The sequence below is a fragment of the Delphinapterus leucas genome, chromosome 6 (assembly GCF_059928025.1).
Source record: "Delphinapterus leucas isolate spDelLeu-1000000601 "Yukka" chromosome 6, BTC_Dleu_Yukka2, whole genome shotgun sequence".
NCBI lineage: Eukaryota > Metazoa > Chordata > Mammalia > Artiodactyla > Monodontidae > Delphinapterus > Delphinapterus leucas.
In genome coordinates this window covers 49282309-49426487 of record NC_143134.1, presented here as the reverse complement: position 1 = coordinate 49426487, position 144179 = coordinate 49282309, and the positions used below count along the sequence as shown (strand labels likewise).

The 144179-nt window shown below is 39.1% G+C and overlaps 1 protein-coding gene and 1 pseudogene across 1 annotated transcript; one reads left to right on the top strand and one right to left on the bottom strand.

Annotated features, from left to right (window-relative positions):
- Nucleotides 1–13104: 13104 nt before the first annotated feature.
- On the bottom strand, nt 13105–16196 carry LINGO2 (leucine rich repeat and Ig domain containing 2). Its single transcript, XM_022551637.2, has one exon. It carries the CDS (start codon nt 16133–16135, stop codon nt 14315–14317), a length of 1821 nt encoding a protein of 606 aa, XP_022407345.1. The 5' UTR covers nt 16136–16196; the 3' UTR covers nt 13105–14314.
- Nucleotides 16197–61374: 45178 nt separating this feature from the next.
- On the top strand, nt 61375–114342 carry LOC111163165 (protein disulfide-isomerase A3 pseudogene; annotated as a pseudogene).
- Nucleotides 114343–144179: the final 29837 nt, after the last annotated feature.

Genomic DNA, 144179 nt, shown 5'->3' with positions numbered 1-144179 from the left:
ACAGAGTATTTAATATGAAAGGATCTAGCTTCGTAAACATACCTCTAATCTTGGAAAAAGAAAAGTTGGTCCCTCCCTGATTTCTGGCACATTTTGTTCCAGCGTGGGACAAAGTCCAGTGGCCTAGCCTCTGATACAGAATTTTGGTTCTCTGGGAACCTCAGCGAACATGAGTAACTTGGACAGTTGCTGGCTTATCACACTGAGCCTGGCACCCTGTTTCTGTACTATCAGCAAACCCAGTAGGAATAGCTACAGGGGAGCTTGGGAGCATCTTGAGTGAGTTTTAATTTAGGCAGCTATCTTCTTCAAACAGACAGTTTGGGACTCTTTAGGTCAAGCAAATGGTCTTAGCAAATACTGTGGTGCTTGTTTAGACAAGAACACTTTGACTGACGCTTCTGCACCAAAATAACTATGGAGAACAAGCCGTTAGCCTGCCACTTAGCTCACATGGGTAAGCCAATCTGCATACTGAAAATGGTACAGCTGACCTGGAATGTGAGTACGTTTTGAGTAAATAAGAGAGAAAGAGATTTAAGAGGCTACGATTTTTGCAGAATTATAATATAACTCTGGGAATGTGTCGTGAAAAACCAGAAGACACAGCTCTTTAAGGACTTTGGTGCAACAGAATGAAAAGTCATATGCAATTGCAGAAAATTAATGACAACTAGGCCAAGGTCCTGAAGAGTCAAGGAGTAGTAAAGTAAGTGAAAACAAGGAGAGGACTTTTGTAGTTGTTGAAATCCCTTTTCATTCCAACTTCATTTGCTTATATTGACTTCACTGACTTGTCTTCCTAATATTGTTACCAAACCAGGTTCATCTCCCTCATGCACAGCAAGTCAAAACCCTGAGACTCCAAGAGTTGCAGCAGAGAAGGGGCTTATTCACAAGGCAGTCAAGTCTCAGACCCATCTCGCTAAAGGAGAGGGGCTTGGGATATTTATGGGATAAAGAAGCAAGGTGGTCTTAGAAGTGGAGAGAGGTGATTGGAGGTAGGGAAAAGGGGAGGTAATCTGTGTTCTTTGCAGGCATATCTGAGTTACATGCTTCTTCATGGGATATATGTTTAAAAAAGGAGGTGCTTAGCATGATCTGAGGGTGGAATTTTTGGCCCTCTGACATCAAAAGGTCATTCATTGGACACCTGCATGGGCCCAGTTTTAGGGTGAGTGGTCCCAACCAGACTCAGCCAGCTTGAACTAGACACAGCTGACTCCAAGTTCCTGAAAAACAACTTTGACAAACATCTTATTGTTTGGGCTAGGTGAAGGTTGCAGGGTATACAGTTTACAACAAAATAACTAAGGCAAGCTTGCCCACCCAAGGTAGGCTACAAGCAGATGGGTTTTTAGCAAGCTGTAAGACTAGCTCAAGAATTTCTGTCAGTCACTAGTTTCTGTAAACCCTATGGTGCACCATTTCAGGATAGGTTTTTTAACGCTATGGGCCATGGTTTCAATATTGTATACCATCTCTCATGCTCACAGTAAATAAAGGGGATGGAGTGCTGGATTAACGTGCAGAAACCAACTGCTATGGACTGAATTATAGCGATAATTCACTATAATAATTATAGCACTCCCAATTAATAAGTTGAAACCCTAACCCCCAATGTGATTGTATTTGGAGATAGGGAAGGAAATACCCTTTTAGAAGGAAATTAAGGTTCAATAAGGTTATAAGAGTGGGGCTCTAATCTGACAGGGTTGGTGGGCTTTATAAGAGGAGAGATAGAAAGAGATATCTCCCTCTCCCCATGTGCATGTACCGAGGAGAGGCCATGTGAGGACACAGTGAGAAAGTAAGTGTCTGTAACCCAAGGAGAGAGCTCTCACCAGAGGCTGACCCTGCTGGCACCTTGATGGATTGCCCAGCCTCCAGAGCTGTGAGAAACACATTTCTGTTGTTTAAGCCACCCAGTCTATGGTGTTTTGTTATGGCAGTCCAAGCTAAGACACTAACAGTGTTTATTTTTTTGTTTTGGTAAAGTTTCTTTAAATTACTATGGCAGAATCCTGGCCCAGAAGTTTTTAAATAAATCAAACTTAATTGTTTTCATCTCATTTCCTAACTGACAGAGATAATATCTCATGGTTATTTCCCATCACTTGCAGTGACATTTTTTGCTGGAAAGAAAATAGGTCATGTTACCATACACCTTGGAAGGCCTGTTTCTTCACACCCATCTGTCTTAAGTGATTCCACAGTCAGCCTTGAATGTGGCTCCCTCAGAATGGGTTCTTCTTAAATTTTTTCAATTCTAAATCTTGAACAATTTTATTTTAGTTTCCCAAGTAGATATAATTGAGCTATACCAATGAATGTAGGAGAAGGTTGAGCTTCTATTATAATTATGATTAAAATATGATAATGCAACACTATTAATGAAACATTAAAAGGATGAAGAGAAGAATAAATGGTATTTTAGAACATTCAAAAACCAAATACCTTTTTTTAGGAAAGTATTTTATTTTTGTGTCTCAACAGATGAAATTCATAACCTTGTTTTCTGATAAGACAATTCAAACGTACAAATCAATTACAACAATGTGCTTATCAGCTCCCCCCTCCCACCCCTGTATTTGAAAGCATCTGACAGTTTTGAAGGACACCGACACAATAGGGCTTAGCTAAACAATATGGCAATTAAAATTGGCCCTCTAAGAAAATAATTACAGTGGTTGTTGAAAAGAATTCGTCCTTTGAGCAAAACAGACAGCATGAAAAGAATCATCGTGAAACCGGTGGATTTTAGCTTCCCTTCCAACAAAAGGGAAAAGAGGATGTATGTTAAAACAATGGTACAGAAAGCTGGGGAGTCAGACTGAAAACAGGAAACCCTAGGCAATAAATTTCTCCAATGAAATGCATCCCCTTGAAGATATCCATTCAAACTCTTGTTTTATATTGAAATAACTACCCCCATCCCCAGCACCTGGAAGGGAATCATTTTATTATCCTTTGTTAAAATTAGTTTAATAATTTTTCCAAGCTAACATCTCTCAAAGAGAGGGAAATTTGTGATGAATCTTGTAGACATCATATTAAAGATAAACCAAGCCAATTGACGGTCAATTAGATTCTAATTGTATTAGGGAGCAGACCTGGGCCTCCCAGGGGGAGAGGGGTTCATACTCAATGACCTTGTCCAGCCACTCTAAATCCTGTAGCACCTTTGTATTAGGCCCCCTATTCTACATACAATTCCCTCATGCTTTTACTATAAGCCTCACAGCACCCTTGTGAGGTAGGTAGTGTTACGGTCCTTTTGAGAGATAGGGATGCAGAGATGTTAAGTATCTTGCCCATTAACATGAATCCAGTGACAGAGCCCTTAGAACTCTTACTCCAGATCCTTGTCTTTTCAGTACTTAACTACACTGACCCCCTGAGAGTGGATCGTTAAAGCAGGTAGGTCCTTCAAGCCAGATTAGTGCCTGGCCATTTGGACACTAAGGCCCGTCTCTAAACTACATGATTTGGATGATGGAATGTGAAATAAGTTGTGATCAACTGTGAAAGCCAAAGTTAATATGGAGAAATGCAGGATGAAAGCTGGGACTACAATTTGATAACAGTTTTATTTATTGATGTACCGTTAAGTTACTATGATAATGGATACTCAGTAGATGTTACATGATTAAGTAGATGAATGAATGGATGAATGAGTGAATGAATGGAGATTGTGCTTGGATAGGTGGAAAATTAAATTTCGTACATATTTTAAAACTAGAACTAGAGAAATCTGATTTCCAAGTTCTAATCAAGAATGAGAAGGAAAGAGTTCAGTAGATTCCTGAATTTTCTGTGGGCATGTATTTGAGCTAATACTGACAGCATTTAAAAGGATATAGATACACAGACATTTAAAATAACTTTTAATATAGAATCTGTGTACTTACTGGTTTTGAATCCAAACTATGAAGATCAATATTAGAGGCATTGCCACATACGTAAAGAGCATCCATTTCCCTTCAAAACGAAATTCCCTTAAGTATACCTATTTTCTCATTGCCATTTATTTGGAAAGCTTGTGCTCTCCACTTCTTATCAAATCCTGTTTTGAAAATACATTGGACTAAAACAGTGAACTTCTTCTCTCTTGACTCACCAGTCAGGGAACACTTTTCAGTTACTTTCCATTTCTGTGAACCTATTTTTTTTTTACTCCAGAAGACTCAGGACAGAAAACAGCTGCCATGTATTGAAACCAGCCCTCCATTAATACCAGCAATTTTTTTTTTTTAATTGCAGTGCCGTGGAAGGCTCTTGAGACCACTAAAGTAGAGGCAACTGGATTCTCCAGGTGTCGCTAAAATAGAAGAGCTTATGTAAATCAAGATGGTGGAGCTGACTTGGTAATCTCTTTGCATTCACATTTGTTCTGTGTTCAGTAAATTAATTCCCAGTAAGATGTTTGAACTGATACACAGTGAGGCTTAAAGAAACTCTGGACACTATGGTATGGGTTTGTTTGTGTATGTGTGTGTGTGTTTAAAGAAGTGTTTATCTAACTTTCACGAGAGCCCTGAATGTATATAATAGATGTAACCTGTTAGTCTTTTGTACATCCAGCTAATAGCCCATGAGTGAAAGAATAGATTAAATGTAGTGAATTGTCTCTATGCTATGGTACCAGCATGCTTGATTTCTTGTGCTTAAGAATAATATGAGGAGTGATGCTGTCGTTAGAAAAGGCTTATATAAATGAGGAGGATCTGCTAAATAGATTTATCTTCCAATATGACAGTGAACAAAATTATTCAATATATTCAATATATATTCAATATACAACTAACTTTTGCAATCATGTTTAAGATATAGGTCTTTCAAGTAAAGATGTAACCTATGTAGCAGTATGTTGTTTCTCACAGAGACTTTCCATGGGTTTTCATCTTTCAGACCCTATTTTCTTAGTGATTGAGTTCTGTTCTTAGTTTTCTTTATTAGAGGCAAACAGAATCGTGAGAATCCTCAGATAAACCATATATTTTCCATCTGCCTTTTCTTTTTCCTTATCTTTCTCCTGGTAGTTCTTAGTAATTGTGTGTGTGTGTGTGTGTGTGTGTGTGTCTGGCATTAAGCTACATGTACTATGTAGAGAGACTTACTGACATGTTCTGACATTCTGATTTACCCAGTTCAGAGTATTTATGGAATGAAACAATGCCTGTAGAGCTATAACAAGAGTTTTCCTTTCAATCCAAAGTTTTTATAGAGGGTCATAATTTTTGCATTTAGTTGTTTATAAGAGTTGATGAAAGGCACCGAGTGACAAGCCCTACAAGCCAGTGTTTTCACATTTTCCAGCCATCGGTGGCAGAATTCCTAGGTGAATTTCCCCTCAGGAATCCCATTAAGGTTTCTCAATTTTTTCCTCAACTTGGCCTTATTCCACATTAGTCTTCACATCCTGGGTTTTAGGTCTGACAATGAGGTAATTATGAAAAGAATATTGGGTTCTATAATATACTTATCTGCCTTAACGGGAGTATGTAGGAACTCATAACTTTTATTTATACTGTCTCAAATGACACAGAAACATTAACAGCTGGAGCAGGATGCCCATGACTAAGGAAAATGAGAGGGAGAAAAAGACCAACAAACATCCCCCCAACTCAGAAACTCAAAACTCTGATGGGCTTGAAGCATTTATGAAGCTTGAAATTTATGAAGCAACACATGGTAAGAATGTCCTTATAAGGACAGAGCCAGAAGCCAGACTGCTAAGAGTACATTTGGCTCTCATTTAAACTTCATTATATTGTCTTCTTTCCTCTTATCCTTATTTAAGAAAAAGTCCTGAAATATCGGGGCTATCTTTTCCCTGATCAGGGAATAACTTGATCAGGGAACAGGTTACTGGACAACCTAACTTGTGATGTATTAGTTGGTAGAGATGTATTCCCAAACATACTCAAAACTATATTCATGGAAAATCTTTCTCCGTTTTGGTCATGCTAGTTTAGTGGTATAAAAGGAAAGCCCACTGTCAGAGCTGTGACTCTTAGTTACGCAGCTTTGGCAGTACCAAAAAATCTTCCGGGAGAAGGAAGCGCCTTTCTGGTGGTAAGCTCTTCATTCTGCAGTTAAGGAATAGCAAGGCGGCCTTTTGTGAATTTCTTGCCAGCAGCCTCAGAGTTTATCTGCTGCTGCCTGGAGGTGAATCTTGGACTTCCTTGTATTTAGCAGTATGACTTCCAGGTCCCATTCCTGCCAGGTTTCTGCTTCCTCCACTTACTCTCTCTTCACTGGAAGGCATCTAACGAGCTCTAGGGGGTGAAGATGAAACCACAGGATGACGCTCCCTGAGCACACCTCCCTAAAGCCTGTTCCCTTAAGCACCAAAGGTGAGGAGAGAGCACCTTTGCTCTCAGAAGAAAGAGTGCACAAAGGGCAGTTTATACATTTTCAGTTCTTTTCCTCTTTTACACTAGACAGTCTTCTTTCCTTTGTTACCAATTTGCCTGAAGACGAGAGAAAAGATTTTTCTCTTTTTAATATTTTGCGCCTTATCTTACACGATGTCTCGATCATAGATAGTTGGCTGAGTGAAAGCTAACTCAGAGAAGGTGACTAGATGATGATGTTGTGTGTATGGCTTGCTGAACCCTGCCGTTCTTGATCAAATATATTTCGTATCTAAAGTCATGGCCATTACTTGCTTTTGTAACCAACTCAAATGGATGAGATGATTTTGCAAGTGATACAGGATTTATCTTCAGTAAGGTAGAATGTATTTCTAGTGCGGTTGATATGACCTAAATTTGGATATTCAGCGGCTCAAATCATGGCCCCTTGGAATTTTGCTTACAATGAACCTGAAAACCTGGCCTCTGATTCCCTTCTGAGTGGTTTCCATTCACCCCAGCAGTAGAATCAGATTGCCCTGGGCCTGCTGCTTCTCTGACTGGAATTATTTGTAGATTATCTGTTCTAATAACAATGTTAAAGATATTTATGCAACCTCATATTCCCGGTAAGGCTCATATAACCTACCTCTCTCAATAAGGAAATATTTTCTGATAGATGACTCCAATTGTCTTTTATTATATTTCATTTCTTAATAATACCCAAATGGATTTAACTGAGATGTCAGATACTTAAGCCCTTTACATCAATAAAGAAAACATGTGTTCTTAACTTACTTTACATGTTAATAAAATAAGTTAACTTATTTTTACATGTTAAAAATAAAACATGCCCACAATAAATCAATATAGTCAATGAGGCATAAACCTAAATCAAGATACTTTTGTCATTAGCACTAATTTTTTTTGAGAACAAAAACAAGCTATCAGGCATTTAAAAAAAAAGTTTTCTAGGTTGTTGGTTAGTAGCTTCCAGTCATGGGATGGTCCCAGAATAAGACTTTGATAAGACATTAAAGAAAAACACAGACACACAATTCTGTTGTTGTTGTTTTTTTTCTCCTGCTCAAGCTTATCAACTTTAAAAACAGTTACATTTTATACACTTAAAAAAAAATCCAATCACCCTCCCCCTCATATTTATATATGTATATATAAACAATAGCTTTTAAACTGATTATTATTTGGGGCATTTCATACCATATGGAAAAGGATAAAACGTAAGAAAGACAACTGACTTGCATATCAAAGCAACACACGTGTATGTGTGGTACACCTGATTTTATAAGTGGGGAGGAAAAGAGCATGTTTCCTTCCAAATAGCCTCTAAAGAGTTTGTTCATGACTCAATTCCTCTCTCTTGCCATCACATAGATATGTATATGACTCAGTGTGTTGCTGGACACACATTGTTGTAAAGGTTGAATTCTTTTTGCAAGTCTGAATTATCCCCCTGCTTAATCTTCATTTGTTGATTACATGGTATTACAGATTACATTGATTTCATTGTAGTGGAGATTACAAATATTAAAGCAATTTAGAATAGGAAGTTTACAAGAAAATGAAGAAAGTTAACATGGCAACCAAATTTCTGGGTTTTTGTTTTTTGTTTGTCCTTGTAGAATAGACCCAGCATCTTTGACTCTTACCCATTTGTAGTATGGAAAGTTATCTTTTGAACTTTATTGGAATTAATACAGTTAACCAATTTAGGAGAATGTAAATTTGCATTTTTGTTATCTTCTAATGGCTATTTTGCATATTAAAGGCAAAGCCTTCCTTAAAATATGCAGTACTCTCTTGATTATGCCAGCTCTTTGCTCATTCTGCTAAGGCTATAAATAAAGCTTCTATTTAAGGCTGGCATTATATCAACCCACCTGCTTCTAGAAGAGAGAGAGAAAAAATCAGAATCACTCAACCTGCATATTGCTGTCAGCTTGTGATTATGTGAATGGTAAGTCTTAACTTTTAAAGTGTTATGTGAGATAGGCTGGAGGGCTTTTTAAAAAAAGCAATTTCCAGTTTAACAATTGCCCAAGAATTTCTGAGTACTAATGAGAGGAGACTTTCCCCTGGGGAGAGCATTCATTGATGAGGTATGACAGCAGCTGGGGGGTGACAGTGGTGGGTAAGGCAGAACTGGAGAATGAGGGATCATTTCATTTGTAGTATCAGGAAAGAAGGCAGGGATGGGGGGAGTACGAAAGCTTCCCTCTCTCTGTGAGCTGTCTCAGGGGAGTTAGTATCCCCTGATCTTTTCCTCCTTCCTATTCAGAATGTTCTCCAGGGAGAGGGGCAAGGGGAGGGGAGAAGAGGTATTAAAGACTTTGGCCAACTGGAGAAGGGCAGTCTGGGTACTTGCAAGCTTGTCTTGATCAGATTCCTATATTTTGAAAGAGGAACATCAGCTTCAGTTCAGGCCTGTTTTAGAAAAACAAAGCTTTTACAAACTTCTTAATTATGTCTTTTTTTTTTTTTTTTTGCTGCAAACATTTTATCCTAGACAATCTGTTGAAAAGCTCACAACAGGTAAGCAGTTTCCATTCTCTAACATTTTTGAGAAAATATGCAGAGCTACATTTACTGCTACCAAAACAGAAAAGCCAACTTCAGATTTGAAAACCTGTCATTCATTGTTGATTTAAAGCATGGTTTACTTGGCTAAATCTTGCAAGTCTAGGCCTATGGCTGCTAAACCCATTTTTTGTTAGGTAACTTCTTAGCTAAATATCATGGCAAATCAGCTCTCATTTTGATCTTATTGACTTAGCCTGTGAAGCTGTCCTTTCCCTGTAGCAGGACTTTTGCTGGAGTGAGGCTGAGAAGGCTCTCTTTGGAACGGCTTTTGGAGGAGTTAAGGGAAGAGTAACAGAGATTCATGTCAAATGTTTGCCAAAGTACCAGGAAGCATACTCTGCTGCCTAACATGCAACTCTAAAATCAACAAGTCAGGTGATGGCTCATTCCTCAAGGCTTTCCACACACGAGGGCAAGGATAACTCCAGAACGTCCTCAATCAGAAGAGAGCAAGGATTTTAGAAGAAAGGATGGGGCTCTCAAAGCCAATGGTGGAAAGTCAATGGAAATCACCAGGCACCTCGTGTATTGATATTAGTCTAATGGGAAATGTTTCTAGGACTTTAACCCCAGGAATAAAGGGGATAAATCTTTACCTAAATACTAAGTAGAATGAATAGCTTTGGCCTCACATGCTTTGTTACTAGGTTCACATGGCATAAAATCCATTTGGAATGGCTTATGTGAGCTATATAGATGTGACCAGGACATAGGTAATAGGGACAAAAAAGACACTGATGAAAGTTAAAGAAGAGTATAACCTCTGATGTTTCTTCAGTTAGAAGATAACTATAAAAAATAGTAATAAAGGAAATAGGATTAAAATGGATTCAAACGTCTCCCTCCAACCCTTCTTTAAACTTCTGATATTTTTTTGGTCAGGTCTTAGCCTTCTAAGTTGAAAATGATGTGTATTTTTTTTCTTTCCTAGAAAGCCTCACGACATATTCTGTGGTGTTGAACAACTTCTGAGCACAGTCCCTGAAGTTAAAACAAATGTCTTGATGTGGAGATAAAGAGAGACCCTGGAAGGGTAAGTTAATCTACATGGGGCTCTACTCAATTTTTCTTCTCCAAGATCACATCCTGTCTTTTGTACCTTATAATATTTAAACATATTTGTTCCTGCTTGAGTCATGGAAAATGACCAAGGTCAGGCTTAAATGCAGGTGAGATTTAAATAATTCTTCTTTGAAAAAGTCCTGGAAGACTGTAATTTCTGGACTCCTCTGAGAACCGAAGAGAACAGAATATTTGACAGAGCAATGGAAAAAGAATCCACCTTGAACACTTTAGAGCAAATCCTGAATGCCTTTATACTACTGGGGAGTTGCTGGTGATAAGCAAAAGTTCTGAGGAACTTGAGCAAAACCAGAGCTCTGAAAATGTCCTCTGGGACTAGGAAATACAAGTCTTGGCAATTCTTGGTTTACATTTTCAAACTTTGAGAATATCTGAAAAGCTCATAATTATAAATGCAATGAAAATGAAAAAAAAAGTAAGTAACAGGAGAACTTGAAAAAGTAGAAATCCCTTGCCAGGAACACATTAGGCCAAATCGTTTGGTGAGTTATCATACTCTAATAACATGTATTTCAGACATCTGGGGGCATAGATCAGTTCTCTGGCCATTAGGGCTCTAGTCGGGGCATTTTTCTTCTAGAAATTTAATGCCTAGGAAGTATAAAATCTTCTCTGAAGATGCCTAATATGCACACAGAACTGGTCAACCCAGAGTTAAATGCTGAGCCAAACAACTGCATTTCTTCTTAGGACAGTTTGAACAAATACTCTGGGAAGATGATGACCCCGAGATGACTACTCAGGGGAAAATTTGGCCCACTTGCTGATCTAGACTGCTGTTGGTTACCACAGTCTAGTTGGACCTGACAAAGAGGTAAACTGAGGCCATAAGGAAAAATTCCCTTTGTGAAATTCAATCCTAGAGCCCCAAGATTCTAGTCGACGGAACCCAAGATCAGAGCTCTGCAGTTATAAAAAGGAACCCAAGATCAGAATAGATAGTGAGAATGTAGAAAATTAAGTGGCCATTCAGTTACCTATAAATCCTTTACTATGATGCTTCAGACAGAAAGTCACAGATTCTCCTAGCACTGTTTGGCCAGTACATTTTTATGATCAGATCACTTATCCAGGTGGCATATTTCTTTTTTTTTTTTTTGTAATCTATTGGAGCCCAATTCAAATAGTAATTTTACTCTTCTTGGAAACATTGGGTTTAGGAATAATTCGGGAGAGTCCTATTTTAGTCCAATGTTGACCAAACTGGGTTCTGTGGAACTCTAGTTTTTCAAGATGTTTAACAGTTGCATCATGAAAAGAAGTGCTTCATGCTCAGATAAGTTAGAGAAACCCCAAGGTAAACAAAATTAAACAGGATTCTTGTTTATTGGACTTTTCAGAGGATTTATTAGGCTCAAATAGATATTGAACCTCCACGAGGTGTTTACAGAATGCACCATTTTCCCAACTTATTAGTCTATGGGACTCTTTTTTGGGAAGAACGCTTATTAATATCTTAAATAACTAGTGGTCCAGGGATCAGAGTATGGAAACCCCCGAGAGAGTGCAATCTCTTTTCTTCCTGTGGAAAAATCACTAAATCTTTTCATGGATGAGTTAACTTTAATCCAATTTCATTTGACTAAGCGTTTTGGTCAACTTTTATTTTGATAGAAAATAGCAGTGAGAATTATAAAGCCCTTTTATTAACTGCTAAATGTTTCTCTCTCTCTTTTTGTTGGCCAATTAGTTAAGTACTTACTCCATGCAAAGTACTCTCCACTAACTTTTGGAAGACTCTCTCTCTAACTTCGTTCATTCCTAAGTTTGAAAGACTCCATTCCATTTGCACACAAGTTGGAATTCTGATAGAATTTGTAAGATCTTGATTTGTATTGTTAGATATAAATAAGGTAGTTAATTGCCATAAGAGGGAAATGAATCTCTAAGTGATGTATGATAATCATCAGGAAAGTCAAATGAGAAATGATTCAAGCAGGCAATTCTTCAATCTTTCTATCTCATTTTCCACCCTTTATTAAGGGAGAAATGGGCTTAACCATGTTGCTATCCAGTTGGCAAACAATTTCTGGACCTGTCACTTTTTTATTGGGGTCAGTTTAATTTTATTGAAGTTACTCAAAATTTCAGATACTCAAAAAAGCCAGCTTTTTGAAAGTCAAACCTCCAGTCTGATATGTCAAGAAACAAACCCCGGAGACCTTCTACTCCAGCTTACATGCTGTCCAAAAGGGTGCTCTTTTTTAGGTCTCTCTCTCCAAGTGTGAAAAGTGTAGATAGATATCTGTTCTATGCTAATTAATTACATATATCATATGTCATGAATACACTCTATATATTCAGTGCTTTCTCAGATCACATAAATATAGTTGACCTTGAACGACATGGGTTCTAACTGTGCAGGTCCACTTATACACAAATTCTTTTCAACAGTAAATACTATAAGTACTATGCGATCTGAGGTTGGTTGAATCCATGGATGCGGAATTGTGGATACACAGGGCTAAGTTATATGAAGATTTTCAACTGTGCAGAGCATCATCATCCCTAACTCCCACGTTCAGGGGTCAACTGTATATGCTTTGAAAACCATTGACTCAACCTTTAGCCAAATGGAATTATGTCTCATTTGAACCAGGTCACTGGTGGTAATGGCATGACGCCATTGTTTTTAAACTATAATATTTTAACTTTGAGTACCAATCAGTAACACAAACTGAATTGGATAAACAGCCTTCATTCAGAGGGGTGAAAGTGTCAGCACGATTTAACCTACTTATCGGGGTAAATCTTAGTTTTTCCTCAGTGGAGAGAAAAAAAAAAAAATCAGTAAGTGCTGCTTAATCTACCTTGTTTTTCGCCGCTTCTTTAAAAACAAGACAGATTCTTCTTGTCTACACCAGACAATTTTCAAAATAAAACTCAGTATCTATTTGCAGAGGAAGCAGGGAGAAACCCTGAAGTTGTCCATTTAAGATAACACTGTGGGGCTTCCCTGGTGGCGCAGTGGTTGAGAGTCCGCCTGCCGATGCAGGGGACACGGGTTCATGCCCCGGTCCGGGGAAAAAAAAAAAAGATAATACTGTGTTTAAAGTATTTGAATAGACAACAGCAGAGTTGCAGTAGCTAGATGATTCCTTAGACTGGAAGCAATCTAGCATTCAGACAGCTATCATATTTTAAACAGATCCTTAGTTGCATGGATCGTGTAATGCATGGATCACCCTGGTTTGTGCTGGAATCTGAGAAGAACTCCTCCTCATCCAGAGAGCTTTTAAACATCTGAATAGTTGATCTTAGCTACGAGCTGAATAGTGCCCTATGAGTATATATAACAAGCACATCCTGTTCCATTTTCTGTTAACTCATTAGTAGCAATCGATGAAAGTAAAATCAAGTTGTGGTTAAATGAGTAATTTTCATTATTAACACCTACCTTGCATTTTACAGGTATAAACAGTGGCGCACCACCTTCTGGAGAAACCAAGGACTTTGTAACAGTAAACTGGTCCAGTGTGATATCACAAGTATAAAAAATATTCCATTCTGTATCAAAACTAGGCACATGCCTTTATTTATAGTAACAGAAGTTAACAGAATTGAGCATTTTTGCCTTGGGTCCTATTTCTTGGCATCCTACGTCAGACAAGCACATCTTTCAACATATATCCGCCCATAACTCCAGGGATGTAGTCTCAGGGTTATCTCTATGTAAAGGAAGGTGAAATCACACTTGGATCGATAGTGGTGAGTAACTAAAAGCACAACCTCTCATTCATATTGCTTTAAAACATATACAGCATATATGTTTCAAAAGAAAAAAGAGTAAAGAATATATTGATTTCTTTGTGGTGTTGAACCAACAATACGGTATGATGCAAGGCTTTAACAAATGAGAATCAGAGATACAAATTTTTCTGTAGAGTATGTTTTGGACAAATGTGTCTTTTTAATATGTAAATCCTACATTGTAGGTTGTTCCTTTTTATTTATTCTTTTGTTTTTGCAGTGGTAGAAAATGTTGAATAACTGTCCATGAGCATAAGCCAAAGGTCAGGTTCATTACTGAGATCCCCAGAATGCCAATATTTGCAATGCAAACAATTAGTATCCCACTGTGTGAAGGGCTCTGACACATGCCTGCCTTTAGGCGGCGAGTCTCCATCAGAAGTCCTCCTGCTTCCACGGACCCTGCTTTGACACAGGGGCAGCGGCACTAAGCTGCCTTTTAACCTAGTGCTTTACTGTGCCAGGCTGTCTTAACTGGTTACCAACAATGACACGGAAACCATAGCTGGAGTGGTCGACCCTCAAATCATTTTCATGTTGAACCTCCTGGGTCCAGCCACCTCCCCTTCCACAACAGCACCATTGTTTTTTCGGGGTACATACTCAAGGTCAATGCTGTTTTTGTGTTTGCCTTTCCCTCGGCTCCACACAAAAAGGAGGAGAAAACAAAATAAGACCACTCCCAGGAATGTGAAACAGCCCATGGCTGTAGACACCAGTATTGTTTTAAGGTCCAGGGAAAAAGTATTGGCATTGGTGCCATTGGAAACGGTGTCATTGGAGTCGGTCATGTACATAGGGGTCCTGTTTGCATAAAGGAAGCGGTCTGAAGTGAATCCTTTCACAGTTAAGGAGGCTGTGAAGGTGTCATTCCCAGCGGCGTTGCTAGCGATGCAAACATACATCCCGCTATCTTGATCCTGGGCAAAACGGATTTCCAAGGTGCCATCGCCCAACACAGTGGCTCTTCCATTGGACTTGGCGGTGATGAAACGCCTTCGAGGTGTCACCCAGGAAATCACAGGCTGTGGGTCTCCATCAGCATTGCATTCTAGCTGGACCGTCTGCCCCTCATCCACTAGCAGATGCTGCAACTTCTTTTCACGGATTTTGGGTTTTTTGCAGGTAAAGTAAAAAGAAAGGGCAGTGCTATGGAAATCCTTGAATGACCTCTCACGAATGGTGTCTGGGCCAGCACACATGGGCTGCTGGCCACCGAACTGCAGGGTGGGGTGACGCTGCAGGATCCAGAGAAGGCGGCAGTCACAGGCCAGTGGGTTGTTATTAATGCTCAGGACCTCCAAAGCCCTAGGGGAGGAGAAGACATTCTCTTCCAAAGTTTCCAGTAGGTTCTGAGACACATTGAGCACACGAAGGAAGCGGAGCCCTTGGAAGGAGTGAGGCTCAATGGTGCGGAGCTGGGCCCCCACTATATGAAGCTCCTGAAGGCGGATCAGGTCCGAGAACATGCCTGCTTCGATAGTGCTGATGGGATTGTAGGAGAGGTTAAGGTGGGTCAGATAGACCAGGTGTTTAAAGGCAAGGAAGGGTACAACGGACAGGTTGGTGTTCGTGATTGAGAGGGATGTGAGGTTGAGACCATAGAGGCTATTGGCAGGCATCATATCCAGTAAAGGCCAATAGTCAATCTCTAGATGTTTCAGGTGGAACAGTCTTTTAAAGGCATACACGGGCATGTTGTTGATATTGAGATGCTTCAGATGCAGGCTGATGAGGCTGCGGAGATGGGAGAGGGCTTCTGTTGGTACCGCTGTTAGGTTGCATTTCTCCAGGGTGAGCTGCTCCAAGCTAAGCAGCCCACTGAAGGCCCTATGTGATATATAAACCAAATCATTATCCCCCACTTCTAGAGACTTCAGGTTATGCAAATCCTGGAACATGTAGTCCAGTAAAATGACAATCTTATTTTCACTAATGTCAAGCTTGGTGAGGTTGGCGAGGCCCGTGAAGACCCCCAGAGGGACCAACTTCAGGCGATTGCCCTTCAGGCGGAGGGAACGCAGGTTGAAGAGGTTGTTAAATGCTCCTGGCTCCACATTGGCGATGATGTTGTCACTCAGGTCTATCTCCTCCAGCAGAGGGTATGAGATGAATTCTTCAGGGTTGACACTTTTCAGCCTGTTCTTGCTGAGGTCCAAGATTTTGGTCTCGATGGGAATGCCCTCTGGGATGGCGATCAATCTCCTTCGGTGGCAGCTAACAGATTTGTTCTGGGCTGAGCACTCGCAGCGAGCAGGGCAGCCAATGGTGGATCCCATGAAGATTAAGACCACAGCCAGACCCAGGAATGGCTGCCAACATGATAAGGCCGTGTGAAGCATGACTCCCCCTCTTAGTCTTACACCTTGGTCACGGGCCTGCAGGAGAAGGGGCCAAAGAAAGGCGGAAGAGAAATTGAGTTAGGACATAGATAGGTAAAGAGACATAAATGAGACAGTGACTACAATGAAGAAGACCCTGGATTTGGAACGCTACAGATCTGAGCTTTAAACCTGAGAGCTGCCATTGTTAGCTACACGATCTCAGGTAAGTTACTGTACTTCAGTTTTCTTGGCTGTAAAATGGAAATAAGGGGGATGATAATAGTAGCTTCCTAGAGTTATGACAATTTCAGTATTGGACAACTAGAAAGAGACTTATGACAGTGTCTGGCACAGACTGTGGAGCAAAACAATACATTTCACAAAAGGTTCTGTTTTGAACTCAAAGAACCGAAGCAGAGGTCAATGGCTAAGAGGACACCTGTTCAGTTTGAATCAGTGTCTGCATCTCTGATGTTTGGGAATGTCATCCTCTGTTCAGAATGAAGCTAACAGAAGCTTCATTCAACATCAGGCCCTTGGGTTCCGAGTACAAAACAAAGTTACATTCAGAGAAGGAGGATGAGACTTTTTACCTTCATATATAAGTTTTCTATTAAAAAGTCCCTTTCAATTAGAAGGTGTACCTCTTTCATAATTCAGTAAATTTTGATTTATGAAGGGTTTTTCTTTTTTGAGGTAAACAAAAAGATCCTCAAAATCTCCCTGTACTCTTCATGTTTATCATAGAGATGAGGCAGAATCAAGGCATCATAGCCGCTCTGATGATGAAAATGCTTTCTTTAAGATTTTGGGTTAAATATGTAAGAGTGAGAAGAGTCATCATTTTAAGGAAAAAAATGTTTTAAAATAATAAATGGACTATCATTTCTTCATATTTAAATTCAAACCCAGTAAACATGTTAACTTGAATTTAAATAGGTATCAAATGAGATTGGAAATGAGTATGTTTTAAATGTATATAGTTAAGCAGACACTGAACTTACGGCTCAACTGAATAGCGAGAGGTGTGTTATGGAGCAGTGCTTCTCAACCTGAGATCCCTGGGGGTGCACTTCATCCAAAAACACCATATTTTACTCAAAGGTAAGTTGTTTAAGACAATATTTTTAGATAAAAAAGTATCTGATGAAATTACAGCATTTGCTGCTGAGCTGTAAGAGTATAATTCTCCAGTCAATGTTTACATATATGTCTCTGTCTGTATGTATAGCTATGTCTACATCTAAACAAATCTATCCATAAAAAATAACAACTAGGGCTTCCCTGGTGGCGCAGTGGTTGAGAGTCCGCCTGCCGATGCAGGGGACACGGGTTCGTGCCCCGGTCCGGGAAGATCCCACATGCCGCGGAGCGGCTGGTCCCGTGAGCCGTGGCCGCTGAGCCTGCGCGTCCGGAGCCTGTGCTCCGCAACGGGAGAGGCCACAACAGTGAGAGGCCCGCGTACCGGAAACAAAACAAAAAAAAACAAAACAAAACAACTAGGAACAAACTTAATACTGAATCACTAGGCAAATGGCCTTAAAATGTAGAAAAAAAGTGAAGATGCAAAACGTGCTAGCAAAATCAATTATAGAGGAACACAAGATTTAGTTTTGCCACATCTTTCCCAATAATTCTATCTTTGTAGATCAAACCAAAAGAAATCAACTGAAAAATTAGAACAAAGAATAAGTAAATTAACATACTACAAAATGAAAATAATTTTCATATATATAAATCATTTAGAAAATATTACTGTGTAAAATGATTCCAGTCACAGCATCTCTGAAAAAAATCAAATTCCTTAGAATAAACTAAACAAGAAATACACAAAGTATTACAACCATTCAGCCCTACTAAGGAAACAAAATAAAACTTACTAAAAAGAGGGATATAGTATATATATTTCAATAGAAAGATTCCATATTATAAATACATTAATTCTTAGTAAATACATACATTTCAAAGAGATATTTTTGACTTGAAAAATTAATTCTAAAGTTCATTTGGAAGAATATAAATACGAGAAATATCAGAACTATTAAAAAATAGTAATGAAAACAGACTTACCCTACAAAATATTTAAACATAAATTACAAAAATTAATAAAAAATAGTATCATGCTGACACAAAAATACAGAGTTAATGAAACAGAAAGAGTAAGGAATTATATCTAAATACATTTGAGAAGTCAGTATATGTGAAAGGTGGCATTTTAATCCAGTGAGAAAAATATAAGTGGCTAGATATTTAGTGGGAAAATTTGCACATCAATTTCACTGGTTCCAATAAGATAAATTCTAGAAGAAGGTTTAAAATGCAAGAACAAATAATGAATCAGAAGAAAATTCATTAATATTACAATAATAGAATTGAAAAGCCTTTTCTGTGATGAAACCTAGCGACCATGAAAGAGAAGAATAATCTATTCAATTGTGTGTAGTTAAAAAATTATAACACGCAAATAAACAACAGACACAAACACAAAGGCCATTGCTAAAATGGAGAATATCTTTTAGGCTTATAATAGATGAGGGATTAAACATAGTACTAAGCAAACGGTTCTTGTTAATCAATAAGGACAAGAGGTGAATGTCAATAGAAAACTAGGCAATGAATGTAATCAAAACTTAAAGCAGCTAATAAATATGTGAAAAGCTGGCTAACTTCATTAGTAAGCAAAGAAATACAAATTAAACAACAGGGGTATATCACTTTTGCTTATCAGATTGACAAAGTTCAACAATTATTTTTGCCCAGAATTAACAAGAGTAGAAGGAACTGATATAAGAAATATAAACTGGTATAATCTTCAGGAGGTTGAGGTACAACAATGAGGCGGTTAATGGATAAATTAAATTTAAAAAAAACGAAGTTCAATATGTTCATCCCTTTGAACCATTTTTTTCCTTGTAAATTTTATTTATTTTTTCAAACCACTTTATTGAGGTATGACTGACATACAGAAAACTGTACATAGTTAATGTATAGAATTTGAGTTTGGAGATAAGTATATATCCATGAAACCATCACCACAATCTATGCCATAAACATATGTACCACCTCCATAAAATGAGGGTAGATCTTATGAAGCTTTTCTTTTTTCCTAGCAACGTATCACAGGGAAATAATTTAACATAGGTGTACATAGATGTTTGGTACAGGCTTGTATATAATATAGGAAAACTGGAAATATGTAACAGTAGGAGTTTAGTTATACATTAAGATACACCCATACTATAAAATATCACGTAGCCAATAACACATAACACTTAGGTCTATACTTATTAACATGGAAAAATGAAATCGATATATACTCCTATTTGTGTGAATATATTAATATATATATGAATATATAAATATATGTAGGCAAGGACAAAATTGGGATGACATAATAACAGTGTTGACCATTATGAGATTGTGGGATTAAATGTGATTTCCATTTTCTTATAACTTTACATGCATTCTCTTTCTTTCCACAATATACCTGTATTACTTTTATAAATAGAAAAACAAAACTACTTTGATTTTTGAAATTGCTTTGACATGTAAAATGTCATGGATATATTTTACAATAAGGGATCAAATTTGCATTGATATTTTTAAAGGTTATTTAAATTTTCATATAAATCTTAGCGTCACTTGCCAATTTCTAAGAGTCTGCTGGGACATTGATAAGAGTTGTGTTGAATCTATAGGTTTTTGTGGAGAATTGACATTGTAACAATATTTAGTTTTCTAGCCCATGAATGTGGTACTCTCCATTTATTCAGGTCTTCTTTAATTTCCTTCAGCAAGTGTTTCTTCCTTTCTAACTTTTATGCTTTTCTTTTTGTGCCTTTTTGTGTTTGCTACTATCTCTATGATAATGTTGAATAGAAGTACTGAAAGCTATCTTCCTTTGTTCCTAATCTTAAGAGAAACCATTCCTTTTTTTTTTTTTTCACCATTAGGTTTGATGTTAGCTGTAGGCTTTTTCTATATAGATGTCCCTCATTAGATTGAGCAAGCTCTCTTCTCTTCCTAGTTGAGTAAGAATTTTTATCATAAATGAGTTATTGAATTTTGAAAAATGCTTTTCTGCATCTATTCGGGTGGTCTTGTTATTATTCTTTTAGTATGGTAAATAATATTGATTTTTTTGAATGGTACACCAACTTTCAACTTTTGGGATAAACCCCATTTATATAAAGTGTGTATGTATGTATATATATATATATACACACACACACATTTTATTGGGTTTGTTTTGCTAGTATTTGGTTAATTTTCTGTTTCATGAGAATTTTTTCTCTGGTTTTTAGATCTCTTGGGATGTATTTGTGTAGTGTTACTATGGGTAATAGAGACCTCATAAAATCAGTTGGAAAATATTTCCTTGGCTTCTATTTTTTAAAGGGTTGGTGTAGGATTGTTATTTCTTTCTAAAATATTTGATAGAAATTACCAGTGAAACCAACAAAGCCTCGAGTTTTCTCTGTGGGAATGTTTTGACAGGTAAGTCAGTTTCCTCTGCATATATTGAAATACTTAGATAATCTATTTTGTGTGTGTGTCAGTTTCGGTAATTTGTTTAAGGAATTTGTCTATTTCATCTAAGCTATCAGATTTGCCTGAAGCCATAAAGTTCCCTTATTATTCTTTTAATGTCTGTAGGCTCTCTAGGTCATCTCTTTCATTCCTGATATTGCTAACTTGTGAATTTCTTTTTTCTTGATAAGTTTAGCTAGAATTTTGTCAATTTTATTGAACTTTTCGAATACAAACTTTTACTTATATTTTCTCATTAATTTCTGTTTTATGCTTATTATTTCTGTCCCTCTATTTACTTTGGGTTCAGTTTGCTTTCTCTTTTTTTTTTAAACTTCCTAGGGTAGAACCTTAGATCACTAATTTTGGACCTTTTTTCTTTAAGCTTTTAAAAGTATAAATATCCCTTTAGGATATTTATACAGGACTGCCACAGCTGCACTTCACAAATTTTCATATAATTTTAAAAGATTATCATTCAGTCAAAAAGTTTTTCAAATTTACTTTGTTGTTTCCGTCGTTGACCTATGGATGGTTTAGTTTTGAGTTAGTTTATTTCCAAGTATTTAGGTCTTTTCTAGATTCTTATTGTTTTTTGTTTCTAATTTAATTCTGTTGTGGTCAGAGAACAAACTGCAAAATGACAACCTTCTAAAATCTACTGAGATTGTTTTATGGACCACCACACGATCAATCTTAATTACTATTCCATGCGTACTTAAAATAAATATGTACTTGCTGTTTTGGGGTGTTGTGGTCTGCAAAAGTCATGAAGATTAATATGGTTGCTTGTGTTAATAAGGATTGGGAACTTTTTCTAAGTAATTCTATCAGTGACAGAGGTGTGTGTTAAAATCTCCAGATATGTATGTGAATTTGTCCATACCTCCCTAAGTTATGTAGGTTCTTGTGTCACATATTTTGAAGTTCTGATATTAAGCAGACGTTCAGCTTCTGATTTATTGAATTTTTTTTTATCATCATCAGAGTCTGTCTTTGTCTCTGGTAATACTTCTTGTCTTTAAGTCGCTTTGAATGATTAATATAGCTTAATGTTTTCGTGGTATATGTTTTTCCAGTCTTTTATTTTCAACATATTTGTGTCTTTGTAGTTAAGAGCATCTCTTGTAGGCAGCATGTGGTTACATCTAGCTTTCTAATGTCTGATGATATCTGCAATTTCTGCATTTTGTTAGATTGCTTAGCCTGTTTAAATAGAATATAATTACTATTATGGTTGCATTTAAGCATGCCATTTTGCTAATCTCTTGAATTCTTTTGCTCCTCTCATTCTCCTGTCTTCTGTTTTAAACAGTTAGATTTTAGTATGCGTTTCAACTCTTCTTTCTGTATTTATTTACATTATTTTTATTTGTGGCTGTATGGATTAGAGTATACCTCTCTAACTTACCACAATTTACTTACACTTTTTAAAGAATTGCTTCAGGTAAAATATATAGTAGCCTTGCAACAGTATGTTCTCGTTTATAGCCTCCCCCCACCATCCTTAGTGGAGGGAGGTATAGTGAGCTCTAGACAAAGAGAACAGTGTGTGCAGAGACATGGGAACAACGGAGAACACTCTGTGACTGGGGAATTAAAGTATGTAGTTCAGAATGGTTGGAGCAAAAACACAAGAGAAATGGAGAGGAAAAGAGGCTGAGTGGTAATTAGGGGAATGATTTACAAGGGGCTTGTAAAGTGTGATAAGCTGTTTGCACTTTATCCTGAGGGCAATGGCAAGCCATTAAAGTGGTTTATGCTAAAGAGTGATATGAACAGATTTACATTTGGGGAAGATTAATCTGACTGCAGCATGAAAAATAGACTTGCAGGAGGGGAAACCTTGAAGCTGGAAACTCAGGAAGCTGCTGCATTAATTCAAGCCAGAACAAAGTGGTCTCGAGCAGGGTCATAGGAGTAGGCTTTAGTAAATGGACAGATTCGAGAGGTGTTTTGAGACAGAGTAGAAATGCTTTCTTTACGGATTGACTGTGAGGGGTGGAGGAGAAGAGGCAAAGATGATGTCTAGCCCTCTGTCAACCGGATGGGACCTGGTGTTATTCACTGAGATGGCGAGCTTAACAGTAACAGGATGAGGAATGCCTAGTTCCTACAAATGTGTCCATCACTGGGCCAAGATGTGTGGGCAGATAAATGATTTTCTACTTCTTGAAAATAATATTTTTCAAATATTTGGGTATTTCTTTGGTAAGGCAGGGAAAATGTACTGTCTATTACAGATCTTACGTTCAAGATAGAAGTTTTATTACACACTCTGTACTTGTCAGTTTATTTTGACGTATGGTAAAGAATGAGTTATTTTTTATAAATTCCACTGCAGAGTGTAGTCTTTTCTGGCAGAGTTTGTCCAATCTACATATCACCAGTTAGAGAAGGAGATAACTGACATCCTAGTTGATTTATTTCAGTGATGTTTTAGGGAAAGATTATTTTATTGCTTGGATCCCCTTAATCGGGCTCTACGTCCAACATGGAAATGACAGTATCTAATTCAATCATGGCTGCAACTTAACCAGAAAGGAGTTCAACTAAAGGTGGATAGAAGCAAGTATCTTGTTCCTTAAAAAACTGGTACTTTTGGTTCCAAAGTGAAGGACCATCACAAAGAAGGATGGATAAGGGCTCAGCAAGCAGGCAGCAGAAGGGCTCTCTTCTGACCTGGACAGCTCCCCCATTCTACTTCCGTCTTTCAGCTAGCTCCCCCATTCTACTTCCGTCTTTCAGCTAGGCAGAAGTAGATAATATGGGGCCATATCTCATCACAGTTCTTTGATGTGGTTTGGAAACTGTGTAGGAAGGTTGTGCTTTATTATTCTCATCACAATATTTCTCAGTTTTAGTCTAGAAGGGCAAACTGCTGACTCCATTTAGCTTCCACTGTCAGCGGAAGTCTTGTAATCAAAGCTTTCTCTTAACGTCTGACTGTGACGACGGTTTGACAAGATGAACTTCATTTCATTAAGAATAAAGCTGGAAAATAAAATCCATAGGAAGCCGACTAGGGCCTTTCTATTAATTCTGATCAAAGGGACTCTTAGGCGCAATGATGAATACCTTTTTAAACCTAGTGTGTGAAGTTGGATATTTTCATACTTCAACTTTTTGTGTGCTGAGTGTATTTTACCACTCATTCTATTAAAGTATGAAACAAACAAAACACAACCATAAAGGACTTGACTTAAGGAAGCAACGGAAAAATAAAAACAATATTTGGACGCAAATACGTGGCTCAAACTGAGTTTGACATTTGTTAGACGTGGGACATGGGTAAGCTGATACCATCTGTGATTCTCGTTATCTTCTACGTTCATTTGTGGTAATAAAGCAGGATAAATGTGAGGATTAAAGATGGTGTATGTAAGGTGACTAGTACATAAACAGCTGTCATTATTGTAAATTTTTAATGGGATAATGGTTTGGTTTGTTGAAACAGTATCTGTCAGAAGGCACTGCAAAGAAGACACGGATTTCCTCTGAGGACAGATTTGGAAGATACTGGAGAAGGAAATCCTCAAAAGGATGATACAGTGATAAAGGGAAAAGGAGAGTTTCAAGCAGCCATCATTTAAAAAAACAAAAACAAACATACAGAAAAGAAAGAGGTGATGGTGGTTGTATGTTGTTGAAAAAGAAAGCTTAGAAGAGAAACAGCTGCTTTGATGATTGATAAGGTAATGATAAATTTCTTAGCCTGGGAATTCTATGATTAATTTAGTTTTCTGACTGGCAACTGGACAAGGGCACAAAACAATAAATGGATAGCACAGAAATCTCTTTAAACCTTCACACTACCAAATGATAGATTCATTTGTTTATTTATTTCCAGTAAACCTATTTCCCAAATGGAGAGATGTGGGTGATGAGGGAGGTAAGGTGGGGAAGAAAAGAAAGTAGAGGATTTAATGGAAAAAGTGTCCAAAATATGTCTGAGATGGTAACTTCCAGGTTTCTAAAACCACAAATTCATAAATACTGGCCTGTGCCCAAATCAGATACTGAAGAATAAGACATTTGAAAACCAAGAGAAATCAATTTTATTTTAAGTCTTTAGTGTAAGTCACCAGGGTTACCTAAGTTCTTCGAAGGACCTGAGTGAACTTGAGATTGAACCCCAAAGTCCCCGACCTGGCAGGAAACATTGGACTTGGACTGTTTTTCTGCAAAATAAACATTATCCTTCCATGTGATCCCTAATTAACCTCCAAAGCATTGTATTTTTACCTTTTTCTCTCAACTTATTTTTGATAGGGAGGAAAGGGAAACTTTCAATATCAAGACTCTTCTTTAACATTCAAGGGGGAAATGGAAACAGCCAACATGAAAGCCAGGTTTGGAAGGCATCTGATGTCTTATATTTTTAAAACAAAACTCACAAATGGAATGATAAAATTACTCAGTGGCTCTTGCAGGTAGGTAAACAGTTATCCACCATTGTAGATACCTCTCAATTAATCACAAGCAGATGACCAATTCTGTAAATAGCTAAAGATAGCAATTTGATCTTGAGTTACTTGGATAGAGACTGTTAGATGCTTGCAATTATCATTTGATTTATAGTCTATATAGATGTGAGATTCTATCTGTATGAAAATTAGCTGTGAATGTGATTTAATGCAATGAAATTTATGTGAAATGATCATACAACTAGTAAACTGAACAAGCAGGACTCATGGATGTCATCACATAACATCTTAAATTTTACCGTCTGTTTTCCCTTTATGGTTAATTCAGAAGGGATAAGGAGATCAGGAACGTTCTTATTTAACTAGAACCGTCATAGATAACTTAATGTTCTCTGGGACTTGTAGATTTTAAAGCTGATCCCTTTTATGTGGCAATTTCTAGGGCTCCTTGGGAGCCACAATAAAGGGATATCTCATTCGTAGTTCCCTTGACCTGGATGAGTCAGTCTCTATTCTGGTTTGTTGAGTAGTCATCCCACAGTCCCCAGGAATATTCACCTCCAGCTAATGTTTGCTGAGGTCCCATTATCCTCCCAGATGGCATTATAGTAGAGAACCTAAGACACTGTCCTTACTGGCTTTCTCATGCATGTTGCCCTCATTTGGTATGGGGAAAACTCATTTGCCCAGAAAAAACCGCCACCAATGTAGAAGAATCCCAATACAGCAGCAACTTCCTTTACTGTGCCACAGAGAGGCTATCTAGCTTAACAATTGTTCTTTAGATTTCCCAGGAAGAAGTCAGACTGAAGTCATGGTGTGTTCTTAACTACAGTGGAAGACTCTGAAGGATTCCACAAAGCCTGTTGAAGCACTTTCCTCTTGACTTGAGGAGAAGGCGGAAGCACCCTTCTTGCCTGTGAGTCATTTCCCTAAGATTATATAGCCCTAGTCAGTAATGGAGCCAGTATTTCTGTGCAACTTTTACTTCAAAGGCAGAGTTCTTACAATTTACCCTGTACTACTTCCATCCTTTCTCATACATTTGCACTAAATACAGTTCATCTCAAATAGATGATAGCAACTATAACTATTAAAAATTTTTTTAAATAGTAATGCTTTTTTAAAAAAAAGAACAGAGAAAGACAAAATTCCCACATCTTCCCTCTCAGCTAACCTTTGGTATCTTTTTTCATGGTTCTGAAACAGCTTTCCACTGGACTATATCTACTTCAAAACATGAGTTCATCTTGCATTCAAGTGACTAGTAAACAATTAGTAAAGCTTGTCCAGAGTCATTAATTGTTTCTGTTTAATCTTTCCTGAAAGTGGAGCGCCCTCTGTTCTTGTGTTTATTTTGATCTCTTTGAAATGCAAATCATTTGCTCTTCTGCTATAGTTCTGAGTCTCCTTTTGGCCTACATAGAAATATTTGGACATACAGAATGTGCCTGTTCTACTTAAATCTTTTACAGATGAAAGTGGTTTTTGTCTAGCTTTGAGATGTGTCTCTTTGAAATTAATATTATTAAATATAGGGTAGTTGGCTTCTGATGGCTTCACAAATATATTATGTAGTGCTCCAAATCTGTAAGGCAGTATAAGGTAATGGCTAAGAACATAGGTATGCAACAATAAAAATGTGTTTAAATCTTAGCCCTTTCTTAGTCTCAGTTTTCTTACCTCTAAAATGGGAGTAATTGTAACTAAACTACTGGGTTATTGTGAGAATAAAACATGAGAGTGTGTATGAAGTCGGATCTCCATACATGTTAACTATTATCATTATTATTTAGAGAAAGGAAATATTACAAATGATATCTCCTAGACATCTAAAATCTCCATTGAAGGGAGTACTTACTTACAACCTTTCCTGATTAAATAGTCACTTTCAGGGAAAGGAGATCTGGAAGCACTGGATTGGTTTATTAAGGTAGATATCAATGTCTATTAAGTATCTCATATTACAAATAAGAAAGCTGAGGTAACCATCTTTGCCAGATAGAGAGTTGCATCTGATATTTCCATTTATGTGCCTATTCTGTTAAGAATACTAAGTCATACTAATAATGACTTAGTATAACTAAGTATACTAAGTGTAACTAAGGCTAATTAGTACAACTAGGTATAACTAAGTCATTATTAGATTGCTGGGTGATAGGAATTTTATCATTTTTCTAGCTACTTTGTAGATGAGAAAATGAAGGCAAATGAAGCTTTAATTTGAAAGCTCTAAAGCAAAAAAGCTAAGCAAGAACATGTAATTTTTATATCTCAAGACCCTTCTAATAGATTTTTGCCTCTAACTTCAGTAGATACTTGAGGACTTTATTTTAGCAACTGATGGCTGCCAAATGATTGCTTGAATTTCCTCCAGAAAAGAGTGGGAAACTGCCCAAAAAGAAAGTATATTCAATTCAACTCAATAAACACATTATAAGTAAGTACCTCGTATGTTCAAGGCAGAGAGCTGGGGACGTAGCGTTAATACAATTCTTGTTCTCAGATAGTTAGTTAATAGTCTAGTAGGGAAACTGTCCAGTAAACAAATTAATGATTCAGTTTTCCCAAATTAGAATCAAATTACAACTTTAAACAAAGATGCATTTTACTACATTATTTAATATGTTAAAATAGTACATAAAACAATGTCCAGTCATGGAGAAATAATTACATTATCTGTAATTCACCTCCTTAAATAATTATGCAGGAATTAAAATCATGGTTCTAAGAGATATTTAATAACCTGGAAAATTTTTACATGTAAAAATGTTAAATAAAGAAAGTAGGATATAAATTTGTATCTGTCCTATGAATATAATTATAGGAAAATAGCCTTATGCATCAAACAAAAGATTGAAAAGAAATACATCAAAATGTTAAGTGTCAGAATAAATACCCATTACTTGTAGCAACAATCTATCAATTGTGGGATTTTCTTTTGTTTATTTGTTTTTGTTTAAAAAATGTTTTCAACGTGCATTACATTCCTTTGAAAAAATGAACAGAACATAAAAATGTAATGAAAGCCTTTTGAAATTCAATCCCAGGAAGCCTCTGTTCTAGTGGATAACTGATATACAGACATGAACTGCTATAGCTTTTACTTAATCGGCCACATCATTATCAAGTTAGGAAAGAAGGCGGGTCCCCTTTTTGGTTACTCTTTCTATTTTCCCTGTCAGTGTTATAGTGCTCTATAACTACCTTATGATTTCCTACCATATATTATGTATGTACATATCGTATCTTCTCTACTAGAATCTATGCTCCTTGAGTTGGCATCCAAGTACCTTAATGGAATAGCAGTTCTCAACCATGGTGCCTCCAAAGCACAAATCTAGGGTAAGTCAGTGGAAAAGGACTCAAGTCATAGATGCTAGAAAGGGAACTGCACATAAGCCTCAGCCTATATGATCTGTGCAGTAGCTCTTTTCATACATGAAGGTGCCTATTTGTGTCCTGAAGGAAAAAGGGTGAGGACAGTGTTCTTGTGCTCAACACAGTATCTTGCCCAAAGCATGGTAACCCTTTATGACTAGGTACTAAGAACAGGAGCACAATGTTTCCAGATGCCAGTCCTTTGTCACCATGGCATGATTTTTGTTAAATCAGTGTGCACTATTATTTAAATCAACTCATTTTTAAAACCTAAATACCCTAAAAGTAAAAATTTACCATACAATTTTAAATGGAAAACCAGGAGGGAAAGTAGTAAATGGGAAATAAAAGTTTAAAAACATAAACAATGGAAACAAAATAATATTACGTTCTAGCTAAAATTTCTTATCTTCCAAGGCTCTGAGCCAGAGGCCGGATCTCCATTTGGGACAATGGCCAGGGTTGGAGAGGTCTTAAAACCGAGTCTTCCTTGTAATCAGAAGATTGACAGTAAACTCAAAAGGGAATAACTTTATCCTCATTAATTCAGGGTTACTCAACATTTTGTACCTGCTAAAATCAGAGGATCGCATCGGAATGCATCCCACACTTTGGGAAACAGGCAACAAGCTTTTCACTTCCGATATTTCAGTTAGAATTGTGTAGGAGGAATGAGACTGAAAGGATGATTTCAGAGTCAGATACCTGACAAATGCTGGAAGAGGGACGTGCACTCAAGCCCTCCGCCTACACTCTCAACATTCCCTAACTCGCATCTCCTTCCTCTAATACCCTCTCCTCTCCATGCAGCCCGAGGCATCTCTTTTCATCTTACTGCTTGGCATCAGTTGCTGCTGACAGACTATTCATGAATATTCTGTCCTTCAACTGAGTTATTTCTAATGAGGGATCAGAGAAATCACATCTCAATTTCTTGTTTATTTCTTTCCATTGAAAAGATATACACAAGGCTGAGAACTTTAATTTACATATACATATATACATGTGTGTGTTTTAGATTGAGTTGGTATCTGTGTGTCTCCCTGGAGATTACACATTCATATTATTTATGTTTAAGACACACTATATCTACATCATGGATACGTGTGTGTATCTATCCATCTATCTATAGATATATACACATATTAAGGAGGCTTACGTATGTTTGCCAGTTCATATTTTGGTAAACATTTCTGGAATCATAGGGAATCACATCTTAAATATTATGTTTACCTTTATGTAATATACATGCTAATTATCTTCATTTGGATAAACTGTGTAGAAAGAAAACCAATAAATGGCTCGGCAAACTGAGATTTTTTTATGACTAAAAATGACGGTGAAAAACAGATAAGGTATGAAAGAGCTCAGAGTATAAAACAGCATACCTAAGGAAATAATTCTACAAATTCTAAATTTGTTTCATGGAAAGCAATGTCATTCGAGGTTTTAAGTCAGCCAGTTCAGGGGTATCATTCATAAGTTATGTTTATGTGAACCTTTGGTTGACTATTTAAAACCAGGTGAAATCTTAACTTGGTTTTCAGATAAGACCACTGTGATTTAAACTAGGCCAGGTAGTACCTAATAATGTGGGTCCAGAGAAAAGGCAATCTTAACAATTTATAGGCCTTAAGTATCTCCCCATATTATATTTCAAAATGATGACAATTAAACTATTTATTAGGTGCTTACTTTATATGCATTATATTATTTAGTCGTCAAAATAACCTCCCTCTGAGATAAGGACTGTTCTTGTTACCATTTTTCTATAGACAAGAAAACTGAGTCTCTAGGTTACGTTTACTCATCCAAGGCGGTGCAGCAAAGAAGTGGTACAAGTGATATTTAAACTAAGGTCTCTGTGGTTCTAAAGCCCTAGTGACACTGGTAAAAACAACCCTGGGTGGTAGGTGGTATTATTCCTAGTCTCTTGATAGAATATGCAATTGAGCCTTAGGGAGAGCTGAGCAGCCAGGTCAAGGCCATTCTTGTAGCAAGTGGCAGGGCGAGGATTCTAACCCAGCTCTGTCATTGACTCCAAAGCCTAGCTGGGCTTCCTCTGCCCATCTCTGCAAAAATGTAGGTCTGCCATAGCAGAGAAACAAAGAACTGCTATTTTTCAACATATTTTATGAATTACATAAGCAGCATTTGTTATATAATTGGTCTTAGCTTTACTAAGGCCTCAGGTTCTCGGCATGGCAAAACCCAAGGTTGGGGGGAGGTACACCTGTGTCCACTCTGGTGATTTAGGTTTTATACAGGTAGAGTGACCATAGAGGATACCACCCAAACTGGGACACTCCTGTGCAGGGGTGGGTGCACTATTCATAATATTCTGGGCAACAGGTAAAAAAAAACGTGAACTGTCCCAGTCAAAGGAGGCATTTATTTGGCCACTATCCCGGGAGCATGTAGATTTCCCTCCTGATGATGACAGGCTGGGGTTTCCCTTGGTTCAGGGGTTCTGTTACAACTATTCTTCCCCTGGATGCTGACCTCAAAACTGAGTTCTTTCAACATCAATATGACGAAAAATATATTTTTTGATCTTAATTGATTAGTTTTAGGAAAAAATTGTCTAAGATTAAGTAAATGGTCTGGGGTTAGAACTGAGCAGATTCTCCTGGCTTTTGAGGGCTACGTTATCTTTACAGCCAGGGGACTGGAACAGTAAGAAGTTACCCTACGTAAACAACATTGATTTTTGTGTTCTGTTTTCGCTCTGGGAAGAGCGATGCTTTTGACTTCTATTAAACCTGAGGAAATACTGCCTTTGCCTCTCAATCCTTGTTCTGAACTCCAGTGTGAGAAATTTGTACAGTGGACTGTGCTATTTTCTATCAAAAATGTTATAATGGGAAGCCAAGTTCAAAGACTTGGCAGCCAGCTATCAAGAAACCAGGCATAATGGTATGCTATGGAAACAGACACATCATGAAAATAGCTGACATGGAAAGGGAATAGGAAATTTTGGACAGTCTTACCTGACTCCAATGCCCGATCTTGCAACTGGGGAGAAGTATGTTAACCATGGCACGTAAACTCAGGGAGTCTCAGTTCCATAACGTCAAGGATAGTATCTCTACCTTTCAACTACTGGTTGAGATTTTTAAATAAATTAAGTACATAGAGTAGGTGGCAGATAGGAAGCCCTTACCAAATCTTGGTTCTCTCCTCTTTTTACTTAAAGTAGCAAAGTCACACTCCAAGTTCTATATAACAAGCCTGTTTAACTGTATTTTTCACATCAGTCATATAAAGTCACAAGCTCTCTTTCTTTTCTCATCCCTTCTTTATCCTCCTTTAGTCCTCCCTCCCTCCATTTCTCCTTCTTTCTTTCTTTTTCTCATTCCATCTTCCTCCTTTCTTCCGACTCTCCCTTACCTCTTTCCCATCTTATCTAAACAAAGACTTAAGGTGGCCAAAGTATTATAAAATGTGACCTCCTGCACACAAAAAAGAAGTTGACGGAATTAGAAATTTGATCTTTCAAGAATTAATCATGATCAAAATAATTAACCATTTAATTAATCATATGTCAAGTTTGTTTATAAGACCTTTTGGGAAGGATTTCAAAGACCACATCTCTTATAAAGCTAACACTTGAAGAATGTGCAAACTGAGGACATTTTTCCTCTGGAGAATAAAATTCTCTGTAGCAAACAGACACATGAATATTAACTTTAGATAAAATGCTCTTCAAATTTAGTTTGATTCCTTAAAGACAAATAAAAAATATTAGACTATGTACATATTTAAGTCCTTTACTATCCTTAGATGGAAACTTCTATGTTAGTGTTCATGTTTGTTTTTATTCTTTTCTTTGACACTCTCGCCATGGGACTTCAATAATGGGTCCTGGAATGGAACCAAAGTCACAGAAGGATTTATAAAAGGGGAATGAAGGTATGTAGGTAAAAGAAAGAGAAGGAAGTTGAGTAATCAAACTCCTTTGTCTTGGTTTAGGAGACGGTGAGGGCATCTAAGGATTTATTGTATGAATATAATTTTCCAGTATCTTTTAGCATCAGCAGCTGGGTTCTGGTAATTGAACTCTGATTACTGCATAAAGAAGTGAAAAATAGATGTTAATTAGATAAAGTTGTCTGAAGAGAATAGCAACGTTTAGGAAACCTGGGACATGAGAAAGGCTTTCTTCAAGTTTGTTTAACAAGGGAATGTTTCCCCTCTTCATCCTAATCCTCCTTTCTCTATCTTCTCAAAAATCCTCCTCAGAGTCCTCTAACAACCTGTCCTGAACAAGTCAATGCTCCACTGTGCAGAGTCTGGGATAACACTGACCTGTCCAGTGATGGAAACCTTGGGATTTGAATGTGGCTCACCACCACCACCAATCTATAATCTCTTCACCAGCGAGGCCAATTTAAAGAATAAAAGGCCTTACTGTCTTTCATCCAAGTAGAAATTTTGGGGTATTCCAGATGAGAGAGCTGACTTTGTATTTTCTGGACCAGTGAGAATGAAGGTCCCAGGGTGCTATGTTGCGGATGCAGGAGAGAGGCTGCTCTGAGCTGCTGTCCTCTGTGACAACACCATCTGGGTCCCTTTATAGTCTTTCTGGGATTGAGGTCAACAGCTCCAATTGAAAACCTTTTATTTCTCTGCACTCTTTTATTAGGAGTCAACACAGGTCTCTAGAGAAAGCTTTTGGGTGGGTTTTGAGTGCTGGGGAACGTGTGTAGTTTTGTAGAAGGATAGGAATGCATGGAAACATAAGGCAGAGTCAGCTTCCTATTAAGTCACCGAAGGCCTATGGGTACTATTTATTGGGATAACGGGAAAGTCCTTGACAAACCTGCAACACCATCCACACAAGGCCAGTCACCATGACTGCGTTCCTTGCCACACAGTTAGTAATGCATGCTTTTATTCAGGGATCATCAGAACACTAAAAGTTCCCAGAGTAAAAGCACTATTCTTCCTATTTACTGAATGTAATTTTTGACCATTGATAGTTGGGTTTCACAAACAGGGAGTAGGTAATTTAAAATATCATTAAATGCATTTGATTTACTCAAAAGTTGAAACTGCAGCCATCATTAAGGTGAGTGAAGAGAAAGTTAATTTATCACTTTAGGGGTAAAAAGAGTCAATAGGAGAAATATATGAATACTATTCTCAGCCTAATTGGGGAATTCCAAGCCTATTTAATGCTAGAAAATCCCAAAATGCTACTTGTTTTTTTGAAAATATTTGCTGTAAGACTGAAAGATGGGAGATTTAGAAACACTGTGATAACTTATCAAATCTGCCCCAGACACACTCCACATGCTTCATTTTGTTGCCAGAGAAGTTATTAAATATCTAGACTTCTGATATGCATTCTAGGACTATAAGAGTAAAGACCTGGGGACACTTTTTCTTCCTCATGGCTTTAGCTTTGGGGACTCTGACTACAGAAATAATTATTTAGATAATAGCAAAGGGATGAGAGATCAATGCTGTGTGACTAATCCACATTTTTGGTTACTGGCAAGAATTCAGTGATTAGCGTTAAGAAGTCAATACTGTGATTAACTCTCTACTTAATGTGCCAGTCTTAGTAACGTACTATTTAAAATATCTTTCTTTTTAAAAGTGCCCTTTAAGGAAAACGTGTGTGTTTGGTTCAGGACACCTGACCTACTGGAATAGTGGTGTGCTGGTAAATGTTTAGCAGCCAGTTTTCCAAAAGAAAAAAGTACCCTGTTTTCTAGCCATTACTGATTTCTATGGTGTAAATACTCCCACTAAAGCCCACATCTACCTGACATGATATCAGCATATTTATATCAGCATATTGATAACTTTTTGTGAAAAATTATCAATTGACTCTTGCACAACTGGTACAGTTTGGATTGAACACACATAAGTAACTGAAACCTACCACTTTGAATTAAATAACTTCATATATATTAGCTAGGGCAGTATTTTATATATCATATATAATTTTGTATATAAACTTTATGGGATCAAATGTGCTAACAAATTCCCTGTATTTAAAAAAATTGTTATTGACCGGAGGGTGGAGACACAAGATGGCAGAGTAGAAGGACTTGAGCTCACATCCTCTCACGAAAACACCAAGTTGTGACCAAAGTCACAGCTAACTGCTGAACAGCCATCAACAAAAAAAGACTAGAACCTACCAAAAAAGATATTCTACACCCAAAGACAATGAAGAAGCCATAATGAGATGGTAGGAGGGGCGCTTTCATGAGAAAATCAAATCCCAAACCCACCACGTGGGTGACCCACAAACTGGAAAACAACTATATCACAGAAGTTCTCCCACAGGAGTGAGAGTTCTGAGCCCCATGTCAGGCTCCCCAGCCAGGGGGGTCTGGCATAGGGAAGAGGAACTCCCAGAGCATTTAGCTTTGAAGGCAAGTGGGGCTTGAGTGCAGGAACTCCACAGGACTGGGGGAAGCAGAAACTCCACTCATAGAGGGTGCACACAAGTTTCATATGCACTGGGCCTCAGGGCAAAGCAGTGACTCCATAGGAGCCTAGGCCAGACCCCCCTGTGGGTCTTGGAGGGTCTCCTGGGAAGGCAGGGGATGGCCGTGGCTCACTGGACACTGGTGGCAGAGGCCCCAGGGAATATTAATCATTGTGAGCTCTCCCAGAGGTCTCCATTTTGGCACCGAGACCTGGCCCTACCCAACAGCCTGTGGGCTCCAGTGTTGGGACGCTTCAGGGAAAACAACCAACAGGGTGGGAACACAGTCTCACCCACCAGCAGACAGGCTACCTAAAGTTGTCCCGAGCCCACAGCCGCCTCTAAACACACCACTTGACATGGCTCTGCCCACTAGAGGGACAACACCCAGCTCCACCCACCAGGGGGTAGGCACCAGTCATTCCCACTAGGAAGCTTGCACAAGCCCCTGGACCAACCTTACCAATCAGGGAGCAGACACCAGAAACAAGAGGAACTACAGTTCTGTGCCTGCAGAATGGAAACCACAAAAACAGAAAGTTAGACAAGATGAGATGGCAGAGAAATGCGTTCTAGATGAAGGAACAAGATGAAATCCCAGAAGAACAACTAAGTGAAGTGGAGCTAGGCAATCTACCTGAAAAAGAATTCAGAGTAAAGGTAAAAATGATGATCCAAGATCTCGGAAAAAGAATGGAGGCATGGACTGAGAAGATACAGAAATGTTTAACAATGAGCTAGAAGGTTTACAGAACAAACAAAAGGAGATGAACAATACAATAAATGAAATGAAAAATACACTAGAAGGAATCAGTAGCAGAGTAAATGAGGCAGAACAACAGATAAGTGACCTGGAAGACAGAATGGTGGAAATCACTGCCATGGAACAGAACAGACAAAAAAGAATGAAAAGAAATGAGGACGGTCTCAGAGACCTCTGGGACAACATTAAACACAACATTCACATTATAGGGGTCCCAGAAGGAGAAGAGAGAGAGAAAGGACCTGAGTAAATACTGGAAGGGATAGTAGCCAAAAACTTTCCTAACATGGGAAAGGAAACACTCAAGTCCAGGAAGCACGGAGATTCCCATACAGGATAAAAATCAAGGAAGAACATGCCAAGACACATATTAATCAAATGGACAACAATTAAAGAGAAAATACTAAAACAACAGGGAAAAGCAACAAATAACATACTAAGGAAATCCCCATAAGGTTATCAGCTGATTTTTCAGCAGAAACTCTGCAGGCACGAAGGGAGTGGCAGGATATTTTTAAAGTGATGAAAGGGAAAAACCTACAACCAAGATTACTCTACCCAGCAAGACTCTCATTCAGACTCGATGGAGAAATCAAAAGCTTTACAGACAGGCAAAAACTAAGAAAATTCAGCACCACCAAACCAGCTTTACAACAAATCCTAAAGGAACTTCTCTAGTTCGAAAAGAAGAGGCCACAACTAGAAACAAAATTACAAATAGGAAAGCTCACTGGTAAAGGCAAACATACAGTGAAGGTAGGAAATCATCCACACCACAAATATGATATCAAAACTAGCAATTGTGAGAAGAGAGAGCACAAATGCAGGGTATTGGAAATGCAGTTGAAATTAAGAGACCGGCAACTTAAAACTATATATCTATATCTATATATATAGCTATATCAAAACCTCATGGTAACCACAAGCTGAAAATCTACAATAGATACACACAAACGAAAAAGCAGTCAAAACACAACACTAAAGATAGTCATCAAATCACAAAATAAATGAAAGGAAACAAAAGCACGATGATGCAAAACCTATGGGCTGCAGCAAAAGCAGTTCTAAGAGGGAAGTTTATAGCAATACACTTTTACCTCAGGGAATAAGAAAAACCTCAAATAAACAACCTAATCCTACACCTAAAGCAACTAGAGAAAAGAGAACAACCAAACCCAAAGCTAGTAGAAGGAAAGAAATCATAAACATCAGAGCAGAAATAAATGAAATAGAGACAAAGAAAACAACAGAAAAGATCAATGAAAGTAGAAACTGGTTCCATGAAAGTAGAAACTGGTTCCTTGAAAAGATAAACAAAATTGATAAAACTTTAGCAAGACTCATCAAGAAAAAAAAGGGAGAGTACTCAAATCAATAAAGTTAGAAATGAAAAGGAGAAGTTAACAATGGACACCACAGAAATACAAAGGATCATATGAGACCACTACAAGCAGCTATACACCAACAAAATGGACACCCTAGAAGAAAGAGACAAATTCTTAGAAAGGTGCAATCTTCCAAGACTGAACCAGGAAGAAATAGAAAACATGAACAGACCAATCATGACTACTGAAATTGCAATGGTGATTAAAAACCTTCCAAGAAACAAAAGTCCAGGACCAGATGGCTTCACAGGTGAATTCTATCAAAAATTTAGAGAAGAGTTAACACCTATCCTTCTGAAACTATTCCAAAACATTGCAGAGGAAGGAACACCCCCCAAACTCTTTCTATGAGGCCACCATCATCACCCTGATACCAAAACCAGACAAACAGTATGGAGGTTCCTTAAAAAACTAAAAAGAGAACTACCATACGACCCAGCAATCCCACTACTGGGCATATACCCTGAGAAAACCATAATTCAAAAAGAGTCATGTACCAAAATGTTCATTGCAGCTCTATTTACAATAGCCAGGACATGGAAGCAACCTAAGTGTCCATCAACAGATGAATGGATAAAGAAGATGTGGCACATATATACAATGGACTACTACTCAGCCATAAAAAGAAACGAAATGGAGTTATTTGTAGTGAGGTGGATGGACCTAGAGTCTGTCATACAGAGTGAAGTAAGCCAGAAAGAGAAAAACAAATACCGTATGCTAACACATATATATGGAATCTAAGGGAAAAAAAAAAAGCCATGAAGAACCTAGGGGTAAGACAGGAATAAAGACACATACCTACCAGAGCATGGACTTGAGGATACGGGGAGGGGGAAGGGTAAGCTGTGACAAAGTGAGAGAGTGGCTTGGACATTTATACACTACCAAACGTAAAATAGATAGCTAGTGGGAAGTAGCCACGTAGCACAGGGAGATCAGCTAGGTGGTTTGTGACCACCTAAAGGGGTGGGATAGAGAGGGCGGGAGGGAGGGAGACACAAGAGGAAAGAGATATGGGAACATATGTATATGTATAACTGATTCACTTTGTTATAAAGCAGAAACTAACACACCATTGTAAAGCAATTATACTCCAATAAAGATGTTAAAAAATATTAAAAATAAAGGCCATATATGACAAACCCTTAGCTAACATCATTCTCAACAGTGGAAAGCAGAAAGCATTTCCTCTAAGATCAGGAATGAAACAAGGATGTCCACTCTTGACACTTTTATTCAACATGGTTTTGGAAGTTCTAGCCATGGCAGTCAGAGAAGAAAAAGAAGTAAAAGGGAATCCAAGTTGGAAAAGAAGAAGTAGAACTATCACTGTTTGCAGATGACATGATACTATACATAGAAAGTCTCCAACATCCTACCAGAAAACTACTAGAGCTCATAAATGGATTTGATAAAGTTGCAGGATACAAAATTAATACTCAGAAATCTCTTGCATTCCTATAAACTAACAACAAAAGATCAGAAAAAGAAATTAAGGAAACAATCCCATTTACCATTGTATCAAAAACAATAAAATACCTAGGAACAAACCTACCTAAGGAGGCAAAAGAACTGTACTCTGAAAACTATAAGACACCGAGGAAAGAAATAGAAGGTGACACAAGCAGATGGAAAGATGTACCATATTCTTGGATTGGAAGAATCAATATTGTCAAAATGACTATACTACCCAAAGCAATCTACAGATTCAATGCAATCCCTATCAAATTACCAATGGCATTTTTCACAGAACCAGAACAAAAAATTTTACAATTTGTATGGAAACACAAAAGACCCCGAATAGCCAAAGCAATTCTGAGAAAGAAAAATGGTGCTGGAGGAATCAGGCTTCCTGACTTCAGACTATACTACAAAGTTACAGTCATCAGAACAGTGTGGTACTGTCACAAAAACAGAAATATAGATCAATGGAACAGGATAGAAAGCCCAGAAGTAAACCCATGCACCTATGGTCAATTAATCTCTGACAAGAGAGGCAAGTATAGACAATGGAGAAAAGAGTGTCTCTTCAATAAGTGGTGCTGGGAAAACTGGACAGCTACATGTAAAAGAATGACATTAGAACATTCTCTAACACCATACACAAAAGTAATTCAAACTGAATTAAAGACCTAAATGTAGGTTTGAATACTATTGATATAAAACTCTTAGAGGAAAACATAGGCAGAACACTGACAAAAATCGCAGCAATATCTTTTTGGATCCATCTCTTAGAGTAATGAAAATAAAAACAAAAATAAACAAATGCCATGTAATTAAACTTAAAAGCTTTTGCACAGCAAAGGAAACCATAAGCGAAATAAAACGACAACCCATAGAATGGGAGAAAACATTTGCAAACAATGCAACTGACAAGGGATTAATCTCCAAAATACATAAACAGCTCATGGAACTCAATATCAAAAAAACAAACAAGCCAATCCAAAAATGGGCAGAAGATCTACGCAGACATTTCTCCCAAGAAGATGTACAAGGTGACCAAAAATCACATGAAACGATGCTCGATATCGCTAATTATCAGAGAAATGCAAATCAAAACTGCCATGAGGTATCACCTCACAGTGGTCAGAACGGACATCCTCAAAAAGTCTACAAACAATAAATGCTGGAGAGGGTGTGGAGAAAAGGGAACTCTCCTTCACTGTTGGTGGAAATGTAGATTGGTACAACCACTAAGGCAAACAGTATGAAGGCTCCTTAAAAAACTAAACATAGAAATACCATATGACCTAGCAATCCCACTCCTGGGCATATATCCAGAGAAATCCATAATTCGAAAAGATACATGCACCCCAATGTTCATTGCAGCACTATTTATAATAGCCGAGACATGGAAGCAACCTAAATGTCCATCAACAGAGGAATGGATAAAGAAGATGTGGTACATATATACAATGGAATATTACTTGGCCATAAAAAAGAATGAAATAATGCCATTTGCAGCAACATGGATGGACCTAGAGATGATCATACTAAGTGAAGTAAGTCAGACAGAGAAAGACCAATATCATATGATATCACTTATATGTGGAATCTAAAAAAATGATACAAATGAACTTATTTACAGAACATAAACAGACTCACAGGCTTTGAAAACAAACTTAAGGTTACCAAAGGAGAAAGGTGGGGGGGAGGGATAAATTAGGAGTTTGGGATTAACATACACACACTACTATATATAAAATAGATAATCAACAAGGACCTACTGTAGCACAGGGACCTCTACTCAATATTCTGTAGTAACCTACATGCGAAAATAATCTGAAAAAGGATGAATGCGTGTATATGTATAACTGAATCACTTTGCTGTATGCCTGAAACTAACACAACATTGTAAATCATCTACAATATAAAATAAAAATTAAATTAAAAAATATTGTTATTGAGTACAAAATCCTGGTGTGCCTCCTTTTACAAAACTGATTGTTTCTGAAGAGCTGCAAGTGAATTGAAAAATTCTCAAATTCATTACAAGAGAAACCGATATAATTTTATGTGCATTTCTTAAAATGAAAATTTCTTCTGTTTAAAATATACATATTTAATTTTTCTTTTGTGTTACTACATTTTCACATTTGGGAGCTATGTAGTAAAGTGAGAGAGGCTCTCCATCACATGTGGTGCTGATGATTTGAGAGCAAGTGTCTATTAGGCCTCATCTTGAGGACTGGAAGGCAGTACATACTAATGGTTTGGCCTGTGGGTTCTTGAGTCAGACTAGTTCTACCACGTGCCACCTGAATGAATGAAGTTGGGAAGTTACTTAACTTTTCGGCTTCAATTTTCCTTCTGTAAAATGGGATAATAACAGTATTTACCTCATAGTATTGTCGCAGGCTTCAACAAGTTTAATATATGTAAAGTGCTTAGTCTAAGTGCCTGCAACCTATAAGGACCACATACTGCTGTTTTTATGGCCCCTCGTGATGTATCTGGGGGAGGCAGTTGACTTAAGCTAAGAGTACAGTACTTAATAAATATTGCCTTAGATGAGTTGTCTCAAGGTCAAGGCCCAGCAGTCTGTGTTTTAACAAGCCCTACAGGTAAATCTGATGCACACTGAAATTTGAGAACCACTATTTGAGATTACCACGAGGAATTCCTGAGTTCCAGAAGAGTCAGCTTTCTTTCCAGAGGATTTGACTGATCATTTGAAGATTAGCTGTACCAGAATCACCTGTAGAGCTTGTTTAAAATGATCCACGTTTGTGTAAAATATGAGAAAATACTTTTAAATATGTCTTGACTGTATGTGAATGAAACAGCTCTGGAAGAATACAAAGATAATATTGGTTACTTCCATGGAAGGGAACTGGGTAGATGAGAGGCAGAGGTGGGAAAGAAAATGTTTATTATATCTACTCTTGTCCCTTTTGAGTTTTGAATGATACACAATTTAAAATTTGTACTATAAATATTATAAATTAAAATTTATATATGTATATATATAATACAGATCTGGGGGTTTTATCCCAAGCATACTAAATTGGAATCTACAATAGCACCTGCCAAATCAGAATGCTTGTGGTAGACTTCTAGAATATCTATGTAGTTGCCTTGGTTAACATGATGGCATATAGGCAGATACCTATCCATTGCAAATTTCCATAGTGTAAATACTCCCACCATGACCAATTTCTAGCTGTGCTAGTGGTTTGATGTTGCTAAATTGCTCTCTTCATTCGGCCAACAGAGAAAAAGGAGACATATCCATATGTGGATAGATGAAAGGCATAGTTATGGCTTGTAACACTTGGAAAGCCTTTATATATGATGAGATATTATTGGGACTATGAGGTAGGAGCCTTGGCTTCTATCTGATCCTGACACTAACTGGGTAACTGGGTAACTGGGTAAGACCCTTAACTTTTCCATCTCTCAGTTTCCTTATCTATCAAATGGGGACATTAATAACTGTCTTACTTACATCACTGGGTCAAGTGGGATTAGATCCAACACAACTTCTAAGATGCAAAGTTAATGAAAAAGGTAATTAAAATTGGCTTCGATAAATCGATTGCACATTTAGGGCATTTTAGTAACACTTTGAATTTAGTTGGGACAGAAATCTCTTACACGCCAAATGGGACGTGAGTTTCTAAGTAATTTTAAAATTGTAAAAAAAATATGTTTAAAAATCTCTTTCTCCCAATAAGAAAATGCAGGGGAGATTAGTTGCCTGTCTTTAATCCCATTCAGGTTGTACTAAGTATGTGGATTTTACAGTGTCTCTAATACTGTGAAAGAGTTTATAATTCCAATAGAACTGGACACATTCGATTAAAATTGATCCACAATGTCCTTGCCAAAAGAAAAGCATTCACTTTAACTGAATTATTATTAATTAGCTTTCCACACAGGCTGTAAAAGTGCCACATGTGAACCTGCCCAAACATAAGACGGAAGTAAATGAAATGATGGCTCCGGCAGTGAAATAGAACAACACGGGAAGGGGCTTTCCTTCCTGGCACATGGCCTGCCTCACTATCCTTTTGTTACAGCAGATGAAGCTGGTGCCTGAGTTCGAATGTCACGTGGAGAGCTGCTTGGCCTCCCCACAGAGGGACCTGTCCTCAACGTCTCTGCCTGAAGTCAGCTTTCTGGGAAGGATCATGGACCATTCTTACAAGACAGACTTCTCCAGTTTTGAACCAGAGTCCCTCTTTGCAACAGAACTGTTACATCATGACTTAAACTACCCCTTTCTGCTTAGGCACATCCAGAGTTTATATTTCCATAGAATAATTTTTGAGACCAAATTACCTGAATTCAGAAAACCTCTGAATAATGAAATAGCTATAATTTCTATGCCAGACACTGTGCTGGTATCATCTCATGTACTCCTCACCACTGTATGAAGGAGGTACTGCTGTCATCTGTTTGCTGGATGACACGATTGATTCTCAGAGCCCTTAGGAAATGGACTTGATGTCACGTGCTCATAGTAGGTCTGGCTCTGTCATCTCTACTTTTATCCACTGCACTGTACGGCCCCCTCTTTCTAAAATAAAGACTATTCAAACATTTTACCTTCATTTTTTCAAAGGATTTAAGTTGTAGGAAGGAGATTCATTAAGTTGTATGAAGGTGCAAATCTAAATGTTGTACCCTTTCTACAGTTCCCAAGAGAGCAGATGCTGGGCCACGAGTCAGCCTAGCTGGAAAAGAATTCTCTGTGTGACAGGAATACACTATGAGCTGGACCACTCCCATGATATTTTGCAGAACCTTCTGTATAGTTTTTGATCTAAGTTTGGTTTCGAGCACAGAAATCTCTGTGAGAAATCCCATGAGAAGATTCCACTAAGGCAACGACAAAGACTCGTGTTCCAATCGACTTTTTATGTAAATGGAAAACAAAAATGAATTGGAAGCACACACCTGAAAATTCATAAGAGGCGCTCTCTCAGTAATTATGCAATATTCATGGAAATAGACTCTAGGCATCATGCTAAAAGTCGGACTTTGTCTCCATTTTTTCTCTTTCAAAAAAGCAGACGACCAGAAGGGAGAAATGGTGCTCACGACCACACTATAGGCACGAAGACGGGAGGTGGCATTTCACAGTCACTCCTAACGGTCAATATCTGAGAATTAAACCTCCCAGACAACCGGGGAAGCTTTGCCTGCTGGGAATATTCATGCCCCTCTGGGTGACTAATTCATTACTTCAGGAGACAGAGAACTCGAAGGGCAACCGACAATTTTACTGTGGCTTACCCTTATGTCCTCAAAAGAAAAATATGTTTTGCTTTTGCACTTCCCCAGGTTACCATGACTCCCCAGCTACTAGTATAAATAGAAATAAACTATTCAGAAGCATCTATTACAAATGATAATATTCTAGGGAGAGCTCTTGATGACATATCCTCAGGAGACAAATTTTATTAAAAATAAAAAAGTGTGGGTATGTTAAACAGCAGCACTATCACAGTATACTTTTAAAATATTTATTTAAAATATTACTACGTTAGTGAAATATTTAAAGTGATTATCTGAACTGCTCCCCAATCACACGGAAGCCTAAACATGTCACCAGCCAATACAACAGTCTCACATTGGCACCATGCTTTCCAGAAAACAATTCATGCCAAAGAGTGACTGCAACTGTTTTTAACAGGAAAGAAATACATCTCCAATAAGTGCTGAGACCAGGCATTAAGAGATGCGTCAAGCTGTTTGCCCCAGATTCAGGCTCTGCAAACAAGCCCCAGTGGGCATCAATGAAAACATTTTTGGTTCAGTCGAGTGTGTGCTCTACTGCTTTTAGCTCCCTCTTCCTGGATAGCATCTCCGGAAAGGACATCTCATCAAAGAGCCTTTTCGACCTGGCCACACTTTATATCGTTTTTGTCTCTTGTACCCTTTGCTTCTGGGATGGGATGGATATAAGAACAATTCATCTCCAGATTCAGCTTTGACATTGATTCCATCCTGAATTCTAAACTCTTGCCAGGCTTCTTTAGCCTCTAAACGAGCAATCTTTAGCTGAACTGCAATTCAATGCAACAATACTTTGGAGGGACACTGATCACGTGGCTGAAAAGAGACAAACAGGTTCTACCTGGGAGAATTTCTTTCTTTCTTTCTTTTTTTTTTTTTTTTTTTTTTTTGGCGGTTCGCGGGCCTCTCACTGCTGTGGCCTCTCCTGTTGCAGAGCACAGACTCCGGACGCGCAGGCTCAGCGGCCATGGCTCACGGGCCCAGCCGCTCCGCGGCATGTGGGATCTTCCCGGACCGGGGCACGAACCCGCGTCCCCTGCATCGGCAGGCGGACTCTCAACCACTGTGCCACCAGGGAAGCCCGAGAATTTATTTCTAAACGGAGTCTCTCCTAGACTTATTTTTAATATAGAATCCAGCAACAAGGCCTGAGATGCCATTGAATAGCTCCATAAAACTCTCCTCACACACATTTTGATAAACCTAATGCTTCAAAGTAGAAAATACAGAAAAGTGGTTGATTCTTTTGAATAATAATTGGTATCACTGATTGAGAGGGTACTTACTATATGCCATGCACTGTGCCAAGCACTTTACTCACCATTTACCAACCCCAAAAGGAAAAGTACCTTCTATTTTACAGAACTCAAGGCACAGAGGAGTCAAGTCACTTGCTCAGGGTCACACAGCTGGTAAGTGGTGGAACTGGAATTTGAACATTGATGAATCCTATTCCAAACTCCATGCACTCAACTGCTAAACCCAGAATAGGAAATATGCTTCACATTGTGTAACAAATCTAATCCATGGGAATGGCTACCCGAAGCACTGGGTTGAGAAGGCTGTGTGTGTGGGCTCACCGGGAAAGAGGATCAGATCAATTAGCAGTGCAAGGTTAGTGGAACTCTTGTGCCAGGATTTGCCATCTTCATTTCCATTTTACTGTCCCTCAGGTCATTGACCTTTATGTCCTATTTCGGTTTCCTATGAGTATAACAGACACGGGAAGGAAATGCAGTGAAGTGGGAAGACATAGGGTTAACGTACTCCTGGGTCACTCTTTCACTCGGTTATCTGGGAGAGGTCACTTAGTCTGTTTTTCATATATGTCCTGAAAGAACTGAACTGGATGATCTTTAGGATTAAATATAATGTGTAAATATATATTTTAAAATGATCGTACCAATGAAGTAGTTTTTAAATTATCTTGTGAATTTTGTTTTATGTCGTTTTCTATTCTCTTCCTGCTAGTAACCTACCTCAATGGAAAAGAAAAAGAGAGGTGTGATAAAGGACATAATCTTTATGGAAAGTAGAAGCATGCATTTTACTTCCCCTCCAGCTCACTTCTGCAATGTCAAGACAATTTGGAAGAACATTCCACTGTGATCCTTTGATATTAAGGACAATAAGAAAATGAAAGATACCCCGTCATAATAAGTGGAAGAATTCTATTGTCACATATTAAAGGACAAAGGCTTACAAAGGAAATACTAAAACCAACTCTTTCTCAGAAATAAGCAAACCAAACCCTTCATGTAAATGAGAACCAACTGAAAACCAGAGTTGTTCTAAAAGTGTTGTTCAAGGACCTACTGTGTAGCACAGGGAACACTGCTTAATATTATGTAACAACCTAAATGGGAAAAGAATTTGAAAAAGAACAGATACACGTATATGTCTAAGTGAATCACTCTGCTGTACACCCGAAACTATCACAACATTGTTAATCAACTATGCGCCAATATAAAATACAAAGTTAAAAAAAAAGAACTCCCGCAAATCAATACTAAAAAAGACAAACAACCCAATGTAAACACAGACAAAAAACTGAACATTTGACAAAACTGCATATTCATATGGCTAACAAATAAAGGAAAACACGTTCAGAAAAGAAAACAGTGTGGTTCCTGAAGAGGAAGAGTCTCATTGCACGTGGGTAGTCATCCTTTCTCACTAATTAAGGGAGCTGGGTTCCCGTTCCAGCCAGTGTTGACATACGAAGGGGACAGGGCCCAGGGTACTGAGTACCTGTTTCCAACACTAGCTATTCAGGGTGCTTTAGCTTCTGTTTCACTGGGTGGCAAAAATCTTGTTTTGATGCTAAGAGACAAAGGTGCAAAGGAAGGATTGCTGTTCAGTCAGAAGAAACGAAATAATGTATAGTATTTGTTATACAGCAGAAACTAACACAACATTGTAAAGCAATTATACTCCAATAAAGATGTTAAAAAAATAATGTATAGTAATAAAGCCAGTCCAAAACAGAGGTAGAGAAAGGCACAGCTCTGGCTATAATGTCCTCAAACTTGCAGGATGCCCAGTACCTTTCTATGTCATTCATTCATTCATTCATTCATTCACTTCCCTGGCAATGAACTAGCAAGAAAATTCCCTAATGAATAATCCATTTTGCTGGTTAAGTCTGAAGCGCTCAGATTTCCAGAAAGATAGCCAGTACCAGATAATCATCCAGGATTCTGGACATCCAGTATTTTTGCTTCTAAGTCCAAAAGACAGAATGTATTGTCACTGCCCTTAAAGGGACTATCTCCAATGTTTGACCACCATCAACAAGACGATTAGCATGCCTTTCACCATCTTTATGAAACTACAGATGTTTGCCTTGGCATTTTTCCAGGCCTCCTTGTGTCATCAGGCCTGTAATGCCTTCTTCATTAGTTGGTGTGCTATTCATTTCTGGTCCTGAGTGAGAGGGCTGTCTCTTGAGCCCACTATGCAGTTGCTTTGATTTCAGATGTAAGAGGTTGGCCAACCTGGGGTGGGTGAAGATATTCCTTTGGCTCTTACACACATCAACCATGAGGGGGCTCAGGCAGCTTTGGGGGATAAGAACGCAATAGGATAAGTGCCCCTCAAGTGGTCCTTTTTCTGTGTTCATGTTTAGCTTCTAATGTGACGTAATGAATTATGAACTAAAAGCAATTGGAAGATGTGTGCCCTCTGTGCAGAAGTGTCACGTATGAAAGCAAACCACAGGTCAATTAGGAGAGTTGATCACTCTTTATATTGCTCTTTAATGAAAGGAAATAACCCTGATAGATTTTCCTGGGGATTGCTGTTGAGTGTGTATTTGTAGTCAACACATGGGGCATCTTATTGATCTCAGTCAAGTTAAAATTTTATTAACAAGTCAGATACTCATCTGTACTTTTCTAGAAGTTCTCTCTCTCTAAAAGTCACTCAATACAAATGCCTTCTGTTTCTCTTCCTCTTTCTCCCTGAACTGACATTTAAGTACCCGATCCTGATATGTGCTGAATACTTTCCCATGTATTATCTCATTTAATCCTCCTGACAACGTTGTAAATTACTATGTTTTATCTCCATTTAAAGATAAAGATATTGAAGCAGAAAGAGGATAAGTGAGTTAGTTGCCCTTTATCACACAGGTAATAAAAAGCAAATCATGGACTCAAACAGACCCAGTTTTCCCTGACCCTGAGGTTCATGTGATTTCTGCAACCCCATATGGTCTCCCAGAGGCAGAATGAGGGTAGTTTTGTAGCATGGCCTGATTTGAACGAAGATGATGAGAAAGATGAGGCTGACGAGGAAATGCACCCAACCAGGCAGCCTAGGAGCCGTCTTAACCCACCCAGGAGGGCCCTGGGGCGGCTGCTGCTGCTCCAGCCTGGTTCAAAGAGCAGAGTCTCCTGTGCATCTAGCATAGTGAAGGGCCAGCAAATCAAACATGGCACCTCTAAGTCAAGTGATAGAATTCAGCACGTGTGACCCTAAACCTTTTGAGACTCAGTTTGGTCCCTTGGTTTTTAGCGGCTCTAAAGCAGATACAACTTGTATTTTGAACGGTATTTCTACTCCCTGACTGTCTGGATTGAGTCTCCTCACTTTGTTCAAAGGCTGCTTTTAGACATCCAAGCAACAGGAGCCACATAAGAGAGTTTGAGGTTTAATCAATAAAATTGACTAGGAAAGAACTCAAAAGCCACACTGCCTGCTTCCATGCTTGATACACTGGGCAGACACTTAGTTCTCGTCTTGTGTTTGATCTACAGACTCTGTGAAAACTGTAAGTTTCCCTTCCTGCATGATATTTTAAATTAGAGCTTGCATTATGTTCTGTGGGCTGCAGGGTTACTGCGGCAATCAGCTCCTGAAGCACAGGGATTTTATCTGAGAAGCACCTTAATGAAGATTACACTAGAGGTCAGGGTTTTGTCTGTGTTCATCTTCTGCACGTCGGGACCCTGTTCCCAAATGGATGTGCTGATGTATACTCACAATCTCCTCATAACTACACTATACACAATTTACAATCAGGCTGCCGCCAAGAATCAGCTCTTTTGATGAAAGGAAGTGAAATGTACTTTAGGAGCTAATGTGTGAGAGATTTCCAGAAATGTGAGAAACAGTTCAGTCTAGTGAAAACACGCACACGCACACGCACACACACACACACACAAGTATTTCCTAACATGCTGGTTCTAAGAACATTTTCTAAGAAAATTATATGCATTAATGCAATTCCCCTGAACACCAAATGTGGTAAGTTCTATTTTTCTTCCCATTTTGAGAATGGCAAACTAAGGCACAAAAACATTACATGACTTGCCTTATTTAGCTCACACAGCTAATAAGTAGCAACATTGGGATATTAATACTAAGCAATCTGGCCAAAGATGATATGTCCTTAATTGTTCTACTCTCCTGGCTCAAAATTTGTTCTGAGAGCAGAGAACCTAGCTGGGAATCTCAGACCCAGCTCTGTGATCTTGAACAAGTCACTTAAAGGATGCTCAGCCTCAGCCTCCTATCTGTAGACTGGTTAACAATAATACCAACGTCTCATGATCGTTCAGAAGAGTTAATCAGAAAATAGGCACGTTTTGTAAACTGCAAAGTGCTACATGCGTGTCATCAATCAGTTGTGGATACAGCACACGATACACACTGTGTCTTTCCTACTTTGTTCTTCTCTGTTGCCCTGACTCCATCCCATAATACACTAGACACATAAAAACACGTAACACTTAAAATAGTAATTTCTAATTAAATACAACCAAGTGACCTTGAGATATCTTCCTAAATCATGATGCTAACAATAAGGGTATGAATACATCATTTTTTCTCAGAGAAAATGGGGAAATAATTTTAGAGCAATGGGAACAAATTGTGCCACCTAGTTATGAAAAATACATGCAGCTTAGAGGCTCTGTTAACATTAACATCTAAATGTTAACTCAAAAATACTAGTTAACGGGCTTCCCTGGTGGCGCAGTGGTTGAGAGTCCGCCTGCCGATGCAGGGGACACGGGTTCGTGCCCCGGTCCGGGAAGATCCCACATGCCGCGGAGCGGCTGGGCCCGTGAGCCATGGCCGCTGAGCCTGCGCGTCCGGAGCCTGTGCTCCGCAACGGGAGAGGCCACAGCAGTGAGAGGCCCGCGTACCAAAAAAAAAAAAACTAGTTAACGTTAGAGATATTCTCACCATTAAAATAATGACATGGTTGAGGACTGGTATTCTGTACCTTTAGTGCGTGGACTAGAAGTGCCTGTCAATCATCTGAAGGGGGTGGGACATTAATAGAAAAGAGGCACAGTGAGGAAGTGAGATACCAAGTGGGATAGGCCATGGGCTTTGGCTCTGGATTCAGCAGCCCAGGTACAAGTCTCGCATCCATCCAAAAGCCACTGGGTGTTTACACGTGCCAGGCCCTGTCAGGTAGGTACCAGAGATACAAAAGCACATAAAGACATGGTTCTTGCCTTCCTAGAGCTCTCCTGCTTACCCGATGACCCTCGGGACTTTATGTCAGTCTTTTCATTTAACTAAGAAAAGCCTTGGTTTCCATATCAATAAAAGGGAGCAAGTGAAGAATCAGAGAGGTAAAGTCACCTTTTAAAGTTTCTACAGTTAATTGGAATGAAACTTTAGATTTCTAATTCAGTGTTTTCTGCAACCGGATCTCATTGTTCCTTTTGCAATTCGCAGCACTGTTTGTTGCATTTCTTAAGTGTGGGTACAATATGCCAAGATATAAGTGATTCGTTTCACATTCTGCCAGGGTTTACTTTTTATTGCCATAACACTTTTTTTTTGCTCAAGATTAACAATATTTCTCTTTGAAAGAAATAGTTTTAAAAAAGCTAAGCCACAGACTGGATAATTTTTGCAACTATATCTCTGACAAAAGGCTTTTATCCAATTTATAACAAACTGTAAGTGATTAATTTTTTAGTTTTCCCAGATTGTTTTCTCTGCTTACCCACTAGAGATTTCTGGCAAGGTCTACATTAGAACCTACCCTTCTCTTCAGCTGCAAGATGTAGTCTTGGGCAGTTCCAGGGCTGTACAGTGGGGAAATGATAGAAAAGCAGGCAGGGGGAAGCAAAAACAAGGGCTGTAAGAGTTTTCACTGGCTTGAGAAGCAGAGCTGTACTGTGTGTGGCAATGGATTGGGAAGAACCTGGAAAGGGATTTTAAAATTTATTGCTGGGGGATTTCCTGTCCCCTTCATAATATTGAGTAATGCTAGTTTGAGTTGTTTTAAAATTATTCTTGGTTGCTGCGACTGTGTTCATTTAAGCACAATATTGCTCTGAAATTGATCTATGAGGGTCACAGGTTTACGAGCCCTGAACAACCATTGCCTTCATCTTATTAGCAGTGGGAGGCTGTGTGTGGACCTTCCCAATGCATCTTGAATGTGAGAACCAACTAGGCTTTAATAGGTGAGCAATGAGCTGTAGCACATCTGGCCAGGGGAAATGGTGTCAAGAAACGGAATGAGTCTTTGGAACATTTGTCTTGTTAAGTACATACGTTCCTACTTCAAAACTTCCTTCATATATTTATTTTATCCCACTACTGGGCATATACCCTGAGAAAACCATAATTCAAAAAGAGTCATGTACCAAAATGTTCATTGCAGCTCTATTTACAATAAATAGCCAGGACATGGAAGCCACCTAAGTGTCCATTGACAGATGAATGGATAAAGAAGATGTGGCACATAGATACAATGGAATATTACTCAGCCATAAAAAGAAACAAAATTGAGATATTTGTAGTGAGGTGGATGGACCTAGAGTCTGTCATACAGAGTGAAGTAAGTCAGAAAGAGAAAAACAAATACTGTATGCTAACGCATATATATTGAGTCTAAGGAAAAAAACCAAAGGTCATGAAGAACCTAGGGGTAAGACGGGAATAAAGACACAGACCTACTAGAGAATGGACTTGAGGATATGGGGAGGGGGAAGGGTAAGCTAGGACAAAGTGACAGAGTGGCATGGACATATATACACTACCAAACGTAAAATAGATAGCTAGTGGGAAGCAGCCGCATAACACAGGGAGATCAGCTCGGTGGTTTGTGACCACCTAGAGGGGTGGGAGGGAGGGAGATGCAACAGGGAAGAGATATGGGGATATATGTATATGTATAACTGATTCACTTTGTTATAAAGCAGAAACTAACACACCATTGTAAAGCAATTATACTCCAATAAAGATGTTAAAAAAAAAAAACTTCCTTCAAAGCTCTGAGTAGAAGGGAAACACATCATTTCCTTAATGCCACCTGGTGGTTGAAACTAACAGTCAATAGGCCTGCGCTTGGGCTCTGGCTTAAGGTCTGAGAGGAAAATAGGAAGAGCACAGTTTATTTTACACATAATAGTTTGTACCTCTTAATCCCCTGTCCTTGTTAGGCCCCCCTTCCCTTTCCCCACTGGTAACCAATAGTCTATTCTCTATGTAAGCTACAAAGATGTATTGTATAACACAAGGAATATAGCCAATATTTTATAATAACTATAAATGGAATAACCTTTAAAAATTGTGAATCACTGTTGTACACCTGATACATATTACATTGTACATCAATTATACCTCAATTAAAAACAAAAAGAGCACCCTGCTTTTCTGGGCTAAGGAAATGGAAATCCACTATAGGACACTGACAAAGTCAGCATCATAGTTAATCCATTTTCTGTGCTTCTAGCTCTAAATTAGACATCATAGCTAACTCTTGCTCTAAATGTTTACATTCGAAAAGCAGAGTGGGGTGAGGAGAATGGTGTTGCTAGTTTATATTCATCCTCTATTACTTTTTAAAATCCTTACGACACCATACGTGGTGGTATTAATAGTATTCCCATTTTACAAATGGGGAAAGATTTACAGAGTTTTAATGATCTGCTTAAGATGTAATTATCACAGTAGATGTTGGGGAGGAGAAGAGAATGGGGTATTTAATGATGAGATAAAAGCTGTAAACAATGGTGTTTTGGGGGAGAGGCTAATCTAAAGTAAGCACTTCTGTTGGAAAAAAGCAATTAGTCACATGTCTCTTGACTCTGAATTATTTTAGTTTGACAGTCTAGGTGTGATATAAATGCGTGGAAATGAGACAACAGAACTGTTATGACATTCTTCTTTCCAAGTGAGGAGAAAGGGTGTGTCTATCAGTGGATTCTCATGCCTCAAGATGGGTGTCATAACACATCAGCTATGTGCATCATGTATACACATGTATCTATTTTTTCTCTACTTCTTTTTGGCTCTGGGTTTGCTTTGATGTGAATGTGTGAAATTTCAGTTAGTCAAAATAATATTTCACAATTTACAGTTAGGCAGGATGAGTGGGTTCCAGAGATCTGCTGTACAAAATAGTGCCTACATGCAACAATACGTTATTCTGTACTTAAAAATATGTTAAGAGGGTAGATCTCATGTTAAGTGTTCTTACCACAAAAAAACAAACAAAATAACAAAAGGACAGAAGAAAACTTTTGGAGGTGATGGAAATGTTTATTACTTGGATTGTGGTGAGGGTAACACAAGTGTACATGTATACGTTCATCGTGTCCTAACTCACTAAACTGTAGACGTTAATCATGTGAAGTCTTTTGTATACCAATTATACCTCAATAAGGCTGGATAAACAAACAAACAAACAAATAAATAAAACTATGTCTCTCTTTAAAAAAAATTAGCAGATCCATAGCAAGGCATCAGGCATAAAATTTACAGTATGCATCCAACATAAAAAGTTAGAATACCCCCAGTTTTTCCCTTGAGCATGTTCTCCCCAAAGTCTCTGAAACCATTCTCTAGATGATGTAGACCTATATATTCTAAAATACATGGTTGTAAAGGCAATATGTGATGTGATGATTTTTAAGACTATGGTGAAAGGAGCTAGAGGATGGAGAGATATGTATAAAGGTAGAAAAATGTGTGGCACCGGTTTTCTATTCTTTTTGGAATGTTCTCCCACCATCTAAAAGGATAAGTGGCATGAAAGAAGCCTCCCTGTAGGTCTTCTCAACTCAGAGTCAGGAAGACCTGCTTTGGGGGCTGTTTTCTATGGGATGAGGGTGAGAAGTAGTAATTCCCACTTTTTCACGAAATCTCACTAATGACCAACTTGTTTTGTGAGCCTGAGGTAATTATTAACTTTCCTACATTTCAGTCTCCTACTCAATATAATGGAGTTCAAAAACCCACCTGAAAGCATATATATAAGGATAAAAATGAGATGATTTTTTACACCGAGCCAAGTAGCTGTTATATCAGATCTTCTTTTTTTTTGGTACGCGGGCCTCTCACTGCTGTGGCCTCTCCTGTTGCGGAGCACAGGCTCCGGACGCGCAGGCTCAGCGGCCATGGCTCACGGGCCCAGCCGCTCCGCGGCATGTGGGATCTTCCCGGACCGGGGCACGAACCCGTGTCCCCTGCATCGGCAGGCGGACTCTCAACCACTGCGCCACCAGGGAAGCCCTATCAGATCTTCTTAATAAGCAGTTTTTGATTTTGAATCTGAATGCTAAACACTTTCAAGGGGGTGGAGTATGTCTACAGTCAGGGAAATTTCTCTTTTTTAAAAAATAATTGGTTTAAGTATGAATTAGATTTTCAACATCAGCATGGAAAGTACCATGCCCTGAACAGCTGAGATAATAGCTTTAGACTGCTGTTATATTAAGTAAACAAGATATTTGATTTGAAATTATTTACTTTGAATGCCAAAAAAAGTCATTTGGTTATGGGAGAAGTGGGATCATATGTGAAGCGACCCCTGACTTTATGCATGAATGATACTATCTGTTGCTCAGACCATAGCCTTGGAAAGAGTCCATAAAATCATATGGACTTATAAAGTTCCACTTATAGAATGAGGGGCCCAGCTTCATTTATGACTCCTTGAATATCAACCACCACCCCTTATAGAATGAGGGGCCCAGCTTCATTTATGACTCCTTGAATATCAACCACCACCCCTCCCCCCAAAAAAACACCCCAACTGACCTCCCTGGAGACTTGCTTCTCCCTGACTCTTCCCGTCTCTGTAAATGGCACCACAAGCATCCAATTGCTTAAGGCAAAAATCAAGAGCTATCCTCGATTCCTCTCTCCTACATGCCCCTCACCCAATTCATCAGCAATGGAATTGATTACTCTATCTTCAAAAGGTAAAGACTGAGACACTAACTACTTCTCACTATTTCCACCACTGCCACCCTAGTTCAAGCTGTAATTATCTCTTGCCTAGATGAATGCAGTAGCCCCTCCATCTCCTTCCTCTATAGGTGCTCACACGCTGGCCTTCATAATTTCCACTCAACATCCAGTGCAATCAGGTCACCCTTACCCCACTCTTCACCCTCGTTGTTTCCAAGTCCACACAAGAAACTCGTTTTTAAAGCCAGGTTTACAAGGTTTATATTGTCATTTTTTCTGTCCTCTTCCTCTATTCCCTCATCTCCAGCTACACTAACTTTATTGGTATTTTTGAATGTCACCAGATCATTCCCATCTTGAGACATTTGCAATCTCTCTTCCTTCTGCCTGGAAAACTCCTTCCTCGATCTTTGCCTGATTTGCTCCTTCACTAAGTTCCGGATTCTGATCAAGGGTCCATCTATCATCCTTTCCTCTCATCCTGATTTGTTGTTGTTCAAAGCTTCTGTCACTCCCTGGAACTGTATTATATGTTTATTTATTCATTTTTGATTGTTTAGTTTCCCAATGGAAATATAAGCTCCATTCAGGTGGGGACTCTATCTTATCCATTGCATCGTCCTCAAAGTATACAGTGTGTTTGCAGTAAGTACTTATTAAATGACCTATTGAACTGTGTGTGTGTGTGTGTGTGTGTGTGTGTGTGTGTGTGTGTGTGTATGGGAACTACAGAAGAAACTACACCATGAATGGAAGGTTCTGGCAAGCACTGGGGGATGAAATGCTTTGGGCAGACATGCTTTGGGCAGCCATGAAATGCTTTGGGCAGATGTGGCCAGAAAGCCATCGTTATTATCATTCATGTGGCAATTGTACTGTCACTATGTGCTACTGGAACCAAAGCCCCATGACCAGAACAAAAGAACACAGATAACTGTGGGTCAAACACTGTCCTGCACTCTTTCATATATATTGTCTCATTTAGTTCTCACCCAACAAGACTGACATTTTTCTCATATAGGCCAGATGAGGAAAGAGAGACCTGAAAAGGTAAAATCACTTGACCAAATTCATTCAAGAAAGTGGTAGAGCCAGGATTTGAACCCAAGTTTTATGACTTCAAATCTATTGTTTCCCCCCTATTGCTTCTTTTTCCTTTTATTGAAGTAGAGTTGACTTATTAGTTTCAGGAGTACAACATAGTGATTCAATATTTTGATACATCATACACCATACAAAGTTATTATGATATTACTGACTGTATTCTCCTCTTGCTTCTACATTGCTACCAAAGTTAGGAAAGCTCATTAGGATGCAAGAGAAGAAGAGAAATAAAGAATGAAGAGGAGTCCCAGCTTTAGAGGCTTCAATTAAGCCCCATTTCTATATAAGTCCACCCCTGTTGCTCCAGCATGTATTAAGTAGCCTTTCCTTTGAATGAATTTTTGATAACTTTCATTTAGCAAATAGTACATGCTTTCTCCCACTTTTACTGATGATATACACTGTCTAGTTATTAGACTGAATCTTATGAAATTGCTAATATTCTACTATTCTTGACTTACAGAAATAGCAATTCAACAATTAAAACTCAAATCCGTCTGACGCAGAGTCTGTGTGCTTAACCATTTTGGTATACTACATCACCTCTGACAAAGAGGCATCAAATGCTTTGCTCTCTGTAGAAATAAGATGTTCATGCCATGGAAATAAATATCACACACTAACTGCTACCTGGCATCCATTCTTTCCACCGTACCTAAAAACAGAGAACTGACTTTGCTCTGCTGAAGAAGCCAAGAAGTTCAGGACCACCGGTAAAGAGAGTCACTTTCCAAGGAGCAAGAATCCTTTCCTGCCTACTTCCCACTAAGTACATTTGAGCAGGTCAGGACCATAGCAGGTAAACTTCACACTACACAGAAGAGCCATCAATGAATCAAAAATCAAGGAAAAATAATACGAATCCTAATGATTCCTCTAAGCTCTGTTCTTCTTTCTCAAAGTACTTATAGTAAGGAACTCACATCGTTACATATGGAATTTGGTTAAGCAAGAGGAAGAATTTCTGTGTACTGAGTTACTGGTGTTGTCTACTGCTTTCTCTGTCAGAGCTAAGAGAGAGGCTAATTTTTCCTCTCTGGGATGATTCACTTGTGGTTTCGGTCTTTTTACCTGAGAACAAGCAAATGGACTAGGTGACCTCGAAGGTTACCCCCATAAGCCCTCAAGATCTGTGCTCAGATGATAACACAAAGATAGCTGAGAGCTTCACTTGGGCTCCTCTTCTCTGGGAACTATAATTAGTGCCGTTCTCTCAAGGCTGGGCAGAAGCCAGGTGTAGAAACATTCTTATTTTTAGAACACTGGAGTTGGTTGCCCATGAAAAGAATACAGACAAAAAGTGAGGAGCAGACAACGTGAAGGGCAACTTTGAACACATAGGAACACAACTCAAATGTTGATGGTGAGTAACAACATCGCTGGCCATAACACAGCGACTATGTAACTTCACATTTGGCACACTAGCTGTCTCTCCCACTTCACAGGATGCCTACGGAGGTAGAGCATTTCTGAAGACAAAAATTGAGGAATATGATTTTCTTTATGTAGTAGGAAATCCCGTTATGTATTTGCATTATTTTGTGGGGAATGGACCGTCATATTAAAATATTATGTGTTTCAATGCCTTCCATGAGTCAGCTGAGCTGTCTTCCATTTCAAAAACGTGTCCCTGTTCCCCATCTTCTTTCACCTGCCTCTTGATTTCCACAAGGTTCCAGCTGTCATCAAATCCATACACTCATTTTCACTGCTTTCTCCAGCTAAACCCACACCTTGATTATGGGAAATTCCCACCCTGGGTATTCAGATTGATTTATATTGCTTTACTGCTTCTTTCAAGTTACTTGCAAAGGTGATAATAATGCAGTTGGCTGTGAACCTCAGTAACTCACCATCAGTCTGATGAATTTTGATTGAAAACGCCCTTCCAGTCTTTTGCCCTAACCTATTACTGACAACACTGTCAGCTTCATACACTGTCTCAAATCCTTATATTTTCTAAAATTTGAGTACTCATTCCAAGAGGGGCTATATATAAGTGAAAAAAATAAGATAGCATTTCAATCATAGAAACAGCGGTTACATAAATTATGACATAAGGCTCAAAGTAATGTATGCACCATCGTTAATTGATTTAACAATTATTTATTGAATCTCTGTGCCATACCCTGTGCAAATCACTACAGCAGAGGCAAAAGAAACTGTCTCTTGGTGGAAATAGTCTAGAACATAGGGAAAAGAAGCAAAAGCAACAACAACAAAAAAAACCACGTAAGTTATACAACATGGTAAATGTTAAAATAGAGGTGAGAATAGCATGCTTTGGAAAAACAGAGAAGGGAGCAATCAACGCAGCCAGAAAACTAGTCATTATAGAAGCTCTTGTAGCAACTAGGATAGAGTTGTGTTTTTTTTTAATTTTTTAAATTGAAGTATAGTTGATTTACAATGTTGTGTTGGTTTCCGCTGTACAGCAAAGTGAATCAGTTATATGTATGTATACAAATATCCACTCTTTTTTAGATTTCCTTCCCATTTAGGTCACCACAGGTCATTGAGTACGGTTCCCTGTGCTATATAGTACGTTCTCCTTAGGATAGAGTCTGATGATATAATGTAAAGTGAAAAAGAATAAACTTGGATTAATACTGTGGACACGTTATATGTACATATGGATGAGCATTAGAAGGCAAGGAGGGAAGATGAAGTTAATGGGTTAAAGTGGTAGATTTCCAGTTGGTTTTTGCTTTGCTTTCTCTTTTTGTAATAAATGAAAATTTGGTGAGGGAGTGTTAACTAAGTAAATGGAGCCTTGGGTGAAGCATCACTTTCTAAAATGGATCTTGTCTAAATAAGAGGCAGTGCAAAAGCAAACTGACAGACTTCCTGTAACAGGCACGTGAAGCTGATAGGTGGATCCATATTAACGTCACTGAAAAGGCCACACGTGGAACCAACGGAACTGTTTTTTTGTTTGTTTGTTTTTGCGGTACGCGGGCCTCTCACTGCTGTGGCCTCTCCCGTTGCGGAGCACAGGCTCCGCATGCGCAGGCTCAGCGGCCATGGCTCACGGGCCCAGCTGCTCCGCGGCATGTGGGATCTTCCCGGACCGGGGCACGAACCCGTGTCCCCTGCATCGGCAGGCGGACTCTCAACCACTGCGCTACCAGGGAAGCCCTCGGAACTGTTTTCTCCGTATATTAGTTGGAGTACGTTGTCATTAGACAGGAAGTCAGCCGTAGACTCAATAATTCTCTGGATAAGAGGCATTAACCACTCGACCATTGTTAATGAAGAGGATTTACTGACTAATATGAAAAATTACATACGATGCTAACATTTGTCCAGTTTTCTGGAGGTAAGGTTAACGTTTGAATTACAACTTAATTTACATTAATATAATCTATCATGTATAATACCATACACTATGTTTGGTGATTTATTCCTCTTTTCCTTGGCCATTTCAAATGTATCCTAGGTTAGGAAATAGATTTTCTTTGCTTTTTTGGTAACTAGCATTTTGAGGCTGGATTGTGGATCATTTGAGTATTATTATCCTTGGTTCCTCATGAATAATATGTCAATATTAAATTAACTCTGACTTCTCCCTCTTCAAATATTGTCTATCATTAAAAGTCCATATCAAGCTGTACTCCCATGAAATCTTTTCTGTCAATAACAAATCCTAAATGGGAGCTCTTTTTACTTTTCTTAATCTATGTTTAAAGAGATAGGAATTAATAATTGATCATTTCTTTATACCTAAATATTTATATGTACTAGTCTTCACCACTATACTTAATTAGAAATTCCTTAAAGGGAGGTGATTTTATATTTTAGCACTCACCCTTAGTACCTAGCTTAGGGCTAAAAGCATATAAAGAGCTCAACAAATGCTTCTTTTATTTTAAAAAAGATTGATTTATACTTTCACAACACACACATACATATCTGTTACTTTCAGCTCTAACGGACACAGCTTTCAAAGAACCTCTTGTATAGGGATATGTCCAATTGAACTTTTAATCTCCCAAAGAGGAATTTAATATTCACACACATTCAGCAAGATTCCTTGCAAAACTATCAGTTATTTCTGACACATAATGGTTCTTGCTGGTTTTATATCAAATTTAATCAAAGCCCAGGACAACTGGCTGCAACATCTGTAACTGGGTGAACCACATAGGCTGCTCAAGGTCAGGCCTAATTATCCACATTTGCACTCATCTGGCAGATGTAAAAGACTTAAGATTTTGCATGTGCTCATTAATTGGGGGGCAAGCTCTTCTCTGCAGAATTCAGCAAAACTCCAGCTGAAATATAATGGCATTCATTTTGAGGTAAGATTCCTAGGTCATTAAGCACTTTGAGATATGATACTCTCTCTAGTAAGAGAGAATTTGAGTCTAGATGAGCTCCAACCTGGCTCTTTTCCTAAAAGCTGTGTGACCTTGGGCAATTCCCTTCCCCTTGCAGAGCCTCAGACCGCTGCCTATAACACAAAGTTGTTTTGCTAATGGATCACTAAGTTCTGTCTTTGATCAGACTATGATTCACTATTATTTAATTGAATACCTAGATCTAATTTTTATTGTGCACTTACTATGTGTGAGGCAATATATTTTTATGGGTTTGCACTGTGCACCAGGCTGAAATTGGGTTTAACCACCATGAAGATATATTTGCTAAAATATATCTGTTTGCCTTGTCTGAAAGCTACCAATAAGCCAGTAGTTTGTTCTCTCTTTAAGATCTAATGGTTCTAAAACAAGTTGGACGCTACTTTAATGCAGTCATTTTCCAGCCACTAAGCAAGTCATTCATCCCTAAAGTGTGTTCACTGGAGCAGCTGATACTCCTTTCTAAGTGTAGGTTTTCAAGGTATTTATTCTAAATGGATTTTAGGAAATGAGTTCACATAAGCTTTTTTTCTGAAGTGGACATCAGTCTATGATTTAGTCGCTATTTTAAAAATTATAATGTGTTAGTTTTCTATAATACACTTTACTTGATACTCACTGTGGTAGCTTGTCTCTAAGATGACAGCCATCAATACCTTTTTTTCCCTGTACACACTTCCCTTGAAAGGGAAGTTCTATTACTCTTCCTGCTTGAATCTGGGCTGGCCCAGATTCAACTACTTTGATCAACAGAATGGAGAGAAAGTGGTGCTGTGTGACTTCTGAGGCTAGGTCGTACAAAACTTTTCAACTTCCACCTGAGTCTTTTGGAATGCCCACTTTGGGGAGGCCACCTGCCATATAAGAAGCCCAGCTGCTCTTAGACCATTATGCTGTGGGGAAGTCCAAGCTAGCCATGTGAAGAAGCTTCACGTAGAGATGCCTGACCAGGCCTCAGCTGTTCCAGCCCAGGCACCAGTGAGGGAATCTTCAGGTGACTCCAGTCCCAACCAGCATTTGACTGCAGGTGTACAAGGACCCAAGCAGGTACTGCCCAGCTGAGGCCTATAACTACCAGTGCATGAGACAAGAATAAATTATTACTTTAAGCCACTACATTTTGGAGTGGTTTGTTACATCACACTAGATAAATAGAAAAAACACTAAGCTCAGAAGACCATAGTGGATAGAAATTTATTCCTTATGTGCCTTAAGTGCCTCAGATTCTACTAGCGTGTACAGATTAGGGTCAACCTAGAATTCTGTCTTATTTTTTTATGCTGGTTAAAATGTTGGTAGAAGAGAGAATTCAAGCACACTTAGGAATGCAGAATCAAGAGTCAAAAGGTCTCTTTTGAGACCAAACTCAAATACACCTAGAGGAAGAAAGACATTGGGCCTTAGACCTCAGGTTCTGGATAGTGCACCTGGCTGGAAATTAAACAAACAAAACAAAACAAAAAACACCAAGACAGAGAAACTAAAATGGATTAGGAAGGCCATAACCAGAAAGCATAAACCACGTAAACTATCATGGAGAAATGCCTGGATGAGACACTGATGGAAGAGAGAAAACAATTATGCTTTGTGTGCAACTGGCCAGGTGACCGACGATCTGAATTCACAAACCCATTCAGCTTAATCACAGCGTCTAATTGTGAGAGTGTATGCATGTACATATGTCGGGGTGTGGGAGGCCTGACGTGAAGGATACTCACTGGGCTTTCTGCCCTGGAGGCAAGAGATTTATGGGTGGGTGAGCTGTTTCCTCTGGGGTCTCACTGGTGGAGACTGCCACTCAGGCTTCTGGGATGCCCTGCCAGAAGTCTTCGTCTGAATTGTTAGCGAAGTCATTGTATGTGATAATGGATATCCCCAAGTCCAATGAAACAGAGGCTGTCCTAAGGCTTGTTACAGCTTGAGAGACAGAGAGACAGAGAGACAGAGAGAGAGACTGATTTCTAGGACTGGAGAACTCTCAAACACATGTTATTTAACATAGATATAATGGAAATTGTACATGAATAGAGGGCAGAATGGATTTTAAATGACAAAACTCTCCTCTCACCCAATATGAGATCCTCTATCAAATCATTGTGATATCAAATAATTGTTGTTACGGTACTTGATTAGCTTTTGAGGGGATTGGATTGTTTTCTAAAACCTCTTTCTTAGATATGTAACAATGATGTGATATTGATTTTAGATACTTAACAGGATAAGCTCAATGAAAAGACCAGGCGTGAGCGAAAGAGAGCCTGAACACCACCAAGAATTGCTCTGGAGGGGGTCGTATTAAAGCTTGAGGAGTAGGACAGAATGGCATTATTCCAAAAGCAATGTGTGAGTCATTTTCTTTCTAACTTGTGATAGGTTTTTAACTGAAACAGCGTTATAAAGGATGGTTAGCTTTATCGGGCAGCCTTCAGTAAACAGTCTCAACATATCATGTAGGCAAACAGTGGTATTAATAGGCCTAAAAGAAGGAGAAAAAAAAAAAAGAGAGAGAGAAGGAAGACTGGGTGTTAGCTTCCTTTTGGCTCCTTCATTATAAATTTTAAAAGTCTGAGTCAATGGGGTTTGATTAAATGCTTTAATAAAGATATCGTGGAAAATCCTTTCTTGATACATGGGACTTTTAGATGGTTCTGTGCTTATCATATGGTTAACTGGATTTGCTAGAATACAACCTCTGTGTTCTTGGCACACTATTCAATCAGACAAGCATCTATTGAGCACCACCTGAAAGCCTAGCCCTGTGCTAAGTGCCATAAAGCAATAGTTCGGACATCAGTGGATGTAACAGAGTTATAGAATTTTAAAAAGTGGGGAAACTATCACAAAGCTGACAAGTCTTTTTATTTTCCAAGAAAGCAGATATAAAAGAAAACAACTGCTACCTGTTCTCATAATTATTCTTCACTGCAGCCTGTTAGGAAGTTTACTCAGACTCTCAATTGGAAGTCACTGCACTGCAGTACCTAAAATTCATATAAAACATATTTCCACCTGCCTAGTCATTTTCTCCTGACATGTCAGCTTAATTCTTAGTTGAACAGTGACTAAAACTGTTGTTCCCTGCAAGACAATTCCAAATTACTTTCATAAAATATTTTAGATTGACTGATCGTTACACACAAATCAATCTGTTTAATTCTAGACCATAAAATCACCGTCAATGTATTTTTACACAATTTTAAAGGACGTTTCTTAACCTACTATGAAAGGTTTTCAAATTTTCTTTTAAAAAACATAGAATCCTTTCTTCAATTAAAATCTTATTCAGGAAGGGCTTCCCTGGTGGCACAGTGGTTAAGAATCTGCCTGCCAATACAGGGGGCACAGTTTCGAGCCCTGGTCTGGGAAGATCCCACATGCCGTGGAACAACTAAGCCCGTGTGCCACAACTACTGAGCCCACGCTCTGCAACAAGAGAAGCCACCGCAATGAGAAGCCCGCGCACCACCACGGAGAGTAGCCCCTGCTCGCCGCAACTAGAGACAGCCCGTGTGCAGCAATGAAGACCCAATGCAGCCAAAAATAAATAAATGTATGTTTAAAAAAAATCATACTCAGGAAGACCTGTATCTAAAATAGATCAGGGCTTCCCTGGTGGCGCGGTGGTTGAGAATCTGCCTGCCAATGCAGGGGACACGGGTTCGAGCCCTGGTCTGGGAAGATCCCACATGCCGCGGAGCATCTGGGCCCATGAGCCACAACTACTGAGCCTGCGCGTCTGGAGCCTGTGCTCCGCAACAAGATAGGCCACAATAGTGAGAGGGCCACACACCGCGATGAAGAGTGGCCCCCGCTCGCGGCAACTAGAGAAAGCCCTCGCACAGAAACAAAGACCCAACACAGCAAAAATAAATAAATAAATTTCAAATGATATAAAATAGATCAAAATGAGCTGTTGTGATTAAGCGGTCTGCTGGGCTCCCCTTCCCAGCTTCTCCATGCCACAGTGGCCCCCCAAAGCACCTCCACACAACTCTCAGGGCTGCATAGAGCAGCCTTGAATGGCTCCTGATTTAACAAAGCTAGAGACTCGTAGAACTTCTAGGTCAGAAGATACCTCAGAGATGATCATAAATGACAGAATACTGAGTGAAGTAAGTCAGACAGAGAAAGACAAATATCATATGATATTGCTTATATGTGGAATCTAGAAAAAGGGTACAAATAAACTTGTCTACAAAACGGAAACAGAATTACAGATGTAGAAAACAAACTTACGGTTACCAAGGGGGGAAGCAGGGGGTGGGGTGGGATAAATTGGGAGACTGGGATTGACATATACACACTACTATATATAAAATAGGTAACTAATAAGGACCTACTGTATAGCACAGGGAACTCTACTCAGTACTCTGTAATGACCTATGTGGGAAAAGAATATAAAAAAGAGTGGATATATGTATATGTATAACTGATTCACTTTGCTGTACACCTGAAACTAACACAACGTTGTAAATCAACTATACTCCAATAACAATTTTTTAAAAATGGCAGAATAGCAGAGCAGGAAGAGTCTTGGAGCTCAACTGGTTTACCCACCTCAATCCACAGATAAGAAAACCAAGGCCCAGAAAGGTAGCAAAATATACTCCCCCCCCCCCAGTGTCACATACTTTGCTACTTAGTGGCAGACACATGGCTAAAAATTTGGACTCTTTTGCTCCAGTCCAATGTTTTTCTTATCTTATTTGCAACTCTTTTGGAGGTACTATGTACAGGGAAAATGGCAGGAGCATTTGAAATGGAATTATTTAAAGTAGAGACAGTATCTAGCAGAGAAGAGGAAGCCTGAGACAGGCAGGAAAAGAATGGACAAATGGATCCTATCTCTTACTAGTTCCTCTTATGTTCAAAACAAGTAGCAGCTGAATCATTGTCTTCAAGAGGCTTCCAATTTAGTTAGGAAAAAACAAAGAGGTAAAAAAAGAATGCTTATGACTTCTGTGATGTTCTAAGAAGACCAACTCCAAGTGATAAGAAGTCACAAAAATCTTGATAATTGATAAATTGGAAGTTACACAGATATGTGAGGAAACGTTGCTGCCCCATAATCATAGTGGTTACAAATGAAAGTTAGACCATCATCTGACAATCGAGTTTATAAAAGCTTAGTTATTCATACACTTTGGGAGGGGGTGCTTGTTGCTTTTCAGGATGCAGAGCTGAACTGGGGCACAGCTGGCCCACCCATCAGATTGAATATTACAATGTGAGCACCACCGACGTGGACAACCCATGAACATAGATAAATGAGTTCTGGGAGCATGTAGGCTGCATGATGTACCAGCATTGTTTTTGTCCAACTTGAACTCACAGAGCTCAACACATGTAAATTCTCTCTTCCCTATCCTCCCTCCATTCCTTTTCTTTCTCTTTCAAACTTCAACTTATTTCAATATATGAGAAATAAGTGTATGTGTGTGTATGTTTAGAATCACTAACTTGATAGAAACTCAATATTTTTTCCTAATCTTTAACAGCAATTTGTATTCAAATTTCTACTCACATTTAAGAAAATGTTGTACCCATGTCTATAAAATTCATCCATTAGCAAGTGGTTCTAAGTTAGAAAGCACTACAACTGAGAAAGCAGAAGCAGACCTTCTATTTGTGCCAATTCATTAATTTTTCTTCTGTTAAAAACCACTATAATAATATTCAAGAGAATTTTTCAAAGAGGAAAAAAATCATTCTCATGTTTGTATTATAACTATTCCCATGTGTCCATGTTCCCATTCAATCTGTTCTTACATTCTTACATATTTTTAAAATAGTTGAAATAATGATGTGTCATGTAATTTTGCTTTCTATTTTGATTGCTTTGCATACTGTAAGCATTTATCAATGCTGCTACCTAGTCTCTTTGTCAGGGTAGACAAAGCCAGTATACATGATGGGGAGATGGAAGGACATAAAAACTAGTGATCCTGGTTGGAACCAAGTTTCTCTCTCTTTTGAATCCCACTATATCAAAAACTCAGGATATGCAAACATTGCTGATTTTGACATATGTTTTTTTAAATTACCCATCTAAATAAAGGGTGAATTTGAACCCATTGTGTGGGTAATTTAACCAAAAGGTAACATGTTTTCTTTTTAAGGACAATGAAATAACTGAATTAGCCTTCAGTATGAGAAATACAACTTGTATGACATCCATATTGGAACACTGGAAACACTAGCTTTATGATACAGTGCATTGTTTTTAAAAAAGGAAGTATTATGCAATACAATCATTGTGATAAACCATATTAACAAATTGAAGGAGAAAAACCAAATGATCATCTCAATAGATGCAGAAAAAGCTTTTGACAAAATTCAACACCCATTTATGATAAAAACCCTCCAGAAAGTAGGCATAGAGGGAACTTACCTCAACATAATAAGGGACATATGTGACAAAGCCACAGCCAACATCGTTCTCAATGGTGAAACACTGAAACCATTTCCTCTAAGATCAGGAACGAGACAAGGTTGCCCGCTCTCACCACTATTATTCAACATAGTTTTGGAAGTTTTAGCCACAGCAATCAGAGAAGAAAAAGAAATACAAGGAATCCAAATTGGAAAAGAAGAAGTAAAGCTGTCACTATTTGCAGATCACATGATACTATACACAGAGAATCCTAAAGATGCTACCAGAAAGCTACTAGAGCTAATCAATGAATTTGGTAAAGTAGCAGGATACAAAATTAATGCACAAAAATCTCTTGCATTCCTATACACTAAATGATAAAAAATCTGAAAGAGAAATTAAGGAAACACTCTTATTTACCACTGAAACAAAAAGAATAAAATACCTAGGAATAAACCTACCTAGGGAGACAAAAGACCTGTATGCAGAAAACTATAAGACACTGATGAAAGAAATTAAAGATGATACAAACAGATAGAGAGATATACCATGTTCTTGGATTGGAAGAATCAACATTGTGAAAATGACTCTACTACCCAAAGCAATCTACAGATTCAGTGCAATCCATATCAAGCTACCAATGGCATTTTTCACAGAACTAGAACAAAAACTTTCACAATTTGTATGGAAACACAAAAGACCCCGAATAGCCAAAGCAATCTTGAGAAAGAAAAACGGAGCTGGAGGAATCTGGCTCCCAGACTTCGGACTATACTACAAAGCTACAGTAATCAATACAGTATGGTACTGGCACAAAAACAGAAATATAGATCAATGGAACAGGACAGAAAGCCCAGAGATAAACCCACGCACATATGGTCACCTTATCTTTGATAAAGAAGGCAAGAATATACAGTGGAGAAAAGACAGCTTCTTCAATAAGTAGTGCTGGGAAAACTGGACAGCTACATGGAAAAGAATGAAACTAGAACACCCCCTAACACAATACACAGAATACATCATACACAAAATGGATTCAAGACCTAAATGTAAGGCCAGACACTATAAAACTCTTAGAGGAAAACATAGGCAGAACAGTCTATGACATAAATCACAGCAAGATCCTTTTTGACCCACCTCCTAGAGAAATGGAAGTAAAAACAAAACAAAAAAAACCCAAATGAGACCTAATGAAACTTAAAAGCTTTTGTACAGCCAAGGAAACCATAAACAAGATGAAAAGACAATCCTCAGAATGGGAGAAAATATTTGCAAATGAAGCAACTGACAAAGGATTAATCTCCAACATTTACAAGCAGCTCATGCAGCTCAATATCAAAAAAACAAACAACCCAATCCAAAAATGGGCAGAAGACCTAAATAGACATTTCTCCAAAGAAGATATACGAAGTGCCAACGAACACATGAAACGATGCTCAACATCACTAATCATTAGAGAAATGCAAATCAAAACTACAATGAGGTATCACCTCACACCAGTTAGAACCTACAAACAATAAATGCTGGAGAGGGTGTGGAGAAAAGGGAGCCATCTTGCACTGTTGGTGGGAATGTAAGTTGATACAGCCACTATGGAGAACAGTATGGAGGTTCCTTAAAAAACTAAAAGTAGAACTACCATATGACCCAGCAATACCACTACTGGGCGTATACCCTGAGAAAACCATAATGCAAAAAGAGTCATGTACCACAATGTTCATTGCAGCTCTATTTACAATAGCCCGGACATGGAAGCAACCTAAGTGTCCATCAATCAGATGAGTGGATAAAGAAGTTGTGGCACATACATGCAATGGAATATTACTCAGCCATAAAACGAAACGAAATTGAATTATTTGTAGTGAGGTGGATGGACCTAGAGTCTGTCATACAGGGTGAAGTAAGTCAGAAAGAGAAAAACAAATACTGTATGCTAACACATATATATGGAATCTAAAAAAAGAAAAAAAAATGGTTCTGAAGAACCTAGGGGCAGGACAGGAATAAAGACGCAGATATAGAGAATGGACTTGAGGACATGGGGAGGGGGAAGGGTAAGCTGGGATGAAGTGAGAGAGTGGCATGGACATATATACACCAGCAAATGTAAAATAGATAGCTAGTGAGAAGGAGCTGCATAGCACAGGGAGAGCAGCTCAGTGCTTTGTGACCACCTAGAGGGGTGGGAGGGAGATGGAAGAGGGAGGAGATATGGGGATACATGTATACATATAGCTGATTCACTTTGTTATACAGCAGAAACTAACAAACCACTGTCAAGCAATTATACTCCAATAAACACGTTAAAAAAATAAATAAAATGCCAGACAGAATTAAAGTGTATTATTTAAATATAGCATATTTGTGAATGTACAGAAGACTATTAGATCCTTAAAGGTAGGGATTTTTGTCTGATTCATTGTTCTTCTCACAACTTACAGCACTGTGATATACAAGTAGCATATGATCCATAAAATTCATTGAACTAAATTGATCTTAGCTTCAAAATAATCAGTTAGCAGGGGACATATCTTTCCGATAAATCTAAGCCAGTTTGTAACCTAAGTTCTGACACTTATCAGATGAGTCATTTAGGGCATGTACCATTCAACTTTGTTGGTGGAATATATACGCTCAAATCTGAAAAGCTATTACCTTGAGTAATTTTGCCATTTCAGCCACGGATTAAATCAATTAACTGATTGCTGACTCCAGCAGCATTCAGACCACGTGGACTTTTATATTCTGTCGCTTTGTTTAAATTCAGTTTGAGTGTGCATATTTACCTTATAGAGAGTGTACATTATATAATACCCAGGTCAGAAAAGAGTTCCAAATGAAACCCACGGCCCCTGCTGTATCCTCTCAGAGGACTGGCCCCCTGGTAACCCCTGTCTCAGTCTGTAATCGTATATTTGTGAGGTTACCTGGTTATAGCACATACCCCTCAGAGTCTGTAATAACCATGAGAGCAGAGGCTGCATCTGTTGGTGTATTATTTTATCCCTAGAGTTTGGTACAGTCTCTGGTCCATAGCGCATATCCAAAAAAGGCAGCTGAACAAATTACTGAAATCCAAGGGAAAACACAATTGGAGCTGAGTTTTGAAGACAGGTGAAAGAATTGATCTAGCAGCAAGATGAGAAAAGGCCACCAAGTAGGGTGAGGGCTTGAAATGGGGTTGTGGGTTCGGGTAGAAAGACTGGAGAAGATCCCTAAGGAACGTCTCTTAATACAGCAGGCGCCTCTGTGTCTTAGGAGCAGGTATGTACATAACAGGAGTTCCTTCCAGAAACAGGTTTGTGTTTTTATCTGACTTGATTTCTAAAACCATCAAGAAGCCCAATAATACTGAGTAGGCATGGACATGAGAGGCTTGTTTTTCTTAGACACACCTTTGTCATGCAAGAAGAGGAAATTTCCATGATGCCCATAATTAGGCAGTGTTTCTGAAAGTGGCCAGTTACTGGTTACTGTGGTTTCCCTCCCCAGAAAAAGGAAAAACTTAACCATTTTCCCAAGAGCACATGACTCTCACCCAGGTAAACTTTTTATTTCCCAAAGGGTGTGATCAGCTGAGATCATACAAATTTAATGGTCCTCAGTCAAATAGCCATGTCAGACATTTTCCACTATTCTATAATGTTCTGTGTCCACCATGGACACTTTAGAAGTTTGGAATTTGCGTAGCCATGTCACCCTTAGGTGATTTGATTACCATGTTACTTTATCCTGGTCTGGTGAGGGAATAATCATATCTTGTGCTTCCCAACTCCTCTGAGATGATGTCAGAACAAATTGAGGGTTTCCTCAGGTCCTCCTTTTCCCTCTTCTCTCTCCCTTTCTCTTGCCAGTTCTGTTTCCCATCTCCTTTTTTCCCCCATAGTTTATATCTATGTCTCCATACATCCTCAGATATGCGGTATCCAGCGTCCCAAATTGGTGTACTTATTTTGTACATAGAAAGTTCAATTTTTACCTCCTCCCAAGGTTTTATTCAAAGAATATGGCTGCTCCCAAGTGTCCCATTGGGCTGTAGGCCTATATATTTTGAGTGTGTTATGTTTGGGTGATTTCTGTCTGAGATTCCTTTCAGCTACTGGGGGAAGTAAAATGGCCACAAGCTGGATATATTTTGTATATATTTTCAATACATCATCTCTTATTTTGATTGTAGCTTTGACAGAAATGCATTTTGCAAATCCCCACCTCTCCAGGGCAGGCAAGTCAAAAGAGGAATAAGAAAAGCTTTGTGAGAAAGCATCCAAAATGCATAGATGGCCTTATCATTTTGAGATAACCAACCTGGCCCAGTATTCCTTCTTTGTCTGATTTCTATTAAAGCTATTAAGAATGGATTCAGTGGACCGCACTTTCTATCTTCCTAGAGATGTAAACCCCGGTGGCATCAGAATCATATGAATAGGACTGTATGTACTGATAAGCAATTATCACTGGGGTAAAAAGAAGAATGATAAGGTCTAAGACTATCACAGGGCAAAGACATAAAGGTTTATTTCCAGTGTTATCAGAAGAGCTTTGCTTAGCCATGCAAAGCTCCTTCTGGGAGAGAAAAAGGAAGAGAAAAGCATAAGGGTAGATTATATTCCTTGCAAACATTTATCAATCAAAACAGGAAACTCTGAATGCAAAATTGAAACACAATCACAAAGTCAATTTTAAATGGGTGGAAAAGCCACAGAAAACATGGGCCTTCTGAGAATTAAAAGGAAGAAATCCTTATTTAAGATTAAAAAAAAAATCCTTACCAGAGATCAAAATAGAGAGGGGCTACGAGAGAGAGAGGAATTGTGAGGAGATTGCTTTTACAAATGATTTGGGATTGAAATAATTTATATGGCTTGTATTCTGCCATTGAACACAAGATGGAAAATTTATAGAACTGTAGAAAATGGCCTGCATTAGATCAGAACTGTAAAAAGTAGAACACAAGCTCAACTCCAGGGACCCAGTGAGATTTTTTGTTGTTGTTGTTAGGAAATACAAGTTGTTCACGAAATGCAATTTTAATCATGAACTTGAGGATGATGTACATGAATTCCAACAAATCCTTTTAACGACAGTATCTTTTGCCCCAATAGGTCGACAATGATTTCTCAAGGAAAGATGAAAACTCTATGAGGAAACACTTCCTACTTTGTGTTCTTTCTTAAGGACATCCTGTCTGAAATGAAAATTTCAAGGCATCAGCCAGTTCAGAAGCTAACTAGCAGATCAAAGAATGCTAAAATGGTTTATCACAATCAACCTCCATGGTTCTATGTCTCAGAAATGCCTTCCACTGAAACTGACAGCAAAGCTTAACAAATATTTAGGATTGAACAAATTTAGGGAGCCAATGATCCTCATATACTGAGCTAGTCTCATTCATTTCATACATTCACTCATTGCAACAATTATGTTTTGAACACCTGATATGTGTTAAGCACTGGACTAAGTGCTGGGGATGCTGAAGTGAACAAACAGACAAGACACCTGTCCTCTTGTGACCTGTCATATAGCAAACTTGAATTTCACTACTCTGTTAGTTTGCAGTTAAATTTTTTCTAAGCCAAGAACTCCTTTTTCAAACAAATTCACTTATAACGCATAGAATAGCAGACTCTTATAGACAGAAGGGATATTAGAAAAAAATCTCAGATGCAGGTCATCTAGCCCAAATCCTTAACCTAAAAAAGATGTGAAATCTAGAGTCCCTTGTCCTGGGTCTTTTCTTCATCACAACGAGTCCTGAAAGCCAGGAAATGATGATATGCACAATAATAACTGAAACCTGAGAAAATGCTTTATAGAAGAATTTAAACAATTGCATTGGTAGAAGAGGTAGGCAGGAAAGGCAAAAAGACAGAGCCCATGCATGACAAAAGCAAAGAAATTGTCTAGTAGCAAACAGAGCCTTGAGATTACAATGTCCAAAAATGAGCGGTAAACCTGGCTGTGAAGATGTCCTTTTAATTATTTTCTCTCCAAAAAGATAACCCCACTTATCTTTACTTCTGGAGCCTAAAATGGCTCTATTGAGAGTTAAAATGAAATGTCCTTGGTGGACCCTCTCTCAGTCACTAAATGCCCTTATGAATAGAACAAAATGTTGGAAAAAAGCGATAGGAAATGATTTCTATCATTTTTACAGCTGACTTCTGACGAATTAACTCATACCTATTCAAAGTCTGTACAACTGAAACTGCCACACCTGAGAGTTGCAGAGCAATGTAAGGTTTCCTAAATACTTCTTAAATATAAAAATTATCATATTTTATTTTCATAACAACTCTCTGATGGTTGGATGGACAACTACACCAATTTCTATTCTACTGATGAGAAGAACACTTAAGTCAAAAGAAATCAAGATTATAGATCAGGTTTTCTGGCTCCTGGTTTGGTCTTCCTTCCATTGTATCACAGGGCCACTCACCAGCAGCCTAATGTCCAAAAGGCTCAGCAGCTGGACTCCTTCTCTCTTATAATGTTCATGCAGCATCTTCCAAGGAGCTTGGGCAGTGAGGATGCTCAATGCATGTTTACTGAATAACCATTTTTACTTTGAAATCAGGGTCTTTTATTATATATTTTAACATTGCTCCCAGCTTATACATCTGTCTGCAAAATTACCCCACCCGCCTCTCAAGAGAGGTCTGCAAAGGTGGGCAGACTTTCTGTGAAAAGCAACAAAGTAGGGAAAAACTGAAAGTTATTATTTTGAGTTGCAAACTGATGGAAAATACTAAAACTTAACCTAATTTCCTTATGGTATTTCTCAGCATTCTGGTATTTATCTGCCCTGTAACCATAACTTGTCTGCTCTTACAAAATACACATCTATCTTTCCATTTTATATATATATGACAAATAATATGTGTAATATATAATGTAACTTACGCAAATATAACCAGAAGGGCACAGTGTACACCTCCCAAATCACAGAAAACATCAAAGCTAAGTATAATTCTACTCTCACTATCTCTATTCAAATTGTGCTGGAGTTTCTACCCAGGGCAATTAGGCAAGAAAAAGAAGTAAAACTTTTTGTTGAAGATATATGATCTTGCATATAGAAAATCCAAGGAAATCCACTTAAAATATCAGAGCTAATAAATGAGTTCATTGAGGAGTCAGGATATCCTGTCTATCTATCTATCTATGTATCTATTTATTTATCTACATACCTACGTATCTATCTATATTAGTTATATTTGTAGGCATTAGCAGTGAAAATCTGGAAGTGAAATTAGGAAAACAATTCCATTTACAAGAGCATCAAGAAGAATATAGTACTTAGGAATACATTTAACAAAAGAAATGCAAAACTATAAAACGTTGTTGAAAGAAGTTTTGGCAGACATAAATAAATGGAAAGACACCCTACATTCATGGATTGGAAGATTTAATATTGTTAAGATGACAGTGCTTTCCAAAGTGAATTACAGATTCAGTGTAATCCCTATCAAAATCCCAGTTGCCTGCTTTGCAGAAATGGAAAAGTTGATCTTAAAATTCATATGGAATTACAAGGGGCACAAGTAGCCAAAACAATCTTGAAAAAGAAGAATAAAGTTTGAAGACTTCCACTTCCTGATTTAAAAACGTACTACAAAGTAACAGCAGTCAAAACATTATGGTACTAACATAAGGATAGACATATAGAGCAATGGCATAGAATTGAGAGTCCAGAAATAAATCCTTATAGCTATAGTTGCTGATTTTTTGATAAGGTGCCAAGACAATACAAAGGGGAAATAATAGTTTTTTCAATAAATAATCCTGGCACAACTGGGTAGCCATATGCAAAAGTTAACTCAAATGGAAAACATAGGATTAAATCTTAACCATCCTGGGTTAAGTAAAGCCCCCTTAGATACAACACTAAAAAGCACAAGTGATGAAAATAAAAGATAAATTGTACTCCATCAAAATGAAAAACTTTTGTGCCACAAACAGTATCATGAAGAAAGTGAATAGGCAACCTAAAGAATGGGTGAAAACATTTGTAAATCATATGTATCTAATAAGGGACTTTAATGTAGCCTACACAGAGAACTCTCAAAACTCATTAATAAAAGATAACCCAATTAAAAATGGGCAAACAATTTGAACAGACACTTCAACAAGAATATGTAAAAATGACCACTATGTATATGAAAGGATGCTCAACATCATTAGCCATCAGGAAAGGCAAATCAAAACCACAACAAGGGCTTCCCTGGTGGCGCAGCGGTTGAGAGTCCGCCTGCTGATGCAGGGGACGTGGGTTCGTGCCCTGGTCCGGGAGGATCCCACATGCCGCGGAGTGGCTGGGCCCGTAAGCCATGGCCGCCGAGCCTGCGCGTCCGGAGCCTGTGCTCCGCAACGGGAGAGACCACAACACTGAGAGGCCCGCGTACCGAAAAAAAAAAAACACAACAAAATACCACTTCACACCCAGTAGGATGGCTATAATAAAAAAAGACAGACCATAAAAGTTGGCAATGATGTGTAGACATAGGAGCCCACATACATAGTTGGTGGGAATATGAAATAGTGCAGATTCTTTGGAAAACAGTTTATTTAGCAGTTCCTCAAAGAGTTACTGTGGTAACACAGATTTACCATATGCCTCAGAAATCCCATTCCTAGGTATACACTCAAGAGAAAATATATATCCACACAAAAACCTGTATGTGAATATTCGTAGTACCATTATTCATGGTAGCCAAATGTAGAAAAGTAGAAACCCAGATGCCCATCAACTGATGAATGAATCAAATGTAATATATCTATATAAAAGATTATTTGGGGGCAATAAAAGGAGATGAAATACTGATCTATGTTACAACATGGATAAACCTTGTATATGTGATATAAATCAATCACAAAAGATCACATATTGCATGATTCCATTTATATAAAATGTCTACTAGCGGCAGAAAGTGAATTTGTGGCTGAAAGGAGCTAAGGCATGGGGGGGATAGGAGGATGATAGCCAAAGAGTACAGGGTTTCTCTTTGAGGTGATAAATATGTTTTAAAATTGATTGTGGTGATGACTGTATATCTCTATGTATAGTCTAAAGTCCACTGGGTTGTAGAACAAGAGCTGTATACTTATGTATATGCGTATTCAACAAATTTTGGCCATCAGGTTGTGCTAATTAAAGAAAAAGTTAAGTATAACTGACTTGTAGGGAGGTCGTTTGTCTGACTTGTGAGAACATTGAGTTAGCAACTCAGCAAAAACTTTTTTTTCTGAGTAAAATCCTACATGGAAACTCAGCGTAGAAAGCAGAGTTAAAAGCCCAGTTTCTCTGGTTCAAATGGGGACGAAGGTTCTAGATCCCACTCATGCAGGTTTTATTCCTGAGTTGGCCCCTACAACCTCAAGTGGTCAAGAAGCCAGTGGGCTCCATTGTGTTCCACAGAACACAGTTTAAAAGCGTTCTACGTGTGCTCAAGGACGCCTTCCAACCTCAACCACGTCTACCTTCTACCGCCATAGGGCTCTAGTACTCAGCAGGTGTGACCCATGCTTCCAGGAAAAGCTGGGTGAAGATCAGGGATGTTAAATCCGTCAACTGGCCTGTGGAATGGGGGTGTGAGTAGGGAGGGATACAAGAGAATAAGGAATAAAGTCAAAAGTCAAGAATCGGGTCAAATACGTTTTCAGATTAGCAGTGAGGAACAAAGGCCGGATGTTTGTGGGCATGAAAAAAAAATCAGTTGCTGGCACCAGAATTCTTCTGATGGAGGGAAATATGTTTGTTTAGGAAAATTCTCTTATAGGTCCTTTGGGAGCAGAAGATGTGGCCCTAAAGGCATGAATATTTCAAGCAAAGGAATCAAATATTGTGCACATCGTTCTGCATTGGAGAATAGTAGGAATTCTGGAGAATGGTGGGGTGTGGGTCCAAGAAAAAGAACAAGAATCCCTGACTTGGAAACATGGACGCATAGCTGAAAAGCTTTTTAAGAAGAAGAAGTTGTTTGCATTTCTGTGCTGTAAATCCCTCTCTACTGCCCCAAATCTTGACTTATGTTTGCTGCACACACACACATGCCTAGAGATTTAACAGTAGAAGGTCAGACAAATGGGTGAGGTTATATGGGTCATTTTTCCATTCTTTTGCCTTAGAAGTGATGGAATCTTATTCCACGTATATGTGGGTTAGAAGCTTCATGACCAAAGGGATTGCTGAGGTCTGTGCATTGTCGTCTTGCTGGAGAGATGAAATACTCTACCTATAGTCACTAACTATGAGGCAGCCTCAGGCTAAGCATTTCTGATCTTATTCCCAAAGAGAGAAGTGGCTTGATGAGGAGGGAGCCTCCTGTGGCAGAGAGCCAAAAAGACAGAGCAGGAACTTGGATCCAAGGCAGCTTGTGTGTACCAACTGCCCTGCGTGTCCAGGGGACCGTGGGTCTTACCTGGCAACCCCATGCCTCTTAAGGATAGTCACACTGTCACTCATATGATTAGAGCATTATGAAATGTATTTCTTCTTCTAGGACCCAGTGGAACTTGGTGATTATTTTAAACCAGTCTTGTGTCAATACAACCTCATTACCCTTTTTTCCCATGTGAGTTTAGTCAGAACCTCACTAAAGCAATAGGACTCCTATTATTACAGTGCAAAATAAAGCACCTTTCCTTCTCTGTCTTTTGGGTAGTGGTCGGGGCAGGAGAGCAATAAGGCAACATGTGTAAGTTCACATACGTGTGAGTTCATTCATGTGGAGGGTGTGAAGGTGGGTAGGAGTTGGCCTCTTGTTGATGTTACGCCCTTCCTACTTCTCAGAGGACAGAGTGTTTAAAAAGTGCTGGCTTACCTTGCTTTTTAGGTATGAGCAAAAGGGTTATAGATTTCTCATAATTTACCATTCAAGGTTTAAAAAAAAAAAACATGAAGGATTGTTAGTCAAAGTCGGGGTTTTCTAGTTTCGAGCCTTCTCTAACTGCTTTTACCAAAGTTCATTCAAGGGCAGTGAATGCAGTGTGATGCTGGTCCTGTGGTCGTACTTGACTCAGCCTTATCTCTTGCTCTTGAAAGGATCCCTCCAAGGCAACAGCCCCTCCCTGTTGTCACCCAGCTCATCTCTTGCCAGCCCCTCTAGACTGCCTGTCTAAGTCACTTTTTAAGCCTGAGTCAGGAGAAGGGCTCCCCACATTGCTGATGACTGGAATTTATAATAGGAGTGGGGTGAGAAGGAAGCACCAATCTGCTATAGGTAGAGAAAACTCTGTTGTTGTTAAACTAGTGTGGTCACTCCTTCCTTTAGCCACTCATTCAGGAATCCATCCATCCACCCATCTATCCACCCATCCATCCATCCATCCTCCAAACATTTAGCTTGACCCTTTAATCAGTATTTTTAGCAACTATAAAATACACCTGTCCAGAGGAATGTGGAAAAGATGGGTAGAGGGTGAGCTGAAGCTGACAACTGCTTTTCCACTAGTGTCTTAATGTCTACATTGGCTTTCCATTTGGAAGCCTTGGCTCTACCTTGCTAACAGGAAGTAGAGGCTTCCCACAAAGAAGGAATTTATAGTTCTTCTTTTGAGAAACCCAGATTTTTACTCGGAGTTGGACATCAGTAAGTGAAAAATTATTTATTACTTTCATCCTCTTAGCACTGCAAATTGGTCCATGACAGGGTTTTAACTAGTCTTTTAAACGTAAGCATATTTCTAGCTAAAGAATGGTGCATTCATTGCCCTTATTTTCTTTTCAATTCCTAGAAAGAGCTGAAACTAGTTACATTGCTAAGGTGAAGAGGTACATGCTCTGGTATTCTGCCCTGCAATTTCTGCAGGGAAGGCCGTGTGCCTTCACATCTTGCAAGCTCACATGTCAATCATCATTTCTAGCATACACACTGCTGTGTAGGATGCGGTTACCACCCAGAAATTATAGCAAGTTAATTTAAAGGCTTTATTAAATCATTCTTAAAAACACATGAACACAGTTGGTGTCCTTGAGCATTTGGAAAATTAAATTATTCTTTAGAATTAGCCTACTGAGCTAGAAGAAAATAAAGAACACTCATGAAATGGGAAAAAAGTGACAAAAATTCCAATGACGGATGGTTTTTAATTATAATTGCATAAGAGTCTCTTGTTACAAGTGCCACTTAGTGCTTTGATAATTCCCACCACTGATCCATTAGGCCCCTTCATACATGTACAGGCACCCAGAGTAGAGGACAGAAGAATATCAGAATATTCTCTAAGTGCACTCGAGCGCCTTGAATTAGATCAATTTAGTGGCACTCCTAACCATCCTACTATTAGCAAATGCTGGGAGAATGAGAGATGATAAGCCACTTGTAGCTAATATTCTAGTGAATAGTTTTATGCTGGGATAGAAAAGAAATAGAATATAACAAAGGTAACATTTAGTTTATGGCAATGTTTTACTGTTTTAAGTTCCTGATGATTATGAATAATGCTGTTACAAACATTCATGTACTAGTTTTTATGTGAACATAAGTTTTCATTTCTCTAGAATAAATTCCTAGAAATTGGACTGTTGGATCACATGGTTATTATATGTGTTGAGAAAGTCTGACTTTGAAGAATCCCCATGAGATACCATCTGTCTGCGATGGTGGCTGTATTTGTCGTATGTGTTAATCCTCATAGAACTATGTGTAGACGTTGAGTCCACAATTTTTTAGTGGAGAATTATTAAAAGTTTTAATAATAAAAGTGCGTAGAACAAGCACATAGTGAGGCAATAACGAATTGAAAATGTTAAACTAAATCAAAATCTTTACCACCAAGTCCACAAACAGCAAATCAATGAAGAGAGAAATTTGAGGTCTGATGTTTAAATAAAAAGAGTGGACCACTACTCTGCTCTATCTTTAAAATTCTAAGTGTTTACGATTGTCTGGAAATTTTATATCAATAAATATTACCTGTGATGTTGGCAATTTTCAAAGCCCTAAATATATTAGGAAAAGAGTTTTTTGAAAGAACCAGACATCACTTCCGTGAGAGGGCAGAGATACAGAACAGAGTAGTTCTGCTTTTAATAAACAGAGTAAGTCAGATTATGCATTTTTCACAAATAATATGCCATTTCACGGCAATACTTATAAAACTGGAGCTATCTTTGTCCCTTTTCTACACTCAAGAGGAGCCATCACTTAGATGATGATCCCAACTTACCTTAGGCTAATGCTAGGATGAGAGATGAGATGTGAAGAAACCTTGAGCTCTTAGTTTTCATTCATTGATTTGTTCACTTAACAAATATATGTTGGATACAACTACGCAGCACCAACTGAGTGTTTGGGATTCAGTGGTGAGTGAATTGGAATCTGACTTAGCAATAGAAGAAGCCAAATAATCACACAAGCATTTAAGTAGAAACTGTATTAACTATTTCAAGGAAAAATAAAAGGGACCCCCAAAAAGATGCATCAGGGATATTTTAGGGGAAAGTATCTTTTCGGAAGTTCAAAGGCGGCTTCCTTGGAGAAGTAACATTTGAACTTAATTTTGTGACTGCTGATCTACAGTTCTTTATTCCAATTTCCTTTTTCCTCAGCACTCTGGCTAACATCTATGAATAATCTCAGGGTATTTGCTTTAGGTTCCAAATGGGACCTAAAATTATATTAAAACCTGGCGGTAGAACCAATGGTAGGGGCTTAGGTGGCACTGTGAGAAGCGGCCTGGCATTACCCACAAGATTTCTGATGAAGTTCCCACCACTGAGCAGTATTTACACCAGACTATCTGAAGTACAACGTGAGATGCAAACACTCTTATCCCCTAGGCTACTCTGGTGCTCTGAAAAAAGGGTTTAATTCTTAGATGTGTTACCTGGGAACAGAAAGAAGAACATGATGTGTATCTGACAAACATGACGTTTCCAATCAGAGGCAGAAGCTCTTCTGTTGAGAAATACCAGTTTCCAACTTATGAAACCCAGGGGAATTATTTTCCCCATCATCTAGCAATGGATTAGCAAACTAAAAGCTCACTATAGCTAGGGAGCACTGGGTAAAGAACTATGGGAGGAAACAGAGGAAAACTGGAACCTTGATCTGGTCCTTCATGTTACTCTCTTCAGGAAAATACAAAACTCACCTATTAAACAAACTGAAGGTAATGATAAAAAAATATTATAAATAAAAAATAATATAATCAGACATTTAATCTGAACGCCAAAGAAATACCACATGACAAAGTAGTCAGATACATAAAAATTTAACAGGGTTTCTCGCGAAGTGGTGGAGTTATGACAGATTCCTAATGTATTCTTTTTGCTTGTCTACACTTTCAAAATTTTCTTCCATAAACTATTTTTCTCTAAGAATACAAAAATAATAAAAATTTTGTAAAAAAATTACATTACTATGAACTTCAAGTCTTCAACATGAGTACTTCTTTGGCTGTGTCTAGTCTACTAACAAGCCCATCAAAGGCATTCTTCATTTCTATTTTTGCTTTACAGTATTTTCTTTTGATTCTCAGAGTTTTGATTTCTCTGATTATATTACTTATTTTTGCATGTTTTCTACATTTTGCGTTAGAGCCTTCAGCATAGTCTAATTCCAAAATCTTTATCATATCTGAGTCTGATTCTGACGTTTGCTTTGTTTCTTCAAGACTGTGTGTTTTCTAGAGTTTTAGTATGACTTGGAAACTTTTGTTGAAAGATGGACATGATTTATCAGGTAATGGGAACTAAGATAAATAAACTTTTACCTATCAGTTTAATTTTTATCTGGTTAGGAGTTCCGCTTATATGTGAAATCTAAAAAAATGATACAAATGAACTTCTTTACAAAACAGAAACAGACGCACAGACTTCAAAAACAGATTTATGGTTACCAACGGGGAAAGGGATAAATTAGGAGTTTGGGATTAACATCTACATACCTCCTCCCCCTTTTTGCCTCCTACTTAAATGGAGCCTATGCCTTGCAGTTCTTTCAGCTGTAATCCACTGGAATTATGCTGTAGCACTGTCAGTGTGGTAGTAAGGTATGTGGAGGAGAAATGCTCTACAGTCTTACAAATATATCTCAGTCTTTTAGTGAGCCTGTGTTTCTTGGCCAAGACCTTCACGTGTGTTTCTTAGCTTCCCTACCTATCCGGTGAAACAGGAAAGCTAGAGGGTGCCAGAGTCAGAGAAACGTCCTTTTCCCCTGGAGGGATAAGGCTCCGGTAAAGTCTTCTCTTAAGTGTTGATATTTGTTACAGAGACCGCTCTGGGCATATTTCACAATGGTTGGTCCTCCTCTCCCCTGCCAGAGACAAGAGGAAATCTTCCTTGCCTCTCTTCACTATGTGAACCTGGTAAGGTTTCTGGAGGTGAAACCGACAACAGTATGGAGGTGCCCCTAAGACTGTGACCCTCGGGAATTTCTCACTCTGCACCTAGTCTACCCCATGGCCCTAGCAATTCATCAGAATTATCATTTAAGTTTCCCTATCAGTTTATGGCTCTAGAAGCTTCTGTCCCAAGTAAGCAAATCTCAGCTATGACTCTTTGGATTCACCAGTGTTATGGACTGAATATTTGTGTCCTCCTAAAATTTACATGTGGAAACCCTAACCCCCCATGAGATGGCATTAAGAGTGGGCCTTTGGGAGGTAATTAGGGTTAGATGCAGTCATGAAGTTGAAGCTTCTATGATGGAATTGATGTCCTTGGAAGAAGAGGAGGAGACTGGAGTGTTCTCTCTCCACCATGTGAGGATACAGCAAGAAGGCAGCCATCTGCAAACCAGAAAGTGGGCCTTCACCAGACACCAAATCTGCCAGCACCTTGATCTTAGACTTTCCAGCCTCCAGAATTGTGAGAACTAAATGTTTGTTATTTAAGTCTTTCAGTCTATGCTATTTTGTTGTAACAGCCCAAAATAGACAACTTGTCTCCTTAGGTTTCAGCATGGCAGTTTGCCCGGCATCCTTAATTCTCTGACAGGTCCAAGGAAAGTCACTGATTTTCAGTTCGTTCAGCTTTTTCTAGTTATTAAGAACAGAAATAACCATTGCCAACCTATTTAAATGGAAACCAGAAGTGGCCCCCTTTGATAATTACGTATAACTAGTAATACCTTTGAGCAAAACTGTATGATTTTAAACATTGAAGTGTTTTAAGGGCTGCTGCCTACAGTTGTGAAATGTGTGCTCTACACAAGGGCACCCAGCCTAGGAGGCAAGAAGGGATGGCATTTAACTTGCGCAGAGGTGCCCTGTGGGCTGACAGCTGACCCTGCTTTGCAGATTGGAAAAAGGGAGATCCAAGCGGGAACCTGTCAATGATAGCCATCCTACAAAACTGTCCAGTGGCTCTTCCCAGCCCAGTTTGTGTGGTACATTCAGACCTACCCTTAGAATTTCTCCAACCTGATGAGGACTTGATAGAACTGGACCACCCGCACAGAGTCCTTGCAGATCCTTCACTAATTTCCAGCCTCACTCTCTGGGAAGGTCAGAGCCTCGCCTGACAATTTCTTCATCTTTATTGTGCCTCCTACTGCCCCTTGCCTGCCTGTAGCCTGGTTGACTAATAACATTTGAAAGCAACAAGTGTGTCCCCATGTTCTACAGTCATAGCCCCTTAATGGACTCCCTCAGGGTTCTGGGAAGCCAAGTGGCAAATGTAAACTTGGGTGGAAGAGAGAAGACTTGTGCAAGGCAGCCAGCGTCCCCAGTGTGGAGCCAAAGGTTGCATCTAACAGGGGGGTTTGAGCAGCATTTTCCCAGCCCTAATGATTAAATCAGGCCCTTACAAGACGGGAGGGGTTGGTGGTATAGAACCTAGTAATGATTCTGGCCCTGCACCAGCAGTAGGCAACCCTCATTTGTTTTGCTGCCTAGCGCTAGGGCAAGATCATTGTTTATTATGGCTCCAAGGCAGTAATCATTTCACATAATGGGAAGGTTTTTTTTTTTCACTCAATTTACTCTCATGCTTTGGGCTGATGAGAATAATAACGACATGTTGATTACTGGTCCCTTGACAGATGATGCTCGCAAATGCAGGTCACCGCTCATTCCTACCCTTTTCCCCCTCAGACATCATAAGACCGTGATTTGAAATCTCATCTAGTCACTACTTTCCCATCCCAAGGTTTCTGATACTGAGAAGACCAAGACAAAATATTTCTTTTAGGGGCCCCCAATTCCTGCAGTCTGCCCTATGGGATAATTTATGCTGATTTGTTATAAAGAGACAGGCATACATAATTCATGTCCGGTGCATTGTGGCTTTTAGCCATTGAAAATACTATCTTTCTTTTGGCAGCGCTTGCAGGAACTAGTTACAATAAACATGTCATACCTCAGTGGACACTCTTTTTTCAGCTAATAGGAGCCTGACTTAAATGTAGACTCCATCATGAGAGGAGTGTATTTAATGGTGAATTCAGCTGAGCATTTTCATTCCTTCCAAAGCATAAAATGAGTTTATTATCAGTATCAATAGTTGGTTTTTTTCAAAAGGAGTCAAGGTGTGAAAGGGCATGAAAGGGAAATTAAAATGAAACTCTTGGTAGTTTCATGGTTGGAGGCCAGTTGAAAACTCAAACTTAATCGCTGCTTTTGAGCTAGCCAGGAGAATTTTAGGGTCGGAAAACACACAGATTTGAAAGGAAGCATCAGGGCTGGGCTTACCACCCAGAAGGCAGAGGGCTGGACAAACTGGAGGCTCCTATGGGTTTCGGGAGCACCGCTAAGGATGGCTGAATTTATACCTGTGAAGATTACAGCGGCATTATGTATAATCTACACCAGGAGAGCCAAAGCGGTCTTTTAAAAGTGCAAATCTCACTGCAAAATTCATCCTAAGGAAAAATTTCCTATTTACTCTGGCAAGTTTAAGTCCTTCTGTTAAATGTGCCCACGCACACTTTTGCTCCTGTAATTGTTCGATTGTTTGAAATTTTTGGTGTTTGTGTCCTTCCACTAGACTGTAAGCTCCTTAAGGACACCTGGACTCTGATTCACAGATGTAGCCTCCTAGGGCATAATCAGCCCTTGATAAATAGTTGCTATATGAAGAAATGAATGAGGGCAATAGTTCTCAAATTTGGGGGGCACCAGGATCACCCGGGCAGCGGGTTAAAGCACAGGAGTCCTGATTCATGGGGGTGAGACCCAAGACTCTGCATTTCTAATGGGTTCCCAGATGGTCCTGGAACAGCACTTTGAGAACCACACAATATTGGGAAGCCCTTCCACAAATGTGCTCTTACCATGGGGGTCCCAAGTGAGGAGATGTGCATTCTGGATCCATCTCTGCAACTAACCAGCTGGAGGTCCTTAAGCAGTCCCTGATATTTTCTTCCTAGTCAGTTAATCCTTTTGCTTCTTCCTTTGCGGTATCCCCGTTCCTCCCCTTCTCGATGGGAACCTTCTAACCTTACCTTTGGACTATTATAACCACATTCTAATCATTTTCTTGGCCCCTGCTGCCTCCTGCCCTATGAATCCCTCATTGACTTTATTGCCAGTTTTAAGTGCTTCAGAGACCATCATGACCATGCCCTGCCTTTATCTAAAATATTGATGGAGATATCAGCAGTTAAGTTTTTTCACAAACTGGACTTCCTGCCCACCTGCCCCCAATTCAGCATGAGACTCCCCATAGCTTATTGCATTTACCTAATTGCCCATCTTTCCTGACAGGCTATCAGCTGTATAGAAGCAAGCACCATGCTAGTCTTGTTTAACTGACATAAACTTGACCCATATTTGTTGCATCATAAAACATTACTGAACAGAGAGGTCGCTGAACATTAGATTTTCCCTTCTGTACAAAAACAATAATCCTAGAAAGCACTTAACTTGGGTTACTCTAAGCCAGATTTTTTTCTAATCACTTTATACATATCAGTTTATTTAATCCTTACAACAAGCATCCCCATTTTACAGATGAGAAAATCGAGGCACAGAGAAGTAGTGTATCCAAGGTCTTACAAGTGGTGACTCAAGGATTCAGATCAAGGAATCCGGCTGTAGAAGTTCATGATCTGACCTACCATGCTATACTGAACAGAGGAGTAGCCCAAATGATGCCTAAAATCACGGAGACTACCAAGAATATATCTGTGCCCGTTTACTGAGCTACACATAATCACTCACACACAAAATTTATTATGTCCAGGGGGCTAAGACAGATACTAGGGAATCAAGCATGAATGGTAAACAGTGAATAAGGTGAGAGGCAGATGGAGTCAGACAAACCATGTTCCACCATTTTCTGAGCTATGTGACCCTGGGGAGTTACATCAGGCCCCAAGGTAACCAGCAAACGCTGCACAGGCAAGTGCTTAGCAGATGCTTACTAGGAAGGCTCACAAAAGCTTTCAGAAATAGGACTGGCAGGCCTAGATGACAGTGAGTATATAGAAGGCCCTCTATGTAGAGAACTCCAGCACTGTGTCTGTCTTCCTACGAAGACACCTATTTCTTATTTTGTTTGATGATTTAAGAATGTCTGAAAAACAAGGCCAGTTTAAGAATCAAGTGGTAAAACAATTTTTATCTAGAGTAGTGATTTTCAAATTTTATTGTGTATTATACTATCACTAGACTCTTGCAAGATTGCAAGGTCACACCCACCAAATCATCATTTCTTGAGACTGGGATCCAGGAATCTGAATTTTAACAAGCATCCCAACTGTTGTGCTGCCTTTGATCCGTGGCCAACACACTGAGAATCACTAAGGTGTAAATTAAAAGCAGACAGGGTACTCCTCGGGGCTATTCAAAAGACAGAGAGGAGAGAGAAGGTGCAAGGCTTGTTGATCTGTGTGGGAGAAGAAATGGTTAAGCCACTTCGAAATTGAGATGCGGGTGGAGAAATTTAGCGCTCAGAGTGCCAGCACAAGGAGGGGCTATGAAAGGAAGCACATTTGTAATACAAAGAAGAGTCAAAAATAAGATGAAGGAGATGGTGTTAGGAGATAGGAAAAGTGACCTGAGATAGACAAGAATAAAAGATAAATTTTAAAGGCATAGTCAAATCTTATAATAATTAGGAAATAGGTAGTAGATTGCTATTTTGATTAGTTTCTTTTTTTTTTTTTCTTTGCGGTACGTGGGCCTGTCACTGTTGTGGCCTCTCCCGTTGTGGAGCACAGGCTCCAGATGCGCAGGCTCAGCAGCCATGGCTCACGGGCCCAGCTGCTCCGTGGCATGTGGGATCTTCCCGGACCGGGGCACGAACCCGCGTCCCCTGCATCAGCAGGCGGACTCTCAACCACTGCGCCACCAGGGAAACCCTGATTATTGTTTCTTTAAAAACTTCTCTGGTTATTTTCCTACTTAAAATGAAAACTTTTTTCCCCCTGTTGTCTAAATAAAGTCCCGCCGCACCCCAACACACACACAGACACATACCCACATATGCATGGCTCTATAGGTTCTGCATTAATTTCATCACTGGCTGATGGGAATTGTTAGCTATTTTAGAGATTAAAGGTAACTTCCATGGGGTGCTGTGAAGATTAAATATAATAACGTGTGGGAAGATCTTAGAACAGTTTCTGGCAAGTAGAATAAAAAATTGTATTTATTAGTATTAATTATTAATGTGCAATTATGGGACTTGGAGAGCATTTCCTGTTAGTTGGATCAAGGTTGTAAGCCAGAGAGCAAAGCTTAAAGGCACAATAATTCCATGGTCTCTAGAGAAGCAGCAAGGTTCCTATTGAAGCAAAGTACAAATTTCCAGTGATAAGCATAAGAAAATGAATTTGGAATCCCAGAAATCAGAGAGGATGATGCAAGGCCACCAGAGAGCAGAAACCTGATCTCTAAGGAGAAGGTGTTCTGACCTGTTAAAATCTTCCTTATACTTCAGGCCATAACTGGCTGTCACTGAAGTTGCAGGTAAGGCCAGAACTTATGGGGAAGTAGTAATAGCGGTAGGTGTGAACTTAGCCACAAATGATTCATGTTCAACACAAATTGGGACATGAGAAAATGGCCTTCTTTGCGTGAGGCCACTTCTGAGATCCTGAGATAGAAAGTGCATATTTACATACTTTTATGTTAATTTCCTTTTAACAAATAATGTGGACTTTTAATTAATAGACGATATTTACATATTGACTAGTAAGTATCACACCCTGAATAACAGACTCACTGTTATTTAAGGAACTAATTTAGAAAAAGTCTTACAAAATTCCTGAGAAATATAAAAAGCTTACTACTGCATGCAAGATGAAAAAACAAAAGGGCCCAGAGAAACTTCTCTCATTTATGAGCTAAATATCTGGCAATCACAAACAGGCAAACTGGATCGGAAACACAAAATAAAGAAAGCATCGAGTAGCCAATGTGCATTAAGTATCTAACAGCAAATAGTAAGTGTGCAGGGTCCTGGTATCACAGTGACCCTGCAGGAATGTGCCATCACTTCAGCCTGAGGGAGTGAGTCACACACAGGTTTTTCTCTGAAGCTAATTAGTAGTATCTGAGGCACAATTCTAACACGTTCTGACCCTACCATACATTATAAACAACAGACCAGAATGTAGTTTGAGAAGGTGGTGCTGGTAAGAACAGAAAGTGACAGGGACTCGTCCATTAGTGACGGAAACAGACAACCTGTGAAACACAGACATGGATTCAAAATGACACTGTGAAGTTATTTAGTTACTATTTCCAAAACATTATAAATTCATGTCCTTCTTTTACAAATGTGGAAACAAATCAAAGCAGTGGACCACAGCATTCCTTTGTTTGCACACTATACATGCTTCCTTCGCACCTGCAGAGACTCTGATATGTATCTTGAGGTGCAAGTAGCGCCTCAACTAAGGGTTGGTAGTGATGTCCCTCATTCATAGGTTAATTACTTACATAGGCAGCTAGTAAGTCCCTACGATGTGCTAGGCAGTGAACAATACTGCAGTGAACAAAAGAGAAAAATCCCTGTCCTTGTTTTGCTTACATTACGTTGCGTGAGTGTGGAGAAATCAAAATAATTAAGATACATAGATAGTCTGTCAGTGAAAAGTACCATGGAAAAAATCAGGGAAGGAGGAAAGGGAGTGCCAGGTGGCGAGGCAGCAGTTGTAAATGGGAGGCTAAGGAGAGCCTCACGTGAAATGGTCTTTGAGGGGCTTCCCTGGTGGCACAGTGGTTAAGAATCCGCCTGCCAACGCAGGGGACACAGGTTCGAGCCCTGGTCCGGGAAGATGCCACAGAGCAACTAGGCCCATGCGCCACAACTACTGAGCCTGCGCTCTAGAGCACGTGCTCTGCAACAAGAGAAGCCACCGCGATGAGAAGCCTGTGCGCTTCAGTGAAGAGTAGCCCCTGCTCGCTGCAACTAGAGAAAGCCCGCGCGCAGCAACAAAGACCCAACGCAGCCAAAAATAAATAAATAAAATAAATTTATATTTAAAACAACAGCCCCTCAATGGACAGGTTTAAAAAAAAAAAATCTTTGAGCAAAGACTTGATGGGAGTGAGGCAGGGGGTGATATCTGGAGGAAGACTATTTCTGACAGAAGGAACAGAAGATGCAAAGGCTCCACGATAGAGGCATGCCTGGCCTGTTTGAGAAACAGCAGGAGGCAGCGAGAACAAGAGAGGGTGCATGGGGAGACAGTCAGCGAGATGAGCCAAATCATGAAGGGCTCCGTAGGCCACGTGACCTGGCCGTAGGTGCAAAACCACTGTAGGGTTTGACGTCTTACAAGTTCAAAGGATCACAAGAGATTCTAAGGAGGCAAGGGCAGAAACTTTAGAAGGCTACTGGAATAATGCTGATGAAAGATGACGTGGCTTGTACCAGCAGATGGAGGTGAAGGTAAGAAGTGGTCAGATGCTGAATATATAATGAGGGAGACTTGATAGGCAGTGGAGAAGAAGAAAGGACCCAAGATTGACTCTGGGGCTGAACAACCAAAAGGATAGAAGTCATCAACATATGCTGCTCAACAGGGTGGGCAAGCATACTTTATCCACTGAAGAAGATTCCAGTTCAGAATGGATGCCATAACACTAGGTTTGGTGCTTAAAAGCCTACGGATTCAGTGAGTTGGAAAACTCTGTCACAGGATCCCTCAGTCCCCAAAGATACTGACTAGAAGAGACACTGTTGTCTTTCAAAATCAGGCCCTCCCTTCTACTGGGTCTTTCTAATTTCTATTACATTGCAATACCAATGGTGGAATTAAAATTCAATTTCTTCATGTGTAATAATACTAACACATGGCAGTTGACAAACCTATTTGGTCCACACAGTACAGATGACTCTGGAATCACGTTGTTCAGAGGAAATTAGGTATCATCTGGTGATTCTTTAATCCTCTCCCCACACCCCAGGGCTGCCCATGTGGTCTTAAGCATTCATGAATGGAAAAGTTGTGACGTCTTGAGAAGAAGAAAATTCAACTTATATGGACCTTTTCTAAATAGGAATCATATCTTATGCACCTTTGGATTTCCAGGGCCTGACACGGGGCCTGACACGTAAGATGCACTCAATAATTACTTCTGGGTGAAATATTTAATCTGGGTTTTGGGGTAGGAGGGCCAGATGTCTATCTGAACCAATGAAAAATCTGAATTAAGACAGTTTGTTTTCCTAAGATAGATATATTCAGGAATGTTTACTTAATAAAGTTGTACCTAACAGAGGTCCTCAAGGGAGCAGCCTTTAATGAAAAGGTAAGAACGACTTAAAATTAGTATATCAATCATTTGCATGTGAACACATGCTTGGAAGCAATTTATTCTCTTGACTAGCTTAAATATTCCATTGCAAGTGTGTTTACCTGATTAATTTGCTTAGCAAACATTACCTTCTAGTCAGTACAAAGCTAAAGTTCAGCCCACACTCCTGTCCTGATATGCAGAAATTCTGAATCCTGAATTTACTTGTGCATTTTTGACAAGCTGCTGAACTTCCCAGGGCCATGGGGCACTTGAGAGAGTGGAGGAGGGGGAGAGAGAGAGGTTTCTTTTTGAACACAAGGATTTAAATTATACAGTCACTTCCATACTTTTTTGATTCTGATGTTTGATTCTATGATAGTAATTAATGGAGTCTAGTTTAACGAAGCTTTATAGTGTTGGGTCAAGTTCTCCCCATATTCAAGCTTCTTGGCTAATCAATGAGTCTTTAAAATGGAAGAAGCAATAACTCTTCCTAGACACTGAGATCCTATAGAGGTGTGATTTATCTGATATATTGAAAACATCAGTGGTGGCCTTGTGTTAGGTTTTGGAGACACTCACTAAAGAAAAAGGGATCATCGCATCATGTTTTACTTTGTTATGCACGAGTTGAGCAGTCAGTCTGTGCTTCTACCCACTTCAGTAGAAGTAGATGGCTTTTGACTGAGTCAGATTGCCTGCGTTGGAACCTGGGGTCTGCCACGTGCTTCCTGTGTGACCTTAGTTACTTAACCTCCCAAAAGCTCCATTTCCTCATCTATACAATGGGGACAATGAGACATCTGCTACACAGCGTTCTTGTTGGGGTGGGATTAGTTAAGATAATTATGACCTGCTCACGGGCGTCAGCTATGATTACTGCTTGCCCAGGGCTGCTGCGGTACGTCTGGGAGAACCCTGCCAGTTGCCTTTCAGGCCTGCATTGCAGTAAACTGTCCAGAACACACACTCATCTATCAAAGGAAAACAAATGACTACAGGGAGATATTAGCGATTCTATTCTTAAAACTATTGGGAAAAACCACACTTCACCATAATCCTCAGAACCCTCCTTAAAATACCTGCAATCTGGTGTGTTATTGACGCAGCCCACAGCCGGGAAGGTGGGCAGTACCTATTAAAAGTTGTTTGGAAATTAATTTCGTGTCTTTTTATGGCTGAGTAATATTCCATTGTATAGATGTGCCACAACTTATCCATTCATCCGATGATGGACGCTTAGGTTGTTTCCATCTCCGGGCTATTGTAAATACAGCTGCAATGAACATTTTGGTACATGACTCTTTTTGAATTATGGTTTTCTCAGGGTATATGCCCAGTAGTGGGATTGCTGGGTCATATGGTAGTTCTATTTGTAGTTTTTTAAGGAACCTCCATACTGTTCTCCATAGTGGCTGAACCAATTCACATTCCCACCAGCAGTGCAAGAGTGTTCCCTTTTCTCCACACCCTCTCCAGCATTTATTGTTTCTAGACTTTTTGATGATGGCCATTCTGACTGGTGTGAGATGATATCTCATTGTAGTTTTGAAATTAGAACTCAGAGAACAGCTGGGTGCCTTTGTTACCGGCAGGCTGCTGACTCAAAATGATGGAAAAAAAAAAAAGCCTCACTGGAATGAAGAGAGAGAAAAACTGCAGAGCTGAGGGTAAAAAAAATAAAAAACCAACCAGCTCTTGGCCTTTGAAAACAGATTGCTCCGCCGTCCTGTCATGAAGTAGGTGTACAGGCATTCACAATTCCACACAGGGCCTAATCCAATTTTGGGGGGGAAAAACCAACATCAACAACATGATAAAAACCAAGGGCCAGGTGCAGGCTGTTTCCTCTTGCTGCTCTGTCTGAGGAGGCATTTGTTGCTTTATTTGTATTACAAAAGTCCACACACTTCCCTCACTCTCTCTGCCCAGCCCCACTTCAGCCTCCCGGGCGGCAGGAATGCTGATCATAGAAAGGCTCCCGCCAGGGAAGGAGAGGAAGCTCCTACCCTGCTGACAATTCAATGTGATTCACATAACTAAGTGCTCACACCTCATGCTTCTAGGCACTCGACTCTGTGTGTGTGGATCCCGTTATAACTCAGGGGCAGGTCACAGAAATATCTTCCATCTCTCAGTGCCTTCAGGCACTCTCATTGGGTCTTTTTTTTTCTTTAATTAATTTATTTATTTTTGGCTGCGTTGGGTCTTCGTTGCTGCGTACGGGCTTTCTCTAGTTGTGGCGAACGGGGGCTACTCTTCATTGCGGTGCACGGGCTTCTCATCGTGGTGGCTTCCCTTGTTGCGGAGCGTGGGCTCTAGGCACGCGGGCTTCAGTAGTTGTGGCACGTGGGCTCTAGAGCACAGGCTCAGTAGTTGTAGTGGACGAGCTCAGTTGCTCCGCAGCATGTGGGATCTTCCCGGACCAGGGATTGAACCTGTGTCCCCTGCACTGGCAGGCAGATTCTTAACCACTGCGCCACCAGGGAAGTCCTCACTCACCAAGGCAGGCAGAATGGAGTTTCTTAACCTCTTTTACAGGTGAAGATGATGAGACCCAGAGTGGTCAAGCAGCCCACCCAGGGCCACAGAACTAGTGGGTGACAGACCTGGAATCCAGGGAAAAGAACCTGTAACTCACTACTGAATATACACTGACATAGGGAGATCCTGCCAGAAACACGCTCCTACAATGTCATGACGAACAAACACTGCCATCTGAACGTTCTACGTTGGTTAAGTCATCTAGTCTTCAGTGCCAGTGACATGAGGGGAACAGTGTACAGCAAAAAAAAAAAAAAAAAAGGGTATGATTTTAAAACGAAGCCTTTCATCAAGCTTCACCTTCTCTTGTGTAAGAAAGAGATTTGAACCTGAACGTTTCAGGAGAGAGCACTCTTGCTATCCTCATCCCTTCTCTGATTATTTGTCCAAATGAAATTCCTGCAGCTCTCCACTGAGATGAGCAATGTGCTTGAAAACTAGAAAACATGGCATCGACAGAAGCCAGGACTACTGCAACCGATAACACAAAGCCTGTCCCCTTCGGCATTTGCTTCCTTAATCCCTTTAGTTACTTATGTAACCTCAGTGGTGTATGTGAAGATAGATGTGTCTTCACTCCCTTTGTACATGTCCACTGGGCCCAGCCCAGTGTGTTACACTAAATAGCGATTTATTCATTCTTTAAACAAAATGCTCATTGAAGAGTTTTGGAGACACTGGCAATTTTAGGCAAAGGATCTTGTATTAGGAGTCATCCAAGGCTCTTGCCCATCTGCACTGGCTCACTGCTCTGCCATACTTCTGTTAATGGTAGGCAGAAGCATAGCAGTAGGGGTGTAAGTTGCCATGTTATAATTTTAAAAGGCTCCCAGAAAGTAAATACATCAAGATATCAATTAAGGAATTTCATCATGTAAGCAGCTCTTTGCAGGAAACTGCCCTCAGCAGGAAGCCCCTTTTCTTGTCACTTTAGCAAAGTTATGTTGTAATTAACTGTTAAACTGAGGACCCACATGCTCTACTTATCTCCAGCCCAAGCACGCCTTTCAGATCTTTTAATCATACAATACCTTGCCTAACCTGTCATTTTTTTCCCATAGATCAAAGAAGTAGAAATGATGACCAGATCTCTTCCCTAGCTTCCCTTTCAGTAATCTCACGAAAAAAATGTGTGGCCAAACCGTATGAACACGGTAACATCTAGAGGATGGTCACAATGAGTCGATGAGGCTGCCCGCAGTGGGGGGAAGGTGACAAGTCTGACACCCCCGCATCTCAATGATTAACTGAGATTACTTCCCTTCTTCCCTTTAAAACTTTCATGGCCCAGCAGAATCTTCAGAAGTGGTTTTTGGGGGACACTGAGTTCACCATCTCCCCAAATTGCCAGTATTCTGATCAAAGGCACCTTTCTCTTCTACCAACATTTGTCTCTCTCTCTCGTATTGATTTTTTGAGTGGCGAGCAGCCGGACCTGATCGAGTAACAATCATGGACTGATTTTTTTCTCCTAGTTTTTTATATTTTGAGAATGAATTCCTTTCATATTGGCAAAACCCCAACAATGACATGAAAACTTTTCAAGTGTTTCTATTCCACCTAGGATTAATACCGTTCTGAATGAGCTTGTTTCACCTGTGAGATATTAAGAAGCGTTAAGAAATAACCAGGATCATCTGCGAAATCTATTAGGAAGAGGGCAGAAGACTTTGCTGAGTTCAGTTAGTTAGAGTGTGGTGTGAATTTGGCCCAAGTCACGTGTTTAGCCTCCTTGAAGGACATTTGTTTAGCACCTTCCCTCTCTCCCCACCTCCCGCCCCACCCCGTTCATCACTTTCCCCTGGGCACTTATGGATTCTATTCTTGTAAACACAACTTTAAATATCAGTTTCTCTAAAAAGGAGCAGTTCGTTTTTATGAACGTCTGAAGGTCTTCCTTCTACGAGATGCCTTGGCGAGGCTTCATTTGCTCTGGAGGTCTTGGGCCCTCCCTATAGTTTAGCAGGCTCTTCCGAAGTGAATCAGCTTCATTTCCCCTGTTGCTCTACCTTAAACCTGGGAGGTGTTTGTTTCCTGGGGTCAGGGCTTGCCGGGGCGTTCAGCTGCCTGCACACCAGCTGCTACTCCACTCCCGGGTGTGCATTTTGTAACAACACAGCTCCTTTGCCGGTTGTTGAATAGGGAGAGGGGCAGCTGTGAAAGGGAGAAGGCTGATTATTCATTTTCTTTCCTTTGGAAATTCTGCTTTGGGATCCTGTTCCTGCTTAGAATGTTTCCCCAGCAGCCCATTCCATTTAGCTCTCTTGCTAGGGAGCATTTTCTGTCAATTTTCTGAAATGTATATATTCCAGGCAGTTCGTTGGAGGTTTTACAGAGATCCTTGTTAGCAAAGCTCAGCCTGGCCTTACTTTGTATTCCAGAAGCCTAGAATTTTAGCAACTCACAATGAACTCAAGTATCCTTATGTGTCATACTCGAAGGACAGGGCTTTGCGAATCAGCCTAGAAAACAATGATAGCATCTCTTGGCCATAGAACAAACAGAGAATTCATCCCATCTCCTTGGCTTGGAGACCAAGGATTTATCTCCTGGAACAAGTTCTCAGGGAGGATAGCCAAGTGACCTGACATTTTTCTCATATGAGTTCAAAAACAATATTTAAGCTAGTAATTGCTATCTTCTCTTCTTCAGAACACATTTTTTTCCCCCCTCTGACTTGTTTTGGCTCCAGTCTTTAAAAGCAGAACCAAACTACCATTTCAGGTGGATGAGCTGCAGATTAAGGGTGCAGGGTGACTGTGGCTAGCTGTGAGCCCTGGAGTCCCATTCCACAGATATTGCAAACCACAGACCTAACTACATCCATGCAACTCCAGTGCCTGTTTGGATATTCAAATATTTTCTCAAGAAGCAACAATTATATATTAACTTACAGCACCTGCCCTCCGGGAAATTCAACCCTCGGGGTCTTTGGGTATAAATGGTCTGAAGTTGCTTTTATTTTCCTAGTTCTTGTCAGCACTCTGCTACTCAGCTGATATGTGTTTTTTTCTCTGTTTTATGATTTATGCTTCAGAGGGACTTGTATAGGCAAAGTGGATAAAGCCATAAATTTTCTTATAGGGCGTATTTTAAATATTACTTTGAATTCAGAACCTGTGTTCTCACCGTGGCTATAAATGCTTTTCTCAAAACAATTCAATAATTTCAAGGGCAGTGTCTCATTTATGAAGGCCTTTCACAGTTAATAGGACTTCCTCTGACAACTGTCAGAGTGTTTCTGGTATGCTACAGTATATTATAGAATCCAGTGTTAGCAACTATGAACTAGTAGAATTTCTGTTAAATTCAACATAATTTGATAATTAACCACACATGCTATTATACATTACCCATTCACATAATTAATGAATGTTATACAGGTCTGTCTTCAGTTGAAGCATTTACTTTACATATCGTATTGACTTTCCCCTGAATAATTACATGTATTTCAGGGGCAACATTATTAGTAAAATTCTAAGACTGTGTTAGGACATAAAAATTGAGGTGACATCAATCTTTCCAATGTACAGAGCTGACACCACAGTAGGGGTATGTATATTGAAAATGTATTTGTTAAGAGTTAGGAGGGTCTATATGAATGTAAAAGCTTATCATTATTGGCTTTTATATATCCTCTTGCTTTGAATTCCTTATTATTTAAATGGAATGGAAACAGCAAAACTACATAACACGTGCATATAAATACTAATATTGACTCATCAGGTATCTGATCCAATGTGGTCATTCAGTATCTGTCCTTCAATTTTGAAAATTATTGTTGGAACAATGCCAAAGATAGGAATATAGTTTACTTATTTAGTAAAGTGCTTTGATTCTTAGGAAGCCTCCCTGCTGAATGTCAGGAAAGAGTTAAAGAATTTAAATGAGCCCCAAAGGGATTTTCTACTGGGGAGGAAACAATTATAAGAGAAGCCAAAGCATCACATATTAAACAAGGCTGTCTTGTTTTGTAGGCAAAAAGGGAAGTTTTTGAAAGGGAAAACAGACAAAGACCATGTAGAAATGACATGCTGTTCTGAGGCAGACAATCTTCTTACCAGCAGTTAACTAATTAGTTACTTCTTTTTACGAACGCAAAAGGATACAGAAGTGTCCCAGGTCATGGGAAAGAAGAGGAACCATTAGAACAGGCTGGACACATGTGACATCCCGGGTAGAAGTAGCTTTAGCTTGGTAGCCTGGTTCTTTATAGGGGCTCCTGGTTAGCCAAACTGTGGTTGTCAGGAAAACCACAAAGATTGAAGTTATCAATCTAGCTCTAGTAGACCTACGGCTGGGGGCAGAGTTTGTAATCGATGAAGGTAATAATCTTTTGGCAAAAAATGGTTTTCATTAGAAAAGTGTCCAAAGAAAAAGTGCTGCTTTGGGAAAGCTATGAAGAAAGACAAGTGAAGTGAGAATACGTTAACCCAAAGATTGGTGCAACCTAACCTAAACCAAGATGCCTCCTACGTACTTAATTAGATGGAGGGAAGTGGTTCCCTTTCAGCACTGTACTGAAATAGTATGAATGGAAAAACGCAAATAGGCACGTATGTAAGATGGAAGACAAGTTAAGGGAAAGGCTCCTTAGCAACTTAGTTTAAAAAAATTCAGGAGAAGGGTGAGAAACCAGAATATTTCTAGAAAGAGAAAATGATGACTAGCTTAGTCTGGACAAGAGGTTCTAATGAAAACTTGGATCCAGAAGTTAGAAAAGTATTAATCTCTACAAATGAGGAATTGGTGTTTAAATGGGAAAGGTGTAATGCTTATTGCAAATAGTTCTGTCAGGGCCTCTGCACACATCTTGATGTATCTGTGTGTAATTCGTTCATGCTGCTGCTCTGCTTATTCTAGAGGAATTCCTATTTCCAAGGTTCCAAACTCAAGCACTCCATTCAAGTGGTGCTAATGCAGGAAAATGATGAGTATGGATATAACTAAATAACTGCCTGGTCATGACTGCAGTCTGCTCAGGGTATGGAGGCAACTTTGAGTTGGGGCCCTACTTACATACACACTAGATGTGTAATAAACGGCAGCCTTCTCTAACTTAGATCTATCTTAACAGGGCTGACAGGTCTTCATGGCTCCCTCCCACTGGTCTAGCTCCATCTCTTCCCATTTCTTGCCTCAAACTCTATATTCCAGTAAGACTAAATTGCTTGCTATATGATAACTGTGTACGCTATTTACTTTGCCTGCAATTGATTTCTTCCAATCATTTGCCTAGTGGGTGCCTGTTCACCCTTCAACAACTCAACTAATCTTTCATCTCATTTAGGAAGTCTTCCGAGAGTTCCTGGACAATATTACCCGGTCCTTGTTTTGCATGAGCTTTGTACCTTATAGGCTTAAAAAAAATTCTTGCACTTTCTTGCTACATTTTGTTTGTTATATGCTCTTTCCCTCTGTAATCTGGGGACTCTTTAGGGTCAACAACTGTGTCTTATTCATCTTTGTGCCATGATTGCTGGCATAATGTCATAACTGTCATGGCAGGGGCTCAATGAATCACCACTGAATGAGTGAATGGATATATCAGAACCCAGGAACTCAAATACGAATCACCGAATAGGGTCACCTTCCAGTCTACCAACTTTTCATGCAATATTTGCAGGACAGCTTCTTTTAAAAATTTTACTTTTTATTGAAGAATAGTTGATTTACAATGTTGTGTTAGCTTCAGGTATACAGCAAAGTGATTCAGACACACACTCACACACACACACACATATATATGGACACATATATATTCTTTTTCAGATTCTCTTCCCTTATAGGTTATTACAAAATATTGAGTAGAGTTCCCTGTGCTAAACAGTAAGTCCTTGTTGGTTATCTATTTTATATATAGTAGTGTATGTATGCTAATCCCACCCTCCTAATTTATCCCTTCGCCCCCCCTTTCCCGTTTGGTAACCAGGACAACTTCTACTTTCTTTTGTGTATGGGGGGGCAGTTATTTTGTTAAGTGCCAGCTACTCTGAGTTCTTTACATGAACTCATTTACAGTGTTACCACAACCTCATGAGGTTAGAATTACAAATATTCTCTTTTTAAGTGAGGAAACTGAGGCATGGCAAGGTCAAGTAACTTTCCCAAGATTAAAAACAGACAGTAGTAGCTGGACTAGTGCTGAACCATGGGGGAGGAGCTTCAGAGCTGAGCTCTTAACCACCAGGCAGCTCCACCCTAACTGTGAGAGGATTGATGAGTGCAAGCTTTCCTTAGCTACTTCTGGAAAATGAGCCTGCAATTTCATTTTCTGAGATGATAAGAGGCATTTTAGCCTAAGCAACCCACCATTTATAATGAATTTAACTTGAGACCATGCCAGGACAGACATTCATCACGGTTCATTTAAGTAACTGTTCATTAAGTGATAGGGGAAAAGGAAACCACTATGAGACCAGAAAGGGCCTCTAATGAGAAAAAGAGAGGGATGTGGGAAACCAAGGATATGAGGTATTGGGAACAAAACCAAGAATATGAGGTATTGGGAACAAAATTATAGAGATGTGCACATGCTCACATTCATAAGTTTTAAAAGCACTGCTTATAAAATCATAATACACATAGTAGTACAGAACCCTGTTGAGGTCACAGAAAAACACTCCAACAAACAAAATCTATTTTCAAAAAACACAAGATTTTTTTTAACTTGTATTTTTCAAACACTGTGAAGGATATTCACAAACCACAGCAATATATTAAAGTTCCCATTTGTTTTCTGTATTCGCTTCTCTGAGACACCATGGTTGCTTGCTTCCCAGCATTTTCCTTTAAATCTCTTCTGAATGAACTTTCTGAATTTCCTTTTCCTGTACCACTATTCTTCATGATTCTGTGCCATGACATCCCAAAAAAGGAGATTGGCATTGAAAGAAGGCAAGGCAGGAGAAAGAGTTTAGGGCACAGCCAGAATCCTTTTAGCAGGCAAAGGGAAGAGGACTTCTATATATTAACAAGTGTTCCGCCCCTTCGCACAATTAGAAACCGAGTGCGAGCTGCCTGCCAGTGGGGCTGTGCCGACTGGACACTCATCAAGTATAACTGTCTATATAAATATTTCTCAAAGGGATGAGGCTGTGCCCTTAATTTCCAGAAATGAGGCGAACAACAACAACAAATCAATAAATTTGACTACGTAATTTTAAAAGTTTTTGAAGCTCTACATAAAAAATTTAAATGTAAAGAGACTCTCAGATTTTCATTTAGGCAAAATGCAAGAAAAAACACATTACTGCATACACATTCTAACTAATAATAGAGGCACAATTAAAGGAGGGGAGGGGCAGGGGAAGTAAAGTTTACCAGAGGAAATGCCTTCTAGGCTAGCTTGAAGCATAGGAGGGGTGTGTGTGTGTGTGTGTGTGTGTGTGTGTGTGTGTGTGTGTGTGTGTAAAAGTATGAGTAGGACATAATAAAAGTGGGATCCCTTACGAATCCATTGAGTACATTTAAGTCTTTAGGACCCTGTGTGTAAACAGCCTCACATCTGTGTGGACGAGCTCTTCACCGCAGAAGAGCAAGGGATAAGAATATTTGTGAGTCTATGGAGTTTACTCTTTTTTTTTTTTTTTTTTTTTTGCGATACGCGGGCCTCTCACTGTTGTGGCCTCTCCCGTTGCGGAGCACAGGCTCCGGACGCGCAGGCTCAGCGGCCATGGCTCACGGGGCCCAGCCGCTCCGCTGCACGTGGGATCTTCCCGTACTGGGGCACGAACCCGTGTCCCCTGCATCGGCAGGCGGACTCTCAACCACTGCGCCACCAGGGAAGCCCATGGCGTTTACCCTTTGAGGGAGTGAGGGCTAACTCAGTCACAGCAAATCTCAAATCCTGATGTCATTTGATCAGACAGAACAGTTTAGTCTTTCAATAGTCTCCTAATGAAAATTTTGGTCCCTCATAGACACAAACGCCAGTGCTCTGCTCATCTGGTGTTGGGGCCCATGAGGAAGTGTATTTCTGCTGTCTTTTCTCCCAGGAAATGCCCCCTCTGACCCACGACCTTGTGCCTTCTGCTAAAACATCAGCTCCACGGGGTCGCAGATGTGTTCCTCTTTACACATCTGCCACACTCCCTGAAAATGGGAAGTTTAAGAAAACATACGCCAAGCCGGAGCCCATGTGCTCGTCAGCATGAGATAAGGTGAGCGATTTTATTTTGGTCCTGGGAGATTTTTCAAAACCACTTTCCTCCATTCCTTGCATTTACAGTGTAAATCAAATGTTGAATGATTATCACTCCCTTCCTTACAAACTACATTGTGCCTTCTTTCCTGTTAGTTTTTGGTTGATGTTAGCAAAACAGACTGCTTCATTAAGAGTTAGCTGTGGTCTTTTCAATTCCCCTCCAAAGAATTTATGCTAGTGCAGCAAAGGCAAACTACTAATAATCCGCCTTGAACATTATGGCTTCATGTTTGACTGGGAAGCCTTCACAACTGAAAATGAACCCGGATATCAGAAATGGAGAAACTGCTGAATTGGAAGTCTCCCAGTAACAGCCCAGTGTAACTTCCTTTCCACCTTTTACTGGTTTAAAGACTGCTTGAAGTCTTCTTTTTCTTTCCTTTATTTTGGGCAGGCATCTTATCACCTCATAAGACAGACTACTCTTAATTGTTAAAACACTTTTCTTTGTATTTTAAATGAAAAAAATTCTTTCCTCCTGATAGGTTCATGGCAGTTTCTTTCTCTGCTATGACACAGTGGTTTATAACCCAGCTCTTGATAATAATTCTATTGTTCTAACATTTATTTAGTCCTGCCTACCTCCAATATTGCTGCTGTTGGCTACTGCCCAGTGAGTGCCCACAATTCAATAGGTGCTTTGCCTATACTGTCTCTAAACCTTAAACAACATCCCAAGAAGTTTCATTCATCCCATTGTACTGATAAGAAAACTGAGGCTCAGAGAATCGAACCAACATTTCCTGAAACACACAGGTTAATTAGCAGAGCCAGAACTTTGAACACAGGGATGCCCGGCTCCAAAATTCATGTGTTTTTTTTTTTTTTTTTTAACCCCGCCACAAAATACATGCTGCTGTTTACTTGATGTACTGCCACTATGTATCAGGCGCTGAGTTGGGTGCTATAGCAATAAAGGGATGTCTACAGTACATAGTGGGCTCTTGAGAAGTTATCAATTTGACAAGAAAGACAGTCACATACTGATAGTATCTGTGGCAGGAAGACTTCGTCAAGCTAAGAGTCTCATTCCCTCACTAGGTGGAATCATGCCACAGCATTGCTGGTTAACATTTCCTCCCTAGAACCCAAAGTCTATATACAGTGAAATACCAAAAAGTTACCACTGTGGACAGCTGAAAAAATATCCTCACAAAAGAATATCCAAGACCTGCTATGTCTGAATCTAACATCTATTTCTTCATACTGCATGTCCCAGTCTGGTTTCTGAGAGCTTGGAGGTAGGTGAGGCCAATATAGACTCATAGCAAAGCAGCCAGATTTCTAGACTTGGGTCCAGATCAACAACCTTCCATGAGTTCACAAGGGGTGGTAGAGGACAGTGGGATGGACAGATGGGCTGTTGTCTTAATGTTCAAGTTGTGCCGAATAACTAAACTGCCTGGAATTCCTCCTTATCTGTGTGCTTTGTGTCTGAAACCAACTCTGAACTGCCCTTCTTTGAGTATAAATAATAATGCTAATTGTACAGAGTGTGCTGGGTGTGTGTGTGTACATGTATGCAGTGCGTGCATGTGTGTGTGTGAGACTGAGAGAAAGAGAAATTGGCTAAAATGGAAGGTCACTTTAAGAAGATTTTTAAAATCCAACCCAAATGAGCATTCATATTTTTAAAAATCTCAATTTTTTTTTAAAGTTTGACAAACTTATTGGTATTTTAGTAAAGACATTCATCTCAGTCGTTTCTCTCTCCCATCTTCTTTTTTTTAAATTGGGGTATAGCTGTTTTACAATGTTGTGTTAGTTTCTACCGTACAGTGAAGTGGAGCTCCCTGTGCTATACAGCAGGTTCTCATTAGTTACCCATTTTACACATTAGTGTATATATGTTAATCCTGATATCCCAATTCATCCCACCCACCCTTCCCCCCTTGGTGTCCATACACTTGTTCTCTAAATCTGTGTCTCTATTTCTGCCTTACAAACCGGTTCATCTGTACCATTTTTCTAGGTTCCACATATATGTGTTAATATACGATATTTGTTTTTCTCCTTCTGCCTTACTTCACTCTGTATGACAGTCTCTGGGTCCATCCACATCTCTACAAATGACCCAATTTCGTCCCTTTTCATGGTTGAGTAATATTCCATTGTATATATTTACCACATCTTCTTTATCAATTCATCTGTCGATGGACATTTAGGTTGCTTCCATGACCTAGCTATCGTAAATGGTGCTGCAAGGAACATTGGGGTGCATGTGCCTTATTGAATTATGCTTTTCTCTGGGTATATGCCCAGCGGTGGGACTGCTGGGCCATATAATAATTCTATTTTTAGTTTTTCAAGGAACCTCCATACTGTTCTCCATAGTGGCTGTATCAACTTACATTCCTACCAACAGTGCAAGAGGGTTCCCTTTTCTCCACACCCTCTCCAGCATTTACTGTTTGTAGATTTTCTGATGATGCCCATTCTAACCAGTGTGAGGTGATACCTCGTTACAGTTTTGATTTGCATTTCTCTAGTAATTAGTGATGCTGAGCATCTTTTCGTGTGCCTCTTGGCCATCTGTATGTCTTCTTTGGAGAAATGTGTATTTAGGTCTTCTGTCCATTTTTTGATTGGGCTCTTTGTTTTTTTGATATTGAGCTGCATGAGCTGTTTGTATATTTTGGAGATTAATCCTTTGTCCGTTACTTCATTTGCAAATATTTTCTCCCATTCTGAGGGTTGTCTTTTCTTGTTTATGGTTTCCTTTGCTGTGCAAAATCTTTTAAGTTTAATTAGGTCCCATTTGTTTACTTTTGTTTTTCTTTCCATTACTCCAGTAGGTGGGTCAAAAAAGATCTTGCTGTGATTTGTGTCAAAGAGTGTTTTTCCTATGTTTTCCTCTAAGAGTTTTACAGTGTCCGGTCTTACATTTAGGTCTTTAATCCATTTTTTAAATTAATTGTATTTATTTATTTATTTTTGGCTGCATTGGGTCTTTGTTGCTGTGTGTGGGCTTTCTCTAGTTGCAGCGAGCGGGGGCTAGTCTTCGTTGCAGTGCGTGGGCTTCTCTTTGTGGTGGCTTCTCTTGTTGCACAGCATGGGCTCTAGGCATGTGGGCTTCAGTAGTTGTGGCTGGCAGGCTCTAGACTGCAGGCTCAGTAGCTGTGGCATTTGTTGCTCTGCAGCATGTGGGATCTTCCTGGACCAGGGCTTGAACTTGGGTCCCCTGCGTTGGCAGGGGGATTCTTAACCACTGTGCCACCAGGGAAGCCCTTTAACCCATTTTGAGTATATTTTTGTGTATGGAGTCATGGAGTGTTCTACTTTCATTCTTTTACATGTAGCTGTCCAGTTTTCCCAGCACCACTTATTGAAGAGACTGTCTTTTCTCCATTGTATATCCTTGCCTCCTTTGTCATAGATTAGTTGACCATAGGTGTGTGGGTTTATCTCTGGGCTTTCTATCCTGTTCCATTGATCTATATTTCTGTTTTTCTGCCAGTACCGTACTGTCTTGATTATTGTAACTTTGTAGTACAGTCTGAAGTCAGGGAGTCTGATTCCTCCAGCTTTTTTTTTCTCTCAAGATTGCTTTGGCTATTCGGGGTCTTTTGTGTCTCCATACAAATTTTAAGATTTTTTTTGTTCTAGTTCTGTGAAAAATGCCATTGGTAATTTGATAGGGATTGCACTGAATCTATAGATTGCTTTGGGTAGTATAGTCATTTTGACAATACTGATTCTTCCAATTCAAGAACATGGTATATCTCTCCATTTGTTTGTGTATTCTTTGATTTCTTTCATCAGTGTCTTACAGTTTTCTGAGTATAGGTCTTTTACCTCCTTAGGTAGGTTTATTCCTAGGTATTTTATTCTTTTTGTTGCAATGGTGAATGGGATTGTTTCCCTAATTTCTCTTTCTGATCTTCCATTGTTAGTGTATAGGAATGCAAGAGATTTCTATGCATTAATTTTATATCCTGTGACTTTACCAAATCCATTGATTAGCTTTAGTAGTTTTCTGGTGGCTTCTTTTGGATTTTCTATGTACAGTATCATGTCATCTGCAAACAGTGACGGTAAAAATCTCAATTCTGATTTACTGGAACTTACACTGCATCAACCAGGAAAAGAGAATCACAGAAGACAAAGATAATTTAGACTTAACCTAATAAATTATATTTGGCAGCAATGATTTGGGCTCAGAGAATTTAGACATTTGTTCAAGGCCACACAAATAGTTAGTGACAGACTATAATTTACGAACTTTTTCCGTTCCATGACACCTCACCCTACAACATACAAGTCTGCAGTTATAATTATTGCAATATGGAAACTTTTACAACTCCCTAATGCCTGGAGTAAGGCGTGTAAGACATAGGCGTCAACCATAAGTAAAAAGAACTGACATTTTGGAACATTCTTCTAAAACCACAAACTACTTTAGTACTATCTCCTTTACAGTAACAGAGTCAGTGGAGTACAGTAGAAAGGAAACAGGTATTACATTCAGACAGAGCTGCGTTAGCAGCTTAGCCTTGTGACTTCTTAGTTATGATTGTAGCTAATTTACCAAGTTTCTCTAAATTGTTTCCTCACTGCAAAGTGGGGAGAATAAAATGTACCTACGTACATGTTTCTAAAGGTTTAATTAAATGTGTGAATTACCCAGCTTAGTGCTGGTACAAATGTTAGAGCCTGCCTAAGACTGGTAAAAATGGTGTATACAGATAAGACAGAAACTGAGCATTTCATATTTCCTTTTCTTCCATTTGCTTTCAGTTCAAAACTCTGAAGCATTTCCTGATAATGGCTGTTCTTCAAAGAATGAGATCAGAAAATTCACTTCATTACTGCCTTTTAATCTCCACCACATTCATCACCTATAACTTGCCCCTTGGGCTCTCCTCTACAGAAATCAATGTGCTCCTCACTGAATTGTCAACTTGCATAAAACTGTCAAGGCCAATGATACAGTTTTGGGAGAAAAAGATATGAAAAAGTCCCTGGTACACACTGGGAGTTTGATGATGAGATTTGTCTTTGACTGTAATGGGTATCTTTTTAATGACATTTTTCTGGTTTCTTTGAATTTTGTAGACATGTTAAAGAAGGTGACATAACCAAAGGCCACCATCTTTCACCCTTGAATCCTGGAATTAGTTTGTACTGGGTATGAAAAGAAGCTATAAAATTCAAGGGATTTTCTTCCCCCTACACATTAAATTTCATTGTGTTCTTTATAGAAAAATTCACATCTTTAATCTATTTTTTAGTATTTTGTCTCCATTTCAGAATCCCACCAGAATCTCAAGGTGATAATGTACTTGTTCATTCATATTCTGCAATGAACAATATCTTACATTCTTTACTGCCCTCACTTTCTCTCCCATGTATGTTACCTTTGCGCCCTTTCCCCCTTCTTCCATTTAACAAATATTAATGATTATGTGAATGACAATTCTGAATAATATTGAGAGGGGAAGAGAGATGAATGAAATGTTACCTCCTCTCATGTCAGTGGGGCTGGAATTGCCAGATACCTGGTTCAGTAGCACAGGGAGAGGTGAGGGGAGGAAACAGTGTAAACATTTCTAAAGAAAGCAAGTTCACTTCGGGGGTCTAATGCAACGTGACGTTAGCACATTTCATAGGTCGAATAAAAACTGTGCCCGGATAGCATGCATGCTCAAACTGGGGCACCCTGCCTGGCCAAGCCCCTGGTGTTAATGAGACACTCTGCAGCACATCCTGGCTTCACCAACCAGAAAAGGAGATGTCAGTGTATGCCCTCCGGGCATTTGAAGTTGGCACTTATTTTCAAATTTCCTTCCTGCCTGGCAGAGGAAACACTTTCTCAGACACATGATAAAACTGCAGCATGGAGTGGGATAACGAGGCTCTGGCAGGGACTGTTTCAGAGAACTGCCGTGCTCACCAGCTGCATTGACTGTGTGCCCTCAACACACACACACACACACACACACACACACGCACACATCACTCAAGATTACTGATGACCTCTTTTTACCCCACAATGAAGAAGAATTTTCATCTGACATGGCTCACCCAAGAGAAATTTGTCAAGTGCTATATAGTATGTAAGAGGAATGTGGTTGAGGGTAGGGGGCTGGGGGATTGGAGACTGGAACCAAAATCATACAAATGCATATTTGCTTAATATTATTAGAAAAAGAACTCTTCCTTGCTCAAAACTCAGAAAGCGTAGGGAATCCTATTCCATTTTAGAAAACATTTCTTTATGAAAAGTTTCAAACATATACAAAAGAATGGGAAAACGAACCCCCAAGTACCCATCACCTAGATTCAACAATGATCAAATGATGGCCAATTTCATTCCCTCCATCCTCCCGACCTCCACCTAAGCCTCTACAATTGATTCTATTTGTTGTCATTACATTGTGTTTGTATCAGGATTCACCTAAGGTTATTACATTGCAATTGTTGATACATATTTTAGTTTTCTTTTAATCTATAAGTTTTCCCCATCTGGTTTGAAGTAGCCTTTGAATTCTAAACTCTGGGTCCTTGTACTAGGAGGTGGAAATCTGCCTTTAAAACAACCTGTGGCAACTTAAATGTCTAAATATGGAGGAATGGTTAAATAAACAGTGGTGTTTGGTTAACTATTTGTTAACTATTGTGCACGATGTGGTTGAAAGAATGCCCTCTCTGTGAAACCTAGGGCAAGGTTTATTTTTGAGCCTCAATGTATCTATTTGTAAAATGAGAATAAAGGATTAAATAAATTAAACCCAAGGATTAAATAAAGTACATACATCTCCAATCACAGTGCTCATTACATAACACCAGAACATACCTGGGTGTTTTGATATCATTTTAGTATATATAATACTTATAAATTTTTAATGGACATATTTTATTTCCCCCTAAAAGCATGTTAGGCTGCAGGTAAGCAATGAGGTTGGTGCTTCAGGGAAGCAGAGAATGGGGACTGCCTCATACATCATGGCATCATGGGTCAGCCTTAAGTCTCACAACAGACTTTCCTAAGAGCAATGACAATCTGAAAGCCAGGTTTGTGGAGCGACAGCAAGGGTTTCTGAATTTTAAAGTTCCCTTTCCTTCATATCAAGAGTTTGGCCTTACCAAAGTGTTCTCTGTTTGGTTTGGTTTCATTTTTTTAAGTGTACAAAAAACACAAAATAGTATGGTATGGTAGTCATAACTAGACAGGAAGAGGAAAGAACTGTTCTATCTGTGCTGACACAGGGGAGAGTCCAAACAAGAAGGGAGAAGAATTTGGGAAGAAGGTGGGAAGCTCGTGCGTCTTGACTTCTCTGAGGCAGGTATTTTAAGGGTGGGGAGACTCTTGCATAAGTTGATAAAGAAAGTTGAAAGTATCTGTTGCCTTTTCTCCATTTGAAAGAATCTCACCTCGACTAAGGACTGCACCCCAGGTAATGCAGGAGAGATGGTGTAAAACTGACTGATGAATATGGCTAGACAGATGACCTTAAAACAGTTCTGACTCCCTCCGAATACTGCATGTGCATCCCTTCTGGGGGCCCCAATGTCTCAATTGGCTCAGGAGAGTGAATGTGGGGTTTCTGAGAAGGCCAGTGAACCAGCAGAAGCCGGGCACTGGACTAGATGGAAACACCTGAGACCTCTTCCCTCATCACCATGGTCTCACATAAGCCATTCACCTACCCACTCCACCCAACCCCCAAAAATCCCCACCCAGATGCCATCTTGTAAAGAAGACGAGGGACAGAAATCTGAAACACTGAGCATTTTTCTGCAATAAACTCAATTGAACTTACTATTTCACAGATACAGACTGTTTAGCTGGAAAAGACTAAGCTATCATGAATTGCCAATTTTTCCAATTACCTACTAGGTTGATGAGAAAGATCGTTAGCTCCAGAAATTTAAAACTCTGTATTCTCTCTGCACATGTGAGTGTATTGTATAATCTGATGCCCTAATCTACAATGAAAAGGGAAAAAAGCAGAACGCCAAGTATGATTATAACCATGTAAAACGAAGCTTTAGAAAACGGGAGAAAAGATCGAGAGTCATTACAAATGTAATCTGTATAAAGGTAAATTTGTCCAAATTACAAAATGTAAATAGTGGTTGTGTTTGGTTTGGGCAGCCTTGGGTTCTAGTCTTCTCTGTTTTATTTAATCACAATACTTTGATTTTGTGTGAAAAACATATTTTGAAACTTGGAGAACTTATTACCTTAAATACATTATATTTAATAAGCAATGACTGAGCACTAACGTTTCACAGGCATTGCACTAATCACCATGGAAAATACAAAGATGGATGAGATATGCTCCCAATGCCAAAGGAATTCACAACATGGTGGAAGAAACAGATAGCTAAGTGGCAAAGGGAATTCAACATCTACTGTTTCCCAGCTATAAGAAATTTAGTTTTTCCCATCTACTCCAAACCACCTCCAGAGGACTTCAATTCACTTTGATGATGAAAACAAAAGCATGAAACTAGTATGATAATTTGCATTTACATATCTATCCTTGGAAAAAAAAATACACATATAATGAGGGTATGCCATGCCTTTACTAGTGGATACAGCTTGCTGTGCACGTATTAGAGAGCTCCAACCATTTACTGGGACCACTTTATAATGAGGTCCCTTTGTTATTTCAACAATGAACTTCCCTTAGGTGTAGTACACGATTAGTATCACACTGACTGATATAAAAGTGTACTGCATGACAAACAGTAAGAAGAGTTAAACTTCAGAGTTTTAAGAAACATTAGACTTTATCTAGGTTAGTAGTTTTCAAATTTTAGCATGCATCAGGGACCACCCGGATGGCTCGTTAAAACACAGAGTGCTGCCTCATCTTAGTTTCTGATTCATTAGTCTTGGGTGGGGTCCTCTAATTTGCATTTCTAACAACTGTGGTTTCTGGCTGATTCTACAGTCTTTGGACTTGCACTTTAAAAACCATTAATCTAGGGCTTCCCTGGTGGCACAGTGGTTGAGAGTCCGCCTGCCGATGCAGGGGACGCGGGTTCGTGCCTCGGTCCGGGAAGATCCCACATGCCAAGGAGTGGCTGGGCCCATGAGCCATGGCTGCTGAGCCTGCGCGTCCGGAGCCTGTGCTCCGCAACGGGAGAGGCCACAACAGTGAGAGGCCCGCGTACCACAAAAAAGAAACAAACAAAAAAACCCCATTAATCTACATCAACTTCTTTTGCAATTTAGGAATCACTTTTCTGTAACCTTTGGTCTCTGCTCAAATAATTCAATGAATGAGGCACTCACTAAATTGCAAGGAAGCCAGTTTCCCTGTTGGACAGGCTAATTCTATAAGGATTTACTGGAGTCAAAATATGTTTCCTTGAAACCTTTGTTCACCACATGTCTATTCCTTTCTGCTCTAAACAACTCTTCAGACGTCTTCTCTTAACCAAGCTGAAAATTCCCATTCTTCAACCATTTATTCTACATAATTCCTCTTTATCTACCACGTTATCATCCCCTGCTGAAACTCCCAGTTATAAAGACCACTCTCAAAACAGGGGGCTGAGAACACAGCATTCTAGATACTGATCCACTGGTACTATCCCCTTCCATAAGCTGACGTCATATATCCATTAACAAAGGACTGGGTTTTATTACTTTGTTTAGAGCAATCATGCCACTTTAGTAGTTGATACTCCATAGAAGGTCTGAACTTTCACATTCTGAACAGATACTGACCTTTCTCTTCTTATCCACTTGAAAGAAGAATTCTGCTTTTATTCTCACTAAATTTCATTATCTTATTAGCTCATAATTCCCGTTTACCAAGTATAGGATGCTGGTTAAGAACAAGGCCTTTGAAGTCAGACAGTCCTGGGTGCAAATCATAGCTCTACCGTTTAACAGCCATGTGACCATGGACAAATTACATGACCAGCATAAACCTCGGCTTCCTCACAGGCATTATGGTGATAACAGTAGCTACCTTACAGAGGTATTTCATGAGATGATATATACAAAGTGCTTAGCATAGTGTCTGGTGCATATTACGTGCTTAGTAATAGTTAGCCATTATTATTTTATTAAAAGCAATCTAAAACACTAAGGTTTATGCTGTACAAAGTAAGAGCAGAAGTCTTTTACAGAAACCTACAAACCCTTATTAGAAGTTTTCAAAAAATTAAAATAAATATACAGGTATTGTTTTTGCCTCAGTGAGACCGGAAATCATAAATCTGTATGTTCACTCCAAGGATATTTACAGACTTAGCACAATTTCAAACAAAATGGCTACATGGGGCTTCCCTGGTGGCGCAGTGGTTAAAAATCCCCCTGACAATTCAGGGGACATGGATTCAAGCCCTGGTCTGGGAAGATCCCACATGCCGCGGAGCAACTAAGCCTGTGCGGCACAACTACTGTGCCTGTGCCCTAGAGCCTGAGAGCCACAACTACTGAGCCCACGTTCCACAACTACTGAAGCCCGTGCACCTAGAGCCTGTGCTCCGCAACAAGAGAAGCCACTGCAATGAGAAGCTCATGCACCACAACGAAGAGTAGCCCTCGCTCACTGCAACGAAGACCCAATGCAGCCAAAAATAAATAAAATAAATTTTAAAAATGGCAATATGATTTTTTAAATTGGAACAAAATTTGTATGAAAAATATGAGAAAAGGCAAAACTCTGACAATCCAAGCATGAGAAAAAAGAAAGAAATCTAGCCATATCAGACATTAAACTTATACAAAAGTATTAGAACTTAAAACTGTGGTATTGACATAAACACAGAAAGGCACACCAACAGGAAAAGGTGGAAACATTAGAAATAAACCCAAAACATATGTGGAAAGCTAAGTCAGTTTTCCCAAATAGAGGGACAAAGAAGGCTTATTTAATAAGTTGCATTAAGATAAAATAGGACAATTTAGAAAACCAAAGTGTTAGAGCTACACCTTACACAATACAAGAATCCACTGAGGAAACGCAGAGGGATGGATGTGTTGCCACTACTGAATATACAGAAACTGAAAGCCTCTGTAAGTGAAAATGTTGTAAATTAAATTTTGTCCTATAAAAACAACTGATTCAGAAAAATATCTGTACTGAAAATGTCAGGTAAATTAACATTTGTAATATATGAAGAGTTCATTCAAATTCAGAAGGAAAACCTCAAAACCTGAAAATCGAATAAGCCATGACATTAACACAAACATTACATAGAGAAATATCAGTAATAAAGAAAAACAGGGGAAAAGACCATCCTTGATGGAGCCTGGAGATACCTTTAATCACCTATTTAAGTAGCTAATAAATTGAAAAAATGGTAGCCATTGCCGGTTAAAGTTTAAGGAAGCTGTTGTTTTCACTTATTTATAATGATCATTTCAATTGATGCATTCTTTCTGGAAGGCAATATATTAAGAATAATAAAGATGGATATTCTCTGATCCAAATTTTAGACTCCAGAATTTCTCCTCGTGGCATAATTCAACAGAAACAAAAACCTATGCGCAGAATAGCTATCTATGATTCCAAAAGACTGAAAAAAAAGCAGAAATGTCCAAGATTACAGGAATAGATAATAAAATCAATTCAGGAAAATATTATATAGTAATTAAAATAATTATGAAGACTATATAGACACGTTTAAAACACCATGATTAATGAAAATAGCTCATGCATGCATTTTTCTTTTTGCATTTTACATGCCCACAGGATGTATTTTATCCTGAGCGTAACAAAGTAAATGCGGCGGTCTGTAAAATGAAGAAAGGACTAACAGTAGAGGAGAATTATTTTAATTTTAAATCATTAATTACTTAAGCACTATTCTTGAAAAGTTTTACATTCTGTTTTAGGTGCTATGATGGGCCTAGGACTGCTGATAGAATTGTCAGCCACCTGAAGAAGCAGGCTGGACCAGCTTCAGTTCCTCTCAGGACTGAGGAAGAATCTGAAAATTCCTTACTGATAAAGATGCTTCTGTAGTGGGTTCTTTCAAAGATTTATTCAGTGAAGCTCACTCTTGAGTTTCAAAAAGCAGCCAGCAACTTGAAAGATAACTACCAATTCGCACACGCCAATGTTGAGTCTCTGGTGAACAAGCATGATGATGATGGAGAGGGTATCACCTTGTTTTGTCCTTCACATCTGATGAGCAAGTTTGAGGACAAGACTGTGGCATACACAGAACAGAAAATGACCAGTGGAAAGATTAAAAAAGTTTATTCAGGAAAACATTTTTGGTATCTGCCCTCACATGACAGAAGACAATAAAGATTTGATACAGGGTAAGGACTGATACAGGGTAAGGACATGCTAAACGTTCCAACTACTGGAGAAACAGAGTGATGATGGTGGCAAAGAAATTCCTGGATGCTGGGAAGAAACTCAACTTTGCTGTAGCTAGCTGCAAAACCTTTAGCCATGGACTTTCTGATTTTGGCTTGGAAAGCGCCACTGGAGAGATTGCTGTTGTTGCTATCAGAACTGCAAAAGCAGAGAAGTTTGTCATGCAGGAGGAATTGTCGCGTGATGGCAAGGCTCTTGAGATATTCCTGCAGGATTACTCTGATGGTAACCTGAAGAGATACCTGAAGTCTGAGCCCATCCCAGAGAGCACTGATGGGCCCGTAAAGGTAGTGGTAGCAAAGAATTTTGATGAACTAGTGAATGATGAAAATAAAGATGTGCTGATTGAATTTTATGCTCCTTGGTGAGGTCACTGTAAGAATCTGGAGCCTAAGTATAAAGAACTGGGAGAGAAGTTCAGAAAAGACCCAGATATTATCATAGCCAAGATGGATGCCACAGCCAATGATGTGCCTTCTCCATATGAAGTTAGAGGTTTTCCTACCATCTGCTTCTCTCCAGCCAACAAGAAGCTAAATCCAAAGAAATACGAAGGTGGCCATGAATTAAATTATTTTATTAGCTATCTAAAGTGAGAGGCCACAACACCTCCCCCCCCGCCCCCATAATTCAAGAAAAACCCAAGAAGAAGAAGGTAGCACAGGAGGATCCCTAAAGCAGCAGCCAAATATACCACTTTGTAAAAGGACTCTTGCAGGGACTTCCCTGGTGGTCCAGTGGTAAAGAATCCGCCTCCCAATGCAGGGGACGTGGGTTCGATCCCTGGTCGGGGAACTAAGGTCCCACACGCTGCGGAGCAACCAAGTCCACGTGCCACAACTACTGAGCTCGCGTGCCTCAACTAGAGCCCGTGTGCGGCAAACGGAAAGAGGCCACACACTCTGGAACCCACGGGCCCCAACTACAGAGCCCACGTGCCCTAGAGCCCACACACCACAACTAGAGAAGTGAAAACCCGTGTAGCCACAACTAGAGAGAAGCCCTCACACTACGATGAAGGGCCCACGCGCCACAACAGAAGATACCGCGTGCTGCCACTAAGACCCGATGCAGCCAAAACTAACTAAATAAATAAATAAATTAAAAAAAAAGGACTCTTCCACCAGAGATGGGAAAACCATTGGGGAGGACTGGGACCCATATGGGATTATTACCTCTCAGGGCTGAGAGGACAGAATGGATAGAATCTGAATCCTGTTAAACTTTCTCTAAACTGTTTCTTAGCTGCACTGTTTATAAGAATACCAGAACCAGTTTATGTTTGTGGTTTTGGGCAAAATTGTTTGTGTTGGGGGCAACGTTGTGGGGGTGTGGGAGAACTGCACTGGGGACTTATTTTCTATCTTTCCTTTTTGTACATTTGGGAACAATGACAATAAATGCGCCCCCTCTAAAAGAAAAGACAATACTGAATTTGAGTTCTGTCACACAACTTAGTTACCTCTTTCGACTGCAAATCTGTGTCTGAAAATTTGCTAAGTGTATACAAAGTCTTTATACAAGTCAGCCACGTGTAACATGGCAGCATCAGGAGCTCTGTGGTCTGGCATCATCCACCGCACTGACCCGGCAAATATTTACTGAGTTGTTACTTTGACTCTACTCTGGATATCTAACAAGGACACGATATGGTCTCAGCTCTGGTGGTCGAGTGGGAAAGACAGACGTACAGATATATAGAGTGATCATTAAATTATAATGTAGGTACAGCACTAGAGTTATACCAGGATATTTTATTTATTTATTTTTATAAATTTATTTATTTATTTATTTATGGCTGCACTGGGTCTTCGTCGCTGCGCACGGGCTTTCTCTAGTTGCGGCGAGCGGGGGCTGCTCTTCGTTGCAGGTGCACGGGCTTCTCGTTGCGGTGGCTTCTCTTGTTGCAGAGCAAGGGCCCTAGACATGCGGGCTTCAGTAGGTGCGGCACGTGGGCTCAGTAGTTGCGGTCCACCGGCCCTTGGGTGCGCGGGCTTCAGTAGTTGTGGCGCGGGCTCTAGAGCTCAGGCTCAGTAGTTGTGGCTCACGGGCTCTAGAGCACAGGCTCAGTAGTTGTGGTGCACAGGTTTAGTTGCTCCGTGGCATGTGGGATCTTCCCAGACCAGGGCTCGAACCCGTGTCCCCTGCACCGGCAGGAGGATTCTTAACCACTGCGCCACCAGGGAAGTCCCCCAGGATATTTTACCTAATACCTAATTTTACCTTGTACCTAATCCAGCACAAGATGTAATAAAAGATACCAGCTCTGAGCTCTACAATGCAACAAGAATAAAGGGCTGGGGGAAAGGTGTTACATGCAGGGAGTGGGCATGAAGGTAAGAAATAGCGTGGTGAGTAGAGACCACCTCGGCAGGGTGGAAAGGCCAGGCCTTCAGGTTCGTGTTTAAGTCCTGCTTCTACCACTTATTAGCTGGGTAATGCAAATCATTTCCTCATCTCTAAAATGCAAATAATTCCACCTACCTCACAAACTGACGTAAGGATTAGAGGAGATCATGTATGTAAAGGAAGCACTAACGTGCCTGACATGTAGCTGGCCCTCAACAAATGAAATGCTGCTTCAAGGGTTTCAGTGGTAACTGGAACAAGAGGTACAAGGCAGGATGAGATATGAAGTAGGAGGCAATCAGATCATAGAGGGCTTCTTTATCAGGCTAAAGAGCCTGGACCCCATACCATAAATCACTGATGCCTTTGAAGGATTTTAATCAGGAAAACAATATAGTCAGGTTTGCTTTTTAAATGGGTCACTCTCAAAACTGGCTAGAAGTTGGATTTGACGGGGCTGAGACTAGCAGTAAGAAGGACTGTTAGTGGGTTGCTCTAATGGTTCTGGAGAGGATGCTGAAGGCCTAATATAGGAATGGAAATGAAGGAAAGGTTGGAGGAATATTCTGCAGGTATAACAGGTAGGGCTTTGTGATTATTTAGAGATGGGAGGAAAAGGAGAGGAAAGTGAGGCGTCAAGTTCATTAACTAGTTTCCCGGTATGGGTGGTTGGTGAATGGTAGTACAGCAACTAAAATTAGAAATGAAAAGAAGGAACAGGTTGGGGGACGATGATGAATTATTAGGTACCCACATGCGGCAGGCACTGCTGAGTTCTGAGGTTACAAAGACGAATAAGACACGGGCCCTCTCTGTAAGAAGCTCACATGCTGGTAGGAAAGACATAAAAATGAAGATGAATAAAATACAGATTGTTTGTATAAAGTCACCTATCTGGATTCTTAATAAAAACCATTAAATATCTAATCATGAGGAAATAATCAGACAAATCCCAATTAGGAGATATTCTGCAAAGACAACCTGACTCTTCACAAGTAATATTGTGAAAGATTCTTAGAAAGTGAGTTCAATGTTGAAGGACAATAAATATGCATGACAACTAAATGCCATGTATGATCACTGGCTGCATACTAATAAGAATAGTTCAAAGGACATTAATATGATAACTGGGAAATTTTGATTATGGAACACAAATCAAATAGTGCTATCATATCACTGTTAAATGTCTTAGGTATACTAATGCTATTGTGGTTATGTAAAACAGAGTTCTAGGTATTCAGACATAGATGCTGAGATAGTTAAATAGGGTAATATGCCATGATGCCTGTAACTTATTTACAGATATGTACGTTATTTGTATACATGTATATTTATACATATAGATATATGAATACATGTACATTTCATATATATAGATATTATGAATATATATAGAGAGAGCACATGTGTGAATGTGGCAAAATGTTCAGATTTGGTGATTTTATATTCATTTTATTATTCTTTCAACTCAAATCACCAAATTTGGACATTTGTATACTATCATATCAGTAACAAGTGTAGGAGAAATATAAGAAGATGAAACAAAGTTTTTTAGTTAAACCCTTCCTCCAAGATTTTCTCCACGGTTCTATTTTCCTACACATGATACTCTGTGAAAACCTTTACTTTGCAAGAGTTCTGGCTTTGACAGTTAGGTGGGCCACATTCCAGGGTATCATGGAAACAGACACCATTGATGTCATAACTCTGCACAGTCAGTCAGTGTAGCTTTCGTTTTCTCCAATGGGAAGACTGTGCCCATGAGAAAGGATATACTCAGACACATTACTGGGACAGTTTCATAAGACATGTGACAAATCCTCAGTCTCCCGCAGAAAATTTAATCCACTTTCAAAATGTCACTCGACAGCATTCTACATCCTGAAATCTTGTCTACTGAGTAGATTTTTCCTGTCTCCCATCAATTCTGGAAACAATCCTAGCAAGTTCCATTTACTGAATACGCCTACGCACCAAGTACTGTGGCTGGTATTTTGCATATATGGTATTCATTTATCCAAAATGTATTTATTAAGTCAATACTATGGGCCAGTCACTATTCTAGGCACTGGAGACATAGCACTGCACAAAACAGATATAAACCCCTGCCTCTTGGAGCTGAATACATCTCAATGATCTCATTCAAACATCATTAATCATTTCATTTAATCTTCACAATAAATCTGAAAGGGAGCTTTGGTAAGATTTCAAACCTTGCTTAATGTTATAGTTGACTTCCAACTATACTCTTTCAAATTCCAAGGTACCATTTTTCTTCTATGTCATCCTTCTTTCCAATAACTCAGCATCACTGGAATTTGAAGAACTTGCAAGATGATGTAGTTAAACAAAGATCTGATCAAGAAGAAAGATATACTTTTCACAGAACCCAAGTTAATAAAAAATAGGATACACCGTCCATCTAAAATTATGCAAGAGAGTCTGGGGGACAAAGTTTGCACAGCAAAGTGTTGGAATTTCTTGTATCTAACAATAAGTATATAATATTCAAAATCACAACTGCCCTGGGCACTGCAGGCATTCCCTCAAATTCCGTGTGTCCTCTCTCTCATTATACAGTTAGGGTTGTCTCTTGCACTGTGCTCTCTGAGCTCCTAGCGCTTTGATATGCTAAGCAGCTTTGCATCAGCAGGGGTGAATTGGGCCCAGCCAGTGTTCCCGATTTAAATTTTAATTCATTAAAGAAGCATGCAGTTCTCTGTAGTGAATTGAGCAATGAAAGTATGAATTCTTAAAAAGACAGCCCCAGTTTATTCCTTCGGCAACTTGATCTTTGACAAAGTTGGAAAGTGGTGAAAGTTTGAGAGCTGCTTAATAATGAAAGTGACAAAAATCATGCAGAATGGAAATGTAAAGTCCTAATGCCAGCAATTAGAAGTAATGACTAGTTTATTAGGCTATCATTTGAGCAAAGTTATTTCCACTCCAACACAAAGCACATTGGTCACATCTCATGCATAGGAGTCAGTATCCACTGTAGGGAATTTGGGGGCTTCCAAAAAGAGCTTAGTTCTGGGACCTCTGGTTCTCACTGTTAAGCACATCAATTCCCAAGATACTCCAGGGCTGGCTTTAACACCATCTGTCAGAGACAGCGTGATACAGCCCAGGAAGTCCTTTACCAATCACAATAGCAGACACCTAATTTTATGTGAACCTATGGCATGCATCATCAAGGATGGGACTGAGAAATTAAAGCTCTTTTCAGCCTAAGCTATTCACTCCCAACCTTTCTGACAGGAAGGGCCTTACAATTACAGATAATGAATTAAAGCCCAAGGAGGCCAAGATAAGTGGGAGAGAAGTGACATCTATTAGTTCTCAAATGCATGAAATCTGGCATGAAAGGGTTTCCTCAGAGGAAAACACCAATTATATGACGATTTTAATGTGAAAGTGAACTGCGCTTGCAAGAGCTAGATAATTGAGACCACAGTTTACTTGTTGTATGTGTGCATAAATAAACATCTGTATTCATATAAATTCAACAGATATTTATTAAGCGTCTACTACATGCTTGGCAGTATGTAGAAAATGGGGATGAAATGGTAACTATTACAGGTATGCTTCCTGTTCTCATGAAACGTATAGTCCAGAGAGGAATACAGAGCAATACATAAGCAAGACTATGTGATAAGGCCTAGAGAGACGAAATGTAAGGTGTAATGGGAGTCACAGGGAGGCTTCCTAACTCGATGTGGCGTCGCAGAGCAAATGGTATCTATACTAAGTCCAAGAGAAGGGACAGGAATTAGATGAGAGGGAGGGGGAGAGTGGATCCGGCAGTAGCAACAGCATAGGCAAAGAGAAGGTGAAAAACTCTGGGAGGATTGCTGAAAGTTGAGTACGGCTGGATCTCAGGGTGCAAGGAGAGATCAAAACGGATAAAACTGGAACACTAAGGAGAAACAAGGTGATAAATGATGGCCAAGCAAACATTGGCTTTTGTGAGCATACCTCTTCTAAAGAATTTTAATTGTATACAGTTTAATATATATTTATATATCTGTATTTATATCAAAATTAAGAGCATAGAAACCAAATCTGGTCCAACTTTTAAAGAAGTACTAATCCCAACTTCAAAGAGTCTAAAGCCTCACCTGATGGTGTTAAGTTCTGAGTTCTTTCTGGAGATAACATAGTTTCCTTCAGTTCTGGCAATATTTACCATCAAGGTATTGTGGTCAGGGGTTGCCGACGATTAGACTAGTGGTTCTTAACTCTGGCTGTAAATTAGGATCACCTGGAGAATTTAAAAGTAAACTGCTGTCCAGGTCTCACCCTGAGATTTTGAATTAATAGGTCTCTATTAGGATTGGATATTGGTATTTTTAAAGAACAGAGATGTAAATGCCAAAGGCAGGAAAGAATCTGAGCTACTCTCGACTTTCAGAACTGATAATATCTTCTCAGCTAGACCATGGGCTGCTTGCAACTGGGGACTATGGTTCCTGATTTTTTGTTATTATAATTATTGTTACTGTTGTTATTTTTTCAACAGCTAGCTGCAGAACAAATATTCAATAAAATATAAACAACTATTGAGGAACAATAGCCATGGGGGAGAAAGGAAGGGCAAGTACTACACAGTCTGTGTTTAGTATCAGTTACCAGTTGATGAGGATCTACTCTAAGTCCTGCTGTAACTCCAGCACTTAGCACAAGATGTGTCACAATGGACGTGCTTAATAAATATATATGGAACGGGTAAGTTAATTTCTGTCGCAAGGATGAGGAAAATGAAGCTCAAAGCTTCTTATTTGGGGGTCAAAGAATCACATCCTTCAAGACAAAGCTGATCACACTCAACTGACTCTTACTCTCACATCATGTTCATGAGATTTATCCAGGGCACTCTGTGGGCAACAACCCTCTTAGATATCTTGCCTTTCAGAGTCACGGGGAATGTCTGACCCATGTGCCGCTTTGCTGAAAACTTTATCCCCTCTACTAGCCAATGGTACCACTCAAAAATGTCTCGTCATTACAGACGCATCTCGGTCCACCTCCTCCCACTGACCCAGCACTCTGCTGGGGGTTGTGGGGGGAAGGGGGGGGACAGCTTGTAGCCCAGGTGACAGAAACAAAATCCTGGGAGTGGATTTGCTGATGTAACGGAGCTGCGCGGAAGTGTGATGTGGGAGTGGGACTCTGGTGAGAGAGGAGGGGGAGCCTGTAATAGAACTCAAGGTGTTCATGCTAGAGGGTCACTGGGAACCCTGGCCCTTCCTGTACTTATCATCAGGGTAGCAAGAGAAATGTTGACCACAAGAAAAGAAGGAGGGCCAGACAGACAAATTCGTAGAGGACCAGGAACCTTCTCTCACTTTCTTTTACTTTCACTTAGTTGAGCCACAGGAGCTATAGTTACATCTTAGTCTTTCCTTGTGACTTGGCATTTCTGTTGGTTTGGCTATTTTTACCACTATTACTTAGAGACTACGGAGGGTGTAATTCACAAATGAGGCAGACATTTGATAAGACCTGCCTTGGTTTCCAAGTGTTATCGCCACACCTGCATACATATATAGAAGCTTCTTCCTATCTACACCTTAACTGACAAAGTATCTACTATGGGTTTTAGAGAATTAATAATATGTTATATTTATTGGCTGAAATGTGATGCTCCACAATCTAGGTTTATCAGAATTTTAGAAATAAGAAACTTAAACCTTTTCTATCACCCCCTCTTTTCTTCCTACCTCTAAAATAAAATAAAGCAAGGAACAGGCATTAATTTGAGTTTGTCTTTCCTTGTGAACAGGTTTTATGTTCTATAAGCTAATTTACTAAAAATTATAGTAAATAGTTTTATAAATAAAAACCAAAACCATCATATTGATATTACCTATGGATATTGAATTTTAAGTAGAGATGATCATATTACAGAGTATAATTTCCAAAGATTTTTAATTTTCAATATTTCCTTAAGCTTTGATACTGAGCCTAAGCTTTTGATTTTTATTCTGTTAGTTTAGAAATATAGGTTTATAACTACCTAAGCCCTATTTTCACACGTTCCTCAATCTTTGAGTGCATGCCTCATACTGCAGTGTTATATAAATGAATGTGTCCTCTCCTTTTCTCTAAAAATGTAAATCCCTTACATGGGCATTACCAAAACATAATTTGCTTTCTGATTAAAACGAACAAATAAAAATCCCACACAAATCTACAATAAAATATACAGCCTCCCAGAGGGATCCTAGATTTCAATCAAGGAATTTCCAGAAACCATGGTATGGTTTACTTACGGAATGCATTTCAAAGCAAAATGCTGAAAACTCTTCCTTCCTTTTCCTTGTGATTTACCTTCATGTATGAATTGGTTTTATTTCTTACATTCCCACAGACTTAGTACCTTATGAATAAGGAGCAGGCCTCAAATTCTTTTCCTTTGCCTTGTGCTAGTGTGGTCTTCTGCTTTGTTTATAAATGGCTTAGCAGTGTCCTGACAGAGCAGATGTAGGCGGTGGGGAAAGGACAGCTCAATGAACAAGTCCCAGCCATGGATGCTGAAGGGCTAGGCCATTGTGGGCACTGCCCATTTCCATCACATTCAATACTGTATAAGGGCATTTGCAGCAAGACTAATGCATAAAGCATTAAAACTTATGGAAGACGGGGAATAGGGCCCAAATTTAGTAAAATTATGAAGAAATTTTGCGGCTTCCACATTGAATGGGACTCTTCACTGGAATGTTAGGACTTCAATGTATTTTCTCATACTTTTTCATCTATTTCATGGACTTAGGTAAAAAAGCAACCTTGCTTTTAAGTTAGGTTTTCATGGAAGAAAAGAACTTATGGAAACTTTTTCGTTAACCATCTGCTATGTTGCTTAAAAATTTTAATTATCTTTTTTTAAAGATATATACTCAAAATTCTGTTTCTCTTAAAATTTAAATAGCTTTCTTTAGTTCTATTTGAAGCCTATGGATATAATTTGATTTAGAAGAAGTAAGTGGTCACAACCTGTATTGGTTTGAGTAGGTATATGGCAAATGTTAAGAGTGTATGCTTTTGGGGCTTCCCTGGTGGCACAGTGATTGAGAGTCTGCCTGCCAATGCAGGGGACACGGGTTTGTGCCCTGGTCTGGGAGGATCCCACATGCCGCGGAGCAACTAAGCCTGTGTGACATGGCCGCTGAGCCTGCGCGTCCGGAGCCTGTGCTTGCTCCGTAACGGGAGAGGCCACAACAGTGAGAGGCTCTGGTACCGCAAAAAAAAAAAAAAAAAAAAAAAGTGTATGCTTTTGTCCTGTCTTAGCACTCTTTCCATGGGTAAACTATCCTTCCCACATTCTTGAATAAATATTCAGAGCTCATGAGGTTCAGCTGATCAGCCCCACTACCCCACCCCTTCACATTCCAGAGATGCTCCAGTGATTTGCATATGACTCAGGCCTGACTACTCCACTCCTGGCAGTGATTCACCCAAGCCAATCAGCCCATGGCAGGAGCTATCAAGGTAAATGCACTATAGGATCTGCAGCTCTAACAATGATCTTGGTACTGCCACCAGTCATTCTGTTGGTTTTTGAAGCGGAAGAACCAGGCCCCATGGCTTCAACTTGTATGAGTTGTATTTTTGCCACTTGCAATTCCAAAGAATCCCAGTCCATACAGAGAGAAGTTGAGGGGATAGCATTTGTTTTATAATGAAGTGTCATAGTATATTTGACATGTGCAAACTCACTCAGTCCATTCTTTTCTTTTAAGAATCATAGAATGTTCATGACCTTATATTGAAATACTATACAATTTTCACAGAAATATTATGTTGGATTTTAAGGGATTATCTTGATTTAGGTTAATCTGAGAAGTGGTTTCCATACATGGTGCTATATAAAATGACCGAAGAACACCATGAAATAAAATAAAAATCTACACGATGATATAAGGTTTGCTATTCTCATTTTGAAGTAGCAGCTGTTACACTTATGAATGGGATAACTGATGATCCATTACCAAAAAATTCAAACTAACTTAAGCCAATTTGTCCTTGTCTTCCTGATAAGTTATTGGGTATACTAATTTTATTCCAATTTATTTGGGGTGAAATATACCCCATGCCTAACTCATTTTGGAACCACTAAGTTAAACAAAGCTAAAGTTATTGTTGTTGTTTTTAAACTGTATGCCTTCTCAGAACTTAATTTACGTTCATGTGCGTTTTAAATCTACAAGAAGGAAACAGAATATTCGGCCTTTCCTAAGCTTATTTAACCATGGATGGAAGCATTTACTACTAAGCATTTTCAGGGACTAGTGTTCTACAAGATACACTTTGGGAAGTTCCAATCTATGTTGTTAAAATGAGCCTGTATATAGTGCTTGACAGTTGCTAATGCATATTAAAATAACTATCCAAGTAAAGAAGAGATCTCTCTTCTTTATGCATTTCATAAGGCAGGATGGTACAGAATCAAGAATACAGAGATTTGAATACCAGTTTTACTTATTAACTGCTCTTTAAGCCTGTAACATCCTAAGTTTTTGGTAAAAATCAGATAGGATCTTCTCAGTGTCTGGGCTACCCTTCTACTTCTACGTGTAGTTAACTCCTTATTCTTCAAAAATCAGCTTAATCATTGCCTAATGTCCTCTTTGCTTCTGTGTCCTGTTATATCATAGCACAGATCACACCGCAACCTAACTCTTTTTATCGACTGATTTCCTCTATTAAACCTTGAGCTACTTTAAAGCCAAAAATATGATTTGATCATTTTTATATCTCTAGAGACAAAGCATAGTGCCTGACAGTAAGTTCTCAGTAAGTAGCTGTACCAGTCAGAAAGTCATCCCTCTTAGCTGTTTATGCTTGCTGGTGAATAATTCCAGCTGCTAGCTGATAGGAAAAGGTTTAATGGTAAAAGTACTTGATCCTATCATCATGAAAATCAATTCCAGCGGTCTGTAAGATGGGATGCTCTCACTAATAGTGGTGGGCGGAGAAGGTGTGATGCCATCACTACCATGCTCAAAAGAAAAAATATATATTATAATTATATATATGCATTTTGTAATTAAGAAAAAAATTTAATCTGTATGGATATATGACATACTCATTGTCACCCATATATGGTCCATATTTCAAAAGGTATCCAAGGTATTTCTAGGCAAAAGAGGAAGTGCTACCATACAGAGGTATAAAAATAGATATAAGAGACCTAACTCATTCCTTGTTTTTCAACACACTGCAATTGCTTAAGTAAATGTACAGTTTCTATAACAAGGCTTAAACTAAATAAGTGTCACAAAGTAGACAAATGGCTTTAAAAACTTCCTTGCAAGCAAACCAGAGCTTGAAGATAAAGCAAAAATGCAAATTATATAAGCACAAATGAACTACAAGAAACCTGCAGAATTAAGTTGCCTCCAATTTCTAGTATAAACTTTCAACCAATTTAAAAGGTAAACAAAGTAACAGTCTAATTAGGGGAAAAAAACTCATAAAATTCCCAATGGATCAAGAAATTTTGAAATATGAACTTAAATCATCTCATCATACATTAGCTAAGATTAGTGGATGATGGGATAAAGAATAAAGACATTGCAATTTCTAAGACATTGAAAATATAGATTATTCCAACTAAATTTAGTCTATTTAACATTTACTATTTTTCTTAGGTATGCAACAATTGTACATATACACTAGTTATTATATATTAATATATATTATTATTATATGAGATTATTAATATATATATTTCTTAAGCACTGGGGAAAAATGGGATGGCTCCGGGGTATGAAAGGTATTCTGTCTCACTGTGAGTAAGTCTTTAGACCAATGCTTTGTCTAAACTTCCCAGAGGCACAGGCTTGATGAGTCCAGATATTTAAGTGCAGAAACAGAAAAAAGTAACTCAAGGCTGAAAGAGAAGTGGGATATGGAGAGGCTGCAGACTGAGATCTGAATCGGATACACCTTGTCTGATTCCCATGGAATGCGGTCCTCCCCAGCATTGCTCTATGATGCCACAGCACTAGGGACTACCTTCCGCTCTCTTCCTCTTTCTCTATTAGAACGTTTAATTAAGGAATCAGTATTTTCCACTTCAGAGCCATACAACCATCAATATCTACCCAGTTCTAGCACTGTATTCCCTAATATGTGTATGAAAGTGTAGTATAATTTCTAGACGTACCTTTTTGGAATAACAGTTTTACTGAGATACAATTCACAGTTAATACACTCCACCTATGTAAAATGTACAATTCAATGGTTTTCAGTATATCCATAGAGTTGTGTGACCATCACTACATTTTCATCAGTTCTCCAAAAAGTCCTGTGTTCATCAGCAGTCATTCCCTCTTCACGTTTCCCACCCACAGCACTAGGCAAACACGAATCTGCTTTCTGTTTCTATACGTTTGCCCATTCTGGACATTTCACATACCTAATATATTTTTAGTACTACGTCTATTCCTTATCCCACACTGCAAAATTCTACCTGGGTTCAGAAGGATGTAACTTTGCTCTGACATTCTCTTGCCCTGACAGAAGAAAATCATAGACCCAAGACAAGAGAAAGACCCAAGAAAGCTCTCTAGTACCTAGTATCAGGCTAGTAGTAAACTAGTATCAGGCTAGTTCCTGGAATAATCCACAAGTTGCAGAATATAGCTAGTAATAGTTCATACTTGTTTGTCTGTATGGAAATGGAGGAATGTAATAAAATATCATGTATCACTACAAAGTCTTTTGTTCTTAAGTCTTACACATGATTGTAAATGCTTAATACCTCTGGAACATTTTTCTGGAATTCTGTGTTTTAAAAATTTAATCCAGTTAGTCTTTCACATAATATTAATTGAGCCATAAAATATATGCCAGGCACTATGCTTGATTTTTACAACAATCCAGAAAGTACGTCAGTAGTATTATTCCCATTTTAAAGATAAGGAAATTGAGGACTTCCCTGGTGGCACAGTGGTTAAGAATCCGCCTGCCAATGCAGGGGGCACGGGTTCGAGCCCTGGTCCGGGAAGATCCCGCATGCTGCAGAGCAACTAAGCCCATGTGCCACAACTACTGAGCCTGTGCTCTACAGCCCGCGAGTCACAACTACTGAAGTCCGCGCGCCTAGAGCCCATGCTCCGCAACAAGAGAAGCCACCGCAATGAGAAGCCCGCACACCGCAACGAAGAGTATCCTCTGCTCGCCGCAACTAGAGAAAGCCTGCGCACAGCAACGAAGACCCAATGCAGCCAAAATAAATAAATAAATAATTTTATTTTTAAAAAAATAAAGATAAGGAAATTGAGATTCATAGAAGTAAAGTGAGCTGCCCCAAATCACACAACTTATACATAGAAGAAATAAGAATTGAATTTAGGTCTTCATTCTCCGTCGTGTACACTTTCCATCATGTTACATTTTCTACCCTCAAACAACCACAGTCCTTCTGGTATAAAGACTATGCAAGAGCTAAGTCCATAGGAAACAATTTATACTCTTCCAAGACCATTTTTTAAAGTTACCTATGATTATAGTTCAGACACTTCTATATGCAACAGAAATGCTTCACTATAATTGATATTGTGGGTCTGAGGACCCAGCATCAGGTTAAAAAAAAAAAAAATTCCTCTTTCCTGGTTTGCTGCTTCCCCCAGTGGCCCCAAATGCAGAAGGGCTTAGACATTTGAGCTCTAGAATTTACCACTGTCCTCATTCACACCTCAATACACAATTCTCTCTCCTGGTTATTAAATCCCAGTGGGCTTGTTGCAAAATAAAAAAATAACCTAAGACAAAAAATAACATGCAGTCATTTTATACAGAGTCTGGCGTTAGAAATTCAGTAGGGGGAGAAGAAATGAAATGAGGGGAAAAGAACTGGCAGATTACAAGGTCAGCCCCCATCAGCAGCAACAGTGACATAAAAATATCAGAAAAATGTCTGATCACCTTACCAATCATTGTGGGCTCTTGCTGTGTTTAGTGCAGTGTGTTCCGAGTAGACTGCTGTTTTTCTAGCTTCTAAGTGCCTTTGGCTTAAAGACACCAACATTTCCACGAGGTGTACACATTTAACTCGGGGCAGGAATCACCTTCTGCAGAAAACAGGGCTGCCTTATGCAGGTGGGGTTTCCAGAACCCACGGGCACAATTCCTCTGCGAGTGGACACAGGCCAAAACAGGCAGGACTGCATGGATGGATCAGCTGGGCTTGTCTTGATACAGTAACCTAATAAACTCCAACTGTGCAAGGCACCACTGGTGCTGAGAAACCTGATTGTTCATAGTAACAGGACTTTCTTCAGTACTGTTGGTGAGAAATTCAAGTGTCCTCTCTGCTAGTAATTTCTGGGGCACTACTTCATTTAATTAACCCCCGGAGAGCTAGCCAAGGCACTGCTCTGGTTACAAAATAATGGGTCCATCGGGCACAATCAGTACCCAAGTGAAACATGGCAGTGTGCATGAAAACGATTGAAGTAAACAATTTCAGGCGCTGAAAGGGGCTCGCTTCCTAATTAACCCTTAGAGGGCTCATCTGTTTGCCTGAACAAAGCCCAACCACAAGCCTTTGCCAGTTGGCATGATGGGGAAATGGTTTTTGCGTCAGATCTTGCTAGGCATGGCACTGGCAAATGGAAATGACTAATCCCTGATGACTTACACCATACACCTGGAAAACACACACGGTTCAGTGAACATATTAAAGAGTGGATATAGTATGGAGAATGAGTCCTAGAAAGAGTCTTGGAAAAATCCAAATTCTTGGAAGAACAGCTTCCCTGCCCTTGCTACTTGAGGACAAGACACGTTTTCTTCTCTCTGACAGCTCCATAGAAATTAGTATAAGACCCTCCGTGCAGGATGTGTACAGCCTAACTTGTGGGTGTGATTTGTTTTAGAGCGAGATTGGAAGTGATAAAACTGTTGGGTTTTTTGGACTCTACATAAAAAAATAAACCAACTACTGTCTCAATATCAATTTTAATAAGCACATTTTTATTCTGTATTCTGATGGGTGTTGCATTTGATTTTTCTTTGCTATATTGCTAGCTCCTAGAGCAATGCTCAGTACAAAGCAGGTGTTTCCAAAAATACTTGTCGAATAAATGTGTGAATGACCTAAAAAGAGGCTACTGTGAATGAGGGGGTAGAGGAGTGGGCAGCAATTATCCAAAAGCACATATTTAATAGGTGCATGGATAAAAGAGTAATGCTTTACATTTGCTATGCTGTGTTGGGTCTTTATTACCTTTAACAGTATATATATTTTTAATTATCTTTTCAAAATATACACCTTCTAAAAGTCTAAGAGGGTCAGATTCAAGATATTGGTTACTAAATAAACAAAACTCCTCTATTACTCCTTAGATTTTAAGTCTTCCTGGGAATAGGGGTGAGCATGTGTTGGACGCAACGTGGTGTGATGGTAAAAGGTGGCACCTTTGGAGCCATAGCCCCTGATTTTGAATAACTGGCTTTGCCAAAATTTTGCTATGTAAACTTTAAAACGTATCTAACCTTCCTAAACTATAGTTTCCTCATCTATAATAAAATGGGGCTAATACCACCTACCTTAATCTCCATGTAAAGGGCTCAGTAATTGTTAGTGATGATGATAATGATAAAGTTTTGATTCTCATGAGAAAAAAACTTACAGCAGCAGCTCACAAATTAAACACAGCAATATTCAATTGTTCACAGGTACAGGAAAGAACTTTGACTGAGTTGTACATATGCGCACACAAAAACACATTAACGCAGACAGTGTTCTCGATATAGATCTTGACAACATACCAAAAATAAGACCTAGCCAAAGAGGCTCTTTTATGGATTCTATTATGCCCAAAACAGCACCTCAGAGAAGCGTGTCCTGAACAAGGATGCCATGGTCTGATTTGTGCAAAGCCCCTGGAAATCTTCAGTGTGGCAGAATCAACACCTGTTCCCTTATTTACCTCATCTTTAAGCAAATGAAGCCTACTGACTTGGGTATACCAAAGAGAGAGCCTGGATTTCCCCATGATTTTGATTGCCAGATCGGCTGCCATGTATCATATTCTCTATATATTTGCGGTCAGCAAGAGAGAACAAAGCTTGCAAATTATCAGTGGTCGCTTATGTTTCATTTGGTCAAAGGAATACCGAGATCCTGGCTTTTACCTGCCTGTGTGGCATGAGTTCAGGAGTGGCACCATGGCAATCACAGTAAGAGGCCATGATCTCATGCTTAGAGGAAAAGCTTCTCAGCTGGGCTCCTTGTGGTCCTGAAATTGTATCGTGACCTCAGCCCCTTTGGGGCTTCCTAGGAGGAAATCTTAGCTAGGAGAATAGGAATACTCCAGAGGATGCAGCCAGGTCCCTTTCCACACGAGGCTCAAAATCCTGAGCTTAGTATTCCCTTATCGAACTGCCACTGAATGATAAGATTTAGAGGGAAGAAATGTATTTCACTCCAGAAAAAATTATCTTTTGTTCTTCCTCCAAGGCCGACTTTAACAAGGTCTTTAAAAAATAGAAGGGGTCTTAAAGAAACCCATCTGGCTTCTGAATGCCAAATTTGCTCTAAATTCCTGGGAGTCAGGCTAGGCTGTCAATATACTCTGAGCTGTAGTATGTTGTTCATGTTTCTCTGAGGTCATCAATGTCTTTGCTTGCTTTTCTTACCATTCCTCAGAATAATGGCGCTTAGTGAAGCAATTTCTTTTTAACTCCTACCATGTGCCTAGTTACAGGCTATATTCAAAATTCTATTTTAAACTTCTACCTCTCATCACCATCCTTCCTCCAGAGGTTTAAACACAATCTAGACCTCTCCACCCATCTTGTTACTTTGCTTAATAACGAATATCTACAGATATGGATTAAGAACCTCAGTCCTCTTCTTATATGCCAGCACTCAAAGTTTCAAAATATTCAGGATCACACACCTTTTAAAATATTTACAAGCACAAAATATTTTTATAGTACCAGGCCATTTAAAAATCTTTGTGAAAAATTAAATACCAGCCAATCCATTCTCCAGGGACGCACTATTAAATTGCACCTTGAAAATAAGTTAATAAGAATATTGCACATTTACCAAAACTTAAAGGTACTAGAAAATTCCACAAAAATCTCAGATGTTAACTTTATTGGATTAAGTGTGACAGTAAGGAATACTAGGGCTCATTGGAAAAGGTATTGTATTTGAAAACAAGAGCACTCAGATCTTTGTGCTTTACTGGAAAAAGGTCCACATCTGGAGTTACTGAACATGTGTTAGGAACCCAGTTGTGCCATCAAAAAGCTGTGTGACCCTGGAAAGTTCACTTTGCTTCTATGGGCCACTTTCTTCCCTGCAAAACATGGCTCACAGGATTGTAGTGTGGACCCAAAACTTACTACTCTCAATAAACTCCAGGGTGTTAGGAATTTCTAGATCGTAAGTAAATCTTGGGTAAAAAAATGTCATTTTGAGAAGCAAAGGATGTGGCACAAACCACGAGTCTTTAATGTCATGCTACTACCGCTAATATCTCACATTTTATTGGCAATTAATAACTTAAAGGTCATTTATCAACACATAAACTTCTTTGATTATTACAACAATGCTAGGAGGTGGATATGCTTGGCATTCCAATCTCCATTTTACACATAAGGCAATAGAGGATCAGAGAGTTCAAGTGACACCTACTGAGACCTCAGTCTCTTAACACATAGTTTATTTTTTTTTAACATTTTTATTGGAGTATAATTGCTTTACAATGGTGTGTTAGTTTCTGCTGTATAACAAAGTGAATCAGTTACACATATACATATGCCCCCATCTCTCTTCCCTCTTGCGTCTCCCTCCCTCCCACCCTCCCTATCCCACCCCTCTAAGTGGTCACAAAGCACCGAGCTGATCTCCCTGTGCTATGCGGCTCCTTCCCACTAGCTATCTGTTTTACGTTTGGTAGTGTATATATGTCCATGCCACTCTCTCACTTTGTCCCAGCTTCTCCTTCCCCTTCCCTGTCTTAATACATAGTTTAATTCTTTCCCTTATGTCCTGAACTTAGGAGTAAAGCTGATCTCGGGAAATGTACTCAGCAAAGTTACAGCACAGCACGTTTAAACATCAATTAATTTTCCTGCATGACTGAAGCCTTTGTTCCCTCTAGAATGCCTTTATTTACCTCTTGATTGAATCACTAAATTGCGCAAAGTTCATGGAATCCTCTTTTTTCCTTCTCATTCATTCATTCATGCATGCTACCTTAGCTCAGGCTGCCATGACAAAATACCTTAGACTGGGTGGCGCAGACAACAGAAATTTACCACAGTTCTGGAGGCTGGGAGGTCTAAGATCGAGATGCCCGCAAGGTAGATTTCATTCTGAGCCCTTTTTTCTCAGCTTGTAGGCGACTGCCATCTTGCTGTGTGCTCACATGACTTCTTTGTGCCCCAAGCAAAGTGGGGTGAGGTGGTGGTACTCTTTCATATCTCATCTTACAAGGGACTAATCCCATCTGGAAGGCTCCACCCTCATGACCTCATCTGAACCTAAAAGACCCCATCTCCAAATACCATCACACTGGGGGTTAGGGCTTTAATATACGAATTTTGCAGGGACACAGATATTTAGTCCATAACACATGCATTCATTCATTCAACAGTAACCATTACAGGGTTAGTTGTAACAACTTTTACTCATTTAGCAGTGAACAAACAATGTTATTTTCCATACACATCCCACTAATTTGATCTTAAAAGCAATTCTATAATATGTTAAGCAAAAATCTTATTTCCATCTTCCATATTAGGAAGCTGAGTCTCAGAGAGGGAAAGTTAACTTTTGAGCTTGCTTTTTAAATTCAGGACTTCTGAGTACAAATCCAATTCTCCATACACAATACAGTAAGGTAATGTGAAAGATGCAAAGGTATTCATTCGTTCATTCATGCAAAATATTTACAGAAAACCTGTATTTGCCCACTACCATTCCTGGGGATACCCAGTGAACAAAACACACTGAATCATGCTTTCCTTTTGAAGCTTGTATTCTAGACCTTTTACCATCAGAAGCATGCAATTTGAAAGGACATATGCAAAAAAACCTACAGTACAGGGAAGAAGATAAACAGCCACGTGAGCAGCGAATGTGGGAAAATGTTACAGAATTTCAAAGCACACAGAGACTGTTTCCGGTAGGAAAAACTCAGAAAAAAGTTTCACAGAATGGGAAGCCCTTGAGGTGAAGTTTGGAGGACAAGTGGAATAAAGATGTAAGCGAGCAAGAAAAAGAGAATAGAGGGTTCACTAGACTGTTAGTTCCCTGAGGAAAGGGGTTTTGTCCCTTTTATTAAGGGCCTAGGACAGTTACTGGTATTTAGTAAGCGCTCAATATTTATTAAATTAGCAAAGGATAACTCCAAGCACAGAAATAATATGAATGGCATTCTGAAGGAGGGGAGATAAATCTCAAGGTTCGTCTATGGGAGCTTCCATAGAAAGAAAAGATTGGCTGCCTTTAACCTAAGGACCACAGGGAATATATACTTATTCACTTCCCTTAAAAATAATAATAATGTGGGTATTCGTATCTCTACTTGACAGATGAGGAAATTAAGGCTCAAAGATATTGTGTACCTCACCCCAAATCAACTAATAAACGAGTGATAAAAAGTGGATATATAGGGCTTCCCTGGTGGCGCAGTGATTGAGAGTCCGCCTGCCGATGCAGGGGACACGGGTTCGTGCCCCGGTCTGGGAAGATCCCACATGCCGCGGAGCGGCTGGGCCCGTGAGCCATGGCCGCTGAGCCTGCGTGTCCAGAGCCTGTGCTCTGCAATGGGAGAGGCCACAACAGTGAGAGGCCCGCGTACCGCCAAAAAAAAAAAAAAAAAGGGGATATATGTTACATATCTACATCCATCTGATTCTAAAGCTTGAGTGCTTTCTGTGATGCTTTCTCTTCACTCTGGAAATAAATATAAATGTAGACATGAATATGGATATAAATATAAAAATATATGTAGGAATTGTATGTTATCCTAGAGTGAAAACAAAGAGAGTCAAAGACAGATCATTAATAAAATGACTGTATGACTTTGAATCATTCAGCTCTCGATGTCTTTGTATCCTGTCATATGCCGCATAAGCCCTCCTAAAATGTGCACATAATGGTCTAGGTAAAGCACAGATTTTGTTGGAACAAGAAATGACCATCCTATCTTCATCACCCTCCTACACACAAGTGCTTACTTACAAATATCCTCTCTTCCATCCACCAGCACAAAGCATGATTTATTTAAATGAGTAATAAAGAATGCTGAATTCTTCTATTTTCCTGCTCATGTGGTTTCTGGGAGGAGGACTTGTTTAATATTTGTATTTATTCACACCTGCAGTTGATGTCTTGCACACACTGTGGACAGAGTCTGGACACTCTACTTCTCTATTCTGCATTCTGAGAATGATCTTCCTAAGAAAACACAGCTGTAGGCACACCTTTCAACCTTCCTCTTTGGGGTGGTTCCCAAGAGGTGGCCATGCAGGGGAATAGTAAGTAGAGATTACACCTCTTTGCCTCAGAACGTTTCCCATCTCTGAGTATTTAGCAGAAATAAAAGCCTTCAAAATCCCAACCACATAGCTTGCTTTATGAAGTGACTGCTCAGTAAAGAAATGAATCTTGACAACACAAGTAATACTTCACCTAGACTACACTTATCAGGCCAAAAGGTTTAGTCCAATTTCTTTGGAGTGAAGAATCATATATGCCTTCCCAGTAGGGCTTCAAAATATTCCATTTTCTGATTTGAGCTTTTAATCAATAACCACTTGGTAAACGAAGCAGAAACTCTCCCTCTGGATTGTGTTGCTGTTGTTGTTGTTTTTGGTTTTTAATTGCCAGGAAGTGAGGCAGGAACACAGCAAATATCTTTTGTTCATTTCATCTGTAACTTCACCAGTATGAAATACCCTGGAGTTTTGCTCAAATATTATTGCTGAGGGGCCAGGGGCTATTCTGTTTTTTAATATATCTGAGGCTAGTCCACTTAAAGACCAGAAAGGGCAGGGATTGGGACCCGACCAGTACTCACGGTGCTCTGATAACACAGCACGCCATTTGGGGTTACCTGTCTTTTCTGTCTCAGGTCTGCATTTGATGGTTCAGACCTGTCTCTGCTCTCCAGTGACCATGGACTGGTTCGGTATTTACTTATACTCCCTTGGTCTTTGGTTTGGCTTCTTAGTTCACATCTTCATCCTGATTCATGATGTCTTCCACACACACACCCTGGTCCTGAGCTTATTTGATCTGGATCTCAACAGACCCCATCTCTAATTCTCCTTCTGACCACCCCCTTGGCTTCTCAGTGGTTTTACTGGCATTTGAAGGAGCAGAGTGCACGTAAGTCCAACTCCTTCTTAAAGCCAAGGCCATCCCTTAGCTGGGCCACCTCAAAGTAGTGACTTAATTTCTCCAAGTCTCAGTTTGTCTTTTCAGTGAGAATGGAAAGAACTGGCCTGCCCCAGCTATGTTGCAGGGATGCCATAAGTTGATATATGTGAAAGAACTTCATAAAGTATGAAGTGCCCTTTATACAGTTAAAATACAACAGAAAACTTTTTCAGGTTAGTTCTCTGCTGCCCTCTCCTGGTTCCCAGTTTCTGTAACTAAGATTTAACAGTGGGAATTAACACTTTTGATAGGAGAAACTGTTTTCAAAAATATACTCCTGTTTACATATATAGAAGGTGTAGGCCACACCCATTGGTTAAGGTTTTCCTAAAGTCTATTCACATTTAGAGTGCACCTCTTCTGAATTACTTTTAACTCACATTTCTTTATCTTCGTGTTTTTCAAATCAGTCTTATTCTCTGTGCCATTAAGGTCATTTTTTGATGGAGATTTTCTTAAAAGGGTGCTCTACGACGTTCTCCAAGAATTTCTTCTAAAATATATCTATTTTACTATTTCTGAAGCTGGGTTTTCTTAATTGTATCAGATTATTTCAATGAAAGCTTTTCAGAGAGGACAAGTAAGACTCATTCTTTCCTTAAATGATTTGTTGACTGAGACATGAAAGGAATTCTATTGTGTGTCATGCCACCAGGAATAACAACTAAGTTTATAATCAGGCAATGACAACTGCATCACAAGTGCTCCCTGGCTGACAATAGTTGACAAAGTTATCATCTATTGCAAGACCTACTTTGAATTCAGAGGAGACAAAATGTGAAAAATATATTTCCTAAAATTGATGAATGTTTCATCTTTTTGATATTTTATTATCCATGATCCCTGCAATTGTGGTTGTAAAACCATCCAATTGGTTTTATAATGACTTCAGGATATGATGAGATTTTAGCATGCCCAGCATTCACTAGCATATAATGCCAGAATCCTTTACTCCACTGACCACCTACCATATGTCAGGTAATTCACACCTATGCACTGCAGGTATGCCCTTGAAAGACATGGCTTTTGCCTTTCAGAAACCACAGCTTGTAATGTGTGTGCCTGTCTAGAGGAGAGGGCATTCAAGTTATAGACCAGATTGGCACACAGAAAATTACTGCAGGGACAACTCTTAGAATAGTCTGCTGATCCAGGCATCTCAATTTAGAGATGAAGAAACTGAGGCCTGGAGAAATTAGTACCTTACTCAAGGTCAGACACATGCACTAAACAATGATAATTGTATGTACTGTATGTTGATTGTTTTGTCCTGGAATAATTTAATTTGATTTTAACTAAAAGAAGATTTGTAATGAATTTATTTCATTCTGATGGTTTTATTTTATATAAGGATAAGTGATTAGGGTGCAGTATGAGTAATTTAACTTTTTTCTTTTTATTCTTTTAAATTATGGAATTTTATTTTTAAATTATAGAATATTTATACTTATGAAATTATATTTATAATGTATTATGTATAAAATGTATGAAAAGTGCTAAAAGAACACCCACATTGAGAAATAGGATATTTCATTTATCGTTGAAGCCCCTTATGAGGCTGTTCCCCTCTCTTCCCCTTTTAGCTCATCAGCATTCAGAACTTTTATTATTCCCTGGCCATTTCTTCATATTTATAATACATATGCATATAGCCTGAAGTATTATTTTTACATATTTGAAAATTTTATACAAGGAGTATCAAAGCATATGTATTATTCTCACATTTTTTTTTTCTGTTCAACGTTATGTTGATGCGATTCATGCTGATTTAAGGAGCTGTTTCATTCATTTCACCGCTGTTTAGTTAACACCGAACCAAAATTTACCTATTCATTCTCCTGTTGATGGAAATTTGTTGCTTCCAGTTTTATTATAATCAATGCTGCACATTTATTCTGTTGTATATATGCAGAACTTCTCCTAGCTTATATGCATAGGAAAATAATTTGTGGGTCATTAAATGCCCACATCAGCAATCTTACTGGATAATTTATACACATACCAGAAACGTAAGAAAAATCTCCTTTCTCCACAGCTCACTAAGACTTATTATCCTACTTTAAAAAAATTTTCCAATTTTGGTGGGTCTAATAGTATCTCATTGTGGTTTTAATCTGCACTTCCTTGATTAAAAATGAGATGATATCCTTTTATGTATTTACTGAAATGTTCAGTTTTCTCTTCTGTGAAATGCCTGTTTATTCTTCTGCCTTTCAGTTTTTTCTTTTAAGTAGCTTGTCTTTTTCTTACTAATTTGAAGAAGTTCTTTATGTATCATAGATACTAATTCCTTTTTGGTTTTACATATTGTAAATATCTTCTATCATTTTGTGACTACTTTTCTCATTTTTATAAATCCTTTGATGAATAGTTTACAATTTTAAGGTAGTCAAATTTAAGTTTTCTTTTATTATTTCTGATTTTTGTATCATGTGTTAGTTTTAAGGAAACAGCCAGGTTTTCTTGTTTTTGTGGGGTTTTTTTCCAGACAGATTAACAATTGTTCCAGTAATGTCTCCTGAATAGCTCATCTCTTCCCTAGTGGTCTGCAAGATTATGTCTGCCATATTATTCTATGGTCTATTTGCATATTCCTTCACCTGTGTGTCATGTCTTAATTACTACTGTTTTTTAATCAATTTTTGATATTTGGTACTACAACTAACCCTGCATTTTCTTCTTCATGAATTGGCTTGCACTGATCCTTTGTTTTTCTGTACACATTTTACAATTATATTAGGATTTACTTGGAAATGCATTTGATTAATCAGATTTTTTTCTCATTTGATCTTTTCCTTCTAATGGTTTGATATTTATATATACAAATTACAGTCTGTTAATTGTCACCATTAAAGTGTGACTCTGAATACTTAAAGTCTAAAGTTAATCAGTGTCTTTAACCTCCTCTCAAACAGCAAAAAGATCTTAGAGTACTTTAAATTCTGACCCCCTCCTGGCTTACCTTAAATTGCTTTTCGACAGTTTACCCTAAGCTTTTTAAAAAATATTTTTAGTCTTACCTATTAGACATTACTATGTTCGTCTTTTCAAAGGACATTGACTTAAATCTACCAACATACATGCCATTTTCTTTGCTCACTTTCCTTTTTGCACCTCAGATTTTCCTCTGGTATCAATTCTTTCTTTCTGAAATATATTCTTTGGAAGTCAATTTTCTATAATTGAATTTGTTTTACCCTGGGTCTTGAAAACATAGTTCCATTGGGTTTAAAATTTTAGATTGACAGTTCTCTTCTGTATCCATTAAAGATTCATTCCACAATCATCTTCTGGATTCCACAACTGCTGTTGAAAAGTTACCTGTAAAAACTTGTTGCTGGTGCTTTTTTTTTTTTTTTTTTTGCGCTACGCGGGCCTCTGACTGTTGTGGTCTCTCCCGTTGCGGAGCACAGGCTCCGGACACAAAGGCTCAGCGGCCATGGCTCACGGGCCCAGCCGCTCCGCGGCATGTGGAATCTTCCCGGACCGGGGCACGAACCCGTGTCCCCTGCATCGGCAGGCGGACTCTCAACCACTGCACCACCAGCGAAGCCCGTTGCTGAGGCTTTGTGAGCCATCTTTTCCCTCTGGCTGTTTTTGAGGGCTAAACCAAGGAGTTCCTCCTTGAAATTCTAAACCCTGCTCTTTCATTTTGGTCTTCAACAAAAGACATTGGAAGTTGTGTAGTAAAGTTGGAAATAGGAAATATGTAGTAACCATGGCAAGCAGGAATACTTTTCACTAACATTTTTCACATGACTGAATAAAGTGTGACTGCAGAGCTCAGAGGGTTTTTTCTCATATAGAACTATAGTGAGTCACTCTAAAGACACAAACACTTTGCTGATGTAGACATATGACCAGAAAAAAAGTCTGACATTATAAGAACACTAACAGTCAGTGGAACACCAAGATGTATTCCCACTAAATGGTATAGACTTATACTACTCATTTGTAGAGTAAATGAACGAATATTCAGCCCATGACTTAAATACTTCAAAATGTTCTATAAGAAATAAGAGTAAGTCTAAATAAAGGGATAAAGTGCATTGAATATGATTGATTTCTAAAAATCACATATAAAATATGTTTTTATCTGCTCAAATGATCCATAATAAAATATGTTCATGTTTTATATACTATCTTATAGGAAAGGATAGAAGTTAGCTGATGAATTTGTATATAAGTTGTATATTTGTCAAATTTTATTAGCTATATTTATTCACTCATGGATTTATTCATTCACTCAAAAATACTAAGTTCTTCTGTGTTCTGGGAAGCCATGTTCCTATTTAATTAAATGGATCAAAGCCATTCCCATATTTCTTCACAGAGAAAACAGAAACCTCTTAGGCTACGAAGGAATCACAACATAAGTGTGCTATTTAAGCACCACTGGGGAAAAGTAGTTTCATTAAAATGCCAGCTAAATTGAGTAAATGAGTTGCAAAAACTAATAACCAAAACTCACTCCAATGTCACCCAGATATTTTTACAGGGCTTTGCTGTATTCTTTGATATAATTGCCCAAAAGATGGATAGAAGGAAGGAAGAAAGGAAGGAAGAAAGGAAGAAAGGAAGGAAGGAAGGAAGGAAGGGAGGAAGGGAGGAAGGGAGGAAGGGAGGAAGGGAGGGAGGGAGGGAGGGAGGAAAAGGGAGAGAGAAATCATAAGAAAAGGAAGAAAGCATCCCCAATTTAATGATAAACTCAAGCTCAAATTTCAGGTACTGTCAAAATGAATCTATCCTACCATTTCTTTGAAAGAACAGAACTAATATGATTATGATCTAGAGAATGAAGTGGTTGTTAATTTATCTGTCACAAATGTCATTATAGTTAAGTGGTGGTTAAAAGTACATATTTTTGAAAACTTAAAGCATAACAAATAAAACAAATAAATACGGTCCCTGCCTAAAAGTATGCTGGTGGTGTACCGACAAAGCAAAACTTAACTCCCTTAACTCCTACTTTGAGTCCATCATCTGTACCAATGAGAAGGATGCTCAAGCTGGTAAGAGAGGGCCATGCCTTAGTGCGAAGATATGGAACCCCTCTCAAGGTGACGTCCCTCTCAAGAAGTGAGTGTCTCCTTCCCAGATGGAACTGAAGTTTAGATTGCAACGTTGCTAACAGCAATATCTGAGAAATATGTAGAGAACAGGCACTAAAGGACCAAATGGGACAATATCTTGACTTTCAAAAAAACCTTAGTGAACTTAAAGACACTTCTCAATATGATTTTAAAATAGACTATTTTAAAAAGAGTTTTGTGAGCAATTAGAAAAGGCAATCATGGGAGCTACCAAATATTCTCTGGTAACTTATAACTGACCTTGCTTGATTTAGGGGTAAAATTTCTAGACTTTTCTACTAGTGACATCTTATAGACAGAGTGGGAGCATATTTCATCTAGACAGTTTGCTTAAAAAAGGGGGGGTAAAGATGAAAATATAGTTCAACACTTGGCGGATACATAATGGACAGGAACCAAGATATGCTGTAATATCCAACAGGAGGGAAATCGCCAGGGAAATGGTGAAGCCCTTCAGGTCCTTGGTCCTTGTCTGATCAACATTTTTAGTAAGACTTGTGTTAAGACACATTGGTTAAATTTGCAAGTAACAGAAACAGGAAAGAATACTAATATGTTTTATAGCAGAATAGAGTTTCAAAAAAACCTCAACAGCCTGTAAAGATGAAATTAGGTACAGATAATTGGAAAATCTAACACTTGAATGTAAGCATGACTTATTTAGTAAAATGTATCAATTTAGAAAGTAAAAACACCAGGGTTTTAGAAGAGTGTATTCAATACAAGAATGTGATGATAACATTCACTTCTACTCTCTGCATCAAAAAGACCCCAGGAAGGACCCAGTCAGTAAAAGTTAATCTCTTCAAAGGCATTGTAGGCTATTACTTTTTATTTCAGGTTTCCCATACTCTTGCTGTCAGTTACTGTAAAAGTACTATTAATGCTACCTTACATACGTTATACTACTTCATGCTTTTAAAAATTTCTCTCCACCCTCCCCCCACTTTTTGTTTGGTTCATTGCACACTAAATAAGCATAATAATTTTTCAGATCTCCTCTGCTCCACGTACTACCTCTTGTCTACTCGCAGTTATTTTTATCAAGAATAGATGTCAACTCCTAGAGGTTGGATTTCCTCAAGTTTCTTCCTAAGTCTCTTTCTTTTCTCTATAAACATATGCTCCCCAGGTGATTCTGGTCAGTTCCAAGGTTTTAAATGCCGTTTTCATGATGACGACACCCATATTTACTTCTCCATCTCTGATCTCTTCATTGATCTCCAGATTCACATATCCTGAATCTTTGGCACCTTCACTTGAATGTCACATTAAACATAACACAGCTCCAAACAGATCATGTGATATTTCCTTCTCCTCTGTTCAGCTGTCAGTGTCTACATCTCAGTAAACAGCATCATCCCCTGCCCAGTTGCTCAAGGCAAAAATCCGGTTATCACCTTTGATACGTCTTCTCCTTTCAACCTGCTCGTCACCAAGCCTGTCAGCTCTATCTCCAAAATAACTTCTGATAACAACCAACTCTGTCCATCTCCACTGATACACCATAGTCTAAACCCACAAAATCTTCCTTATTTCCGAAACCTTCTATGTGTCTCCCCAATGCCGCTTATGCCTCCCTTAGAACATTCTCCAAAGAGTAGCCAAAGTTATCTTTCAAAACACACATCAGATTTTCCCACATTCCTGTTGAAAATCCTGTAACAGCTTTTCATTGCAACAAAAAGAATACCTCAATTTCTACCAGGGAATATGAGCCCCAACCTGATCTGGCTTGGTAGAATTTTTTCAGCTGCTTTTCCCTTTGCTCTCACTTACTCATCAGAATCAAACCACACCGGTTTTCTTTCTATTCTTTGAACATACCAGATTCATTCCTGCTTTAGGGACTGTGGATTTTTCTGCTCCCTTTGCCTGGAATTCTCTGCTTCTAGGGTTTTAAATGGTTGTCTTCTTGTCATTTTGGACTGTATAATTCTTTGTTGTCGGAGTCGTTCTGGGCTTTGTAGGATGTTTAGCAGCATCCCTAGCCTCTGCCCACCAGATACGATCATACCTTTCCAGTTCTGAAAACCAGAAACGGCCCCAGAAGGGAGGAGAGGCAAATCACCTCTGGTCGAGATTCACACTGTAAAGGATTTTTTTTTTTTTACGTTGATCTTTTATTTACATCTAGCTAATACACAAAATTATTTGGAAGAAATCGCTTCTTATGATGAACCATTGCAAAATCCTCAAAAAGAAAATAAAAGAGGAAAAAAAAAGGTGCCTGAATTTTAGAATTGGTCCTGGCTTTTATGGTGGTATGTAATGGGAATGTTTATTTGGGCCCAACTGGAATACTCAGAACTTAAGACGGGTATTTGTTCAGTTACAATTCATGGTAATTTCAAATACAAAGCTCAGAGAGGTTTTGCAGTATTCTGGATAGAGAACGGACTACACAGATGGAGAGAGCTGTTGTGAATCTCAGATCTGCTACTCGCTAGCTGTGGGACCTTCGGTGAATCTACTTAATGGACCTGAACATCAGTCTCCTCCTCCGTACAATGGGAAGTGCGATCCTTCTACTTGAGACGTATTATAAAGATTAAGTGAAGTAATGTATGAAAAGGGCCTGGCTTGAGTTTGTAGCACAGAATAGATTCTCTTTGAATGGTAGCAATGTTTTCCAAAAGTAAGTGTGCTTTTTCTTGTACGTCATACAAAAGTAGGAAGTCTAAATGTGTGTAATGATACAGAACCAATATGCAGTGAAAACACTGAGGGGATGTCTTTATCATTTCCATGCAAATAGAATTGCATGGAAAGTCAAGTATCAATTAACGTGCTGCTTTCTGATTACACGTTGGACTTCTTGATCATAGAAATCTTCTTAATTAGATCTGATCTTTACGCTTGACATGTGCTATCACCCGTTCAAATTCCGATTCAATAATTTCATTTTGTTGAGCTATGCCTTCCTGCAAGAAGTAGGTGTGTGGGGGGGTGTTCCTATGTCACCTTGGTTTTTGAAGCACATCAAAGGTGAATAAAATAGAAAATCACCCTCTGAAACCTTATTAAGACAGATGAAACTTTAGGGCTATCACCTTCAATTGCTGATTTTGAAAGACGTCATCTCAGATTTGCAGTGGAACATTATGTCACATCAGCACAAGTACGATAACCAGTTCGTACCCAAACTCAGTACAAAGGCTTCAATATGATTATGAAGAGTCAGAGTAAAAAAAAAAAAAAAAAAAAATCTTGCTGTTGATTGTCTGATTGAGGGTCAAGCCTTACAGGTCTAGCATGGAAATAAGTCACATCTTAATAAAACTTTTGCATTCTTACAATGCAATTCTTACTAGCTATAAAACATGCGCATAACATTTGGGCAGGGCTTTCCAAGGAAACATTTTGGAAATGTCAATAGATAAATGGCAAATAATAGGGATCTGAAAGCTTTAAACTGAGCTATCAAAGCCTCTATTTTTTAGTTTCTCTAATCTGAATTTTATTATTTAATATCTTTAAACTAAATTCTATTCTCCTCATCACAGTAGGGAATACTCCAGTTAAGAAAAGGGAAAGTTCTCTCTCTCTTCTCACCTTCTCTCTATCCCTCCCTCCCTCCCTCCCTCTCTGGATCTCTTCCTCTCACTCTGAATTTTTCTGAGTCTTACCATTTCCTCATTTCCTCTTTGTCTGAATTGTCCTACCATCTCATCATCCTTCAGCCAGGAAAATCAGAGACAAAATTCTAGATGCCTTTGTAGTGGTTGTGCAACCTTATAAGGCCTCAGTTAGTGGGCTCCAATTTTCCCTCTGGCATCACCATAATGATTTACACTTGTCACTTATTGTTGCCACCTCCAGGTAC

Excerpts from the sequence above, each read along its gene's own strand:
- LINGO2 (XM_022551637.2), bottom strand. The coding sequence starts at position 16,135 with ATGCTTCACACGGCCTTATCATGTTGGCAGCCATTCCTGGGTCTGGCT.